At 45.5% G+C, this 144,179-nt stretch overlaps 2 protein-coding genes, 1 long non-coding RNA gene, 1 other non-coding gene and 2 pseudogenes across 4 annotated transcripts; 3 read left to right on the top strand and 3 right to left on the bottom strand.

Annotated features, from left to right (window-relative positions):
• The first annotated feature begins 5,839 nt into the window (after nt 1-5,839).
• On the top strand, nt 5,840-5,937 carry trnas-uga (transfer RNA serine (anticodon UGA)). Its single transcript has one exon. It is a non-coding gene; the product is annotated as a tRNA-Ser (tRNA).
• A 1,685-nt stretch (nt 5,938-7,622) lies between these two features.
• Nucleotides 7,623-10,859, bottom strand: LOC134341949 (probable G-protein coupled receptor 139; annotated as a pseudogene).
• Nucleotides 10,860-17,025: 6,166 nt separating this feature from the next.
• On the bottom strand, nt 17,026-17,571 carry LOC134341951 (zinc finger protein 664-like). Its single transcript, XM_063039906.1, has one exon. It carries the CDS (start codon nt 17,569-17,571, stop codon nt 17,026-17,028), a length of 546 nt encoding a protein of 181 aa, XP_062895976.1.
• Nucleotides 17,572-28,225: 10,654 nt separating this feature from the next.
• On the top strand, nt 28,226-38,755 carry LOC134341962 (uncharacterized). The gene is made up of 3 exons (XR_010016918.1): nt 28,226-28,266; nt 34,074-34,238; nt 36,543-38,755. It is a non-coding gene; the product is annotated as an uncharacterized LOC134341962 (long non-coding RNA).
• A 2,119-nt stretch (nt 38,756-40,874) lies between these two features.
• LOC134341921 (zinc finger protein 721-like) lies at nt 40,875-140,868 on the top strand (annotated as a pseudogene).
• Nucleotides 101,209-103,875, bottom strand: LOC134341977 (zinc finger protein 239-like). The gene is made up of 3 exons (XM_063039924.1): nt 103,256-103,875; nt 102,824-102,888; nt 101,209-101,342 (listed from the first exon to the last, which is right to left on the bottom strand). The coding sequence occupies exons 1-3, from the start codon at nt 103,873-103,875 to the stop codon at nt 101,209-101,211; spliced, it is 819 nt and encodes a 272-aa protein (XP_062895994.1).
• Nucleotides 140,869-144,179: the final 3,311 nt, after the last annotated feature.

The following is a 144,179-nucleotide window of genomic DNA, read 5'->3' as shown; positions in this document are numbered from 1 at the left end:
CTGCTATATTCACTTCGGAGCCGACTTAGAAGTCATTGTCCTTGGCAGCGAAACCCAGGTCAGTCGGACTAGCCTTTCATGAATTTCGTATTAAGGACCTTTTGATTCGCCATACCCGGAGACAAGGAATGATCAATTTCCAAAATTACAAGGTTAGATTTGTGGAAGACTATTCGCCTGAAGTTTTGGCTGATTGCATGAAATACAAAGAAGTTATGTCGGAATTTTATAATAAAGGATATAAACCATCCCTTCAGTTCCCCGCACGTCTGAGTATGGTTTTGAAGAACGGATTGCGAAAAAGAATAAATTCAGTTGAAGATGCAAAAGAGTTTCTGAAAGATGAAGTCTAAAACTGCTATACTTCTTATTTGATCAAGTTTTTTTCTTCTGTTAATACGAATTTGAAATAAGGTTTCATTAAGCTTACGTTTTGACTGTTCATATATTGTCTTTTGTTTTTTTTTTGATACTACATTATTTTATCCCGTTTTGAGGCTTTATTTTAATACAGCTTTCTTTGAATTTGTTTAAAGTGATCCTTTCATATTTTCGAATACTGAGTTATTTTGCTTTTTATGTTTTGTCTTGGTAGGGACATAATGACATCGCAGGACTGGAGTCCTTTCTGTCAACAGGATTTTTTGGGGCTGGCACTTAGTTCTCAGCTCGCTGACTGTCTATTGGTCAGCTTTCTCGCTTTGGGTAGGGGAGGGGGTAGGGCCTATTTCTCTCTGGGAGCTGTGTTGGGTTGAATATATGATTGTTTGAATACCTTACTTTACGGTTTGCTTTCTAGTTTTAATAACTTATGGCCAGATCTTTTAATTACATGTTGATTGGTATTTAAAGTGGTTCGAAATATTAACCTGTTTAGTTTGAATGTGAAAGGGCTGAATCACCCCACCAAAAGGAACAAAGTCTTTGCTTATATTAAAAAAATAAAAGCACCCATTTTTTTTTTAACAAGAAACGCACATACGCAGCTGTGATACCTTACGATTTTTTTACTGGGTGGAAGGGTATGCAATTCCACTCTTCGTTTAACGCAAAATCACGCGGAGTTTCGATTTTTGTAGATAATAGTTTCCTTTATTCAGCATAAAGTTGTTTCGGACTCTAATGGTCGATTTGTTACTGTATCAGGGAGTTTAGACAGTAAGTTGATTGTTTTTGCGAATGTATATGCCCCCAACGTAGATGATTCAGGATTTTTTGAACGTCTGTTTTCCTTTTTGCCAAATCTGTGTACTTACTCCCTTGTGATGGGAGGAGATTTTAACTGCTGATTAGATCCAGTATTAGATCACTCATCTGTTAAACCCTCCACACTTAATAAATCAGCTTTGTTTATCCATTTTTTTTTCAACTAAATGTGGTATAGTTGATGCTTGGCGTTTTCTGCATCTGACGGACAGGAAGTATTCATTTTTCTCTCATGTCTATCGTTCTTATACCAGGATTGACTATTTTTTTAATTGATATTCAAATGATTCCATTAGTTCGATTGATTGAATATAAAGAGATTGCTCTCTCTGCCCACTCTCCTGTAATTCTATCTTCAAATCTTTCTGGTCCTATCACCATGAGTAGATTTTGGTGATTTACTTTAACTCTGTTATCCGATGAGTATTTTAAAAAATTTATGGAGAATCAAATTACTCTTTTTTTGGAAGAAAATACGTTGGAAGAGACGTCTAGCCTTATTATATGGGATACTTTTACAGCATACATCCGGGGTCAAATTTTCTTATACTGCAAACATCATTAAAAAAGCTAACAAAGAATGAAATGAATTAGCCAATCAATTAAAGCAACTGGACTTCAGTACCTGATCCTGAAACGTATGAGACGTGTTGAAACTAAAACTAAATATGATCTTCTTTTAACGTATCCAATTGAAAGCCAACTTTTAAAAGATAGAAGTCAACTTTATATTCACGGAGGTAAAACTGGTAAGCTGCTGGCTAATCAATTGAAGCCATTTTCAGCGAATTAGCAAATTAAAGAAATAAGTAAAATTAATGGGGACATGACGACTGACCACCTTGAAATTAATGACACTGTTAGGGAATTTAATTCTAAATTGTACAGTTCTGACTGTTAATGATAATATTGCAAAGAATAATTTTTAGATCAATTAAATATTCCTAATCTTTCATTAGATGATCGTAGGCAATTGGATCAACCTATTTCCCAGGAGGAAAGTGCTCAGGCTATTTGAGAATTGCATTCTGGGAAATCCCCAGGACCCGCTGGATTCTCTGGAGAGTTTTATAAGGCTTGTTCCTCGTTGCTTATACCACTCTTATGTTCTACCCTTACAGATTCCTTTAAGGTAGGAAGACTACAGCAGTCTTTTTACTAAGTTTTCATTTCACTCATTCCCAAAAAGAATAAGAATCCTACTGTATGTTCTTTGTATCGACCTATCACTTTATTCAATTTTGATACTAAAATTTTATCTAAAGTGTTGGCTCGCAAACATAAAAATATTATATCTTCTATGGTTTTGGATGATCAGACAGGATTTATTAAAAATCTATATTCCCATTTTAATATACGGCATTTGTTGAATGTTATATACGCTCCATCTAAGGAAATACCGGAATGTGTGATATCTTTGGATGCGGAGAAGGCTTTTGACAGAGTTGAATGGAACTTTCTATTTACATCCTTAGAAAAATTTAAGTTTGGACCTAATTTTATTCATTAGATTAAATTACATTATTTATCTCCCTCCGCTCGGGTTCTTACTAATTTTCAGAATTCTAAACCCTTTAAACTCCAACCTGGAATTAGACAAGTTTGCCCCTTAAGCCCCCTGCTTTTTGATTTGGTATCAGAACCATTAGCAATTGCTTGTTGAGAGTCTAAAGAGATCACTGGTATTTTAAGGAGAGGTACTATTCATAAAGTGTCGCTCTATGCTGATGACTTATTGCTTTTTATATCTAATGTTACAATCTCTTTACCATTTGTGTTCCATTTACTGACTAATTTTAGTCAGTTGTCAGGATAGAAGTTAAATCTACAGAAGAGTGAACTCTTTCCTTTAAACAATTTCATACCAACTGATATTAACCTTCCTTTTAAAATTTTAGGAGAACAATTTATATATTTGGGAGTAACAATTAATAAGAATTCTGAAGATTTATTTAAGTAAATTTTTAAAAGTTCATTGAATTACGTTAAAAACACTCTCTAATTGGTTGCCACTCTCTTTATCACTGATTGGCCGAATCAATTCTATTAAAATGAATATCTTACCTAAATTTATATACCTTTTTCAAGCTGTGCCTGTTTTTATTCCTAAATCTTTTTTTGACTCTTTGGATTCAATTCCTTCTTCCTATATATGAAAGAATAAAAAAAAAACCTTGTATAAATGAAGCTCACCTTCAGAAAACCAAACAGAACAGAGGATTTGCCGGACCCAATTTTAGGTTATATTATTCGGCAGTTAATATACATAATATTACGTTCTGAATATATTACATTAACAATGAGAATTGCCCTATATGGGTTTCCTTGGAAGTCAACTATGTTATAAAATTTTCCATTATTTCTTTACTTGGATCCTCGCTTCCTTTACCTTTAAATAAATTAATTGACAATGTGGTGGTTAAACACACATTGAGGATTTGGTTGCAGTTTAGAAAACATTTTGGTTTATTGAGATTTTCCCTCTCAAGTCCCATACTTTCTAATTGTTTTTTGAAACCATCGTTAATTGACTCATCTTCTAAAGACTGGAATAGATTGTGTATTAAACGATTTCAGGATTTGTTTAATGGAGGGAAACTTTCTTTTTTTGTGCAACTTTCAATGAAATTTACATTTCCCAACACTCACTTTTTTTGATACTTACAGATTAGAGATTTTTTTAAAGATCGCAATTACTTACATTTCCTACAAGTCCAGATAAGAATATATTAGATACAATTTTTAATTTGAAACCCTTTGATAACAGTTCAATATCTTACAGTCTGCTGTTGGGACTGAAAATGGCCTCTTTAGATATAATTAAAGGAGACTGGGAAAAGGATTTACAGATTTTCATATCTGATGAGAGCTGGAAGATTATTTTAAAATTGATTTATTCTTCATCATTATGTGCTCGTCATTCTTTATTACAATTCAAAGCGGTCCATAGAATTCCAAAGAAGACAATTAATAATTGATAAGAGGAAAGATGAAATGGAAAATAATAGAGATGAAAATACCAATTTTTCAGACATATAAATAAAAGGGAGGCGAGAGTGAATAAGGGAGTCATGTAGGGAGCGATCCCTGTGTCTCCGCCCCCCCCTCCATCCCTCCCCACCGATCTCCCTCCTGGCACTTATCCTTGCAAGCAGAACAAGTGCTACACATGCCCTTACACTTCCTCCCTTACCACCATTCAGGGCCCCAGACAGTCCTTCCTGGTGAGGCGACACTTCACCTGTGAGTCGTCTGGGGTGATATACTGCGTCCGGTTCTCTCGATGTGGCCTTCGATATATTGGCGAGACCCGACGCAGACTGGGAGATTGTTTTGCTGAACACCTACTCTCTGTCCCCCAGAGAAAGCAGGATCTCCCAGTGGCCACACATTTTAATTCCACGTCCCATTCCCATTCTGATATGTCTATCCACGGCCGCCTCTGCTGTAAAGATGAAGCCACACTCAGGCTGGAGGGACAACAGCTTATATTCCGTCTGGGTAGCCTCCAAACTGATGGCATGAACATCGACTTCTCTAACTTCCGCTAATGCCCCACCTCTCCCTCGTACCCCATCCGTTATTTATTTCTATACACACATACTTTTTCTCTCTCTCCTTTTTCTTCCTCTATCCCTCTCACTACACCCCTTGCCCATCCACTGGGGTCCCCCCCTTCCCATTGTCTTTCTCCCTGGGCCTCCTTGGCTCCATCCCACCCCCTCCTGTCTTCTTCTATCATTTTCGATCTCCTCCTCCCCCTCTCACTTTAAAATCTCTTACTAGCTCTTCTTTCAGTTAGTCCTGACGAAGGGTCTCGGCCCGAAACGTCGACTGTACCTCTTCCCATAGACGCTTCCTGGCCTGCTGCGTTCACCAGCAACTTTGATGTGTGTTGCTTGAAATTCCAGCATCTCCAGATTTCCTGGTGTTTGAGTTTGATAGCTCCGTGCCTGTGCTCACTGCAGGGGCATCTCATTGAAATCTATGGAACATTGAAATGCCTACTTAGAGTAGAAGTGCGGAGGGTGTTTCTTACAGTTGGGCAGTCTAGGATTAGAGAGCGGGGCCTCAGATTAGCACGATGATAGTTTAGAACAGGGATATCTTTATCCAAAGGTGGTGCATCTGAGGGATTAGTTGTCACAGACGGCTATGGAAGCCAAGTCACTCCGTGTATTTGAAGCAGAAATTGATAATTTCTTGATTATTAAGGACGTCAATGTCCATGCCCGGTAGACTGGGGTTGAGGGGAATCATAAATCAGCTCTGCTGCAATGGCGGAACAGACTCGATGGGGCGAATGACCTGTTCTTGTTCCTTCGTCTTATGGACCAATGATCTATTATTATTCTATCTGTGTTACACGGTACAGGTGCCGTAAAACAAACAAATAAAGGACATATCTCTGTCATAATAAACCTGATTCTAATCCTGACCTTTATCCCCAACAGAGGAAATCTCCTTCATTTGCAATACTAACGCCAACGTTATCCCTGTACACTCACGTTCTGACCTACCAGTCTTGCAACATATTCCCAAATTGTCCAATCATACTATTTGTATCGGAATGGTGATTCATCATTGCCATCAGTGAAAATAAATCATGTTCAGCCCTCGCTTCAGATGCAGTGCTGCGGTGGGTGACTAACATAGACGGAGAGTGGTTAAGGCGTTGGACTTGAAATCCAATGGGGATTCCCCACGCAGGTTCGAGCCCTGCTCGCAGCGCTCACTCTACAGCCATCAGGGACTAGAAATCCAGCTGCCTGTCAATAACTCCCCGGCTGCTCTCTGAACGCTACATTCTCTGCCAAGTCCAGGCGGCAGACTAAGATTTTTACACTCTTCAGTACTGTTGCATTTCTACTCATTGTCCAGAGTTCATTTCTACCCCGACTCTGATCAATCTCCGTGAGGCAGCTTAAACAACCCTTTCTGGTGGAGTTTACTTAGCGACGACATTGTTACTTTGCAACCGAATATCTAACAATAGGTTTCGAGTAGAAACAGAGCGATTGATGTCGGTGGGTTCTACAGCTGTTTGGATACCGAGCGCCTCACTTCGTTCACCAACCTACTTCCTCCAGCTGGATTGCGGACGATTTATCGCACTGAGCAGAATTCCTGCGGCCAAATCAGCAGCAACTTTGGAATTTTAAGAACTAATGACACCAATTTAATTTTAATTGTCTTTATCATTGAAGAAACTGGGAGAAGTACCATCAATAAGAATAACGTGTCGCCCTCTCTTGCTCCCTCTGTTGGAGGATCATGTGTAAACGCATGAACCATTTCTCCTCATCCGTCCGGACGGTGACAATAATTATGAGCCCTCCAGCTTCCGAGTTTAAATGAAGGGGCGGAAAGGTCCATTTCTTTGTCTCGCTGTGGTGAAATACTCCGATGATCAAGACAACGCTATGAGGAAAACGATGACCCAAAGTGAACATGAAATCGGTTAATTGCCGTATAACTCTCTCTCTTCCACTGCCTGTAAAACTCCCCCGTTTATCGCTCTTGCCCTGTCTACGATGCGACTCTCTCCCCTGCTTCACTTCCATGTCTCGCTCTTTCTCTATCTGTAACATACACAACACACACACACATTATCTCTCTCTCTCTCTCTCTCAATCTCGCCCTCCCTCTCTCTCTCTCTCTCTCTCTGGGGAGCTAAGAATGGGACAAGAGTTGGGAAGGAACTGGAGGGTGCCAGTGAGGATGTGTGGTAGTCAGCTCGATATGGAAGACTTTTGGTATGACACAGTGGTCGCTGTTGTTCGTTAATCCTTATTTATGTCGGTAATTTTGATGCGAAATCGCGTCTTGATCAGGAAGTTTCTGTATGACACAAAATTAGGCGGTGCTGTTGATACTGAGGGAGGTTACTGTTGATTACAAGCGTACCTGTTTTAGTTAGAGAAGTGACGGATGTGTGGTAAATGGATTCCAATGCAGTTAAGTATAACGTCGTGCATTTTGGAAATAAAACTTGCAAAGCACTTGTGCTGTAAATGGCCGGGCATTACGGAGTACAGTTGACACGAGGGACCCAGAGGCACAAGCTCACTGTTCGCTGATTTCGATGGTACAGTGAGAAGCCGTTTCTCATTCCGGCCTTTCTCATTCAGGGCAACAGGAAAACAAGACATTATGATAGGTCATTGTTGAGGTTGTGGATAGAGTGCCATGTATAGTTCCGGACGCTCTATTATAGAAAATAGGCCGTTAAACTGTGAACAGTGCAAGTTATACAATGACGTTTTCAGGACAAGGAGAACTGGGTTATATAAAGAATTTATCCAAGCCTGTCATTTGCTCATTCCAAGACCAGAAGAATGCGATTTAAAACAGAGGTAAAATGAATGTTAACAGTCTGTTTTTTTTTCTGTGCAAAGGCGGACAGTGGGACTTGCAAGACAGAACTGTGGGTCACAAGGGCGGCACTGATCTACACTAACAAACGTAGGTCGTTCCACTCGGGAAGAGAGGGGGATATAAACGGGTGAGTGTCGAAAAAAAAAACGATTGAAAGGATCGTCAGTTGAGCTGGAGAGAGGAATCATGCGCGACAGTAAAGCGAGTGAGGAATGTGAAGTACACGTAATTACATGGATCCTCATTGGTGCAGAGTTTGCCTGCAATGAATGGTGAATTAGTTAGACCAGGCAGGGAAACTTTACGAATTCATCACATCCTTGCAGTAATAAGAGCAAGGGGATGTTTTATCGCGTCCTTCAGTTGCTCCCTGAACTTGGTCTGGGTGACGGCGTAAAGAGCCGTGTTTGTGCAGCAGCATCGAGCCCAGTTCTCGCAGAGAATCAGGAGGCACCGTCACGGCAGAGGAAGCAGACAGCAGGTCCACGCAGAATACACAGTGAACGGTGCCCACAGCAGGACGAAATTGCCAGAGATGATCAGCAGTAAAACGAGGGATTTCCTGCGGCTCTCCATCTGCGGGTCCATGTCACCCTGTCCCTTGTCAGCACGCCGGAGTCTCCTGCGCCCCCTGCTGGTGACTAGAACATGCCGGACGGTGAATCCATTCGTCAGGAGAACCAGCAGGAATGGGATTACAGGGGTGAGGAGGTAATGACATAATTCCATTGGTACTGAAACGGATAAAGACACATAATGCGCGGTACCCATACAAATAAATGGATGAATTATCATTGCATAACGCCCTGGGAGCCGGAAATACCAGTAAATGTTTCTTAAACAGCTGATTACAGTCACTGTCCCCAGAATCACAGCCGCAGTTTTCCCTGTGCAATATTTTGTTTTCAGTTTCCGGCAACAAATGGCCACAAACCGGCCAAATTTGAAAGTGACGGTGAACCAGACCGAACAATCGGTGGCGGTGTAAAGCAGGACGGCGTGGATTTTACACACGGGTGTATCCGCAGCCCAGAAGGTCAGTTCCATTGGCACGTAAGTATACGGAATCTTGCTCAGTATCAGGTCCAGGACAACGACCATAAGATCCGCCGCTGCCATGGCAACCGGGTAGCGAGTGACAACTCTGGAGAGACCGCACTTTCCTCTGGACAAGATTAAAGTCATCACCAGGTTCACTGCGAGAATCATAGAAAATAATCAGTAGACACACATCAGGGAGCCTTCTCTGTGAAGTCGGCATACAATTAATCAGATTTGTTCTCTGTCATGTTAGTAAATCATTGCTCCTCTGGAAGTCTATAGAGAAAATTAACTATTAGATTCAAATCCTAAGTGAAATTAGCGAAAAAATCAAAGGCAAAATTTGCCGACAGATATCACCCAAGAGCGGCAGCGAATAACACAGGTAAGGATCACCGATAATTTCGCAACTTCGGGCGTGTTTGGGGAGAAGATGTAAATGGGACATCAAACACGAACTCTACAGAAACTTAAATAACTTTCCGCAACAACGACTGTTTACATCAACGGCAGGTTTGCGCCACTGATCATTATACCTACCGTCCTACCGTACAACAGTCTTTGGCACATATATGTAGCTAGGGAGCCTAAGAATATGACACAGTCCCGTGTTGTCAACGTGGAGTGGACAACCGGCTTGCAAATCTGGCGGGAGAAAACTATGCTGCGAATTACTGACAATTACAAAATGTCTCCCTGGTGTTTCCCGCGCCCTCCACTCTCCCTCCCGCTTTTCCCAACTATGAGCCCCTCTCCCTGATCCCTTCCCACTCTCAGTCCATAGCAGAGACCTATATCAGAAACAGATTTGTCATCAACATCTTATGTCAAGAAATTAGTTATTCTTGCGGCAGTAGTACAGTGTAATACATGCAATTACCACGGTACCGGGGAAAGGTCTCCGGCCTCCTCGCTATATATAAAATACTGTCACCGATCATCCGATCTGCAGTAGCTCCAGTGAATTCGCTCAGTGAGCGAGTGATTCGGAGAAGCGGAATCTATCTAAGTTTCACACGACCCATTGACTGATTCGCAGCTGCTGACCTAAAACTCAGAGAAACTGGTCGACTCCCTAGGACACGTTGAGCAGGAGATCTGGCTTTGCAGCGGCGGATGCTATGTTCACAGGCCGAAAGTTAACTGGGATGGTGATATTCCTATGAAATTTTTCCTCCAAGGTTCTTTATCCCCTTCAGTTACTCCTGCCCTTATTAAACAGATTTTCCTCCATTTCTCTGCATTTATTCCATTCCAGCTGAAATTTTACTTACCCGCAATAATGTCCTCTTTTATCCCCAAAGCAATGCATCGCAGCCCGTTAGTAATTTTTCAGTTTGCGGATTGTTGTGTTTTTCTTTTCGCTTCAGAACACCGACAGAGTTCACAGTCAACTGCAAACATCCACATAGTTAACAGCATTCTGAAAGACCCCACGCATTCCTCAAACAAACTCTTCTCCCTCCTGCCATCTGGCAAAAGTCGCCGAAGCATTCGGGCTCTCACGACCAGACTATGTCACCGTTTCTTTACCCAAGCCATCAGACTCCTCAGTACCCAGAGTCTAGACTGACACCAACCTACTGCCCTTTACTGTGCCTATTGTCTTGTTTATTATTTATTGCAATGCCTGCACTGTTTTGTGCACTCTATGCAGTCCTGGGTAGGTCTGTAGTCTAGTGTCGTTTTGTGTTGCTTTACGTGTTCCAGCCTAGTTTTTGTATTGTTTCCTTTTGCACCATGGTTCCGAAAACTTTGTCTCGTTTTTACTGTGTACTGTACCAGCAATTATGGTCGAAATAACAATAAAAAGTAACTTTACTTGACTTGACTTGAAACGCTGACCATAATAAAATAATTAGTGATGAATGTTTTTGAATGGAATCAGTTTGCACAAAGACTACTCGAAATCACTGAGATCACTGTCAAATGCGCTGGCCAAGAATTAAAAAAGAACAACAGTAAGGACATTGGCATTTTATAATAGTGGAGTTCTAATTGTAGAATGAGATCTGATACAGACATCGTTTGGCGGACAGTCAGAGGAGAGCGAATGATCACGAGAATATTTTAACCATAGTATAGTACAAATCGAGATGCCTTTCCTTTTTATTGAATAAAATGTCAATGGAATTCAAGGAAGAAATCTAAACCTCAAACGGAATTGCACTATTCAGTCCATACAGACAGCTACATTTTCTGCTGCACAATGTTATTCAGAAGAATACTGTTTGAAATGACCACAGAATAAGAGAGTCGGGATTATAGTCACCATAATGTAACTCCTCTCAGGGGAAGACAGATAATGAGCCGTCTCTCTTTATCATTATTATAACCCAATTCTGAGAAAGCCTCAGAGTGACATTTGAAAAGCGAATGAAGGATTGTTTTAAATTACGTGAATTACCACAGGAAAGGACAGAGGTGAAACAATTCAGACATTTGCTGACAAACTCCGGTAATGCGGAGATGGAGCTGCAGCGGGACGAATGCCAGTGGTGAACCGTGAGGAAAGGATCACGGATTCCCTGGACAGCCCGGGAGTTTAGAGTAGACAGTCGGTTCTGGGAGAAGTGGGAAGGCGGGATGTTCAGTTCGATGACGTGGCAGCACGTACGGAGCTGGGCGGGGCTGGGTGCGCGGTGACGTTGGCGGCTGGTTCATCATCAGACCGGTTGTCTGCGAGAATAATCCGCACCTGGAAATCAGATTGAATTCCGCTGCAAACACAAGGAGAGGAAGCAACTTGATTCAAAAGCCGGTATTTTCGAGCGGAGGATGGAGCGACTGAAAGAAAGCAACGCTTCCAGAGGCAAAATATTAAACCTCGTTCATGAGCTGGTGTGAGCAACAACTGAACGGAGTTTACCGAATGGATCATTGGCCATTGCACCCGCACAATTACAACAGCCACAGTGAAGAGCATCGTTGCAGAATTTGAAGTTTTGGAGATTTCTTACCTGGAGAGCGCGACAGTAGCAATAATTTCAATTGGGTGATAAACATTAGAAAGCAGCTAGGTATTGTTTTATAGTTGAACTTTGGAGAGAGACTCACTGGGAAGAGCAATGATAGCGAGACCGGGGTAGTAAATAACTTGAATGACTTTTAATTTGTGCGCAATTCGAAGATCCAAGGTCAAAGTCGCAAAGATAAATTGAGAGGCCCAGACGATATTCTTCGGAATTTCTGCCACATTCCACTCTGCTGTTCCCGGTCTCTGCTCGATTACGGAACCAGAAAATCTTCCTTCCTCAGACTGCACTCTCTCTGTCCGCTTTGAAGATCAGCGAATCGCTGTGAGTGTCTGAGCGGCAGCTCAGTGAGAACTCAGTGATTCAGATGCTATTTAACAGGAGAGGAAAACTCTCTTGTGACGCCAGAACCCTTCGTGGATATTGGCATTTAATGAAATGACACATGCAGTTAATTATTTCTGCATAGTTCCTGAGCCGCAGGTGTGGTGAGGTGCTGTTAAATAATTTCCAGCATTTCAAAAAAATTTTGTAGATTCAGCGAAAATGAAGCTGAGTAAAATTCAAAGATAAAGATAACTAAAATGTGCAGTTTTTCGTTGAGAGGAAAATGAAATTTGTTTCAAAAGCTTACTTTTGAATATTGTTAATGTGTCATGGTCCGGTCCGTAAAGTCCGCATTCCGGTTCACGGTCCGGTCCGTGGACTCAGGACTCCGGGTCTTCCAGTTGTCCCTTGTTTTGGTTGAGTTAATCATAAGCAACTGATTCCTATCTTGGGGCTTGGAATATCAGCAGTCTTGGGGTTGAGTGTGGGCTGCTGGTTTGTCTTGTCAAGATCCCCTGGGAGCAACCTCCCGGTGGAAGGCCAGAGCGGCCACTTGCCATCTTTAGGCCGCGGTGGGGAACCATCCCTTCATGGAGCCTTGCTGTCAGTAGCCGCAGCTGTCTTTGTGGTATGGATTCGGCCGTTTCCCGGGCCAGCTGAAGGGCCGTCAGCCACTCCGAGCTTGGTAAGGATCCGGCTGTTCCCGTAGCCAGCCGAGGTCGTTGGCCGTAACTGTGACTCGGAGCAACCCCGAAGCAGAGATAGAACTGTCTGTTGTTCTTCGATGTTTGTCTCTTCTTGCCTTCGCCTCCATGGAGTAAGTCAGGCCGTTCTGCAGTTGCCCTGCGGGGGGATCTGTCTTGTCTTGCCCTCGCCTCCGTTGGGTAAATCAGGCTGTTCAGCCGTTGCCCTGCGGGGGGGGGGGTCATGTCTTGTCTTTGCCTCTATTAGGTAAGTCCGGCCATCCTGCCGTTACCCGACGGAGGGACCTGTCCCATCTTGGTGTGGAGATAAAGTTGAGTCCCGGCTTGTCTAAGGATAAGTCCCGGCTCTAAGTCTATGTACTGTCCAGTCTCGTGTTCGTGTCGTGTTAAAGATGAGTCCAGGCTTTTCGAAGGATAAGTCCCAGCTCTATGTTGATGTTCAGTTCCCAGTCTGTCTCTGAGCTCCAGCCTCCGAATTATCAGACTCCGCATTCCAAGACCCGAGAACCAGACCCCAGCCTCAAGCCTCGTCCCAGACCCCAGCCTCAAGCCTCAAGACCCAGACCCCAGCCTCAAGCTTCAAGACCCAGACCACAGCCTCAAGCTTCAAGACCCAGACCCCAGTCTCAAGCCTCAAGACCCAGGCCCCAGTCTCAAGCCTCAAAACCCAGACCACAGTCTCAAGCCTCAAGACCCAGACCCCAGCCTCAAGCCTCAAGACCCAGACCCCAGCCTCAAGCTTCAAGACCCAGACCACAGCCTCAAGCTTCAAGACCCAGACCCCAGCCTCAAGCCTCAAGACCCCAGGACCCCAAGCCTGTCTCTAGGCCTCAAGACCCTAAGACGCCAAGCCTGTCTTCAAGCCTCAAGACCCCAGCCTCCAGTCCTGCAGTCATGTCATGTCCATGCCTGGTTCTAGGGCCCGAGCCCGAGGCAAGATCCCGGTTCTGGGTCCTTGTCCAATCTCTGGCTCTGGGTCCAAGCCCAAGTCTGCGTTCTTGTCCCTGCTTCTTATCTGTATCCTGTCACGTCCCTACTCTGGTCAGGTTCTGCTCCTGGTACTTCAGTGCCTGTGTCTTGCATTTGGGTCCGCCATCTACCAGCGCCTCCATTGTGACAGAATGTAAAAAAGAGTGACATAAGTATTTGGCGTAGAGAGACGGGGAGAGAGGGGGAGACAGGGGGAGAGAGAGGGAGTGAGAGGGAGATAGTGGGAGATTTACCCCCACCATACTTCTCACACTCAACGTCACCGTTCAGGTGATGGGGGAAAGAGAGGGAGACGGCAGAGAGAGAGAGGGAGAGAGAGAGAGAGAGAGAGAGAGAGAGAGAGAGAGAGAGAGAGAGACGGGAGAGAAAGCGCTCTGGGATAGAGAGTCTGGAGGGGGACTGAGAGTCTGGTGCAGACAGACGGGGGTGAGGAGAGAGTGGAGGACCCTGGAGGAAGAAAGCCCTGTCTAATTTCCATCAGCAGATATATTTAAGTGATTCTATTATGGTCATTATTTTATGTTGTATTTTCTGTGTATGCCTGCAAGAAAATGACTTTTTCGGCACAGCTTTGTAGGCTGAACTGCCTGTATTGTGCTGCAGGTTTTCTATGTTTCTATGTTCTATGCTTTTAGAATGAATCTCAGAGCTCTATGTGGTGACATGGATGTACTTTCATAATAAATTTGCTTTTAACATTGAAAGAGACTGTTGGAGAGAGAGAATCTGGGAGGGCGGAGAGAGAACGACTGGGGAGGGAGGACAGTGAGACGGGGAGAAAGGCCAGTGAGGGAGAGGGAGAGAAATCGTAGATGACAGAGCAGCCGGGGTGAGGGAGAGATTTGGGATGAGACCCGGGATACAGAGACGGGGCGAGGAGGCGTGGGAGAGGGAAGAGAGACTGGGGGCCTAGAGAATGATAGAGGGTAGGAAGAGACGGGTGGGACCAAGAGGGGTAGAGAGAGAAAGAGATAGGGACAGTGGGAGAAACGAAATAAAGGGTGGTGAGAGGGGCTGGAGGACAGGGTGGGGAGAGAGAGGTGGGGGAAGAGATAGAGAAGGAAAAGGGGACGGGGGAAGAGAGGGGAGTGAGGGAGAGAGAGGTTGAGGGAGTGGGTAATGGACGACGAAGAGGCGATGATGGTTTTACTCATCTCGTCTCCCCTCCTCACCTTTTCTTTCTCCCCTCACCTCCTCAATTTGATCCCTCCTTTTCATCCTTCCCTCTGCTAACCAGCCCGCACCGACAGACCTCGCCTCCATCTTCTCCAGCGAGCCCGCGCCGTCTCCTGCCTTTGAGGGGCCTCAGTGACGTCACGTTCCCCACTGCACGGGACAGCCAGAGGGATTCGGGCCGAGCGGCCTGAGGGGTGGGGGAGGGAGAACAGTGAAGGTGGTATTTTGGAGATGGGAAGGGGTGGTAACGGTGCCAACCTCTTCCCGTAGCTACATTCCCCCCCAGTGTTCAGATCCCTTGTTACGAGTCGCCCTGTCCCACCCTCGGCATCCTGTCACCCTTGAAACACTCCGCTCTCTGTCCCCTCGCTCTCCCCTCTATCACCGTCCATCTCACCCTGGTTGGCGGCCATTCTGTGATGGTTACCATTGACAGCTGCTCCCCCAGCATCGTAGAATGAAGCACACCCTTTTCCTCACCTTCCACTCACTTCCCTCCCTGTTTATTCAAACTCAACCCCTCGTCCCTCCTCTTCTTTCCCTCGATGCCCGCTGTTGCAACTCTCTATTTAACCTTCTGCAGACAGCGATTTTGCGGCAGTGTATGACCCTCCCTCCCACTTCCTCCACCATGAAGTGTGTCACTCCCTTACACTCATCATCTCGTCACCCTATTTCCCATCCCATCACCCACAAACCCATTCCCGCATACAACTCGCTTTCCTCTCCCCACCACTTCGATGTTGTGCAGGTGCACTTTCTGCTGGGTGGCCGCCATTTTGCGATGTTAATTTCCGCCTCTCCTCGTCGCCCTCTATGTCTCTCTCTCTGTTACCCAGTGAGTCACTCCCCAACTCTCCCCGTCACCCCTGACACCCTCCCCTCTCTGTCCCCTTGTCCTTTCTTCCGCCACCCACCACATCCTGGGTGGTGAGCATTTCCATATGGGAAATTTCGCTCCCCCACCCGATCCCTTCCTTCCGTCGTTGAGTTAGTCTCTCCCCTCTCCCTCCGTTATGACACTCAACTCTCCGTCCCATCAGCCCTGACCGCGTCCTGACCCCTCGCTCTCCCTTTGCCCCTCGAGCACACCCCTCCCCTTTTATTAGCGAAGGAAATATCACCACCCACCCTTCATCCACTATTGAGTAAGTCACCCCTCCGCACTCCCCATCCTATTACTCCCCACCCTGTCCTATCAGCCCCCTGCCTCCCTTCAAATTCTATAACTTCCCCTCCTTCCCCGTCCCATCACTTCCTCTCCCTCTCGTCCCATCACTTCCCCCCCTCCCCGTCCCATCACTTCCTCTCCCTCCCCGTCCCATCACTTCCCCTCCCTCCTCGTCCCATCACTCCCCATATGCGTCCCATCACTTCCTCTCCCTCCCCGTCCCATCACTTCCCCTCCCAATACCCGTCCCATCACTTCCCCTCCCAATACCCGTCCCATCACTTCCTCTCCCTCCCCGTCCCATCACTTCCCCTCCCAATACCCGTCCCATCACTTCCTCTCCATCCCCGTCCCATCACTTCCCCTCCCTCCTCGTCCCATCAGTCCCGCTCCTTTTCTGACGTTTCACTCTTCCTCACCTCGTCCTTATCTTCTCCATGTCGGCCACCAGTTTGTGACAGGAACTTTCGCCTCCCCTTTTCGTCCCCTATTGAATCAGTGACTTCGCCACGGTCACCGTCTCATCAGCCCACTCCTCATCCCGTCACTCCTCTTCCTCCCAAACCCCTCACCCTCCTCCCCACAACCCACATGAAAATGTGTATGTGTGAATATCTGAGATATATACATTAGTTTATTCAATGACAACATTATTAGAATTAAAACATATATACAATGCCCAAGACTATATAAAACACAAATTAAAACACTGTTATTACAATCAATAAGACACTCGATCCCGGGATTGTATCCACGGGCACCGCATGTTCCTTCGCCATAGATTCTGTGAGCGACAGTGGCCATTGTAAGTCAGTGTCTCACTCCATCCCTGGCGGCCACATTAACCAAGGATTCGCCCATTTTAAATCAGCGCGTCCCTCCTTCTCCTGTGCTCACTTCTACCAAAGCCGTCACTCCCTCCCCAGCAGACATTTCCAGTGAAGCGTCGGCCATTTGAGGTGTGGTGAGCAGCAGCAATAATTGCAGAGTTCAGCACCGACAGTCACTCTCGAAATTGCATTCAGCACCAGTGATGGACAAATACCCAGTATGCAGCTTATTGAAACTTCCCCCCAGTGTGAACACGGTAGTGTGTCACAAGGTTAGATGACTGAGCGAATCCCTTCCCACATTGAGAGCAGGTGAACGGCCTCTCTCCAGTGTGAACTCGCTGGTGTCTCTGTAGGCTCGATGACTGAGTGAATCCCTTCCCACAGTCTGAGCAGGTGTACGGCCTCTCCCCAGTGTGAACTCGCTGATGTACCTTCAGTTCAGATGAGCAAATGAATCCCTTCCCACAGTCTGAACAGGTGTACGGCCTCTCCCCAGTGTGAACTCGCTGGTGTGTCACCAGATCGGTTGACCAAGTGAATCTCTTCCCACAGTCTGCGCAGGTGAACGGTCTCTCCCCAGTGTGAACTCGCTGGTGTGTCAGCAGATGGTATGACTGAGTGAATCCTTTCCCACAGTCTGAGCAGATGAATGGCCTCTCTCCAGTGTGAACTCGCTGATGTACCTTCAGTTGAGATGAGCAAGTGAATCCCTTCCCGCAGTCCGAGCAGGTGAACGGCTGCTCCCTGGTGTGAACTCGCTGGTGAGACATTAGGTCAGGTGATCGAGTGAATTGTTCCCGACAAGTTCAGCAGATGACTAGCCCCTGCCCAGGGTGAACTGACTGGTGTGTCCACAGATGGAAAGACCGACTGAAGCCCTTCTCACACACAGAACAGGTGAATGGTCTTGTCCAGTGTGAACTTGCTGATGTACCCTCAGTTGAGATGACCGATTGAATCCATTCCCACTGTCTGAGCAGATGAATGGATTCCCCCCTGTTTAAAATTACGGGCATGCCAATTGGTCTGATGGTCGAGAGAATCACTCCCCACAGTCTGAGCAGGAGGGATGATTGAGTGAATGCCTTGTTCCACTTCTTCCACTGTATGGTGAAACTGTAACGAAAACCAATTTCCCTCGGGATCAATAAAGTATGACTATGACTATTAAATATCTGGACAGAGACAGCAAAATTGGCGTGTTGTGTTCGAGATTCCAGCAGACAAATTCCTTGTCATTTTTAACCTGTAAAAAGATTTACAAAATCCATCAATGGGTGTAGGAAAACCTTTCAGAATAGATCACTTGAGTTGTCAAAGTGTGATCTGGGATTACACTGTTACAGTGAAGTTCAACCCAAGTTGGAGAGCAAAATCATCTTCTAACAGGGCACAGTGCTGGTATCTGGAATGACCATTAAACTCTGTGATGCTCTTCCTGTCTCTATAAGAATGGGGCATTTCTGCCATCTCCAATCTGTGAGCTGGCTCAGTTTGACTCTCTCCATTGGTATTATTCCCTGTTCCCACTGAGCTGCATGGGCTCCTGACCCCACAGTAACTGAAACACTCTCACACAAATAGCCGGCAGTGCATTCCACACACCCACCACTCTCTGTGTAAAAAACTTACCCCTGACATCCCCTCGGTACCTATTTCCAAGCACCTTAAAACTATGCCCCCTCGTGTAAGCATTTCAGCCCTGGGTAAAAACCTCTGGCTATCCACATGATCAAAGCCCCTCATAATCTTACACACCTCAAAAAGGCTCAAAACATAAAGAAGGAAATTATACATTGCTTTGAGAATTTGTTACAAGTATACAAAATTATGAGGGTATAAATAGGGTAAATGCAAGCAGTTATTTCCACTGAGGTTGGGTGGGATAACAACCAGAGTTCATGGGTAAGTGGGAAAGGTGAAAATTTAACAGGAACATTGAGGAAAGCTCTTTACTGAAATGGTCATGAGTGTGTGGAATGAGTTGCCAGCACAAGTAGTGAGCATGAGCTCGGTTTCACCATTTAAAAGAAGTTTGGATGGGAGCTGGATGATAGGGGTCTGAAGGCGAAAGTCCCAGTGCAGGTAGTTGCAGTAGAGACTTTAAATGTTTTTTCCAGCTTTGACTAGATGGGCCAAATAGCCTGTTTCTGTACTGAACCTCTGGGATGCTCTTCGCCCCTCTAATCTCTGTTCTGAGAAGCATGACATTGGTAGTTAACCTCCTTAATTACGACTCATTTCCACGTTATGGGTCATTTTCCCTGCTTCTAAAGGGTTGTTAGAAAACACCACTGTCCTCTAAAGACTTTGTCCCAGTGCAAAGGTTCTAGTTGCATTAGACAGCTTAAATGCTATTTCAGCATTGACCAGATGGGCCAAATAGCCTGTTTCTGTACTGAACCTCTCCATGTTCCTATGACAGAGAAGCTGGACAAACTTGTTCGGAAAGGAAAACTGGTAGGAGTGACAACGAAGCAGCAATGGCTGGAGTTTCTGGGAGCAATTCGGGAGCTGAGTGATCGATACATCCCAAAGAAGTGGAAGCATTGGAAAGGCAGGAGGACACAACTGTGGATGAAATGAGAAGCCAAAGCCAATATAAAAGCTAAAGAGAGGGCAAACAAAAGAGCAAAAACTATTGGGAAACTTTTAGAAACCTGCAGAAGACGACGAAAACAAAATGTCGGATGAGCTCAGGGTGTGGAATTATGATATTGTGGTCATTAATGAGTCTTGGTAGCACCCAACAGTCTGAGGCATTTAGAAGAACAAAATATCCGGGGACTCAATACCTCTTGAAACCCAAGGTTCCCTGCACCAGTTACCTTTCAACTTTAATTTTGGCAGGCACGTACAATCTCTGCACCCTCAAAATTTCACTTCTGAAGGCCTCCCACTTAGCAAGTACTCCTTTGCCAGAAAACGCCTGTCCCAAACCACACTTGTCAGATCTTTTCTGATACCATCAAAATTGACCTTTCTCCAATTTAGAATCTCAACCCGTGGTCCAGACCTCTCTTTTTCCATATTTACTTTGAATCTCATGGCATTATAATCACTAATTTCTGTCAGCAGCCCTGGATCATTTCCTAACAGCTTATTGCACACTTAAACGTGAGGAATTCCACGTACTGATTAAGGGCACATTTGACAAACTCTACCCCATCTAGTCCTTTTACAGTATGGGAGTCCCAGTCAATATATGGAAAGTTAAAATCACTCACTGAATCAACCTTTGTTTCTTGACATGGTCTGTGATCTCTCTACAAATTTGTTCCTCAAAATCCCTCAGACTGTCGGGTGCAAACAAGTCCCAATAATGGCTACAATATCATAATTCCCTGTCCTGAGCTCATCTGGCTTTCCTACGATGCTTCTTGCATTGTGATATACACAGCTCAGCACATTCATCGCACCATGCTCAACCATTTGATTGCTGACTCTCTCTGAGGTCTGAACAACATCTGACTGGTGTCAAGAAAACAAACTCTCCCTCATTGTCACAAAAACAAAGAAGCTGCCTGTGGACTACCGGAGGAATGGAGACAGGCTAACCCCTGTTGACATCAATGGATCTGGGGTTGGGAGGGTGAACAGCTTTAAGTTCCTCAGCATAAACATCACCGAGGATCTCACATGGTCTGTACATACCGGCTGTGTTGTGAAAAAGAGCACAGCAGCACCTCTTTCACCTCAGATGGTTGAGGAGGTTTGGGATGGAGCCCCAAATCCAAAGGACTTTCTACAGGGACACAATTGAGAGCATTCTGACTGGCTGCATCACTGCCTGGTATGGGAACTGTACTTCCCTTAATCGCAGGAACCTGCAGAGAGTGGTGCGGACAGCCCAGCTCATCTGTAGATGTGAACTTCCCACTATTCAGGACATTTACAGAGACAGGTGTGTAAAAAGGGCCCAAAGGATATTGGGGACCCAATTCACCACAACCACAAACTGTTCCTGCTGCTACCATCCAGGAAACGGTACCACAGCAAAAGGACCAACAGGCTCTGGGACAGCTTCTTCTACCAGGCCATCAGACTGATTAATTCATGCTGATACAATTGCATTTCTATGCTATATTGACTGTCCTATGTACGAACTATTTATTATAAATGACTATAAATTACACATTGCACATTTAGATGGAGATGTGACGTAAAGATTTCTACTCTTCATGTATAGGAAGGATGTATGTAATAAAGTCAAATCAATTCAATTCACCCTCCCCACTATCTGTTCTGTCAGTCTGGCTCCCATTCCCCCTACAACTTATTTTAACCTCATCACCCCTCACCCCACACTAGAAGCATTACCACTAGGATATTAGTCCCCTGTTGTTCTGTTCCCCTAACTAGTGAATCTCCTATCACCCCTTTGACTTTCCTCTGCCAGGTAATCCCCCCAGCAGTTTCTAAAGTGGTCCCACCTGTTGTTGTGCAGGATAGCAGCAAGAGTACTCTGCGGTGGCTTTTTAAACCCATTCCCCTTCCTGACTCTCACCCAGTTTCCTGTGTCCTGCACCTTGGGTGTAACTCACCTCTCCTAATGTCTTATCAATCACCCCCTCCAGCTCCTGGATGATCCGGAATTCATCCATTTCAAGTTCCAACTCCATAAAGTGCAGGGTTACATCTTGTAGGTGAGGGCATCAAGGACACTGGAGGTCTCCCCACCTTCCCAGCAATGTCCCCTCTCATTTGTAATGACCAGTGTGCACATAAATCTTGTATTGTGCATTTATTTAACCCAGTGACAACATGTGCACAGTGAATTTTACCTGGAGAGGTATTTATTTTAACAGCCGGCAAAGCACTGTTGATAACAACTTTCATCTCCTCTGGGTTCGATCGAGTTCATCTGCACTCTCACACAACCTATGTAGCAGGCCTGTAACAGGTTATGAAGTATTTTCTCACCACAGCTTTTGCACATTGTCCATATATGTTTTGCTTGCTAAATTACGCTTTAAAAAGGTCAGATTTCCAAATATCACTCCACTTCTTCCCACTTGTAAATTCTCCAGCAACTTTTGCATCGCCATAATACATACAGGTAAAACCAGTTTCTATATTGAACATAAATATTTCCCCTGGACCCTCCTGAGGAATTGAGGATGTATTTTATAAAATCATTTTGAACCTTTGTAACCTTTGGATAAAAGAATAATTGAGACTGAATTGGAATTTTTGAACTGGAGTAAACTCTGTCTTCAGAGGTTAGCTAAGACAGGCTCATTACCAGTTCTCTTCAGCTTGCAGAGAGACACACTGTGAGCTGATAACATTACACCTTGCACCCTCTTTAGCTGATAACATTACACATTGCACCCTCTTTAGCTGATAACATTATACATTGTACCCTCGTTTGAGTAAAGGGAGGAGGACTCACCGATAAGGACAGGAATCAGCATCTGTCTGTAATTAATCAGGGCCTTGCGAAGGGAATAACTGGTAAGGACTGGACAGCACATCCATCTGTAATTTAAACCTTCATTTTTCGAACTCTCTTATCTAAGCAATTATGTTTTGCACCAACAGACTTGGTGGGTGTACCAGTTCAAATAACATCTTGCAATAGTAATGTATGGGGCTTACTATGTGTAAATATACGGCTGTAACCTGACTAAGTCCGTCCACTTGTCAGATGGTGGCAGTGCTTACGTGCCTTCCCTTTGACAACTGGGTCTCAAACTCCTGCAGGAGAATGCGCTATCAACTGTGGGGACGATAAGAAGCTGGTCTCCCGTGTTTTATTCAGATTCAATGTTAACATTTGGCATCATGAACAGGATCCCAGTATCGGGAGAGCCAAGCAGACGGACTGAAGTTTTATTCAGATACAATGTTAACATTTGGCATCATGAACAGGATCCCAGTACAGGGAGAGTCAAGCAGACAGACTGAGTTTTATTCAGATACAATGTTAACATTTGGCGTTATGAACAGGATCCCAGTACAGGGAGAGCCAAGCAGACAGACTGAGTTTTATTCAGATATAATGTTAACATTTGGCATTATGAACAGGATCCAAGTACAGGGAGAGCCAAGCAGACAGACTGAGTTTTATTCAGATACAATGTTAACATTTGGCATCATGAACAGGATCCCAGTACAGGGAGAGCCAAGCAGACAGACTGAGTTACTGTCTGCACCACTCTGGGGACTGCGGAGACCGACCGGGCGCCCAATTGGTATTTTACCTTTTGTCTCTCTCTGTTAGTAACTCACCTCTCTTCATCTAACATGGAGGTAGAACAAAGGTGATTTTCTCAACAGCTGATGTAAAAGATTTTGTTCCCTCGGAGGGAAATGGAAATAAATCAGAGAGCGGACATTTACTTTGGGACTTGTTCAGCTTTGACGGAGAGAAGGACGCCGAGGGAAGGAGATAGAGTGAGAGGGGGGACGAGAAAAATGTCAGAGACGGACAGGGGGAGAGAGAGTGTGGGAGAGAAGGGAGGCAGTTGTGAGGGAAGGATGAGAGAGGGAGGGAGAGAGAGAAAGAGACATAATGAGGGGGAAAAGAGAGAGAGACAGAGAGATAGTGAGAAACAAAGAGAGAGAGAGAGACAGTGGAGGGGAAGAGGAGGGAGAGAGAGAGAGAGAGAGAGGGAGAGAGAGAGGGAGAGGGGGGGGAGAGAGAGAGAGAGAGAGAAAGAGAGAGAGAGAGAGAGAAAGAGAGAGACAGAGAGAGAGAGAGGGAGAGGGGGAGAGGGGGGGACTGAGGCCGGACAGAAAGAGGAGGGGTACCGTTTATGGCGGTGAAAGGTTTGGGTAGAGACGGTGGGGAGGGACGGAGAGGGGGGTGGCAGGTGGTCGGGGCAGAAAGAGGAGGGGTACCGTTTGAGGATATGCAGGTGAAAGGTTTGGGTAGAGACGGTGGGGAGGGACGGAGGGGGGAGAGGGGCAGAAAGAGGAGGGGTACCGTTTGGGGATATGGCGGTGAAAGGTTTGGGTAGAGACGGTGGGGAGGGATGGAGAGGGGGAGAGGGACAGAAAGAGGAGGGTACCGTTTGGGGATATGCCGGTGAAAGGTTTGGGTAGAGACGGTGGGAAGGGACGGAGAGGGGGAGAGGGACAGAAAGAGGAGGGGTACCGTTTGGGGATATGGAGGTGAAAGGTTTGTGTAGAGACGGTGGGGAGGGACGGAGAGGGGGAGAGGGGCAGAAAGAGGAGGGGTACCGTTTGGGGATATGGCGGTGAAGGGTTTGGGTAGAGACGGTGGGGAGGGACGGAGAGGGGGAGAGGGGGGTGGCAGGTGGTCGGGGCAGAAAGAGGAGGGGTACCATTTGGGGATATGGAGGTGAAAGGTTTGGGTAGAGACGGTGGGGAGGGACGGAGAGGGGGAGAAGGGGGTGGCAGGTGGTCGGGACAGAAAGAGGAGGGGTACCGTTTGGGATATGGAGGTGAAAGGTCTGGGTAGAGACGGTGGGGAGGGACGGAGAGGGGGAGAGGGGCAGAAAGAGGAGGGGTACCGTTTGGGGATATGGCGGTGAAAGGTTTGGGTAGAGACGGTGGGGAGGGACGGAGAGGGGGAGAGGGACAGAAAGAGGAGGGGTACCGTTTGGGATATGGAGGTGAAAGGTTTAGGTAGAGACGGTGGGTAGGGACGGAGAGGGGGAGAGGGACAGAAAGAGGAGGGGTACCGTTTGGGGATATGGAGGTGAAAGGTTTGGGTAGAGACTGTGGGGAGGGACGGAGAGGGGGAGAGGGACAGAAAGAGGAGGGGTACCGTTTGGGTTATGGAGGTGAAAGGTTTGGGTAGAGACGGTGGGGAGGGACGGAGAGGGGGAGAGGGACAGAAAGAGGAGGGGTACCGTTTGGGGATATGGAGGTGAAAGGTTTGGGTAGAGACGGTGGGGAGGGACGGAGAGGGGGAGAGGGACAGAAAGAGGAGGGGTACCGTTTGGGGATATGGAGGTGAAAGGTTTGGGTAGAGACGGTGGGGAGGGACGGAGAGGGGGAGAGGGGCAGAAAGAGGAGGGGTACCGTTTGGGGATATGGCGGTGAAAGGTTTGGGTAGAGACGGTGGGGAGGGACGGAGAGGGGGAGAGGGGCAGAAAGAGGAGGGTACCGTTTGGGGATATGCCGGTGAAAGGTTTGGGTAGAGACGGTGGGGAGGGACGGGCAGGTGGTCGGGGCAGAAAGAGGAGGGGTACCGTTTGGGGATATGGCGGTGAAAGGTTTGGGTAGAGACGGTGGGGAGGGACGGAGAGGGGGAGAGGGACAGAAAGAGGAGGGGTACCGTTTGGGGATATGGCGGTGAAAGGTTTGGGTAGAGACGGTGGGGAGGGACGGTGAGGGGGAGAGGGACAGAAAGAGGAGGGGTACCGTTTGGGATATGGCGGTGAAAGGTTTGGGTAGAGACGGTGGGGAGGGACGGAGAGGGGGAGAGGGACAGAAAGAGGAGGGGTACCGTTTTGGGGATATGCTGGTGAAAGGTTTGGGTAGAGACGGTGGGGAGGGACGGAGAGGGGGAGAGGGACAGAAAGAGGAGGGGTACCGTTTGGGGATATGGCGGTGAAAGGTTTGGGTAGAGGCGGTGGGGAGGGACGGAGAGGGGGAGAGGGACAGAAAGAGGAGGGTACCGTTTGGGGATATGGAGGTGAAAGGTTTGGGTAGAGACGGTGGGGAGGGACGGAGAGGGGGAGAGGGACGGAAAGAGGAGGGGTACCGTTTGGGGATATGGAGGTGAAAGGTTTGGGTAGAGACGGTGGGGAGGGACGGAGAGCGGATTGAGGGGGTCGGGGTGAGGGAGAGGGAGATGTGTTCAGAGGTGGGGGGAGTCTGTCCTCACTCCGGGACCGACCGGGACATCCTGCGGGCCCGGGAAGGGTCTGGTTATTCCTCGTATCCAAACACACGGACACCGGGAACAGCAGCCGGCCACTCGGCCCCTCTATCACGTCCTGTCATTCAATCAGACCCGGGCCCCCCAACACCGCTCCCGTCCCCACTTTGCCCGGACCATTGGCCCCGCTTGCAGGGCAACAGTCTGCCGGTGTTTGCCCCCCAATGTGGTGAATCCCTCTGCTCGCCACCACCGTGGGCTCAGACATTTCCACAGATGAGCCCCTCCTGTCCCCACCGGGACAAACATCCTGTCCGCCCCCTCTCTCACCGTCTTCATCCTTTCAATAAAATCCCCCTCTCCCTCCCCGGGGAACCGGCATCAAACCGACGGGCCGAGCGGTCTCCTCCTACCTCTCAGCGACACATCAGACTCCGGCCGCAGGAGACGCTTCACAAACGCCCCAACTTCCCTCGGAGGGAAATGGAAATAAATCAGAAAGCGGACATTTACTTTGACGGTTGTCCCGCCGTGACGGAAAGTTCGGGAAACGGTGTCAGCGGGGGTAACGCCCTCTCGGCTGGTCCGCCTTCGCTATTGGTTGGAAGCAGTGATTGATATCGTTTCCCACCAATGGGAATACGGAAGCGCATGAAACCTCTGTTGACGGCGGTGGGGGAAGGGGCTGGTCACGTGATTAGTAGCCCAGCCGTTAAACCGATAAAGCTCGAGCTCACCAGCGCGTGGATGACGTAACACACCGCGCACGTGAGGGCAGATTCCGGTGTGGGGAGCCCATGTGTGACGTCAGGCGCGTGGGTGCACCTGTGTGACGTCACCTGTGGGGGAGCGCTGGTATTTAAAAACACCTGAATGGACGTTTCTGATGATTTCAGTGGGACAACAACATTAATCCCGGGTTTCATCACTGAATCCAGTGTTGTGAGATGGAAAGTCCCCTGTTATGTGTCCGGCTGTGCCGTGTTGTTGGTGGAGTGGGCAGCGTGGTGTTTGTCTCCATTCGGGTCACAACACCAGAATTGCCAGCGGGGTCCACACACAGTGTATTAGTCAACAGAAAACCTCTCGTCCCTGCCGTCTCTGTCTCCTGGTAAACTCAACACCCTGACAATGTGGACCATAGACACCCCTTCCTCTCAGAGTCAGGGGATCACTCAGACAGCTGATCGCTGAGAGGAATTATATTTATTGGTCATTAAAGTTCACCCAGATTCGTGTGGACGGATTTGATGTGGAGTTCGGGGTGTCACAGTGAAAGGGCCGGACGGCCGAACTCTCTCCGTTGTCCAAACATCCTTCCAGGTGAGGCGACACTTCACCTGTGAATCTTCCGGGGTCGCCCATTGTGTCCGCTGCTCCCGATGCGGCCGCCTCTACACTGGTGACACCAGATCCTCCGCAGTTGTGCGGGGTAGGGCTGTTTTTATTGGGGGGGGGTCGATGTTATTGTTCCCTTTTGTGCGGGAGGGGTGGGTTTTGGGGGTTGATGATCGGGATGCCGTTTGTTTTTATGCGGGGGGTGGGAGTTTGATTTTTCTCTCTGAACGACTTCCATGTTCTTTCTTTGTTTCGTGGCTCTCTGGAGGAGAACAAAAACTCAGTAGTTCATAAATACCTGCCTTGATAGTAAATTAACCTTTGAACTATCCGCTCTGAGCAGTAATTCTGGTGTCCAAACATTTTCATTCCCATTCCGACGTGTCAACCCATCGCCTCCTCTTGTGCCAAGATGAGGCCACCCTCAGGGTCCAGGATCAGCACCTTGTATTCCGTCTGAGTACCCCCTCCCCATCCTGATGGCATGAATATCGATTTCTCCCTCTGGTGAACAAATCTCCCCTTCACCCCTCCCTCCCACTCCCTCTCTTCCTCTCTGACTTTTCACATCCTCTCACCTGCTTATCTCTTCTCTCTGGGTCCACTGCTCCATCCCTTTCTCCTATTCTCCACTCTCCTCTCCTATTAGATTCTATTTTCTTCAGCTCTTGACCTTTCCCACCTACCTGACTTCACCTATCACCTTCCAGCGAGACATTACCTCGCCCGCCCCGATTTTATTCAAATATTTCCCCCATTTCATCTCAGTCCTGAAGGTGGGTTCAACCGGAAACGTCGACTGTTGACTCTTTTCGATAGATGCTGCCCGGCCTGCTGAGTTCCGTCAGCATTTAGTTTGTGTTGCTTTGGATTTCCAGCGTCTGCAGACTTTAAACACGAGGAATTCTGCAGATGTTGGAAATTCAAGCAACACACATCGAAGTTGCTGGTGAACGCAGCAGGCCAGGCAGCATCTCTAGGAAGAGTCCTGACGAAGGGTCCCGGCCTGGAACGTCGACTGTACCTCTTCCTAGAGATGCTGCCTGGCCTGCTGCGTTCACCAGCAACTTTGATCTGCAGACTTTGGCGTGTTTGTGATTTACCTCTCCGTTGTTGCTCCGGCCTCCGGCCACTGGTGGCGCTGCATGGTCCTCCGGCCACTGGTGGCGCTGTACGGACCTCCGGCCACTGGTGGCGCTGCATGGTTCCCCGGCAACTGGTGGCGCTGCATGGTCCTCCGGCCACTGGTGGCGCTGCGGCGAACCTCCTGCTAAACGCATGCGCGGTGCCGAATGCAGGTGCCGTTGGCGGGTCTCCTGTTCGGGCGGCGGTGAGTGGAAACAAATTTCGGGTTTGTGTGAATCGGGGCCGGTGGATCGGGAAAGTCCCGGGCCCGGGCTCTGTCTGACGGCTGGAGCAGGGGTGCAGTGACAATCTTTTAGGTGCTGGAGCTGTACGAAGGGTGATTGATAAGTTTCTGGCCTAAGTTAGAAGGCCTGAAGTTTACAGCTCTCGTTACAAGTACGTGTAGTTCCACTCTGTGAGTGATCATGCAGAAAGTTTGAAGTTAATAACTTTTGTGTATTTCTGTTTCAGATAATTGAAAATTGACAGGTTTTCTAAAATTGACTCCTTCCACCTTAAGCCACGAACCTATCAATCACCCCTGGTATGTCACACCCAATGTGTGTACCTGCTCATTTCATGTACTGGGTAACTTCCTTGTCCCATTCATGTAATGAGCAGGTACACAAATTGGGTGTGACATATATAAATGAATAGGGCTTCTTACAATGTCAAGCACTAAATCAAGATGAAAGAAATATATGAATTCCACAGGACAATAGACAATAGGTGCAGGAGTAGGCCATTCGGCCCTTCGAGCCAGCACTGCCATTCACTGTGATCATGGCTGATCATCCACAATCAGTATCCAGTTCCTGCCTTATCCCCATAACCTTTGATTCCTCTATCTTTAAGAGCTCTATCCATCTCTTTCTTGAAAGCATCCAGAGACTTGGCCTCCACAGCCTTCTGGGGCAGAGCATTCCATATATCCACCACTCTCTGGGTGAAAAAGTTTTTCCTCAACTCCGTTCTAAATGACCTACCCCTTATTCTTAAACTGTGGCCTCTGGTTCTGTACTCACCCATCAGTGGGAACATGCTTCCTGCCGCCAGCGTGTCCAATCCCTTAATAATCTTATATGTTTCAATCAGATCCCCTCTCAGACTTCTAAATTCCAGAGTATACAAGCCCAGTCGCTCCAATCTTTCAACATATGACAGTCCCGCCATCCCGGGAATTAATCTTGTGAACCTACTCTGCACTCCCTCAATAGCAAGAATGTCCTTCATTCAGAATTGGAGACCAAAACTGCACACAGTACTCCAGGTGTGGTCTCACCAGGGCTCTGTAGAGCTGCAGAAGAACCAAACGTATGTGGAATTTGCTAGTGAGAAGTCTGTGTACTTCAATCGTTGGTGTACCCCAGATGGGGTAAATGGAGATATTAGCAACTTGAAAGAGTTGGTTTTGATCGAAGAATTCAAAAGTTGTGTCCCTGATGAAATGAAGACGTACCTGGATGATAAGGATGTTGCCACTTTGCAGGAGTCTGCTAGATTAGCAGATGAGCTTGTTTTGACCCACAAGGTGAAGGTTACCTTGGATGAGAGCTTCCAAGAGAGTAGCTGGGATGACCAGGGTAAAATAGAAGTGGAAGCTGGGACTAGTGATGAAAGCCTGGAAGAGGAGGCAGTCCCAGTTGCCTGGGTTCAGGTTGTTGAAGCATCTGTAAATCCGCAGGATGCTGAGCATTGTGTTGAAGCTCAGTTAAAACCTGAAATGTCTGATTTGGTTGGAAAGGAATTCAGTCCTTTTGTGAAGTCTGGATTGGTTTCAGGACCTTTGACCTTGCTGAGGGAACAGTGGTTTGATGAGAAAGTGCATGTTAGTCTGTTAAATTGTGTTTTTGGAATTTGAAAATAAACAACAGGGTTGTTTTCTCAAGTTCGTGGTTATGAGAGACAGGGCTTGGAGACTTCTCAAAAACAAAGTGGAGTGTTATTTTCACCAGGAGAGACCATCTGCGGATGTTGTCATGGGAACATACGGAACGAAAGGTCTTGGGGAATGGAACAAATGATTTGTTTGAAATTTGGGTTGAGTATCGATCCAGGGTATTGATAAGTGACTCTCACAAGCAGACACACAGTGGCAGCTGGTGGAAGCCGTTGCCGAGAACGGGAGAGGAAGGTTTGAAAGAAAGAACTAAGTGACAAGGGGTCACTGTTTGGACTCTCCCAACAGCTCACAAGGGTGGGTTTGGTTATTGATTCCAGCGAATAGGAATGTGTGATTGTCACATAGTTTGATCCACTGGAGTGGGTCTTTCTGGTTGGGGAATACGTTTGTGAATACCACTTCTGTTTCACCCTTGCCTGGGCGTGGTAGCCCACTGGAAGACGGTACCCCTGTGGCAAATCACTGCTGGAGTTACTTCGTATGTCGCGGAACTGGACAAGTGGCTTTCACGTTGTGTGATTGGGGCAACCCTGTGGAATCTACCTGTGTATGTTACCTTTGCCTGTGTGGTAGTTCCCCCTGAACACGCTACCCCTGTGATAAGCTATCTTTTGGTGATAATCCATACGTGGATTCTGGTTGAGTGTCCTGCGGTCACCACTTTGGGATGACCTGTAGCTGAATTCAGGCGTGGTATTGTGGTAACCACTCGTGTCAAAAGGATATTCCGTGAAGATCACTGTAGGAGATACTGCGTGTGTGGATCTGGGAATGACGGAGATAAAACCTGCAGCTATTTTTATCCTGTTTATCATCGAGGAAAACAATGTAATTGCCTTCTCTCGACATTCACCTTTGGGATACAAAGGTAGGGCTCTCAGTACCATTGACCTCTGTTTCGGGACTGCCGCGGGTGAAGTTTCACCGAAGCCTTACTTGAAGTATGTGTCTGATATGAAGAAGGAGCTGCAAAGGGCTTGTGAGTTGGCTGGGGAGGCAGCTGCCAAGAAGAATCGGGGAAATAAGAAGAGGTGCGACCAGACAGTGAAGTTCTCCCAACTCCTGCCGGCAGACCGAGTCCTCGTAAGGAATTTGGGATTTCCTGGGAAGCACAGATTGGCTGATCGCTGGTCGGGCATGCCCTATCTGATGGAGAGTCAGTTGCCCAACTTACCGTTTTCCAAGTGCGGCTCGAGGATGGGAAGGGGCCGGTCAAGATTCTCCATCGGAATCATCTGTCGCCCCCAAGGTGAGATGTACAGGTGGAGCGGGAGCCCGAGGTGCTGGCTGCACCCAGTACCAGGACTCTGCCTCCACGTGGGATGGAGGAAGAGCCCACACCGGGAGAAACGGGCCTGGTCCCAGCTCCTGTGACGGACACTGACTCAGAGGAGGATGATGACTCGGACGACTGGTGCATGTGGCTGTTCGCTGAGGCCCCCGTGATGGAGGGGGAGGCTCCTGGCCCTTCCCCCACTGGGTCAGACAGGGTAAGGGGGGCTAGTGATGGGCCGTCAGGGGAACCACAGGGCGTTGGAGAGGATGATGTGGGGCCCGAGTGAGAGATAGAGGGTTCCGAGGTGCAGAGGGGTTTGGGTGACCGCTCGCAGGAGGGTTCACCTCATCGTTTCCATGAGTCTCCTGTAATGTCCAAGGTGGAGGAGTTAGAGGAGGGAGTGCGCAGGTCTCAGAGAAGTACGGACCCCACACATAGGTCGGCCTTGATAGCGCCCAGGGAACAAGGTGTGATCTCCACTGTTTTGGGGAGTTATGTCACTGCTTTCTGCACTTGGGTTGGGCTCTGTGTTTTGCAGGAAGGGTTGGCAAATTATCTGAGCGTCATGAGGACATGACTAAATTCTGTGGGGGGGTGTGGAGAATGTAGGCTCTCAGTACCATTAACTGTGGTGTTAGCTGTTGAGGCTAACAAAATGGCTTCTCTGTAATGTCACTTAATGCTGTCATGGGTTTCTGTACCTGAACTGTTTGGGTTAGATTATTTAGATTATGAGGATACTCAGTCCTCCTTCATTGTCATTTAGAAATGATACAATGTTCCTCCAGAGTGATATCACAAAAAAAACAGGACGAACTAAAGCCTAACACTGACAAGACCTCATAATTATAACATATAGTTAAAGCAGTGTAAAGCAATACCATATTTTGATAAAGAGCAGACCATGGGCACGGTAAATAAAAAGTCTCAAAGTTCCTATCGACTCCCAATAGTCCCGATAGCAGGCGGCAAAAGGGAAAAATTCTCCCTGCCATAAACCTCCAGTTGCCGACAACTGCCGATGCATTGGAAGCACCTGACCACAGCAGACTCGGAGTCTGTCCGAAAGCTTCGAGTCTCCGACCAGCCCCTCCGATACAGCCTCCCGAGCACCATCCTCTGCCGAGCGCTTCACCCCGCCCCGGCCACCGAACAACAAGCAAAGCCGAGGACTCGGGGCCTTCTCCTCCGGAGATTCTGGACCACGTGGTAGCAGCAGCAGTGAAGAAGGCATTCCAGAAGTTTCTCCAGAAGGCATTCCAGAAGTTTCTCCAGATGTTCCTTCAAGCTCTTACGTCTGTCTCCATCAAATCAGGATTGTGCACGGCACCCTACTTGACAGATTACAGATATCATCCACCGGAGTGGCCGCTGCGCGTTGTGTCGTGCCGCCATCTTCTCCTCCTCCTGCCGATACGGGTGGAACTAATCAATGGAGAATTGTTATGCTGTCTTGTATGTGTGAGCTCAGCGGGAGTTTGCAGTCTTTTTCGGGAGGCGAGCGAGGAGGACGGACGTGTGAGGAGCGGACAGCGGTTCCAGGGTGGCGGTTCGGACGGTGGCCGAGGGCTCGGAGGGTCATTGTGGATGGAACTGGAGGTGTGAGCTCCAACGTATTAAAACATTGGTTTCTGACCCTGCTCCGTTGAACATCCAACTAATGGTTTCCCATTCTGCTTTCAGTCTTTAGAGGACAGTGGTGTTTTCTAACAACCCTTTAGAAGCAGGGAAAATGACCCACATGTGGAAATGAGCCATGAACAAGGAGGTTAACTACCAATGTCATTCTTCCTCAGCCCAGAGATTAGAGGAGCGAAGAACATCTGAGACAGAACTGCAGTCGGCTCGACTTCTTCAGTCTGCAGAAAATTCAAGGGAAACCTCTTCACCCACAGACTGGTGACTGTTTGGAACCCATCACCACGGGGAGAGCAAAAGGGGAACAGGGGAGGATTTAAAAGGACTGTTGTGGAACTGAATCACTGGCAGGGTGCAGCCAGCCTGAGTTGACTCTCTCCTGTATACTAGTTGTGTTATAAATTTACTAAGTACCAGAGACAGAGTTTAAAATAGAACTGATTTATTTGTCTCAGATCCAGAATATTAAACTCCAGTCCCATTAAAGGTGAATGTGCAGCAGAAGAAACTCGTCCCATGCCCAGTGACCAGGGTGCAGAACTGGGTGTGATGAGCAGCAGCAATAATTGCAGAGTTCAGCACTGACAGTCACTGTTGAAATAGCATTCAGCAACGGTGATGCACAAATATCCAGCATGCAGCTTATTGAAACTTTCTCCCCAGTGTGAACCCGGTAGTGTGTCACAAGTGTAAAATGCTGTAAGGTTTCACTGCTAATGTAATGGCCTCTCTGCAATGTTTCACTGCTGAGGTAATGCGTTCTTTTTTAAAATTACTTTATTTACAATTTTCAATTTTACAAAGACAAAATATATTGAAGATAAAGAGCACGGACAAAACAAATCGAAAACAGAAAAACAAAAAGGCTGCCGGACAATTTACAAGATTACTTAAATAAACTTTCAGAAAAAGAGTGGACACAATAGTAACATCACGGTTTCTCTGTAGCAGAAATGTTTAGGTTATGACTGGAGATAACAGGGTTTTGAATGCCGGGCTATCCAATGACAGAAATGTTCTCTCTTGTGAGTCTGGAACGGAGATTTTCGTGGTCTTTTGCTGGGGAGAGATGAGAAGACACAAATGGAGAGAGTGGGCTCTTTTTTTTTTGTTTTCTTTACTAACCCTATAGTCAAAGTCAGAATTATAAAGCTCAATCGTTTAATCACATATTGTGTATTGTTTGTTATTTCAGGGTACTGATCTGTAACAGGGGAGACATCGCGCAGCATCCACCCAAACAAGATTTCTTAAGCTTGGCTGGGCTGGGGGGCTATCACCCCCGATATTAAGCTGCTAGCTGAAGCGATAGTTACATTCGGCAAGATGACTGAGTGAATCGCTTCCACATTCACAGCAGGTGAACAGCAACTCCCCAGTGTGAACCTGGTAGTGTGTCATAAGGATAGATAACTGAATGAATCCTTTCCCACATTCACAGCAGGTGAACAGCAACTCCCCAGTGTGAACCTGGTAGTGTGTCATAAGAATAGATAACTGAATGAATCCTTTCCCACATTCACAGCAGGTGAACGGCCTCTCCCCAGTGTGAACTCAATGATGCAAATTTGGTTGATTTGGCTGAGAAAATCTCTTCCCAAAGTCTGAGCAGCTGATTGGCCTCTACCCAGTGTGAACTCGCTGGTGTACCTTCAGTTGGGATGACTGAGTGAATCCCTTCCCACAGTCTGAGCAGGTAAACGGCCTCTCCCCTGTGTGAACTCGCTGGTGTCTCTGCAGCTGAGATGACTGAGTGAATCCCTTACCACACACTGAACAGGTGAACGGCCTCTCCCCAGTGTGAACTCGCTGATGTACCTTCAGTTGGGATGAGCAAGTGAATCCCTTCCCACAGACTGAGCAGGTGAATGGCCACTCCCCGGTGTGAACTGACTGGTGTCTCAGTAACTGAGATGACAAAGTGAATCCCTTCCCACAATCCGAGCAGATGAAGGGCCGGTCCCCGGTGTGAATTCGCTGGTGTGCCATTAGGGTGGATGACCGAGTGAATCCCTTCCCACAGTCTGAGCTGAGGAACGGCCTCTCCCCAGTGTGAACTGACTTGTGTAACAGTAGGTGGGCTGACTGAGTGAATCTCTTCCCACAGTCTGAGCAGGTGAATGGCCTCTCCCCAGTGTGAACTCGTTGATGTAACTTGAGTTTAGATGAGCAAGTGAATCCCTTCCCACAGTCCGAGCAGAGGAACGGCCTCTCCCCAGTGTGAACTCGCTGATGTACCTTCAGTTGGGATGACCAAGTGAATCCCTTCCCACAGTCCAAGCAGATGAATGGCCACTCCCCAGTATGAACTGACTGGTGAGCCATTAGGTCAGATGATCGAGTGAATTCTTCCCCACAAATTCAGCAGATGACCAGCCTCTGCCCAGGGTGAACTGACTGGTGTGTCCACAGGTGGAAAGACCGACTGAATCCCTTCTCACACATACAACGGGTGAATGGCCTTGTCCAGTGTGAACTTGCTAATGTACCTTCAGTTCAGAAGACCGACTGAATCCATTCCCACTGTCTGAGCAGATGAATGGGTTCCTCCCTGTGTGAAATGACGGGAATGCCAGTCGGTCTGATGATCGAGTGAATCCCTCCCCACAGTCTGAGCAGGAAGGATGATCGAGTGAATCCCTTCCTCCACTTCTTAAATATCTGGACAGAGACAGCAAAACTGGCGTGTTGTGTTCGAGATTCCAGTAGACAAATTCTTTGTCATTTTTAACCTGTAAAAAAAAAAGATTTACAAAATCTATCAAACGGTGTTGGACAGCTTTTCAGATGAGGTCACTTGAGTTGTCAAGGTGTGATCTGGCATCACACTGTTACAGTGAAGTTCAACACAAGTTGGAGAGAGAAATCATCTTCTAACAGGGCACAGTGCTGGTATCTGGAATGACCATCAAATTCTCTGATGCTCTTCCTATCTCTCTAAGAATGGGGTATTTCTGCCATCTCCAATCTGTGACCTGGCTCAGTTTGACTCTCTCCATTGGTATTATTCCCTGTTCCCACTGAGCTGCATGGGTTCCTGGCCCCACAGTAACTGAAACACTCTCACACAAATAGCCGGCAGTGCATTCCACGCGCCCACCACTCTCTGTGTAAAAAACTTACCCCTGACATCCCCTCGGTATCTATTTCCAAGCCCCTTAAAACTATGCCCCCTCGTGTTAGCCATTTCAGCTCTGGGAATAAACCTCTGGCTATCTACACGATCAATGCCCTCATCATCTTATACACCAAAAAAGGCTCCAAACATAAACAAGAAATTATACATTGCTTTGAGGATTTGGTAGAAGTATACAAAATTTTGAGGGTATAGATAGAGTAAATGAGAGCAGCTTTTTCCACTGAGGTTGGGTGGGATAACAACCAGAGGTCATAGGTAATTTGGGAAGGATAAAATTTATCGGAAACATTTGGAAAAGCTCTTTACTGAAATGGTCATGAGAGTATGGAATGCACAAGTGGTGAATATCAGCTCAGTTTCACCATTTAAAAGAAGTTTGGATGGGAGCCTGGATGGTAGAGGTACAGAGGGCGATGGTCCTGGTGCTGGTAGTTTCATTAGACAGATTAAATGTTTCTTTCAGCGTTGACCAGATGGGCCAAATATCCTGTTTCCGTACTGAACTTCTCCATGTTTCTATGACAGAGAACATGGCCAAACTTGTTTGGAAGGGAATAGGTAGGAGTGACAACGGAGCAGCAGTGGCTGGAGTTTCTGGGAGCAATTCGGGAGCTGAGTGATCGACACATCCCAAAGAAGAGGAAGCATTGTAAAGGCAGGAGGACACAACTGTGGATGAAATGAGAAGCCAAAGCCAATATAAAGTCCAAAGAGAGGGCAAACAAAAGAGCAAAAACTATTGGGAATCTTTTAGAAAACAACAAAAAAACGACTAAAAAGAAGTTGGATGTCCTCGGGGGTGGAATTATGATATTGTAGTCATTTAACAGTCTTGGTTGCACCCAACAGTCTGAGGTATTTAGAGGACCAAAATACCTGGGGCCTCAGTATCTCTTGAAAACCAAGGTTCCCTGCACCAGTTACCTTTCAACTTCTATTTTGGCAGGCACGTACAATCTCTGCACCATCAAAATTTCACTTCTGAAGGCCCCCCACTTACCAAGTACTCCTTTGCCAGAAAACGCCTGTCCCAAACCACACTTGTCAGATCCTTTCTGAAACCATTAAAATTGACATTTCTCCGATTTATAATCTCAACCCGTGGTCCAGATCTCTCTTTTTCCATATTTACTTCGTATCTGATGGCATTATGGTCACTAATTTTTGTCACCAGCCCTGGATCATTTCCTAACAGCTTATTGCACACTTAAACATGAGGAATTCTATGTACTGATTAAGGGCACATTTGTCAAACTCTACCCCATCTAGTCCTTTTACAGTATGGGAGTCCCAGTCAATATATGGAAAGTTAAAATCACTCACTGAATCAACCTTTGTTTCTTGACATGGTCTGCGATCTCTCTATAAATTTGTTCCTCTAAATCCCCCAGACTGTTGGGTGCAAACAAGTCTCAATAATGGCTACAATATCATAATTCCCTGTCCTGAGCTCATCTGGCTTTCCTACGATGCTTCTTGCATTGTGATATACACAGCTCAGCACATTCATCGCTCCATGCTCAACCATTTGATTGCTGGCTGTATCTGAGGTCTGAACAACATCTGACTGGTGTCAAGAAAACAAACTCTCCCTCATTGTCACAAAAACAAAGGAGCTGATTGTGGACGACAGGAGGAATGGAGACAGGCTAACCCCTGTTGACATCAATGGATCTGGGGTTGAGAGGGTGAACAGCTTTAAGTTCCTCAGCATAAACATCACCGAGGATCTCACATGGTCTGTACATACCGGCTGTGTTGTGAAAACAGCACAGCAGCACCTCTTTCACCTCAGACGGTTGAAGAAGTTTGGGATGGAGCCCCAAATCCTAAGAACTTTCTACAGGGACACAACTGAGAGCATCCTGACTGGCTGCATCACTGCCTGGTATGGGAACTGTACTTCCCTTAATCGCAGGAACCTGCAGAGAGTGGTGCGGACAGCCCAGCTCATCTGTAGATGTGAACTTCCCACTATTCAGGACATTTACAGAGACAGGTGTGTAAAAAGGGCCCAAAGGATATTGGGGACCCAAATCACCACAACCACAAACTGTTCCTGCTGCTACCATCCAGGAAACGGTACCACAGCAAAAGGACCAACAGGCTCCGGGACATCATCTTCCACCAGGCCATCAGACTGATTAATTCATGCTGATACAATTGCATTTCTATGTTATATTAACTGTCCTGTGTACAAACTATTTGTTATAAATGACTATAAATTACACATTGCACATTTAGATGGAGACATAACGTAAAGATTTCTACTCCTCATGTATATGAAGGATGTATGTAATAAAGTCAATTCAATTCAATTCACCCTCCCCACTATCTGTTCTGTCAGTCTGGCTCCCATTCCCCCTACAACTTATTTTAACCACATCACCCTCTCCCCACACTAGCACTAGCGAGCCTCACCACTGGGATATTAGTCCCCTCTTGTTCTGTTCCCCTCACTAACGAATCCCCTCTCACCCCTTTGACTTTCCTCTGTCAGTGATCCCCCCAACAGTTTCTAAAGTGGACCCACCTGTTGTTGTGTGGGACGGACACAAGATTACTCTGCGATGGCCATTTCACCTCATTCCCCTTCCCGACTCTCACCCAGTTTCCCGTGTCCCGCACCTTGGGTGTAACTCACCTCTCTTCATCTCACATGGGGGTAGAACAAAGGTGATTTTCTCAGCAGCTGATGTAAAAGATTTTGTTCCCTCGGAGGGAAATGGAAATAAATCAGAAAGCGGACATTTACTTTGGGATTTGTTCCGCTTTGACGGAGAGAGCGACGCCGGGGCGGGGTAACGCCCTCTCGGCTGGTCCGCCTCTGCTATTGGTTGTAACCAGTGATTGACATCGCCTCGCACCAATGGGAATAGCGCAGCTCCTGACTCCTCTGTTGACATCGGTGCGGGGAGGGGCTGGTCACGCGTTTCGTAGGCCAGTCGTTAAACCGACAAAGCTCGAGCTCTCCGCGCACGTGAGGGCAGATCCCGGTCTGGGGAGCCCATGTGTGACGTCAGGTGCGTGCGTGCGCCTGTGTGACGTCACCTGTGGGGGAGCGCTCGTATTTAAAAACACCTGAATGGACGTTTCTGATGATTTCAGTGGGACAACAACATTAATCCCGGGTTTCATCACTGAATCCAGTGTTGTGAGATGTAAAGTCCCCTGTTATGTGTCCGGCTGTGCCGTGTTGTCGGTGGAGTGGGCAGCGTGGTGTTTGTCTCCATTCGGGTCACAACACCAGAATTGCCAGCGGGGTCCACACACAGTGTATTAGTCAACAGAAAACCTCCCGTCCCTGCAGTCTCTGTCTCCTGGTAAACTCAACACCCTGACAATGTGGACCAGAGACACCCCTTCCTCTCAGAGTCAGGGGATCACTCAGACAGCTGATCGCTGAGAGGAATTATATTTATTGGTCATTAAAGTTCACCCAGATTCGTGTGGACGGATTTGATGTGGAGTTCGGGGTGTCACAGTGAAAGGGCCGGACGGCCGAACTCTCTCCGTTGTCCAAACATCCTTCCAGGTGAGGCGACACTTCACCTGTGAATCTTCCGGGGTCGCCCGTTGTGTCCGCTGCTCCCGATGCGGCCGCCTCGACACCGGTGACACCAGATCCTCCGCAGTTGTGCGGGGTAGGGTTGTTTTTATTGGGGGGTCGATGTTATTGTTCCCTTTTATGCTGGAGGGGTGGGTTTTGGGGGTTGATGATCGGGATGCCGTTCTTTTCGATGCGGGGGGTGGGGTGGGAGTTTGTTTTTTCTCTCTGATCGACTTTCGTGTTCTTTCTTTGTTTCGTGGCTCTTTGGAGAAGAAAAGAATCTCGAGTTGTTTACGGATACCTGCTTGATAATAAATTAACGTTTGAACTATCTGCTCCAAGTGGGACTTCCCGGTGTCCAAACATTTTCATTCCGATTCCCATTCCCGTTCCGACGTGTCAACCCATCGCCTCCTCTTGTGCCACCCTCAGGGTCCAGGATCAGCACCTTATATTCCGTCTGAGTACCCCCTCCCCAACCTGATGGCATGAATATCGATTTCTCCTTCTGGTGAACAAATCTCCCCCTCACACCTCCCTCTCACTCCCTCTCTTCCTCTATGACTTTTCACATCCTCTCACCTGTTGATCACTTCTCTCTGGGTGCACTGCTCCATCCCTTTCTCCTATTCTCCACTCTCCTCTCCTATCAGATTCTATTTTCTTCAGCTCTTCAGCTTTCCCGCCTACCTGACTTCACCTATCACCTTCCAGCGAGCCATTTCCTCGCCAGCCCCGATCTTATTCAGATATTTCCCCCATTGCATTTCAGTCCTGAAGGTGGGTTCAACTGGAAACGTCGACTGTTGACTCTTTTCGATAGATGCTGCCCGGCCTGCTGAGTTCCGCCAGCATTTTGTTTGTGTTGCTCTGGATTTCCAGCGTCTGCAGACTTTGTCGTGTTTGTGATTTACCTCTCCGTTGTCGCTCCGGCCTCTGGCTACTGGCGGCGCTGCATGCACCTCCGGGCACTGGCGGCGCTGCATGGACCTCCGGCCACCGGTGGCGCTGCATGGACCTCCGGCCACCGGTGGCGCTGCACGGACCTCCGGCCACCGGTGGCGCTGCACGGACCTCCGGCCACCGGTGGCGCTGCACGGACCTCCGGCCACCGGTGGCGCTGCACGGACCTCCGGCCACTGGTGGCGCTGCATGGACCTCCGGGCACTGGTGGCGCTGCCGCGAACCCCCTGCTGAACGCATGCGCAGTGCCGAATGCAGCTGCCGTTGGCGGGTCTCCGGTTCGGACGGCGGTGAGTGGAAACAAATCTCGGGTTTGTGTGAATCGGGGCCGGTGGATCAGGAAAGTCCCGGGCCCGGGCTCTGTCTGACGGCTGGAGCAGGGGTGCAGTGACAATCTTTTAGGTGCTGGAGCTGTACGAGGGGTGGTTGATAAGTTCGTGGCCTAAGTTAGAAGGCCTGAAGTTTACAGCTCTCGTTACATGTACGTGTAGTTCCACTCTGTGAGTGATCATGCAGAAAGTTTGAAGTTAATAACTTTTGTGTATTTTTGTTTCAGATAATTGAAAATTGACAGGTTTTGTAAAACTGACTCCTTCCACCTTAGGCCACGAACCTATCAATCACCCCTCGATGTCACACTCAATGTGTGTACTTGTTCATTTCATGTACTGGGTAACTTCCTTGTCCCATTCATGTAATGAGCAGGTACACAAACTGGGTGTGACATTATATAATGTGTCTCTGTCTGTCTCTCTCTGTCTGTCTCTCTCTCTCTCTCACACACACACACACACACACACACACACACACACACACATATATATGCATATGAATAGGGCTTCTTATAATGTCAAGCACTAAACCAAGATGAAAGAAATATATGAATTCCAGAGCTCCACAGAAGTATAGTGATAGTTAAGACATTAACAAACTTATAGCCTATCAGGACATTTCAGTGTATAACTGGTACAATATGACATATAATATTTAATTTAATAATATGACAAAGTATTGCACAGTTGTACTCACTAATTATCATAAAATACCATTATCAGGCAAATAAAGTAATGTTGTTTGTTTAGAAGCCACAGGGTTGTTAGTAAGAAAAATTTACTTTGTATTAGCGAGTAATCCACGGACCACCACAGATGTAGCCTGACTAATACGACTGAGTCAGAGCAGACAGCAGGGCCCACAGCGCTTGGCAGTGTTCCTAAGCAGGTATAAAAATAACAGAAACAAAGCAAATATGCTTTTTACACTTTTAGATACCTACATTGGAACCAAGTAATGAAGTATGAAAAAAGAACGTCTAATGAACTGTTGCTAAAGCCACGAATATTGCTCAATATTAGTATCGAAAGCGGCAGGTTGGCATCTCTGCCTTGTACTATTTCTCTCGCAGAAATGCTTGGACAGGAAGTGTATCTGTGAGTGTCGATACTGACAATATCCGCACATGTCGGGTGTTACATGGCTAGACCAATACAGCTTCTGTTTAGACTTTAAATATATAAAAAGTTAAAGAAGCTTGAATCTTTATATAAAGTATTATCGAATCTGTACGAATAGAACATATCATAGTTTGGAAGTGAAAAATGTTAACAGGAGGAGAGCAACCATTTGGGAGGTTTGGAAATGCGTTTAGTCTCGTTCATTGCCTCACTAAATTATTCTTTTTCCTATCAACACGAAGAAAAAAACAGCCCCTTTCCAATCAACTGCAGTTGGTGGAGCTCGGCCAAGGGGTTGATCCGCTATTAATGATAGTCGAAATGACGTAAAACTAGCTTATAGCCTAGAAATGTTTTTTTTCCATTTGGCTTGTGAAAAAAAAAATTATCCCTGTGTAGAAGAGGATTTTGGATGATTACCTTGAATATTTCATCAAAATCAGGCCGAAGATAAGCGAGCAGTCAATTTTTCTATCATTATTTTTGACTTTTAAAGTTAGGATTCGAAGTTCATTCCTTGCTTAATATAGCTCCAACCTGGAATCCAATGGCACCCATTGGAAAGAGCGGAAAAATGCTCACACTTGTATACAGGTATTTCCCAGCTTCCTGGGACAAGAGGTCGAGCGAGGAGGAATTTCACAAATACCTAAATAATAAACAGTCACAGCTCCAGGATTTCACAAAACATGATCAAATATCCTAATGTTATTGGAGGTATTTTCCCCAACAGCCAACACCCCTCTCCCCAAACCGTGCTTTCATAAAGTTCCCTCTATTTAATATGCGGTCGCTGTTAAATTCCCCGCTTGTTAATTTTGACTTTAATTTTTACAGAGGTGCCGGAGTAACAGTCACTTCGCGCATGCTCACAGTCTCCAGGTGGGCGGTGTTTTCCTTTCCGCTCAGTGCTGAAGTGGATCATCTGCGGGATCGGGAAAGGGTCCTCGCCTCCTGGGTCGGGGAGCCGGGGGTCGGGATCACTCTGCGGGCCGAAGATATCAGTTTTCCCATCGGTGAGTATTGAGAACGATCCCGAGCGGGGAGATCTGATGTTGGCCGTGAGCCCTGAACTGAGGGCAATTACTCATTTAGTACCCAGTTATCTGGGCTCAAAAAATGTGTAGACTTCATGTAATCTGCATTCAACGATCCAAACCAGGAGCCCAGGCTGTCTATTTCTGCAGAATTGAAATGGAAGTCCCGCCAACAGGTCACGTGAGGCCGTTTACTGCAGATCTGCCCCGCCCTCCGCATTGTGACGCAAGATCACGCGGTGTGTGAGGCAATCCCCGGATGGGTGGTGATGCTTCCTCCACATTGTGTTGGGGAAATCTAATGTTGGCCACTCAGTCCTGTTAACTTCCCCCAACTCGCCTCGCTTCCTGAGGCTCCTCGCATTTGTCCCTGAGCTTTATGTCTGTTGTCTTCTCCCTGACTGGTGTGTGTGAAAAAGGAGAACGTCCCAGGTTGTGGGGATCTTTGATTTCACTGCCTGCTTTACCAAGGGACTGGGAAATCTAGGGGGGAGAATGGTTTCTGTGATGTGCTGATCTGTATCCAAAGGTCTCTGCATTTCCTCGCAGTCACGGGCCGAGTGGTTACTACATGAAGTGTCCGGATTGGAAACTTTCTGTGATGTGTTGATTAAAAATTTGGTGAGGGTTAAAGTATATATGGGAATGTTCTTGCTGTTTGTTCTAACTTTGTCATTTTAGGATCTTTTATACAGTAGTATGTACTATTAATACAGTATCTGTGTATTGCTGGAGGATCATCAGTGATTGTCTTTGATCCCTTCTCCCTCCTGGTTCCATCTGCTCATCCCTGCCCATCTTGTTCAACCTCGGTCCAGTCTCCTAACCCCACCCCACTGCCCTGCTTCAGTGATATACATCAACCATCTGGGTCAACCTCGGTCCACCCTGTATCCCACCACCTCCATGTTATATATCAGCAATCTTTCTTCTAACCTTTGTCTTCATTGTGAAGCGTTCTTTTGCACCTTTGGCCTCGCTGAGTTATTTCCAGAATCAGTTTTTGTTAACTGGAATGCCAGAGGGTCATCAGGTACCAGTTCTGTTGTGCATTGGTCTGGAGGTGCTGGATTTTGAACTGCGACTGGATGACACACTGCAGCATTTTCCTGGCAGCAAAGAGTACTGGGAGAGTTGGTGCTTGGGCTATAATCCTGTGATCTACATTCCAGGCATATGGTACTGTCACTGTTTTGGTTTTGACATTGGTTAGTGCTTCTGCAGATGGGGCTGGATGGTCGTCCTTCTGCAATGAAGCAGAAATTTCGAGCAGCTGGACATTGGTTGTGGGGAAATCCCGGATTGCAGTATCCAGTCTGAGACATGGGGACGATGTGTGAGACTCTCAGGGTTGGTGAGCGGCAGATTCAGCTGTGTGACTCTTTGAGGTTGGGTCCTGGGATATCACAGTTTTCATTCCATGTGAAATGGACCCGGGGATCAAGCTGCCCAGATTTATGAGGTGTTGAGTGAGTATTTCTGTTCTGGGATCAGATGTTTGTCTCCGGAGTTCCTGTGGAAGCAGTGACTATTAATCTGAGGAGAGGATGGGTCCCCATTCCATCCTCGCAGGGAGAGGCCGCTCTGTGTTGGCACCAGTAGAAATAGACCCGGGGTTCAGTGTTCAAACTGTGTTTGGAAATCCCCCCCAACCCCCCACTGTCATCTGTCTGTCAGGCAGTGGAAATCAAACAGAAACTCAAGTTGCTGGAGATCTGCACTAAAATCTGAAAATGTTTTAAGTCATTCTGACGAAACGTTATAAACCTGAATTGTAAAGTTTGTTCCTCTCCCCACAGCTGTTCCTTACCTGCTGAGCGTTTCTGGTAATTCCAGTTTCTTTTTATTACATTCACCCTGGAATGGTTTATATTTCCTGAAATGGACCTGTTTTAACCTGGGAATGGAACTGGCTCATTCTGTGATAGTAGAACGGTAGAGGAAGCACAACTTTTCCCTGTAAAAAAGTATAAAGTATAAATTATCCTGGTACCAATTTGTCTGTTATTCCTGGAAATATGTTCAGAACAGTTGTTGCTAATGAGGTTTACAAGAATAATATCAGGAATGATCAGCTTTATGTATGAGGAGCATTTGATGGTTCTGGACCTGTGCTCAATGGAGTTCAGAGGGACGGCTGGGGTGGTGGAGGGATGTATGGTCAAGTAAACCTACTGAATGCTGAAGAGCCTGGATACAGTGGACATGGAGAGGATGTTTCCATTAGACGGAGAGTCTGTGATCTGACAGCACAGTCTCAGAATAAAGATGCTTCCCTTTAAAACTAAGATGAGAAAAATATTTTGGCCAAAAGATGTCTGATCTGTGGAATTTGTTTTCACAGAGGTTGGTTGAGGCTGCCATTTTTGTATATTTTTGACAGACATTAATATATTCATGATTGCCCAGTAGCTTCAGGGTTACAGGACGAAGGCAGGAATATGGTGTTGGATTAAAAATCAGCCATGGTTGAGTGGTGGGGCAGACAAGATGGATCGAATCATCTAATTTTGTTTCTGTGTCTTATGTCTTACCACGACTGAATGATGCCTCCTTCTTTTTGTGACGTATGAGGGAGAATAAAAGATTAGATTAGGTTATGAGAACACACAGTCCTCTTTTATTGTCATTTAGTAATGCATGCATTAAGAAATGATACAATGTTTTTCCAGATTCATATCACGGAAACACATGACAAATCGACTTAAAAACTAACAAAAACCACATAATTATAACATATAGTTACAACAGTGCAAAGCAATATCGTAATTTGATAAGAACAGACCATGGCACGGTAAAAGTCTCAAAGTCTCTCGCAAGTCGCATCATCTCACTCAGATGGTGAACCTCCAGCGCCGCCAACTTGCCGATGCAGTATCCTGGAAACACCCGACCACAGTCCGACTCCGAGTCCGTCCGAAAACTCCGAGCCTCCAACCAGCTCTCCGACATCGAGCACCGAGCACCATCTCTGCCGAGTGCTTCGACCCCGGCCCCGGTTACAGGCAATAGGCAAAGCCAGGAATTTGAGGCCTTCCCTCTGGAGATTCTCGATCGCACGGTAGCAGCAGCAGCGAAGCAGGGATTTCAGATGTTGCTCCAGGTGTTCCTCCGTGCTTTTCCCGGCTGTCTCCATCAGATCCGGATTGTGCATGGCCCCCCTGGTTATCACATACGATATTCATTCAGAACGGCCGTGCGCTGCATCGTGTCGCCGTCTTCTCCTCCCTTCACTGGGATCATTTCTGTATATTTGCTGTCGATGTTTAAATTTCAGTGAGTTTTCTTCTTAGTAACATTAAGCAGAAATGTTTGTTTCTCCTTTTTATTGTTAATGTGCTTCATTCTCTTTCATGTTAAAGTTAGACCTGCAGTGAGAGATTTATTGGAAGAAAAACCCCAACTGGAGGCAAACCACGACTGAAGACGAGGGAACAGCAACAAGTGAACCAGCCCGAGGATTGAGAGCATCAACTGGAGAGAACCCATCTGACTCAGAGAATCCAGTGATTCAGTCAAGGGAAAGTTTGGTGAGTCTCATTTACTCAAACACTGGTCCTTTAGACATTGCATACCTGTACAAAGGAAGGTAGGAAATAGTTGGAGTGAGACTGAATGTTGCCAGAAGAACCAGTTATTCCTCTGTCAGACCCAGTTGCAATCACTCCAGGTCTGGTAATGTGCTTCCAGCAGCCCAGCCCTTTAAAACCACTCCCATTCTGTGGAAGTCGAATCCGGATAAAGTCACTCAGAGACCGTAGAAGTACAAACTCTTTATTCCAAGCACCCGAGGCTTACTCAGTTAGTCGCTCAAACAGGAAGAGTCCATGACTGTTCCTGCCCAGTCCACTAGCTGACTAACAATTCCCCTTACACCACAGATATATCCGTCCAGATACCCCCCACACAAGATAGGCTGGAGCCAAAGTTATTTGCTAAAGACAAATTACAAAATAGTCATAATGTCTTACACATGCAGAACAGACTGAAGCTGTCCTATCTCTACATATGAGTGCACAATGAGATAGCACCCTGAAACCCCAGCTAGCTACCCTCAAGAAGAAATATGGCTCAGCATGGCTTAGCACATCTGTTGATCATCAGCAGTTTCTTTCAGAAAAACAGGCTGCTATTGTTTAACGACGTGTTAATCCTTTTACATAATTTATCATTCCCTCCTTTTGATCATTACATGATCAACAAAGCAGTAATTTTTCACAGAGAAAGCAACCGAGTACAGCATTGACATATCAGTGGGTAATAACAGCGCACAACAGTAATTATAACAATGACATGTAGAATTATTAGGCCATAATGCAATATCATGCTCCACATATGACTGAACAGGCCTTCGAAGACCATCATTTTGACCCTTCGGTGAACCCATGTAAATCCTGTCCAACTTTCTTAATGCTGCAGTCTCCTTGGCAGTGTGGTCAGAGAGAGATGTAATGTTAGTAGACTCATCAGGGATATAGGTGCAGCATTCTGTGTCAATAATAGCACAGGTTCCCCCTTTCTCAGCCGGGATAAAATCTGAAGCCATACGACTCTGTAGGATTGTTTGCCGGATTGCAAACATTTCAGTGGATATTTCTGTTACTTGGGCCTGTGTTTCTGTCAGGGCCCCTGCAGTATTGTGGCCAGCTCCTCAAGTGCTGCAGCCAGATTGATTATCTCTCGTGAATTCCTGGCTACTCCATAGGAGAGAAAAGTGATCATCCAAAATCGCTCAGTCTCAGTTATTCCCCTCCTCTGCTGGGCACCTGCAAGTATGGCCAGGATGCATGTTTCCCAGTATAGGAAGTTCTGTTTGGTGGGAGCCTGAGATACCATCCTTCAAAACACTGACAGCCACAGTCATCTCTGACTGGAACATAGCTCCTCACCCCTCTTCCCCGGGTGTTGTTTAAGAAAGCCCAGGCTGAGAGTTCCTCACTCTGGTTGAGCGGGATTACTGACATTGGAATCATAGATTTACCACGCTGTGGAATTTTGGCACAAACCCAGCAGGCCCCTAGTTCTACCTGTTTGGCATACGTGTGACAGAGAGACAGAGAGTTAACACGGGGGCCCCCGGATGCTGGGGTGAGCCCTCTCAAAGACATGAAGACAAACACCACTATCAGCCAATACATTTTCCTTTTGTCCGAGAGAGTCCTTCTACTCTGCTCCTTCAGGAACATGTTTGTCGTCTGTTCGATGTTCGATGTATCCACCGAGATTGCCCCTTCAGTTTCACAGCCGTGGGAGTGGTCAGTAACACCTGATACGGTCCTCTCCACTGAGGTCCGAGTTTCCCTCGATCCCAGTTCTTGATCAGGACAAAATCCCCAGGTTCTATGGTGGGATAGTCACTCCTCTCTGCGGGGTAGTTCTCTTCCTTGCAAGCCTGTCGTACCTGTGAATGTAATGCTTGGAAAATTTTGGTTAGTTGGCATCTGTATTTCCCCATCTCTTCCCCTAGAGAATGCTGTTACGTACCCCGTAACTGGGTTGCCAAACCAGCAGAAGTGGACCACTCAGTTGGAGTCTGGATTACTGGAACTGAGGAAGTTTTATTAAAGAAATAAGCAACACAGTACTCTAATCAAAAGGATATAAATGCAACAGTTTAGCAATGATAAAACACACATGTACACAGAACTAGGATAATAGGATCAATCAAGCTCTATCGCAGTCTAGGGGTAAATGATCAGTTTCAAGTGACGCAAAGTTCAGTTCAATTTAGTTCAGCTCAGTTCGCAGTAATCGCTGTTGTGCCGTTGGGGCGGGGAGAAGAGAGAGAGCGAAAGCGAATGAATATTCAAATCGGATTCCACACAGACCTTCGATATTCCTCGCAGTTAGCTTTCGGGCGAGCCCTTTGTAATGTCTTCTGAGGTCACCGACTGTGACCTCTCTGTTCCAGATACGATCGTTTCCCTGCGGTGAACCCGGCACCCAGGCAAGGGTGGACACACACACCAGGTTCCCGCCGACTCCTACCTTTCCACCCTGTGCGTCTCTGGCTGGTCCCGTGACCAGACCTCCAAAACTCCCACCAACTTGTGGGGGCACAACGCACTTCCTGGGTCTCGTTGTCTCGTCGTGTCGTGTTGTCCTTTGCCTTAGCGAACCTGTTCCTTTTATCCTCTTGCTGGGGTATCGCCTGTCCATCAAACTTCAAACAGTTTCAGGTTCAAAGCAACCGTCTTGACAATACTCGGAACTGTGTCTCCTTTTCGTTAATCTCTCTCATCCCCCATTAACATTCTTGAATGTTCCCCCCATTGTCCTTCTTATCGGCATCAATCTTCTGATAACTTGGTATTTTGTCACAATGCATATCCAATTTTGCTGGTAGACTTTCTGGGAGCAATGGTACACCAACTCTTGGTCCCCAGTGTATCCTCATGGGCCGTCCATAAATGATTTCAGCTGGTAACAACCCTGTTATCCCCTGTGGGGTAACCCTCATGTGGAATAGGGCTAACGGTAGGACCTTCAACCAAATGAGTCCAGTCTCTGTTGTTAGTTTGGCCAATTTACTCTTCAGAGTGCCATTGGCTCTTTCCACTATGCCAGTGACCCGTGGGTGGTGTACACAGTGGAATTATTGCTTGATAGCTAGTTTGATACATATCTCTTCGTTTACTTTCGCCACAAAGTGTGGGCCGTTGTCAGATCTCAGCATCTCTGGCAATTATTGCAAGTACCTGGAAATTATTTCCCATAATAATACCTTCACAACAGTCATAGTATTATTATTGGTAACAGTCACAACACACTGGAGGAACTCAGCAGGTTGGGCAGCATCCGTGGAAAAGATCGGTCGACGTTCCGGCCCGAAACGTCCTGACGAAGGGTTCCGGCCCGAAACGTTGACCGATCTTTTCCACGGATGCTGCCCGACCTGCTGAGTTCCTCCAGCGTGTTGTGAGTGTTGCTTTGACCCCAGCATCTGCAGATTATTTTTTGGCAGTATTATTGGTGTTTGGAATAGCTTCAATCCATCTACTAAACTCATCTGTAATAACTAAGCAGTACCTATTGCAATGTACTCTGGGCAATTCAATAAAATCAACTTGTAGACACGAAAAAGGTCCACCTAGCAAGGGAGTCGTACCTGATGTTCAGGATACAGGTTACCAACCATTCCCTCCTTTCCCAGGTGTGTACAATTATGTATATAATCAACCAATATTCATTAAAAACTGTGTCGGAACACAAACCTGTCCCACTGGGGTGATCCAAAAATCTGGGTCGGGGTCTTTCTGGCACCCCATCTGGGACCACAGTTTGCGCTCCTCCTCAGAGGCGTCCCCCTGAAAAGTATGTACCTCCCGCATGTCTGGCAAACCCGTTCTGCTTCAGTCACGGAAGGTTGTTTGACGGGAACCCGAGGGGACGACAACTACTGAGGACTGTGACACACTTTTCACTGTCTTACCTGCTAAAGCATTGCCTTTAGTGACCCGGTCGGACATGCGGGTGTGGGCTGCACATTTAATAATGGCCAAAACTCGAGGTATCTGTGGAGCAGTGAGTAAGTTGTTTACAAAGGTAGCATTACTAATGGGGTGGCCAGAAGAAGTCAGGAACCCCCATTTTCCCAGAGAGCCCCGTAGTCATGTACAATTTCAAATGTATAACGGTAGTCTGTGTAAACGTTTGCACTTTAGTCTGTTGCTAGGATACAGGCACGAGTGAAACAGCTCAGCCTTCTGGGCGGAGACAACTGTTTCAAAAGACGACTGCTCAATTACTTCACTGTCCATCACTGTCGCATAGCCAGAACATTGTTTCTCTGCTGGATCCGCAAAAGAGCTTCCATCCACATAAAACATTGCCTCGGCCTTGAGGGGGTATTGTGGAATGGATAGCACAGTCTGTCCTTCTTTCACGGTGATCTGGACGGGGGCGGGGGGGAGGGCAGTTGGTGTGGCCAACTTCATGGCCTGAAATTGCCCATAGATGGGGTACAGCATCCTGGGTTCGGTCAATATTAAAAGGATGTCTTACCAGATGTCCCCTCTTCACCTCTGACTCCTTCCATTATCGGAGTTGGCCCGTGGCCAGGTCTTGCTGGTCTCCCTCGGTGCTGGAGGTTTGTTTTGTCAGGTGTAGACAAGGAGCCCTAGGCTCTTTGGCTTGAACCTAGGGCAAAACCTAATGGTGGTATGGGGAACAACCAGTCCTGTCTGTCGCCAAAGGAAATCCGGAACTTCGGCCAGTAATGCACTGCCCTCTCTTCCTTTAACCTTTCCAATCACCGAGACTGGGAACCTCTGTCCCTCGAAGGGTGCATAATATTGGTCTCCTCAGTTCAGCACCCCGTAGGGTCATAGCACGGGGTCACATGGGGGTCGACCGCTGACAGAAGGGGTTCAAATGCAGTGGATTCCAGATTAAGTGCCCACCACTGGGGCGTTGGAAATTGGAAAAGGTGTTGGTTGTTCGCTAGTCCCAGGGTGATACCCTTACCTGTGCATAGAATCTCGACTTTCAACAGACAGCAAGTCTCTCCCTGCTAGATTGCACCCCAGACTGGTGGTGACTGTAATTGAAACCTCACTCTGGTTCCCCTGGATTTCCACCTGCAGTGGCTGGGCACGTGAATATGTACGTTCCGTGCCTTCAAACGCAGACAGAGTGATTGTTGCGTCTGATAGCTGGAATCCCTTTTCTGATACTATTTCCTGACCGAGAGTGGATGTGGTTCTCCCCGTAGCAATCATAAACGGAACTGGAATTTTAGCAACTTGCAGTATCCAGTATGAGGCTTCCAGAGTGCATACACAGGAATCACTGAAAGCTGTCCTTCCTCCTGCTCGTGGATTAGACAGCATTTGGGTGGGCAGTTGTCATTGTGGAGCCATTAACTCTGCAGTTTTATTGCATTCTTCCCTCCCTGCTCGGAATAATCCTTGGTATTTCCTATCTGGATCTCAGGGTATAGGGATTTCCCCTTCCTTGCCACTGCTGTTTTACCCGAGCGGCCACCGTATCTGAGTACTGGGAGGATTGGGGTTTGAGAGCACTGGGTGCACTTGGCCCCTGGTAAGGTGAGGGTTACGATGGGTGCCCACTCCTCATCACGGTCACTGTCCTCAAACAGGGTCAGTATGCCAGCCATGGGTTCAGGATCCCTTGTTTCCCTATCAGTTTGAGCTTCAGACTGACGTTCCTGCCCTTCTCTCCTATCTAGGTCTTGGTTTGCTTACGTTGTTTTTCCTGCTCTTGTTTTCGGTGCCCATCCACCCAATCACGCTCCGCTTTTAGCATCTCCCAACCTTTGGCGTTCCTTCTGCGGTACATTCCTCTATCCCTTTGTCACATGCATTATTCCTCCAACTTGCTGATCATATACTGTTCCACTTTACATCTGCCTTTTCCTTCCATTCCCTTCTCAACAATTTCCACTTCTTTCCACAGTTCTTTATCCATAGGAAATTTCCTGCTTGTTCACATGAGATAATATCCCAGGTTCCACATCCCCCCCCCCCCCACCAGTGGCCACATTTTGTTCCCCAATTTCTTAGTCAGCGCTGCATTCAACATTCACAAATCTTTTTCCTGGGTAAAAAAATGCACAGTAGAAGATTTATGTGCACACTGGTCATTACAAATTAGAGGGGACATTGGTGGGAAGGTGGGGAGATCTCCAGTGTCCCTGATGCTCTCACCTACAAGATGTGCATCCAGCTGCAGCTTGTAACCCTGCACTTTAAGGAGTTGGAACTTGAAATGGATGAATTTCGGATCATCCAGGAGTTGGAGTGGGTGATAGATATGACATGAAGAGAGGTGAGTTACACCCAAGGTGCAGGACACAGGAAACTGGGTGAGAGTCGGGAAAGGGGATTATGTTAAATAGCCATCGCAGAGTAATCTTGTTGCCATCCCACACAACAGCAGGTGGACCACTTTAGAAACTGTTGGTGGGGATTCCCTGGCAGAGAAAAGTCAAAAGGGTGATAGGGGATTCGTTGGTTAGGGGAACAGAACAAGAGGGGTCTAATATCCTAGTGGTAAGGCTTGCTAGTGCTAGTGTGGGGAGAGGGTGATGTGGTTAAAATAAGTTGTAGGGGGAATGGGAGCCAGAATGACAGGACAGGTAGTGGGGAGGGTGAATTGAATTGAATTGACTTTATTACATACGTCCTTCATATACAAGAGGAGTGGAAATCTTTACGGTTCGTCTCCATCTAAATGTGCAATGTGTAATTTTCGTAATTTACAATAGATAGTTTACACATAGAATAGCCAATATATCATAGAAATGCAATTGTATCAGCATGAATTGATCAGTCTGATGGCCTGGTGGAAGATGGGCCTTTGCTGTGGCACCGTTTCCTGGATGGTAGCAGCAGGAACAGTTGCTGGTTGTGGTGAATTGGGTCCCCAATATCCTTTGGGCCCTTTTCACACACCTGTCTCTGTAAATGTCCTGAATTGTAGAAAGTTCACATCTACAGGTGCGCTGGGCTGTCCGCACCACTCTCTGCAGGGTCCTGTGATTTAGGGAAGTACAATTTCCGTAACAGGCAGTGATGCAGATAGTCAGGATGGCCTCAATTATATCCCTGTAGAAAGTTCTTTGGATTTGTGGCCACATCCCAAACTTTTTCAACTGTCTGAGGTGAAAGAGGTGCTGCTGTGCCCTTTTCACAACACAGCCGGTATGTACAGACCATGTGAGATCCTCGGTGATGTTTATGCTGAGGAACTTAAAGCTGTTCACCCTCTCAACCCCGGATCCACTGATGTCAATAGGGGTTAGCCTGTCTCCATTCCTCCTTGTAGTCCACAATCAGCTCCTTTTTTTTGTGACAAAGAGGGAGAGGTTGTTTTCTTGACCCCAATCAGATGTTGTTCAGACCTCAGATAGAGTCAGCAATCAAATGGTTGAGCATGGTGTGATGAATGTGCTGAGCTGTGTATATCACAGTGCAAGAAGCATCGTAGGAAAGCCAGATGAGCTCAGGACAGGGAATTATGATATTGTAGCCATTATTGGTACTTGGTTGCACTCAACAGTCTGAGGGATTTAGAGGAACAAATTTGTAGAGAGATCGCAGACCATGCCAGGAAACAAAGGTTGATTCAGTAAGTGATTTTAACTTTCATATATTGACTGGGACTCCCATACTGTAAAAGGACTAGATGGGGTAGAGTTTGTCAAATGTGCCCTTAATCAGTAAGTAGAATTCCTGACATAGAAGTGTGCAAGGTGCTGTTAGGAATTGATCCAGGGCTGGTGACAGAAATTAGTGATCATAATGCCATGAGATTCAAAGTAAATATGGCAAAAGGGAGGTCTGGACCATGGGTTGAGATTCCAAATTAGAGAAAGGTCAATTTTTATGGTATCAGAAAGGATCTAACAAGTGTGATTTATGACAGGCTGTTTTCTGGTAAAGGAGTACTTGTAAGTGGGAGGCCTTCAGAAGTGAAATTTTGAGGGTGTAGAGTTTGGATGTGCCTGCCAAAATAAAAGTTGAAAGATATTGTTGAAAGAACTGGTGTACAGACCTTGGTTTTCAGGAGATATTGAGGCCTCAGATATTTTATCCCTCTAAATACCTCAGACTATTGGGTGCTAACAAGACTCATTAATGACTACAATATCATAATTCCACACCCTGAGCTCATCTGACATTTTTTTACTAGTCTTCTGTTGGTTTCTAAAAGCTTCCCAATAGTTTTTCCTCTTTTGTTTGCCCTCTCTTTGGTTTTTATGTTGGCCTTGGCTTCTCATTTTAGCCACGGTTGTGTCCTGCTTTTCCAATGCTTCCACTTCTTTGGGATGTATCGATCACTCAGCTTCCGAATTGCTCCCAGAAACTCCAGCCATTGCTGCTCCGTTGTCACTCCTACCTTTTCCCTCCAAACAAGTTTGTCCAGCTTCTCTGTCATAGAAACATGGAGAGGTTCAGGACAGAAACAAGCTATTTGGCCCATCTAGTCGATGCCGAAAAAACATTTAAGCTGTCTAATCAACTACCTGCACCAGGACCTTCGCCCTGCATGCCCCTACCATCCAGGCTCCCAAACAAACTTCTTTTAGATGGTAAAGCCGAGCTCATATTCACCACTTGTGCTGACATCTCATTCCACACTCTCACGACCATTTCAGTAAAGAGCTTTTACAAATGTTCCCATTAAATTTTCACCTTCCCCACTTACCCATGACCTCTGGTCGTCATCCCACCCAACCTCAGTGGAAACAGCTGCTTGCAATTACCCTATCTCTACCGTCATAATTTTGTGTATTTCTAACAAATCCTCAAAGCAATGTATAATTTCCTTGTTTATGTTTAGAGCCTTTTTTAGGTGTATAAGATGATGAGGGGCATTGATCGTTTAGATAGCCAGAGGTTTTTACCCAGGGCTGAAATAGCTAACACGAGGGGGTATAGTTTTAAGGTGCTTTGAAATAGATACCGAGGGGATGTCAGGGGTAAGTTTTTTACCCAGAGAGTGGTGGGTGCGTGGAATGCCCTACTGGCTATTTCAGAGTATTTCAGTTACTGTGGGGACAGGAACCCATGCAGCTCAGTGGGAACAGGGAATAATACCAATGCAGAGAGTCCTACTGAGACAGGTCACAGATTGGAGATGGCAGAAATGTCCCATTCTTATTAAGACAGGAAGAGCATCAGAGAATATGTTGGTCATTCCAGATACTAGCTCTGTGCCCAGTTAGAAGATGATTTTGCTCTCCTACTTGGGTTGAACTTCACTGTAATAGTGTGATGTGAGAATACACTTTGACAACTCAAGTGACCTCATCTGAAAGGTTGTCCAACACTGATTGATGGATTTTGTAAATCTTTTTACAAGTTAATAATGACAAGGAATTTGTCTACAGGAATCTCGAACACAACACGCCAATTTTGCTGTCTCTGTCCAGATATTTAAGAAGTGGAGCAAGGGATTCACTCGATCATCCTTCCTGCTCAGACTGTGGGGAGGGATTCACTCGATCATCTGACCGACTGGCACGCCCGTCAATTTGCACAGGGGGGAACCCATTCATTCGATCAGACAGAGGAAATGGATTCAGTCAGTCATTTCAATTGAAGATATATCAGCAAGTTCACACTGGACAAGGCCATTCACCTGTTCTGTGTGTGAGAAGGGATTCAGTTGGTCATCCCACCTGTGGACACACCGGTCAGTTCACCCTGGGCAGAGGCTGGTCATCTGCTGAATTTGTGGGGAAGGATTCACTCGGTCATCTGAACTAATGGCTCACCAGCGAGTTCACACCGGGGAGCGGCCATTCACCTGCTCGGACTGTGGGAAGGGATTCACTAATTCATCTCACCTACTGAGACACCAGTCAGTTCACACCGGGGAGCGGCCGTTCACCTGCTCGGACTGTGGGAAGGGATTCACTAATTCATCTCACCTACTGAGACACCAGTCAGTTCACACTGGGGAGCGGCCGTTCACCTGCTCAGACTGTGGGAAGGGATTCACTTCGTCATCTCAACTGAAGGTACACCAGCGAGTTCACACTGGGGAGAGGCCATTCGCCTGCTCAGTGTGTGGGAAGGGATTCATTCGATCATCCCACCTACAAGTACACTCATCTGTTCACACTGGGGAGCGGCCGTTCACCTGCTCAAACTGCGGGAAGGGATTCACTCAGTCATTTGAACTGAGGGTACACCAGCGAGTTCACTCTGGGGAGAGGCCGTTCACCTGCTCAGACTGTGGGAAGGGATTCACTTCATCATGTGTCCTACGGAGACACCAGCGAGTTCACACTGGGGAGAGGCCATTCGCCTGCTCAGTGTGTGGGAAGGGATTCATTCGATCATCCCACCTACAAGCACACTCATCTGTTCACACTGGGGAGCGGCCGTTCACTTGCTCAAACTGCGGGAAGGGATTCACTTGCTCATCCCAACTGAAGGTACATCAGCGAGTTCACACTGGGGAGAGGCCGTTCACCTGCTCAGTCTGTGGGAAGGGATTCACTGAGTCATCCACCCTACAGAGACATCAGCGAGTTCACACTGGGGAGAGGCCATTCACCTGCTCAGTCTGTGGGAAGGGATTCATTCAGTCATCTGAACTGAAGGTACATCAGCGAGTTCACACTGGGGAGCGGCCGTTCACCTGCTCAGACTGTGGGAAGGGATTCACTTCGTCATCTCAACTGAAGGTACACCAGCGAGTTCACACTGGGGAGAGGCCATTCACCTGCTCAGTCTGTGGGAAGGGATTCACTCAGTCATCTGAACTGAAGGTACATCAGCGAGTTCACACTGGGGAGCGGCCGTTCACCTGCTCAAACTGCGGGAAGGGATTCACTTCGTCATCTCAACTGAAGGTACACCAGCGAGTTCACACTGGGGAGAGGCCATTCACCTGCTCAGACTGTGGGAAGGGATTCATTCAGTCATCTGAACTGAAGGTACATCAGCGAATTCACACTGGGGAGAGGCCATTCATCTGCTCAGTGTGTGGGAAGGGATTCACTTTGTCATCCAAACTGAAGGTACATCAGCGAGTTCACACTGGGGAGAGCCGTTCACCTGCTTTGACTGTGGGAAGGGATTCACTCAGTCATCTGAACTGAAGGTACATCAGCGAGTTCACACTGGGGAGAGACCGTTCACCTGCTCAGACTGTGGGAAGGGATTCACTCAATCATCCTCCCTGATGGCACACCAGCTAGTTCACAGTGGGGAGCGGAAGTACACCTGCTCTGTCTGTGGGAAGGGATTCACCAGGTCACACACCCTACAGAGACATGAGCGAGTTCACAGTGGGGAGCGGCCGTTCACCTGCACAGACTGTGGGAAGGGATTTACTCAGTCATCCGAACTACAGGCACACCAATCAGTTCATACTGGGGAGTGGCCGTTCACCTGCTCAGTCTGTGGGAAGGGATTCACTCGGTCAACCGAACTACAGGCACACCAATCAGTTCATACTGGGGAGAGACTGTTCACCTGCTCAGTCTGTGGGAAGGGATTCACTAAGTCATCTCAACTGAACCTACATCAGCGAGTTCACACTGGAGAGAGGCCGTTCACCTGCTCAGACTGTGGAAAGGGATTCACTTCGTCATCTCAACTACTGAGTCACCAGCGAGTTCACACTGGAGAGAGGCCATTCACCTGCTCAGTGTGTGGGAAGGGATTCACTCGGTCGTCTCATCTACAGAGACACCAGCGTGTTCACACAGGGGAGAGGCCATTCACCTGCTCATTGTGTGGGAAGGGATTCACTCGGTCATCAAACCTACAGAAACACCAGCGAGTTCACACTGGGTAGAGGCTGATCACCTGCTCAGACTTCGGGAAGAGATTCTCTCAGCCATCTCCACCGAATGTGCACCATTGAGTTCACACTGGGGAGAGGCTGTTCGCCTGCTGTGAATGTGGGAAGCGATTCACTGAGTATTCTAACCTTAAGTAACTCTCGCTTTGGCTAGCAGCTTAATATAGGGTGTGATAGCCCCCCAGCCCAGCCAAACTTAAGAAATCTTGTTCGGGTGGATGCTGCTTGATGTATCCCCAGTTACATAGAAACATAGAAAATAGGTGCAGGAGTAGGCCATTCGGCCCTTCGAGCCTGCACCACCATTTATGGCTGATCATCCAACTCAGAACCCTGCACCAGCCTTCCCTCCATACCCCCGATCCCTGTAGCCACAAGGGCCATATCTAACTCCCTCTTAAATATAGCCAATGAACTGACCTCAACTGTTTCCTGTGGCAGAGAATTCCACAGATTCACCACTGTCTGTGTGAAGAAGTTTTTCCTAATCTCGGTCCTAAAAGGCTTCCCCTTTATCCTCAAACTGTGACCCCTCGTTCTGGACTTCCCCAACGTCGGGAACAATCTTCCTGCATCTAGCCTGTCCAATTCCTTTAGTATTTTATATGTTTCAATCAGATCCCCCCTCAATCTTCTAAATTCCAACGAGTACAAGCCCAGTTCATCCAGTCTTTCTTCATATGAAAGTCCTGCCATCCCAGGAATCCATCTGGTGAACCTTCTTTGTACTCCCTCTATGGCAAGGATGTCTTTCCTCTCATTACGGGACCAAAACTGCACACAATACTCCAGGTGTGGTCTCACCAAGGCCTTGTACAACTGCAGTAGTACCTCCCTGCTCCTGTACTCAAATCCTCTCGCTATAAATGCCAGCATACCATTCGCCTTTTTCACCGCCTGCTGTACCTGCATGCCCACTTTCAATGACTGGTGTATAATGACACCCAGGTCTCGTTGCACCTCCCCTTTTCCTAATCGGCCACCATTCAGATAATAATCTGTTTTCCTATTTTTGCCACCAAAGTGGATAACTTCACATTTATCCACATTAAATTGCATCTGCCATGAATTTGCCCACTCACCCAACCTATCCAAGTCACCCTGCATCCTCTTAGCATCCTCCTCACAGCTAACACTGCCGCCCAGCTTCGTGTCATCCGCAAACTTGGAGATGCTGCATTTAATTCCCTCATCCAAGTCATTAATATATATCGTAAACAACTGGGCTCCCAGCACTGAGTCTTGCGGTACCCCACTAGTCACTGCCTGCCATTCTGCAAAGGTCCCGTTTATTCCCACTGTTTGCTTCCTGTCTGCTAACCAATTCTCTATCCACATCAATACCTTACCCCCAATACCCTGTGCTTTAAGTTTGCACACTAATCTCCTGTGTGGGACCTTGTCAAAAGCCTTTCGAAAATCCAAATATACCGCATCCACTGGTTCTCCCCTATCCTCTCTACTAGTTACATCCTCAAAAAATTCTATGAGATTCGTCAGACATGATTTTCCTTTCACAAATCCATGCTGACTTTGTCCGATCATTTCACTGCTTTCCAAATGTGCTGTTATCACATCTTTGATAACTGACTCCAGCAGTTTCCCCACCACCGACGTTAGGCTAACCGGTCTATAATTCCCCGGTTTCTCTCTCCCTCCTTTTTTAAAAGGTGGGGTTACATTAGCCACCCTCCAATCCTCAGGAACTAGTCCAGAATCTAACGAGTTCTGAAAAATTATCACTAATGCATCCACTATTTCTTGGGCTACTTCCTTAAGCACTCTGGGATGCAGACCATCTGGCCCTGGGGATTTATCTGCCTTTAATCCCTTCAATTTACCTAACACCACTTCCCTACTAACATGTATTTCGCTCAGTTCCTCCATCTCACTGAACCCTCTGTCCCCTACTATTTCTGGAAGATTATTTATGTCCTCCTTAGTGAAGACAGAACCAAAGTAATTATTCAATTGGTCTGCCATGTCCTTGCTCCCCATAATCAATTCACCTGTTTCTGTCTGTAGGGGACCTACATTTGTCTTTTCCAGTCTTTTCCTTTTTACATATCTATAAAAGCTTTTACAGTCAGTTTTTATGTTCCCTGCCAGTTATCTCTCATAATCTTTTTTCCCCTTCCTAATGAAGCCCTTTGCCCTCCTCTGCTGAACTCTGAATTTCTCCCAGTCCTCAGGTGAGCCACTTTCTCTGGCTAATTTGTATGCTTCTTCTTTGGAATTGATACTATCCCTAATTTCTCTTGTCAGCCACGGGTGCACTACCTTCCTTGATTTATTCTTTTGCCAAACTGGGATGAACAATTGTTGTAGTTCATCCATGCAATCCTTAAATGCTTGCCATTGCATATCCACCGTCAATCCTTTTAAGTGTCATTTGCCAGTCTATCTTAGCTAATTCACGTCTCATACCTTCAAAGTTACCCCTCTTTAAGTTCAGAACCTTTGTTTCTGAATTAACTATGTCACTCTCCATCTTAATGAAGAATTCCACCATATTATGGTCACTCTTACCCAAGGGGCCTCTCACGACAAGATTGCTAATTAACCCTTCCTCATTGCTCAAAACCCAGTCTAGAATAACCTGCTCTCTCGCTGGTTCCTCGACATGTTGGTTCAAAAAACCATCCCGCATACATTCCAAGAAATCCTCTTCCTCAGCACCTTTACCAATTTGGTTCACCCAATCTACATGTAGATTGAAGTCACCCATTATAACTGCTGTTCCTTTATTGCACACATTTCTAATTTCCTGTTTAATACCATCTCCGACCTCACTACTACTGTTAGGTGGCCTTACACAACTCCCACCAGCGTTTTCTGCCCCTTAGTGTTACGCAGCTCTACCCATATCGATTCCACATCTTTCCGGCTTATGTCCTTCCTTTCTATTGCGTTAATCTCATCTTTAACCAGCAACGCCACCCCACCTCCTTTTCTTTCATGTCTATCCCTCCTGAATATTGAATATCCCTGAACGTTGAGCTCCCATCCTTGGTCACCCTGAATCAGTACACAAATCAGTACCCTGAAAACACAAACGGTACATAATATGCGATTAAGCATTTGGGCTTTATAGTTTCTTACTTTGATTATAGGGCGAGTGAAAAAATAATAAAGAGGAAAGGCCCACTCTCTCCGTTCATGTCTTCTCATCTCTCCCCGGCAAAAGACAGCAAAAATCTCTCTTCCAGACTCAGAAGAAAGAACAACATTTCTCTCATTGGATAGCCCTGCACTCCAAAACCCTGTTGTCTCTTGTGGTAACCTAAACATTGCTGCTACAGAGAAACCGTTACCTCAGCAGTGATACATTGCAGAGAGGCCATTACATTAGCAGTGAAACCTCACAGCATGTTACACTTGTGACATAGTGCTGGAATGTTTCAATAAGCTGCATGCTGGATATTTGTCCATCGTTGCTGAATGCTATTTCGAGAGTGACTGTCGGTGCTGAACTCTGCAATTATTGCTGCTGCTCACCACACCCAATTCTGCACCCTGATCACTGGGCATGGGAGCAGTTTCTTCTGTTGTATATTCACCTTTAATGGGACTGGAGTTTAACGTAGACTGGAGTGGAGAGCGGCCAGTGAAGGAGTGGGGCTTTGAGGCTTTGGCTCGAGAGGTTTTGGCAATTGGATTGTGCAATCAAGTCAATCAAGATTTGAATATCTCAGACCCAGCAGAAAGCAGCTGATTGGGCAATCGAGGTCAGGTGACCAAGCAGTTTGATTGGGCAATCGAAAATTGAAAAGATCAACAAACAAGTAAAGAGAGGGGTAGCTCAAGCGGAGCGGCCAGTGAGTGAGTGGGCCAGTGAAGGAGTGGAGCTTTGAGGCTTTGGCTCGAGAGGTTTTGGCGAGCAAAGGCAGAGGACGAGCTTGCTCCCAGTAAGGTAAGGCCGGGTATGTTTCTTTAATTATTTTGATTAACTTAGGAGTTGGTAATGGAGGCAGTAGATAGGGCAGTCCAGTGCTCTGATTGTAGGATGTGGGAAGTCAGGGACAGCACAATTGTCTCTGATGACTAAACCTCAGGGATCTGCACTGGGTCCAATGTTGTTTGTCATATATATTAATGATCTGGATGATGGGGTGGTAAATTGGATTAGCAAGTATGCAGATAATACTAAGATAGGTGGAGTTGTGGATAATGAAGAAGGTTTTCAAAGCTTGCAGTGAGATTTAGACCACTTAGAAGAGTGGGCTGAAAGATGGCAGATGGAGTTTAATGCTGATAAATGTGAGGCGCCGCATCTTGGTAGGACTAATCAAAATAGGACATACATGATAAATGGTAGGGAATTGAAGAATGCTGTAGAACAGAGGGATCTTGGAATAATGGTGCATAGTTCCCTGAAGGTGGAGTCTCATGTGGAAAGGGTGGTGAAGAAAGCTTTTGGTATGCTAAACTTTATAAATCAGAGCATTGAGTATCGGAGTTGGGATGTAATTTTGGAATTTTATAAGGCATTGGTGAGGCAAAACTTGGAGTATTGTGTACAGTTCTGGTCACCAAATTATAGGAAAGATGTCAATAAAATTGAGAGAGTACAGAGAAGATTTACTAAAATGTTGCCTGGGTTTCATCTCCTAAGTTACAGAGAAGAGTTGAACAAGTTAGGTCTTTGTTCTTTGGAGCATAGAAGGTTGAGGGGGGACTTGATAGAGGTATTTAAAATTATGAGGGGGATAGATAGTGTTGAGGTGGATAGGCTTTTTCCATTGAGTGTGGGGGAGATTCAAACAAGAGGACATGATTGAGAGTTAAAGGGCAAAAGTTTAGGGGTAACATGAGGGGGAACTTCTTTACTCAGAGAGTGGTAGCTGTGTGGAACGAGCTTCCAGCAGAAGTGGTTGAGGCAGGTTCGATGTTGTCATTTAAAGTTAAATTGGATAGATATATGGACAGGAAAGGAGTGGGGGTTTATGGGCTGAGTGTAGGTCGGTGGGACTAGGTGAGAGTAAGAGTCCGGCATGGACTAGAAGGGCCGAGGTGGCCTGTTTCCGTGCTGTAATTGTTATATGGTTATATGGTTAAACCTGCAAGAGGTACATCCAGCTACAGGTCTTGTCAAATCGAGTTAGGGAACTGGAGCTGGATGAACTTCGGATCATTCGGGGGGCAGAAGCAGTAATAGATTGGAGTTGCAGGGAGACAGTCAGTCCTAAAAGTCAGGAGACAGGTAAATGGGTGACTGTCAGGAGAGGGAAGGGGAATAGACAGGAAGAGCAGAGCACCCCTGTGGCCGTTCCCATCAGCAATAAGCGTACTGTTTTGGATACTGTTGGTGGGGATGACCTACCAGGGACAAGTTGCAGTGGTCGTGTCTCTGGCACCGAGACTGGACCCTCAGCTCAGAAAGGAAGGAAGGAAAAGAGGAGAGCAGTAGTGACAGGGGATTTGATAGTTAAGGGGACAGATAAGAGGTTCTGTGGGAAAGATGGAGAATCCCGGATGGTCTGTTGCCTCCCTTGTGCCAGGGTCTGCAATATCTCGGATGGAGTTCTCGGTATTCTCGGGAGAGAGGGTGAGCAGCCAGATGTCGTGGTCCACGTGGGGACCAATGACATAGATAGGAGTAGGGATCAGGTCCTGAAGAAGGAATATAGGGAGTTAGGGAAAAAAGTTAAAAAGCAGGATCTCAAGGGTGGTAATCTCAGGATTGCTGTCTGTGCCACGAGACAGAGAGGGTGGGAACAGGAAGTCATGGCAGTTGAATGTGTGGCTGAAGAGTTGGTGCAGGGGGCAGGGGTTCAGATTTCTGGAACATTGGGATCTCTTCTGGGGAAGGTCTGACCTGTACAACAAGGACGGGCTGCACCTGAACTGGAAAGGGACCAATACCCTGGTGGGCAGGTTTGTTAAAGCCGTTGGGGAGGGTTTAAACTAGTTTGGCAGGGGGGTGGGAATCAGAATGTGAGTGCAGAGATGAGGGTAGAAGGACAAGGGCATGATACTATGTGTTCTGAGTTGGTGAGGAAGGACAGGCAGGGGACAAAACATACATGTAGCCAGTTCAAGGGGTTGAAATGTGTCTATTTCAACGCTAGGAGTATTAGGAATAAAGGGGACGAACTTAGAGAATGGATCAGTACGTGGAACTACGATGTTGTGGCCGTTACTGAAACTTGGCTGGAGGAAGGGCAGGATTGGCTGATGCAGGTACCGGGGTTTAGGTGTTTAAAAGGAATAGGATGGGAGATAGAAAGCGGGGGAGTAGCATTACTAGTCAGGGGTGGTATCATGGCTATAGAAAGGGAGGATGCTGCAGAGGGAGTGTCCACTGAATCGGTGTGGTTGGAAGTCAGAAATAGGAAGGGATCAATCACTGTGCTGGGAGTAGTCTGTAGGCCCCCAAATAGCCCTCGGGACACCGAGGAGCAGATAAGCAGGCAGATTTTAGAATGGTGCAGGAAATACAGTGTTGTAGTTATGGGTGATTTCAACTTCCCTCATATTGACTGGCACCTCGACTGCAAGGGGGATAGATAGGGCTGAATTTGTCAGGTGTGTTCAAGAAGGATTCCTGACATAGTATGGGGACCAGCCGACGAGAGGAGAGGCCGTACTGGATCTAGTTCTGGGTGATGAACCTGGTCAGGTGGCAGACCTCTTGGTGGGGGAGCATTTTGGTGAGAGTGACCACAACTCCCTTAGCTTCAGCATAGCTATGGAAAAGGATAAAAACAGACAAAATGGGCAAGTGCTTAACTGGGGAAGGGCTAAATATGAAGGGATGAGGCAGGAACTAGCGAGAGTAAATTGGAAACAGATGTTGAAAGGTGAAAGCACAGAAGTAATGTGGAGGAAGTTTAGGGACCACTTGTGCTGGGTTCAGGATAGGTTTGTCCCACTGAGGCAAGGAAAAAATGGTCGGAAAAGGGAACCGTGGCTGATGAAACACGTGAGGCAACTCGTCAAGTGGAAGAAGGAAGCATATGTAAGATATAAGAAGCAGTCAGAGCCCTGTTGGTCGCTTTTCAATTGCTCCTACCCTGTTTACTTAATTGTCTCCTACCAGTCTTTTTTTTTTGAAACCTTATTATAATACTTCAATACTGCTTTACTGTGGCTGGGAAAAGAACCAAAGTGTTTGCAAAAGGAAGAGAAACAGAAGATGAATCGCCAGTCACTTTGGATTCAATCAGTGACTTCCTTAAACGGCAAAAGTAGGAATTCTCTGAGGAGTTTCAACTGCTTAACAGCAAATTGGATAAAATTCAATGAACTTTATTTCAGCATGAGAACCAAATTCAGGAGAATACTGCGAAGCTAATGACACTTGAAGAGGACGTTGAAGATAAATTAAACTCTGCAAAGAGTCATCTTTATCCAGTGATAAAATGCTGAAAAGGATCATTAGTGTCGAAAATAGAAACAGGAGAAATAACTTGCGAATCCTGGGTCTTGAAGAATCAATTGAACGCCCTGACCCTACGAAGTTTTTGCCAAACTTTCTGAAGCAGATTTTCCCTGCTTTATTCACTATCGAGCGGAAGCTCGATCGAGCTTTTCGCTCTCCGACTTTGAAGCCATTGTCTTCGGCGGTGAAACCCAGATCGGTCGGACTAACCTTTCAGGAGTTTCGTATGAAGTTTTGACTGATGGCATGAAATATAAAGAAGTTATGTTGGAATTTTATAATGAAGGATATAAACCATCCCTTCGGTTCCCCGCCGGTCTGACTATTGTTTTGAAGAACGGATTGCGAAAAAGAATAAATGCAGTTGAAGATGCTAAAGTTTCTGAAGGATGAAGTCTAAAACTGTTGTATTTCTTATTTGATCAATTTTTTTTCTTCTGTTAATATGAATTTAAAGTAAGGTTTCATTAAGCTTACAGTTTGGCTGTTCATATATTGTCTTGTTATATATTTCTTAGCTCACTGACTATTGGTCAGCTTTCTCGCTTTGGATGGGGGAGGGGGTAGGGCCTATTTCTCTCTGGGAGATGTGTTGGGTTGAATATATGGTTGTTCGAGATTTCTACACCCTAAGGCCAAAGAGTTTTCATTCATCTCACATGTTTATCATTCTTATTCTTGAATTGATTACTTTTTTATTGACTCTCGTCTAATTCCATCTGTAATCGACTGCAATTATGACATTATCTCCATTTCGGATCATGCTCCAATGAAACTTTCTATCAAGTTAATGGATACTTCTTCTACTAATAGGCAATGGCGATTTAATTCCAATTTGCTTCAAGACCTGGACTTTGTTAAATTTATGAAGGAACTGATTGATTTCTTTTTATCGACTAACAGTACGGAAGAAATTTCCAATGGCACAGTTTGGGACGCCTTTAAAGCTTATATCCGCGGACAGATTATTTCTTATTCTGTTGGTTTAAAAAAAACTTATTAAGAATGAAACATTTTTGTTGGTTGATAAAATTAAAGAAATTGATAAGAAATATGCTATTGCTCCTAGTAAGGAGCTCTACAAACAGAGAGTCGAACTTCAAATGGAACATAACTTATTATTAACATCCTCGATTGAAAATCAATTAATGGAAACTAAAAGTGAGTTCTATATTCATAGTGATAAATCGGGTAAACTATTAGCTAATCAATTGAAAACTACTTTGGTTAAACATCAAATTATCAAGATTCGTAAACATGATGACACTTTGACAGTGATCATGACGAGATAAACAAAACTTTTCAAGAATTTTATATGTCTTTATACAATTCTGATTTTCCTCATGACCCTAACACTATGCATGATATTTTAAGGAAATTGAACTTTCCGAAATTATCACCCGAAGAATGTTTAACATTAGAAACTCCTATTACAGATGAAGAAATAACAGCTGTTATTTCTTCAATGAATTCTGGCAAAACACCTGGTCCTGCTGGTTTTACAGTGGAATTTTTAAAGTTATTTTCCTCTGTTCTCTCTCCTTGGCTCTCTAGAATATTTAAAGAAGCAATCAGATTAGGTAAATTACCACAACCATTTTATGAAGCTTCTAGTTCTTCAATTCTTAAAAAGAATAAAGATCCTACTGATTGTGCATCATACAGACTGATATCGCTTCTGAATGTAGACTCCAAATTTTTTTCTAAAATATTAGTAACTAAGTTAGAAAAGATACTACCTCAAATTATCTCTGTGGACTAAACAGGATGTATTAAAAATCATTATTCTTTTTTTTAATATTAGGAGGTTAATGAATATTGTTTATACTCCCTCATTTAACACTCTGGAGTGTATTCTTTCATTAGATGCTGAGAAAGCTTTCAACAGAGTTGAATGGCTATATTTAGTTACTGTGTTTGAGAAATGTAATTTTAGTCCGATATTTATATCTTGGATTAAATTGATATATCATTCCCCTGTAGCTTCCGTTTGTATTTGTACTAACAATCAAAAATCTTCCTGTTTTCATTTATCTCGGGGTACTCGGCAGGGATGTCCTCTTAGTCCATTATTATTTGATATTGCCCTTGAACCTTTAGCAATTGGCATCCGAGACTCACCTAACATTTTTGGTATTACCCGTGGAAATGAAATACGTAAGTTATTATATGCAGATGATTTGTTATTATATATCTCTAATCCTGGGAAATGTATTCCCGTTGTTTTATCCTTCTTGGCTCAGTTTAGTAATTTCTCTGGTTACAAATTGAACCTTAATAAGAGTGAACTATTTCCCCTAAATATGCAGGATTCTATTGATGGATGTTTACCGTTTAAATTGGTTACTGACTCTTTTACATATTTAGGGGATAAAATTACGAAAAAGCAGAAAGATTTATTTAAAGCTAATTTTTTTACCTTTAATCGATTACATTAAATTTTTGCTTACTTGAATGGTCACCAATTTCTTTATCATTGATCGGTCGGATCATGGTATCAAGATGATTATTTTGCCTAAATTTTTATATGTATTTCAAGCGGTGCCTATTTTTATTCCAAAATTCTTTTTTGATAATGTTGATTCCAAAATCTCCTCATATACATGGCAGAACAAAAATCCTAGGTTAGGTAAAAGACATTTACAGAAATCTAAAAGAGGTAGGGTTTAGCTTTGCTTAATTTTAGATTTTACTACTGGGCAATTAACATTCAATATTTAAAATTTTGGTTATGAGACTTGGATGCTACTTCAAGTCCACATTGGGTGAATCTTGAATGTAAATCTTTACAAGGGTTTTCATTGGGTTCTATTTTAGGGACTTTGCTTCCCTTTACTCTTTCTAAATTGTATAAACAAATGGATAACCCAATAGTTAAATATACTTTACATATATGGTTTCAATTTTGAAAATGTTTTGGGTTGAATCAATTTATTTTAGCAAGTCCTATTATGTCTAATTTCTTTTTTCAACCCACTACTATGGATCAAGCATATTTGGCTTGGAAAATTAAAGGTATAGTATGATTTTGTGATTTATTTTTGGATAATTGTTTCATGTCTTTTGAACAACTATCTAATAAATATAATTTGCCTAGATTTCACGTTTTTAGATATTTACAGGTTAAAATTTTTAAAAAATACTGTTTCCCCTACCTTCCTGAATTTACAAACGTTTGTATATTCAATGGATATTTTGGAAAAAAAAATAGATTTAAAGCCTCTTCAGAAAGGTGTAATACCAATTATTTGTAATATAATCATGAAAATATGTCCAGTTGTATCTAATAAAATTAAGACTGATTGAGAAAGAGAACTTAAGATTATTGTACCAATTGAAAAATGGGAAAAAATCTTCAATTAGTTAACTCATCCTCTATATGTGCTAAACATGTGTTGATACAGTTTAAAGTAGTACATGGGGCTCATATGTCTAGGATAAATTACCTCGTTATTATTCTCATATAAATCCTATGTGTGATAGATGTCACTCCGAGATAGCTTCTCTAACTCAAATGTTTTGGTCATGTCCTTTGTTGAAAAAATATTGGAAAGATATTTTTGATATCATCTCAACTGTTTTGAATATTGATCTACAACCACACTCTACTACTGCCATTTTTGGGTTACCAATGATAGAATCAAGTCATTTAACCCCTTCAGCTCGTCGGATGATTGCATTTCTTACATTAATGGCTAGAAGATCAATTTTGCTGAATTGGAAAGAGATTGATCCTCCCACCACATTTCATTGGTTTTCTCAAACTATGTTGTGTTTAAATTTGGAAAAAATTAGAAGTGTTGTTTATGATCCCTCTATTAAATTTGAAAAGACTTGGAGGCCATTTATTCAGCATTTTCATATGATGTAACTTGACCATTTCCAAACTTATTTTATTTCTTTGTAATACATGGTGAGAGGAACGGAGTCAACGACACTAATGGTTCCTTTTTTTTAACGACATTACAAAACAGTCCATGCCTTTTTTTTTAGTTTAGTTGATTAACATTGTTTAGGGTAGTTTTTTTTTCGGGGGTATATGTTTGTTTTATTTTTCTTTTTCATGATTTTTTTAATAGATTTTTTTGTTTTATATTGTTCATCTGTATCATGTATGATAGGGAGATTTAATACTCGTGTCAACTGGCCTTATATTTAACTATGAAAATTACGATGCTGTATTCCCAATAATTTTGTATCAATACTGTGGTATGTTTATTATTATGATACTAATAAAAAGATTGAAAAAGAAAAAAATATATATGATTGTTTGAATATCTTACTTTACGGTCTGCTTTCTAGTTTTAATAACTTAGGGCCAGATTTTTTAATTACATGTTGATTGGTATTTAAAATGGTTTGAAATATTACCCTACTTAGTTTGAATGTGAAAGGGCTGAATCACCACATCAAAAGGAACAAAGTGTTTGCTTATATTAAAAAAATAAGAGCACTTTTTTTTACAAGAAGCACACATACGCAGCTGTGATAGCTTACGTTTCTTTACTGGGTGGAAGGGTATGCAATTCCACTCTTCGTTTAATGCAAAATCACGTGGAGTTTTGCATTTTGTAGATAATAACAGTTTCCTTTATTCAGCAAAAAGTTGTTTCGGACCCTAATAGTTGTTGATTTGTTATTGTATCAGGGAGTTTAGACAGTAACTTGATTGTTTTTGGCTAATGTATATAGCCCCCAATGTAGATGATCCAGGATTTTTTGAACATCTGTTTTCATTTTTGCCAGATTTGTGTACTTACTCCCTTGTGATGGGGGGAGATTTTAACTGCTGGTTAGATCCAGTATTAGATCATTCATCTATTAAACCAGCCACACTTAATAAATCAGCTTTGTTTATCCAATTTTTTCTAACTATATGTGGTAGAGTTGATGCTTGGCGTTTACTTCATCCGACGGACAGGGCGTGTTCTTTTTTCTCTCATGTCCATCATTCTTATACCGGGATTGACTTCTTTTACTGATATTCAAATGATTCCATTAGTTTGAAAAAAAATTGAATATAAAGCGATTGTTATCTCTGACCACTCTCCTGTAATTCTATCTTTAAATCTTCCTGGTCCTATCCCCATGAGTAGATTTTGGCGATTTAATTTAACTCTGTTATCTGATGAGGATTTTTAAAAAATTATGGAGAATCAAATTACTTTTTTGAATAAAATACGTTGGAAGAGACGTCTAGCCTTATTATATGGGATACTTTTAAAGCATACATCCGGGGTCAAATTATTTCTTATACTGCAATCATCATTAGAAAAGCTAACAAAGAAAGAAATGAATTAGCCAATCAGTTAAAGCAACTGGACCATAAATATGCTTTGGTTCCTGATCCTGAAACATATAAGAGACATATTGAAACTAAAACTAAATATAATCTTCTTTTAATGTATCCAATTGAAAGCCAACTTTTAAAAGATAGATTAGATTATGAGGACACTCAGTCCTCGTTTGTCATTTAGTAATGCATGCATTAAGAAATGATACAATGTTCCTCCAGTATGGTTAACGAAAACACAAGACAGACCAAGACTAAAACTGAAAAAAAACATATAATTATAACATAGTTACAACAGTGCAAAACAATACCATAATTTGATAAAGAGCAGACCATGGGCATGGTAAACAAAAAGTCTCAAAGTCCCGATAGCCCCATCATCTCACGCAGATGGTAGAAGGATGAAACTCTCCCCGCCATGAACCTCCAGCGCCGCAAACTTGCCAATGCAGCACCCTGGAAGCACCCGACCACAGCTGACTCTGAGTCTGTCCAAAAACGTCGAGCCTCCGACCAGCCCTCCGACATTGAGCACCATCTCTGCCGAGTGCTTCGACCCTGGCCCCGGCCGCCAAGCAACAGGCAAAGCCAAGGATTCGGGGCCTTCCCCTCCGGAGATTTTGGATCGCACAGTAGCAGCGGCAGCGAAACAGGCATTTCAGAAGCTACACCAGATGTTCCTCCCTGCTTCTTACATCCATCTGCATCAAATCAGGATTGTGCACGGCATCCTACTTGACAAATAACAATATTCATCACTGGAGTGGCCGCTGTGCGCTTCATCACACCACCGTCTTCTCTCAGTCAACTTCATATTCACGGAGATAAAACTGGTAAGCCACTGGCTAATCAATTGAAGCCATTTTCAGCCAAGCGGCAAATTAAAGAAATACATAAAATGAATGGGGACATGACAACTGACCACCTTGAAATTAATGCCACTTTTAGGGAATTTTATTCTAAATTGTACCGTTCTGACTGTTAATGATAATATTGCAATGAATAATTTTTAGATCAATTAAATATCCCTAATCTTTCGTTAGATGATCGTAGGCAATTGGATCAACCTATTTCCCAGGAGGAAATTGCTCAGGCTATTTGAGAATTGCATTCCGGGAAATCCCCAGGACCCGTGGATTCTCTGAAGAGTTTTATAAGGCTTTTTCCTCCTTGCTTATACCACACTTATGTTCTACCCTTACAGATTCCTTTAAGGTAGGAAGACTACCGCAGTCTTTTTACGAAGCTTCCATTTCACTCATTCTCAAAAAGAATAAGAATCCGACTGAATGTTCTTCATATAGACCTATCTCTTTACTCAGTTTTGATACTAAAATTTTATCCAAAGTATTGGCTCGCAGACTCGAAAATATTATATTGTAGTGGTGTGCTGCACACAGCGCTAAAAAAAAACCACACGTAGTCAGTGAGTTAGAATTGTGATAAAAGAAATTTATTCAAACTTCGCGGCCTGCTTTAAAGCCTTCCTGTTCCCGCCCTCCCTGGGTGGGACTGCTGTGGGGAATGCATAATCGCAGACCCTTTCCACGTGCGGGATTTCCCCCCTGCTGCTGAAGATGGCCTGGCGCACCTTTTGGGGCCGGCCTCTCTGCCGGCGTGCGGCGGTTTGTGTGTGCTAGAAAGTGGGTCGCCGCATAACCCACCCCCCGCCCCCAGAACTGGCGATACATCCCCCAGTGTCCACAGTCTGGATCGACCTCTGTTTGCGAGGTCTGCCCCTGCTCCACGGTTCCTGAGCCTGGACTGGCTGCGCCAAGTCCACATGGGCCAGTTTGAGTCGGTCCACCGTGAAAACCTCCTCTCTCCCCCCAATGTCCAGCACGAACGTGGACCCGTTGTTCCTGTTCACCTTAAATGGCCCCTTGTAGGGCCGCTGTAGCAGGGCCCGGTGTCCGCCCCGTCGTACAAAAAGAAACTTACAGTTCTGCAGGTCTTTGGGTACGCTGGTCGGGCTCTGTACGTGCTGTGAAGTGGGTATGGGGGCCAGGTTACCGAGCCTCTCACGTAGTCTGTCCAGGACTGCTGTGGGTTCTTCCTCTTGCCCCCTTGGGGCTGGTATGAACTCTCCTGGGTCTACCAGGGGTGCGCCGTACACCAACTCGGCCGATGAGGTGTGCAGATCCTCCTTGGGTGCAGTGCGGATTCCAAGCAGGACCCAGGGAAGTTCGTCCACCCAGTTAGGCCCTTCCAGGCGGGCCATGAGAGCCGACTTCAGGTGACGGTGGAAACGCTCCACTAGTCCGTTCGACTGTGGGTAGTAGGCAGTTGTGTGGTGTAGCTGTGATCCTAAAAGGCTGGCCATGGCCGACCACAGACTGGAGGTGAACTGGGCGCCCCTGTCGGAGGTAATGTGGGCCGGTACCCCAAAGCGGGCTACCCAGGTTGCGATCAGTGCTCGGGCGCAGGATTCGGGGGTGGTGTCGGTGAGCGGGACTGCCTCTGGCCATCTGGTGAACCGGTCTATCATAGTTAGGAGGTACCGCGCTCCTCGTGACACTGGCAGGGGCCCCACGATATCCACATGAATGTGGTCGAACCTCCGGCGGGTGGGTTCGAACCGCTGCGGTGGAGCCTTGGTGTGCCGCTGCACCTTGGCCGTTTGGCACTGCATGCACGTTTTGGCCCATTCACTGACCTGTTTACGAAGTCCATGCCACACAAACCTGTTGGAGACCAGCCGGACGGTTGTCCTGATGGAGGGGTGCGCTAAGTTGTGAATTGATTCGAACACCCGCCGGCGCCAGGCTGCTGGGACGACAAGGTGGGGTTGGCCAGTAGCTACGTCACACAGGAGGGTCCTCTCACCTGGGCCTACGGGGAGGTCTTGGAGCTGCAAACCGGAGACTGCAGTCCTGTAACTGGGGATCTCATCGTCTGCCTGCTGTGCCTCTGCCAGCGCTGCATAGTCCACCCCCTGGGACAGGGCCTGTATGGTAGGTCTGGATTGTGCCTCCGCCACGACGTTGTCTTTTCCCGAGACATGCCGGATGTCCGTCGTGTACTCGGAGATGTAGGACAGATGTCGCTGCTGGTGGGAAGACCAGGGGTCGGACACCTTACTGAATGCAAAGGTAAGCGGTTTGTGGTCCGTGAACGCGGTGAAGGGCCTACCTTCTAAGAAGTACCTGAAATGCCGGATTGCCAGGTATAGTGCCAATAGCTCCCGGTCGAAAGCACTGTATTTGAGTTCAGGTGGTCGTAGGTGTTTGCTGAAGAACGCCAGGGGTTGCCAACGACCCACGATGAGTTGTTCCAGCACTCCACCCACAGCTGTGTTGGATGCGTCCACCGTGAGGGCAGTAGGAACGTCCATTCTGGGGTGCACTAGCATCGCGGCGTTTGCTAAGGCTTCTTTGGTTTTAACAAAAGCGGCCGCGGCCTGTTTATCCCAGGTAATGTCCTTGCCCTTACCCCACATCAGGGTGAACAGGGGGCACATGATTTGGGCTGCTGAGGGGAGGAAACGGTGGTAAAAATTCACCATACCCATGAAACGTCGACTGTACCTCTTCCTAGAGAAGCTGTCTGGCCTGCTGCGTTCACCAGCAACTTCGATGTGTGTTGCTTGAATTTCCAGCATCTGCAGAATTCCTCATGTTTAGGAATAATGGTGCATAGTTCTCTGAAGGTGGTATCATGTGGATAGGGTGGTCAAGAAAGCTTTTGGTATGCTGGCCTTTATAAGTCAGAGCACTGAGTATAGGAGTTAGGATGTAATGTTAAAATTGTACAAGGCATTGGTGAGGCCAAATTTGGAGTATTGTGTACAGTTCTGGTCACCGAATTATAAGAACGATGTCAACAAAGTAGAGAGAGTACAGAGAAGATTTACTAGAATGATACCTGGGTTTCAGCACCTGAGTTACAGAGAAAGGTTGAACAAGTTACGTCTTTATTCTTTGGAGTGTAGAAGGTTGAGGAGGGACTTGATAGAGGTATTTAAAATTATGAGGGGGATAGATAGAGTTAATGTGGATAGGCTTTTTCCATTGAGAGTAGGGGCGATACAAACAACTGGACATTAGTTGAGGGTTAAGGGGCAGAAGTTTAGGGGTAACTCTTCTGGGGCAGGTGGGACCTGTACAAGAGAGACGGGTTACACTTGAACCACAGGGGGACCAATATCCTTTCAGGGAGGTTTGTTAGTGCTATTAGGAAGGCTTTAAACTAGATTTGCAGGGGGATGGGCACCAGAGTGCCAGAGCTGACAGTGTGGCTGGGGTGAAAATATATGATGTTGAAAGTTTAAGCAAATCTGCTGATAGAAAGGTTGTGAGTGGTGGTAAAAATCTTCTGAGGTGTATATATTTCAATGCTAGGAGTATTGCGGGGAAGGCGGATGAGTTGAGGGCATGGATTGACACGTGGAATTATGATGTTGTAGCAATTAGTGAAACTTGGCTACAGGAGGGGCAGGACTGGCAGTTTAATATTCCAGGGTTCCGATGTTTCAGATGTGATCGAGGCAGAGGAATGAAAGGTGGGGAGTAGCATTGCTTGTTAGGGAAAATATTACAGCAGTGCTCAGGCAGGACAGATTAGAGGGCTTGTCTACTGAGTCCTTATGGGTGGAGCTGAGAAACAGGAAAGTTATGGCCACATTAGTGGGATTGTATTACAGACCACCCAATAGTCAACGAGACTTGGAAGAGCAAATCTGCAGAGAGATAGCAGGCAACTGCAGGAAATATAAAGTTGTGGTGGTAGGGGATTTTAATTTTCCATACATTGATTGGGACTCCCGTACTGTTCGGAGTATAGATGGTATAGAGTTTGTAAAATGTGTTCAGGAAAGTTTTCTAAATCAATATATAGAGGGACGAACTAGAGGGGATGCAATATTGGATCTCCTGTTAGGGAACGAATTAGGGCAAGTGTCAGAAGTCTGTGTAGGGGAGCACTTTGGTTCCAGTGATCATAACACCATTAGTTTCAACTTGATCATGGACAAGGATAAATCTGGTCCTAGGGTTGATGTTCTGAACTGGAAGAAGGCCAAATTTGAAGAAATGAGAAAGGATCTAAAAAGCGTGGATTGGGACAGGTTGTTCTCTGGCAAAGATGTGATTGGTAGGTGGGAAGCCTTCAAAGGGGAAATTTTGAGAGTGCAGAGTTTGTATGTTCCTGTCAGGATTAAAGGCAACTTGAATAGGAATAAGGAACCTTGGTTCTCAAGGGATATTGCAACTCTGATAAAGAAGAAGAGAGAGTTGTATAAAATGTATAGGAAACAGGGGGTAAATCAGGTGCTTGAGGAGTATAAGAAGTGCAAGAAAATACTTAAGAAAGAAATCAGGAGGGCAAAAAGAAGACATGAGGTTGTCTTGGCAGTCAAAGTGAAGGATAATCCAAAGAGTTTTTACAAGTATATTAAGAGCAAAAGGATTGTAAGGGATAAAATTGGTCCTCTTGAAGATCAGAGTGGTCGGCTTTGTACGGAACCACAGGAAATGGGGGAGATCTTAAATAGGTTTTTTTGCGTCTGTATTTACTAAGGAAGCTGGCATGAAATCTATGGAATTGAGGGAATCCACTAGTGAGACCATGGAAACTGTACAGATTGAAAAGGAGGGGGTGCTTGCTGTCTTGAGGAAAATTAAAGTGGATAAATCACTGGGACCTGACAGAGTGTTCCCTCGGACCTTGAAGGAGACTAGTGTTGAAATTGCGGGGGCCCTGGCAGAAATATTTAAAATGTCGCTGTCTACGGGTGAAGTGCCGGAGGATTGGAGAGTGGCTCATGTTGTTCCGTTGTTTAAAAAAGGACCGAAAAGTAATCCGGGAAATTATAGGCCGGTGAGTTTAACGTCAGTAGGAGGTAAGTTATTGGAGGGAGTACTAAGAGACAGAATCTACAAGCATTTGGATAGACAGGCGCTTATTAGGGAGAGTCAACATGGCTTTGTGCGTGGTAGGTCATGTTTGACCAATCTGTTGGAGTTTTTCGAGGAGGTTACCAGGAAAGTGGATGAAGGGAAGGCAGTGGATATTGTCTACATGGACTTCAGTAAGGCCTTTGACAAGGTCCCGCATGGGAGGTTAGTTAGGAAAATTCAGTCGCTAGGTATACATGGAGAGGTGGTAAATGGGATTAGACAGTGGCTCGATGGAAGAAGCCAAAGAGTGGTGGTAGAGAATTGCTTCTCAGAGTGGAGGCCTGTGACTAGTGGTGTGCCACAGGGATCAGTGCTGGGTCCATTGTTATTTGTCATCTATATCAATGATCTGGATGATAATGTGGTAAATTGGATCAGCAAGTTTGCTGATGATACAAAGATTGGAGGTGTAGCAGACAGTGAGGAAGGTTTTCAGAGCCTGCAGAGGGACTTGGACCAGTTGGAAAAGTGGGCTGAAAAATGGCAGATGGAGTTTAGTACTGACAAGTGTGAGGTATTGCACGTTGGAAGGACAAACCAACGTAGAACATACAGGGTTAATGGTAAGGCACTGAGGTGTGCAGTGGAACAGAGGGATCTGGGAATACAGATACAAAATTCCCTAAAAGTGTCATCACAGGTAGATAGGGTCGTAAAGAGAGCTTTTGGTACATTGGCCTTTATTAATCGAAGTATTGAGTATGAGAGCTGGAATGTTATGATGAGGTTGTATAAGGCATTGGTGAGGCCGAATCTGGAGTATTGTGTTCAGTTTTGGTCACCAAATTACAGGAAGGATATAAATAAGGTTGAAAGAGTGCAGAGAAGGTTTACAAGGATGTTGCCGGGACTTGAGAAACTCAGTTACAGAGAAAGGTTGAATAGGTTAGGACTTTATTCCCTGGAGCGTAGAAGAATGAGGGGAGATTTGATAGAGGTATATAAAATTATGATGGGTATAGATAGAGTGAAGGCAAGCAGGCTTTTTCCACTGAGGCAAGGGGAGGAAAAAAACAGAGGACATGGGTTAAGGGTGAGGGGGAAAAAGTTTAAAGGGAACATTGGGGGGGGGCTTCTTCACACAGAGAGTGGTGGGAGTATGGAATGAGCTTCCAGACGAGGTGGTAAATGCGGGTTCTTTTTTAACATTTAAGAATAAATTGGACAGATACATGGATGGGAGGTGTATGGAGGGATATGGTCCGTGTGCAGGTCAGTGGGACTAGGCAGAAAATGGTTCGGCACAGCCAAGAAGGGCCAAAGGGCATGTTTCTGTGGTTCTGTGGTTCTATGATTATTAGATGAAATATTAAACGGACAAACCATTGAAAATAAATTGAATGTTGACTTTTCTGTCCGAGAAAACACTTTGCAGTAACACAGTGCCGAATGCAGATAAATTGTCTCTGAAATATATCTGAATGATAGAGAGTATAAGAATATAAGAACCATGCAATGCCAAAAATAGGTTCTATGTATAATCTCTCGAAACCTGCACATAAATCAGCCTTCTGTCCCTAGAAAAAGCCAGGAATAACTCAGCCGTCAAAAATTTCCAGATGAGGTCAAATAGTGGATCTCCCTGACCCGTACAAAGCAATGAATGAGGGAATTCTTCCTAAAGTAGCAGAACAAGATGACCCCCTTCAAACAGATGGGAATAACAAGAACCTGACGATATTGCATCGAATATATTGAAGCGTCCACAATTACCTCAAGTCCTCGGACTGATAGATCTGCACAAACATACCGAGTGTTACGAGACAGGAATTCCAACCAAGCGAAGCAAATAATTGTACAGAATAAATACGGTCCATAACATAAATCTTCATAACGCTATCCTGGACTCAAACCCCTCCAGCAAAGTTAACATTTCACATGCATGACGTACGTGGAATCATACACTGCGCTGAGGTCCTCACGGGTAAACGGATATCTACTTCGAGCGATTTCAAATGTAAATTTATTCCAAACCATTTTAAGGGACTCCTGTGTAGGTTCATGGAGCTTAGAATAATAGAGAGCTATAGGTCACCCTGGGTAATATCACAGCATTGTGGGCCGAAGGGCCTGTATTGTGCGGTGTTTTTTCTACTTTTTTTTCTATTTTCCACAGTTCTGCCCTATTATGCATATCCCCATTCTTCTCTCCGAATTTGTTCCATATCACGTTGCAGCTCCCTTGGTTAACACGGAAAGTAAACCCATCAGCATTTTAGAGATTATCAGCGAACCGTCCAAGACCGGTCCGACCACTTAATTGCTGCGGAAACGCATCCTCCGCACAACAACATCAGAATGACTGAGGGACTGATGACAGCATTCCGGCAGAGGAATCCGGGAGAAAACAGCAACCCTCCTTGATGGCTCAGTGGTGGACACGGAGAGAAGTGTCAAAATCTCGGGCGATAATATCTCCGAGGATCCGGCATTGGTCCAGCACAGTAATGCAATCGCGATAGATGACAGGGGCTCGACAGCATTAGCTGCTTGTTTAAATACAGTATATCACGGATGTCCGAAACAGTGAAGCTCCCCCGACACTGTCCCATCACACACTCTCCCGGGGTCAGACACAAAGTGCAGCTCCTTCCGCACCGTCCCATCACACTCCATGAAAAATATACAAGACAGATTACAGACCAGCCTGAAGCTGTCAGAAGAAAACCGAAATGAATATTATATTATTTGAGTGGGACGTCGCTCGAATAAACTCATACACTGGTGCACATAGTGGAACGGATAACAGACCCGGCAAACATAAGAGTGCGGAGATACACGGTGAAGGGAGCAACTTAGAATTGTTGAGAGAAATGTATTCATAAAAATGCTGCTGGAACATAAACGCGCTGATTCTGAGATTTATTTCGATTAAATTATGAAAATAATTACATACTTATTTATTTAAATAATTTAATTTATTTATTTTGTTTATTTTAATTCAACATTTGAGAATTTGTGTTGCCAAGCCAGAGAAAGTTACAGATCAGTCGCTGCTCAATTGGCTCGATGAGGGTGAGCAGCGAATAACGTGCAGAATGAAGTCGGGCCGAACGGTCTGTTTGCCATATCACTCTATTACACAGAATGTACTGCTCCGTAAAACGTCATCATTCATAAGTGCACGGTCCATCTCACCATTTTAACATATAGAAACTATAGACCTTTTAACCTGACATCAGTGATTGGGAAGTTGTTGGAATCGATCGATAGGGATAAGATTACGGAGTACCTGGAGGCACATGGCAAGATAGGACAAAACCAACATGGCTTCCTGAAAGGCAAATCCTGCCTGACAAACCTACTGCAATTTTTTCAGGAAATTACAAGCACGGTGGACAAAGGAGATGAAGTAGACGAGGTGTACTTGGATTTTCAGACGGCCTTTGACAAGATGCCGCACATGAGGCTGCTTAGCAAAACAAGAGCCCATGATATCACAGGGAAAACTACTAGCGTGAGTGTAGCATTGGCTGGTCGGCAGAAAAGAGAGAGTGGGAGTAAAAGGATCCTATTCTGGCTGGCTGCCGGTTACCAGTGGAGTTCCGCAGGGGTCGGTGTTGGGACCGCTGCTTTTTGCGATGTCTGTCAATAATTTGGACTACGGTATTAATGGATTTGTGGATAAATTTGCCGATAATACAAATATAATACAACGTTGGGCGTTGAAAAAGATCATCTCTCCGAAGCTGCTGGGTAAACTGTCCTCGTTGGGTCTCAACACCTCTGTCCGTAACCAGATCATGTATTTCTTAATGGAAAGGCCACAGTCAATCGTGCTCAAAACAATAATTAAGAAGGTAAAGAAAAGATATGAAACTAAGCTGACCAATAATATTAAAGACGATACGAAATGTTTCGTCAAACACAGGAAGTGTAAGAGAGAGGGGAGAGTGGAGATCAGACCGCTGGAAAACGATGCTGTAGAGGTAGTAACGTGGAACAACGAAGTAAAGGATGGACTGAATAAGTATTTTGAATCAGTCTTCACTGTGGAAGACACTAGCAGTATGGTAGAATTTCCAGGTGTCAGGGGTCATGAGGTGTGTGAAGTTATCATAACTGGAGAGGAGGCTGTTGGGAAACTGAAAGGTCTGAAGGCAGGTAACTCACCTGGACCAGGTGGTGTACATCCCAGTGTTCTGAATGAGGTGGCTGACGAGATCGTGAAGCATTGGTTATGATCTTTGAAGGATCACTGGATTCTGGAATGGTTCTGGAAGACTGGGAAATTGCCACTGTCACTCCACCCTTCAATACGGGAGAGAGACAGAAGAGAAATAGCCATAGACTGGTTGTTCTGACCTCAGTGGTTGGGAAGATGCTGGAGTCAATTATTAAGGATAAGATCTCAGGGTGTCTGTCAAAACAACAACAACAACAACAACCACTAACTATCTGATGGTCCAGCCGTCAGGACAAAATGTTTGAAGTATCAGTCCTGGTGACAGTTTTCTCTACCGCAAGCTCATGACATCTGCGCTTAAATCCCGCTCCTGACATACTGTAATCAGAAGCTACTGACGGTGCAAAGTCAGTGACAGGACATTGTTACTTGTCTCTCGCTCAATGATTTAAAAGGAGTAATTAAATGATATCCTAATTTATGAAAAGCAACCGTTGTGGGCGTATAGATGCCGAGTATAGATCCGAGTGTACAAGATAAATTATAACCGGAGAATGCAATATTCTTAGTGAGCAGCACGGACCGCCATCTGCTCTATCATGTTTCTACATCGAGATTTTACAAGCACCTTGTTGCTTCCAACATTTCTCTTTTTATTAGTTGTGGCTTTGTATCGGTTTGTACGTTGGGATAGTTGAGGTTTTGATCAAATCCTTGAGCTTTAGAAAGTTTATCACCGAGGACTTATACAAGCCGACTACAGACTGTGAATGTCAAACAAACAGACAACAACAACAACAACAACAAACACTAACTATCTGATGCTCCAGCCGTCTGGAGAAAATGTTCGGTGTATCAGTCACGGTGATAGTTTTCTCTACCGGATGGCAATGACATCCGGCTTTAAACCCCGCTCCTTACATACTGTTCCCTCCACTCTATCCCTGCCGCTTTAATTCACTGTCTATGAAGGGGTTAACTGCACCTGTTCGTGCACTGGGATTAATTAAGTGAACATCCACAGGGTCTGATTGCGTCATCGGTTTGTGCTTCTTTAGTACAAATAGGGGTTGCCCACAATGATTGTCAGTACGAGCAACGCCTCCGGTAATGACACTGTTCAACAGACCTGAGAATCGGAGTTCCGACACACCGATCCTGGAGAGTAGAGCGGGACAGTTCAAGAATGGGTCGGAATCTGGGATCGGTTCAGTGGAAAGTTACACCAATGGATCAGAACGTTTCAATGCGGATGTCTACTTCAAAACTCATTCAACTGACGTTACATTATCACAGCGGATCTATATTGCGCTCTTGGACTTTGCGCCGATTTACTACCCAATTCTTGCTGTCGTTGCCGTCCCAGGTAAGTCGAAGTCTCATGTAGAAACTATTTCGAGCGGTAGCTATACCAAGGTCTTATTATCGCAAACAACACGCATGCCACGTCCACTCCTCCCCATGTTACCCACAAACACACACTGTCCTTTTTGTTTGCTTGATATATATTCGTAACTCCGCATTTATATTCGGTAAATGTTGAAAACGCCCGTGTCAGACTGACGACTTATTGTCTTTTCCGACAGTTAGGGATGCTGTCAAATCTTTACATTAAATTTCTGTTTAATTTGCTCAAGATCCGTGAATTTCTCAAGCTGAGCCAGCATTGTATTGTCCATCCCGACCTGTCTTTGAGAACGGGTGTGTCAGGTGTCTTGTGGAACAGCTGATGTACTTGAGGACTGGGTATCCCGCATGGCTGTTCGGGAGACAGTACCAGGGTCCTGACTCAGAGACTGTAAGGGAATTGCGATATTATTTTCCGTGTTAGAATGGCGTATCTTAGAGGGAAATGTCCAGGCAGCGGAATCCCCATGCTGTACTGCTCCTGAACTTCTAGATGGTCGCAGTCGTAGGTTAGGAAGTTGTCAACGAGTCTCGCTGAGTTGCCCCAGTGTATAGTGTAGACGGCAGATGTTCAAAGATACGCGCCATTCTCTGTTCTTGTGTTGTTTTTTACTTATCGAGAATGTAAACTCACCTTCGCGCCGATTCCAAACTCTGACCCTGCCCGCTGCACTAACCTTCCATAAATATCACACACAGCTGCAATGGACGTCTTCATCCGCCTGTTTGTTAATAACTCTGAGCACAGTACAAGCCTCTGTCCTCTCCATTACCCCACAGATCAGCTGCAATGGACGTCTTCATCCGCCTGTTTGTTTTTAACTCTGAGCACATTGCAAGCCTCTGCCCTCTCCATTACCCCACAGATCAGATTCTCCTGCGGAGAATCGAAGATTTTGATTCTCTCTGTCACCGGGCATGATGAACCCATGATTCCCGAGTCAATTCCTGGCTTCAGAGAGAGAAGTTTCACCGACTCTCTGTAGCCCTTTCTGAGCTCAGACCAATTTTTGTGCAGCATCTCAGACTCTGCTCGTCGCACACTCGGAATATGTTTGACTTTCTCACTAAAAGCCCGTTTATCGTTTGGCACGCAATGCGTTCAGCGCGGACCAAATAGTGAGTCGTGAGGGAAAAAAAAATATTCGCTTCTGCCTTTCTATAGTTTGTTAGTCTAAAACACGGGTTCCAAACTCTGACAGAGTTAAACCAAAACACAGCATATGGCATCTGCACCTTTGCCAGACAGGTGAACATTTTCTATCCGCAGAAACAGTATATGTGGAACAAATCAGTAAGATCAGTATATATAGATTCATGACCTTAGCGAAAGTAGTAAAATGGTGGAGAAATTCCAGCTCTGTCAGTGCGGGGGGGAGTGGGGAGAGGTCGGTGAGAGGGTTTCCGAGATCACGGTCGGATGTGCAACTGAGTAGAAGACGACAATCGGTGCGATGGAGAATCAGTAGACTTAAATGTAGTGAAAACTTCAAGACCATCTATTCAGTATGTGAAATTTTTATGTAATCTATATCCCTCCTCCTTAAAATGCGTGTTTGTTAGTTCAGTAATGACGTCAAATCAGCTTCTTGCGTTAATCCGGGGGCTTTGTGGAAATTAAAATACACCATCCCAGCCATTAGTAATGCGTTCAATGCACGTTGTTCTACCCGTACCTAAGTTACTGTTGCTCACATTGCCTTATTCTCTCCACCGGACCCCTACCTGACTATTTAATTTTACACCTTGAGTTGACCTAAATATTCTTGCGTTTGTTCGTGCCGCCAGTTTCGATCCCCTGCAGCCTTCTCACACTCTCATTGTGTACCCGTGTGTTCATTGGGGATGAAAGCTTTCTAACAATCTCCATTACTTACAAATAAACTCCACCTGTGATCTAATCGCGACGCCAAGGCGTTGAATGACCGTCCTACAGTTTCAGCAGCAACTCTATCTGGGTGTTTGTCTGCATCACTCCCACCTGAAACATCAGACTGCAGTACTCTTCTGTTTTCAGCTTTTCTATGCATCCGAAACACTGCCCTTTCAAAGGGACCGAGGAGTCTGTTAATTATAACATACTGATCAGATCCGTGCCTTCTGGTGAAAGGTCTGATTTGATAACGCAGGACCAAAAGCAGTAGAAGATACAAAGGATACGGCATTTCCCCGAACCGTGTCCAGCTGAAATGTTATGATTTTATTGACCCCAGTTCCATGTTGCATGCAGCCACGGTATTCCATCAACAAGGACAACCTTCGCATTATTGACTTTGGCGGTGTGTTACAGTGACGTACAGAGATCGGTGATACTGCACTGAACCGGGGCAAATATCAGCTCGAATTGTTCGACTGAATTTGGCTCATTGCTGAACTTAATCTCTGCTGCTTCTCTCAGACTGTATATTTTATTTGGGGAGAGAAATTATGCAAACGACATCCGCTCATTTTTGTCCGCACTCAGATATCGGATTTCAAAGCGTCTTCTGTCCAGTGGATAATGTCATTTTCACGAATTAGCATTCTTATTGAATATTAATCCCTGACTGACCCAAAAACTGTCTCCAATCAGCGATAAGTTCTTCTACCTCTGCAGCGTGCAAGTTTTTGATTTTGTTCTCAGTACATTTTACAAAGTCTGATGTAAAATATTTGTCCTTCTGCTTTTCACAGTGAACGTGGTGACGATTGTCATACTATCACGGGGAAAGTGCGGACTGTCTAAAACTGTCACCCGCTATCTGCTGGCCATGTCAGCCGCTGACCTAGCGGTCGTTTTCCTCGACGTTATATTGATGAAAATTCCGAAGGCTTTTCCGGATGTCTTTTCGTTCTTGTATTACGTCCGCGTTTGCAGAATCCACGTCTTCTTACTGCAGGCCGCAACAGATTGCTCTGTTTGGTTCACCGTCGCCTTCACCTTTGATCGATTTGTGGCTATTTGCTTCCAGGATCTAAACGCTAAGTATTGCACTGGGAGAACGGCGGCTGTGGTTCTGAGCACAGTGACTGCACTGAGTTGTTTAAAGAACATTTCCTGGTTCTTCATGGTCCAAGATATATATACTTCCTCTAACATAGCGTGGTCTTGCATGCGGAGATGGGAATTTCTTGAATCACTATTTTGGACAGTAATCGATGTCGTACGTTCTGTCCTTTCGACTGTGATCCCATTCCTCGTTGTTATCCTGCTCAATGCTTTCACCATCGCACACGTTTTACTGGCCAGTAGAGCCCGCGGCAGACTCCGGGCTTCCAGCCGTGGTCAGAGTTCCAGAGACCCGGAGATGCAGAGCCGCAGAAAGTCCCTCGTTTTATTGCTGATCGTCTCGGGAAATTTCATCCTGTTATGGGCGTTGTATGGGGTGATGGCTATCTGGAACAGGATGGTTTATGTAGTTGTCTTCCCATATTGGCTGACGATACCCTCATTTTTCAATGAACTGTGCTACATGCTGCAACTTCTGAGCTGCTGCACAAACACCGCTCTTTACGCCGTCAGCCAGACTAAGTTCAGACAGCAGCTGAAGCAGGTGCTGAATTCTCCTCTCACTCTCATTTGGAAACGGATTCGAAACTGAGGGTCCATCTGACCTGCATCCGTCTCTTCTACTTTCAAGAAGGAGGTCAGAATGTTGGCCAATGCTGGAGGAACTCAGCAGATTAGACAGCATCTACGGAAGAGAAAAAAAAACAGTTGGCGTTTCTGTCCAAAGTCCTTCTTGAGAATTGGAAAGGAAGGGTGAAGACGGCAGAACAGAAAAGCTGGTGGAGGGAAGGAGAATAGCAAGAAGGTGATAGGTGAGGCCAGCCGGACAGGAAAGCTAAAGGGCTGGAGAGGAAGGAATCGGATGGGACAGGAGAAAGGGAAGGAGGAGGGGACCACGAGGGGTGATAGACAAGTGAGAAGAGGCCAGTATGGAGAATGGATCAAGAGCGGAGAGAGAGCATCGTTACCGGTAGGAGACCCGGTATTCACGCCATTTTGGTTGGAGGCTTCCCAGATAGAATTAAAAAGCGTTTCCCCTGAACCGTGTTGCAGGCGGAGAGTTCAGGGGTGGGGGAGAGGAAAACATAAGTTTAGATTAGATTAGATCATGAGGACACGCAGTCCTCTTTTATTGTTATTTAGTAATGCATGCATTAAGAAATGATACAATATTGCTCCGGTGTGATATCACAGAAACACAGGACAAACCAAGACTGAACAACTAACAAAAACACATAATTATAACATATAGTTACAACAGTGCAACAATACCATAACTTGATGAAGAACAGGCCATGGCACAGTAAAAAGTTCAAAGTCTCTCGAAAGTCCCACATCTCATGCAGACGGGAGAAGGAAGAAAACTCTCCCTACCATGCCCGACCACAGTCCGGCTCTGAGTCATCCGAAAACTTGGAGCTCTGATTAGCCCTCCGACACCGAGTAACAATACCATCTCTATCCGAACACTTCGACCCCAGCCTCGGTCACCAGCAGCAGGTAAAGCCGGGGATTTTGGGGCCTTCCCTCCGGAAGATTCTCGATCGCACAGTAACAGCGGCAGCGAAACCAGGCATTTCAGAAATTTCTCCAGATGTTCCTCTGCTTCTCACGTCTGTCTTCATCAAATCAGAATTGTCCATGGCCCCTATTTAACAGATACGATATCATTTCACCGGAGAGCTGCGCGCGCTGCATCTCTCTGCCATCTTCTCCTCCCTCCTACCAAGTTTCTTGGTGGGATGGTGGAAATTGCACTGTAGAATATGTTGAATGCGAGGTGACATTTGGTGGAATGTAAGGAGAAGAAGAATTCTGTCACTGTTAAGGCGACGGGAAGATTAGATGAGCGCGGATGGGCCGACCATATTTTTAAAGGAATGCTACAAACAGACATATCACTACTTCTCATCCCCATCACTCCGCTTTCGGAGGGATCGCTCCCTCCGTGATTCCCTTTGTCATCCGTCCCTCACGACTGATCTCCCTCACGGTCCTTTTCCCGGAGCGGTCAGCCTACTACACCTGCCACTCACCTCCTCCTATTCCGGTTCCCCGGGCAATTCTACAAGGTGAGGTAACACTTCACCTGATCTGTTGCGGCCTTTTCCACATTGGCGAGGCCCGTGATGATCTGGGCTTCATTTCGTCGAGCACCAGCGCTCCAGCCATGAAAAGCGGAGCTTTCTGGTGTCCAAACATTTGAATTCTGGTTCCCACTCCCGATCTGATATTTTCAGTCCATGGCTTATCCTTGTGCCACGGTGAGGATGCGCTCAAGACGTAGGAGCAACAACCTGATGTCATGAATGTCGGTTAAAAAATTCCTCCTCCTCCCCTCTACTTCTATTCACCGCTCTGGCCTCATGTTTATTCTCACCCGCCCATCACCTCACACGTCGTCCCCGTCCTGCTCCGTATTCCCTGTGCTCCTCTGTCCTCTCGTACCAGTTTCCTTCCGCTCCAGCGCTTCATCTTTCAAACCCACTTCGCTTCATCTATCACCTTTTCCCTCCCCAGCCATTTGTTCTGTTGACTCCCCGCTTACTTGTCAGAGCTGAAGAAAGTTCTCGGGTAGATGATGGAATAAACGGCAAATGCTTATTCATGTCCAGAGATGCTGCCTGATCTGCTGAGTTCCTCCAGCGTTTTGTGTGTTGCTTTGGATTCCACTATGTGCAGAATTTCACATGTTTAAAATATTAATATATATGTATTTTAAAATTTTGAAATGGACGGAGACGCACGGATGAGAGAATCATTACCAAATACTTCACACTGCACGTGATTCCGGAGATTAACTTGTCGGGGAAATGTGAATGGAAGAAATTGTGGCAGGAATAAATTTCAGCACAAAAATAAACAAAATATATCCCGTCTGCTGTTCTGTTATCAATAGTGTTGGAATTTATCAGAACGACAAAGCACCCTGTAGTAATACAAGACCTCACACCGGTGGTGTACCTCGTGATAATACAGAACTGGTCATATTTTATCTTTCAGAAAAAAAAACAACAACAACATGGAAAACATACAACTCAATACAGGCCCTTCGGCTCACAAAACTGTGCTGAACATGTCCCTACCTTAGAACTACCTAGGCTTCACCCATAGCCCTCTACTTTCCTAAGCTCCATGCAGCCATCCAGGAGTCTCTTAAAAGATCCTATCGTTTCCGCCTCCTCCACCGCCGCCGGCAGCCCATTCCACGAACTCATCACTCTCTGCGTAAAAAAAAACTTACTCCTGAGATCTCCTCTGTAACTACCTCCAAACACCTTAAAATATGCCCTCTCCTGCTAGCCATTTCAGACCTGGGGAAAAGGCTTTGACTATCTACATGATCAATGCCTCTCATTATCTTGTACACCTCTATTACGTCATCTCTCATCCTCCGTCGCTCCAAGGAGAAAAGGACGAGTTCATACAACCTATTCTCATCAGGCATGCTCCCCAATCCAGGCAACATCCTTGTAAATCTCCTCTGCACCCTTTCTATGGTTTCCACATCCTTCCTGTAGTGAGGGACCCGAATTGAGCACAGTGCTCCCAGTGGGGTCTGACCAGGATCCTATACAGCTGTAACATTGCCTCTTGGCTCTTAAACCCAATCCCACGATTGATGTAGGCCAATGCACCGGATTCATGCAATTCAGCTTCTGAAGTCGCAATTAAATACATATAAATGGTTGTTAATATGAGATAACCAGCGAAATTCAGAATTACTGAGCCACAGGTCAGGAACATCAGATGCGATTACACACGGATGGAGACAAGATCAAATGCGAAACAGCGATGCACCCGGCAATGAAATTGCGACCGTGCAGAGGAATGTGGAAAACGCTTTTAGCATCTTCAGCTCAAATCCTGTCTCCAGCACCGCGGGCCAATAAAGCGTCTATATTGCAGTCTGGCATTGACCACGACAATGATAAAAGTTGACTGAACATGGAATAAATAAAACACGGCTCAGGTGGAACACGTCAGTTGAAATTGTACAACTGCTCAGGCCAAAGAGGACATGAAAAACACTCAGCACCGCATTATTAGTGATCTTAGTGTGCCAACTTAAAGCGCACGGTATTGGGGGTAAGGTATTGGTGTGGGTGGAGAATTGGTTAGCAGACAGGAAGCAAAGAGTGGGAATAAACGGGACCTTTTCAGAATGGCAGGCAGTGACTAGTGGGGTACCGCAAGGCTCAGTGCTGGGACCCCAGTTGTTTACAATATATATTAATGACTTGGATGAGGGAATTAAATGCAGCATCTCCAAGTTTGCGGATGACACGAAGCTGGGTGGCAGTGTTAGCAGTGAGGAGGATGCTAAGAGGATGCAGGGTGACTTGGATAGGTTGGGTGAGTGGGCAAACTCATGGCAGATGCAATTTAATGTGGATAAATGTGAAGTTATCCACTTTGGTGGCAAAAATAGGAAAACAAATTATTATCTGAATGGTGGCCGATTAGGAAAAGGGGAGGTGCAACGAGACCTGGGTGTCATTATACACCAGTCATTGAAAGTGGGCATGCAGGTACAGCAAGCGGTGAAAAAGGCGAACGGTATGCTGGCATTTATAGCGAGAGGATTCGAGTACAGGAGCAGGGAGGTACTACTGCAGTTGTACAAGGCCTTGGTGAGACCACACCTGGAGTATTGTGTGCAGTTTTGGTCCCCTAATCTGAGGAAAGACATCTTTGCCATAGAGGGAGTACAAAGAAGGTTCACCAGATTGATTCCTGGGATGGCAGGTCTTTCATATGAAGAAAGACTGGATGAACTGGGCTTGTACTCGTTGGAATTTAGAAGATTGAGGGGGGATCTGATTGAAACGTATAAGATCCTAAAGGGATTGGACAGGCTAGATGCGGGAAGATTGTTCCCGATGTTGGGGAGGTCCAGAACGAGGGGTCACAGTTTGAGGATAGAGGGGAAGCCTTTTAGGACCGAGATTAGGAAAAACTTCTTCACACAGAGAGTGGTGAATCTGTGGAATTCTCTGCCACAGCAAACTGTTGAGGCCAGTTCATTAGCTATGTTTAAAAGGAAGTTAGATATGGCCCTTGTGGCTACAGGGGTCAGGGGGTATGGAGGGAAGGCTGGGTTCTGAGTTGGATGATCAGCCATGATCATAATAAATGGCGGTGCAGGCTCGAAGGGCCGAATGGCCTACTCCTGCACCTATTTTCTATGTTTCTATGTTTCTATATTATATATTAATGACTTGGATGAGGAAATTAAATGCAGCATCTCCAAGTTTGCGGATGAAAAGAAGCTGGGTGGCAGTGTTAGCAGTGAGGAGGATGCTAAGAGGATGCAGGGTGACTTGGATAGGTTGGGTGAGTGGGCAAATTCATGGCAGATGCAATTTAATGTGGATAAATGTGAGGTTATCCACTTCGGTGGCAAAAATAGGAAAACAGATTATTATCTGAATGGTGGCCGATTAGGAAAAGGGGAGGTGCAACGAGACCTGGGTGTCATTATACACCAGTCATTGAAAGTGGGCATGCAGGTACAGCAGGCGGTGAAAAAGGCGAATGGTATGCTGGCATTTATAGCGAGAGGATTCGAGTACAGGAGCAGGGAGGTACTACTGCAGTTGTACAAGGCCTTGGTGAGACCACACCTGGAGTATTGTGTGCAGTTTTGGTCCCCTAATCTGAGGAAAGACATCCTTGCCATAGAGGGAGTACAAAGAAGGTTCACCAGATTGATTCCTGGGATAGCAGGACTTTCATATGAAGAAAGACTGGATGAACTGGGCTTGTACTCGTTGGAATTTAGAAGATTGAGGGGGGATCTGATCGAAACGTATAAAATCCTAAAGGGATTGGACAGGCTAGATGCAGGAAGATTGTTCCCGATGTTGCAGAAGTCCAGAACGAGGGGTCACAGTTTGAGGATAAAGGGGAAGACTTTTAGGACTGAGATTAGGAAAAACTTCTTCACACAGAGGGTGGTGAATCTGTGGAATTCTCTACCACAGGAAACAGTTGAGGCTGGTTCATTGGCTATATTTAAGAGGGAGTTAGATATGGCCCTTGTGGCTAAAGGGATCAGGGGGTATGGAGGGAAGGCTGGGGTGGGGTTCTGAGTTGGATGATCAGCCATGATCACACTGAATGGCGGTGCAGGCTCGAAGGGCCGAATGGCCTACTCCTGCACCTATTTTCTATGTTTCTATGTTTTCCCTAGTAAACCGTGACCTTGGTCCCGTAATATACAGAATATACTTCAATCTGAATTGAAGTCAAACAATAAACGAGACTCAGAATAAAACTCAAGCATTCAAAGTAAACATTCTGACACATCAGGCAGGACATTCTCCAAATAAATACAATACTCAGGGTCTTGCCCCATTTTACATGTAGCTCCGCACATAGAGCCGCATTAACGTACTGGATGCAGAGTCTAGTTCAACAGTGTAATGACAGTCATTACTTTCTCTCAGTGTACAATGTCCGATACAATTTAAAACCGGGAAATATACTAAACAAACGAAAAGATAATCCCCTCGCAAGAAGAAACCCTATAAGGGCATAACTCAAATAAGTAACAGGTCAGGTGCAATTTTAAACTTCTAAAAGGTGATGAATTTCCTCACAATGATGACACGCTGGCGGTAATATCGCAACGCTGAACCGCAATTCTTCTCAGCACGAGACGCAGCCTTATAACTCATCAAACAGAAGAAAGAAATATGTCAGCAAACTATCTGAAATTCAAAATCATAGCTTTATAAATCGGGATTATTTGATGAAATAGTAAACGGCCAAACTATTGAAAATGAACTTAATATTGACACTCCTGTCTGAGAAAACACTCTTGCAGTAACACAGTGCCGAATGCAAATGATCTATCTCTGAAATATATCCGAATGATAGAGAATATAAGAACCATACAATGCCAAAAACATCTTTTATGTGTAAAGTAGTCTCCCGTTACACCCACGTCATTCTGCCTTCTGTTCCTAGCAAAAGTCCGGAATAATAGACCTCAAAATTTGCTGATGAGTTCCAATAGTGGATCTGCCTGACCCATACAAAACAATGAATGAGGGAAATTCCACCCAAAGTAGCAGAACAGGCCGGCCCCTTCAAATGGACGAGAACAACCAGACCCTGACGATATTGCAGAGAATATCCTGAAACGTCCGCAATTACTTCAGGACCTCGGGCTGATAGATCTGCGCAAACATACCGAGTGTTACGTGACAAGAATTCTAATCAAGCGAAGCAATTACTTGTACAGAATAAATACGGTCCGTAACATAAATCTTCATAACGCTATCCAGGACTCAAACCCCTCCAGCAAAGTTAATATTTCACATGCATGACGTACGTGGAATCATACACTGCGCTGAGGTCCGCAAGGGTAAACGGAATATCTACTCCAAATGTAAATTGATTCCAAAATATTTTCAGAGACTCCTGGATAGGGACTTGGAGCTTAGAAAATTAGAGAGCTATAGGTACCCCAGGTAACTTCACAGCATTGCGGACCGCAGAGCCTGTATTGTGATGTAGGTTTTCTGTATTTCACTGTTTCTGTTTTCCACAGTCATGCCGCATCGAGCATATCCCCACTCTTCACAGCGAGTTTGTTCCATATCCCGTTGCAGTTCCCCCGGTTAACACGGACAGTAAACCCATCAGCATTTTAGAGATTCTCAGCGCAATCGGCCACCAAGACCAGTCCAGCCACTTGAACGCTACGGAAACGCATACCCCGCACAACCACACTGATAGCAGCATTCCGGAAGAGGAATCCGGGAGGAAACAGCCACCCTCGTTGATGGCTCAGCAGTGGACACGGAGAGAAGTGTCAAAATCTCGGGCGACAATATCTCGGAGGATCCGGCGTAGGTCCAGCACAGTAATGCATGACAGGGATTCGACAGCATTAGTTGCTTGATTAAATACAGTATATCACGGATGTGCTCCCCCGACACTGTCCCATCACACACTCTCCCGGGGTCAGACACAGAGTGCAGCTCCTTCCGCACCGTCCTATCCCAGTGCATGAAAAAATATACAAGACATATTACAGACCAGCTGAGGCTGTCAGAAGAGAATCGAAATGAATATGACATTATTTATGAGTCAGACATCGCTCGAATAAACTCATACTCTGGTGTACTTAGTGGAATAGATAACAGAATCCGAAAACATAAGTGTGAAGAGATACACGGTAAAGGTAGCAATTTAGAATTGGTCAGGGATATGTTTGCATATAAATGCTGCTGGAACATGAAACGTGGTGCCTCTGTGACATTTGTTCCTATCAAATTCTGAATTCACTTACGCGCTTATTTACTTAAATTAATTAATTTCAATATTTTGTTTATTTTCTTTCAACATTTAAGAGGTTGTGTTGTCAAGCCCTAGACAGTTTCAGATCAGGCACTGCTCACTTGTCTATATGTGGTTGAGCAAGGATTAGCGTGCAGAATGAAGTCAGGCCGAACGGTCTGTTTGCCATATGTCTCTATTACACAGGATGTACTGCTCCATAAAACGTCATCATTCATAAGTGCACTGTTCATCACACAATTTTCACAGAACAAACTGCAGAAGACGCTTGTTCTAACAAACAGCTCTGGGAATACGGAATCTATTTTATTTGTTTTTTTTTCTGTATTTACTATATTTACTTGAATTGAGGAAGAGCGGGAGAGATGGACAGGAATATACGGCCGCTCAGACTGAATCAGATGTTCGCAGGTACTGGACAGAGACGACACGCCTTCTGCTCAGAGCAGAGCTAGCAGACACAAAATGAAGCCCACACTCTCACACTGTAGCAGAGACTGATAGATACAGAATGAAACCCACACTCTCACACTGTAGCAGAGACTGACAGATACAGAATGAACCCCACACTCTCACACTGTAACAGAGACTGACAGATACAGAATGAAACCCACACTCTCACACTGTAACAGAGACTGACAGATACAGAATGAACCCCACACTCTCACACTGTAACAGAGACTGACAGATACAGAATGAAACCCACACTCTCACACTGTAACAGAGACTGACAGATACAGAATGAAACCCACACTCTCACACTGTAACAGAGACTGACAGATACAGAATGAAACCCACACTCTCACACTGTAACAGAGACTGACAGATACAGAATGAAACCCACACTCTCACACTGTAACAGAGACTCTGACAGATACAGAATGAAACCCACACTCTCACACTGTAACAGAGACTGACAGATACAGAATGAAACCCACACTCTCACACTGTAACAGAGACTGACAGATACAGAATGAAACCCACACTCTCACACTGTAACAGAGACTGACAGATACAGAATGAAACCCACACTCTCACACTGTAACAGAGGCTGACAGATCAGAATGAAACCCACACTCTCACACTGTAACAGAGACTGACAGATACCCACACTCTCACACTGAACAGAGAACAGATAAAATGAAACCCACACTCTCACACTGTAACAGAGACTGACAGATACAGAATGAAACCCACACTCTCACACTGTAACAGAGACTGACAGATACAGAATGAAACCCACACTCTCACACTGTAACAGAGACTGACAGATACAGAATGAAACCCACACTCTCACACTGTAACAGAGACTGACAGATACAGAATGAAACCCACACTCTCACACTGTAACAGAGACTGACAGATACAGAATGAAACCCACACTCTCACACTGTAACAGAGACTGACAGATACAGAATGAAACCCACACTCTCACACTGTAACAGAGACTGACAGATACAGAATGAAACCCACACTCTCACACTGTAACAGAGACTGACAGATACAGAATGAAACCCACACTCTCACACTGTAACAGAGACTGACAGATACAGAATGAAACCCACACTCTCACACTGTAACAGAGACTGACAGATACAGAATGAAACCCACACTCTCACACTGTAACAGAGACTGACAGATACAGAATGAAACCCACACTCTCACACTGTAACAGAGACTGACAGATACAGAATGAAACCCACACTCTCACACTGTAACAGAGACTGACAGATACAGAATGAAACCCACACTCTCACACTGTAACAGAGACTGACAGATACAGAATGAAACCCACACTCTCACACTGTAACAGAGACTGACAGATACAGAATGAAACCCACACTCTCACACTGTAACAGAGACTGACAGATACAGAATGAAACCCACACTCTCACACTGTAACAGAGACTGACAGATACAGAATGAAACCCACACTCTCACACTGTAACAGAGACTGACAGATACAGAATGAAACCCACACTCTCACACTGTAACAGAGACTGACAGATACAGAATGAAACCCACACTCTCACACTGTAACAGAGACTGACAGATACAGAATGAAACCCACACTCTCACACTGTAACAGAGACTGACAGATACAGAATGAAACCCACACTCTCACACTGTAACAGACTGACAGATACAGAATGAAACCCACACTCTCACACTGTAACAGAGACTGACAGATACAGAATGAAACCCACACTCTCACATGTAACAGAGCTGACAGATACAGAATGAAACCCACACTCTCACACTGTAACAGAGACTGACAGATACAGAATGAAACCCACACTCTCACACTGTAACAGAGACTGACAGATACAGAATGAAACCCACACTCTCACACTGTAACAGAGACTGACAGATACAGAATGAAACCCACACTCTCACACTGTAACAGAGACTGACAGATACAGAATGAAACCCACACTCTCACACTGTAACAGAGACTGACAGATACAGAATGAAACCCACACTCTCACACTGTAACAGAGACTGACAGATACAGAATGAAACCCACACTCTCACACTGTAACAGAGACTGACAGATACAGAATGAAACCCACACTCTCACACTGTAACAGACTCTTGACAGATACAAAATGAAACCCACACTCTCACACTGTAACAGAGACTGACAGATACAGAATAAACCCACACTCTCACACTGTAACAGAGACTGACAGATACAGAATGAAACCCACACTCTCACACTGTAACAGAGACTGACAGATACAGAATGAAACCCACACTCTCACACTGTAACAGAGACTGACAGATACAGAATGAAACCCACACTCTCACACTGTAACAGAGACTGACAGATACAGAATGAAACCCACACTCTCACACTGTAACAGAGACTGACAGATACAGAATGAAACCCACACTCTCACACTGTAACAGAGACTGACAGATACAGAATGAAACCCACACTCTCACACTGTAACAGAGACTGACAGATACAGAATGAAACCCACACTCTCACACTGTAACAGAGACTGACAGATACAGAATGAAACCCACACTCTCACACTGTAACAGAGACTGACAGATACAGAATGAAACCCACACTCTCACACTGTAACAGAGACTGACAGATACAGAATGAAACCCACACTCTCACACTGTAACAGAGACTGACAGATACAGAATGAAACCCACACTCTCACACTGTAACAGAGACTGACAGATACAGAATGAAACCCACACTCTCACACTGTAACAGAGACTGACAGATACAGAATGAAACCCACACTCTCACACTGTAGCAGAGACTGACAGATACAGAATGAAACCCACACTCTCACACTGTAACAGAGACTGACAGATACAGAATGAAACCCACACTCTCACACTGTAACAGAGACTGACAGATACAGAATGAAACCCACACTCTCACACTGTAACAGAGACTGACAGATACAGAATGAAACCCACACTCTCACACTGTAACAGAGACTGACAGATACAGAATGAAACCCACACTCTCACACTGTAGCAGAGACTGACAGATACAGAATGAAACCCACACTCTCACACTGTAACAGAGACTGACAGATACTGAATGAAACCCACACTCTCACACTGTAACAGAGACTGACAGATACAGAATGAAACCCACACTCTCACACTGTAACAGAGACTGACAGATACAGAATGAAACCCACACTCTCACACTGTAGCAGAGACTGACAGATACAGAATGAAACCCACACTCTCACACTGTAGCAGAGACTGACAGATACAGAATGAAACCCACACTCTCACACTGTAACAGAGACTGACAGATACAGAATGAAACCCACACTCTCACACTGTAACAGAGACTGACAGATACAGAATGAAACCCACACTCTCACACTGTAACAGAGACTGACAGATACAGAATGAAACCCACACTCTCACACTGTAACAGAGACTGACAGATACAGAATGAAACCCACACTCTCACACTGTAACAGAGACTGATAGATACTGAATGAAACCCACACTCTCACACTGTAGCAGAGACTGACAGATACAGAATGAAACCCACACTCTCACACTGTAACAGAGACTGACAGATACAGAATGAAACCCACACTCTCACACTGTAACAGAGACTGACAGATACAGAATGAAACCCACACTCTCACACTGTAACAGAGACTGACAGATACAGAATGAAACCCACACTCTCACACTGTAACAGAGACTGACAGATACAGAATGAAACCCACACTCTCACACTGTAACAGAGACTGACAGATACAGAATGAAACCCACACTCTCACACTGTAACAGAGACTGACAGATACAGAATGAAACCCACACTCTCACACTGTAACAGAGACTGACAGATACAGAATGAAACCCACACTCTCACACTGTAACAGAGACTGACAGATACAGAATGAAACCCACACTCTCACACTGTAACAGAGACTGACAGATACAGAATGAAACCCACACTCTCACACTGTAACAGAGACTGACAGATACAGAATGAAACCCACACTCTCACACTGTAACAGAGACTGACAGATACTGAATGAAACCCACACTCTCACACTGTAACAGAGACTGACAGATACAGAATGAAACCCACACTCTCACACTGTAACAGAGACTGACAGATACAGAATGAAACCCACACTCTCACACTGTAACAGAGACTGACAGATACAGAATGAAACCCACACTCTCACACTGTAACAGAGACTGACAGATACAGAATGAAACCCACACTCTCACACTGTAACAGAGACTGACAGATACAGAATGAAACCCACACTCTCACACTGTAACAGAGACTGACAGATACAGAATGAAACCCACACTCTCACACTGTAACAGAGACTGACAGATACAGAATGAAACCCACACTCTCACACTGTAACAGAGACTGACAGATACAGAATGAAACCCACACTCTCACACTGTAACAGAGACTGACAGATACAGAATGAAACCCACACTCTCACACTGTAACAGAGACTGACAGATACTGAATGAAACCCACACTCTCACACTGTAACAGAGACTGACAGATACAGAATGAAACCCACACTCTCACACTGTAACAGAGACTGACAGATACAGAATGAAACCCACACTCTCACACTGTAACAGAGACTGACAGATACAGAATGAAACCCACACTCTCACACTGTAACAGAGACTGACAGATACAGAATGAAACCCACACTCTCACACTGTAACAGAGACTGACAGATACAGAATGAAACCCACACTCTCACACTGTAACAGAGACTGACAGATACAGAATGAAACCCACACTCTCACACTGTAACAGAGACTGACAGATACAGAATGAAACCCACACTCTCACACTGTAACAGAGACTGACAGATACAGAATGAAACCCACACTCTCACACTGTAACAGAGACTGACAGATACAGAATGAAACCCACACTCTCACACTGTAACAGACTCTGACAGATACTGAATGAAACCCACACTCTTGCACTGTAACAGAGACTGACAGATACAGAATGAAACCCACACTCTCACACTGTAACAGAGACTGACAGATACTGAATGAAACCCACACTCTCACACTGTAACAGAGACTGACAGATACAGAATGAAACCCACACTCTCACACTGTAACAGAGACTGACAGATACAGAATGAAACCCACACTCTCACACTGTAACAGAGACTGACAGATACTGAATGAAACCCACACTCTCACACTGTAACAGAGACTGACAGATACTGAATGAAACCCACACTCTCACACTGTAACAGAGACTGACAGATACAGAATGAAACCCACACTCTCACACTGTAACAGAGACTGACTGATACAGAATGAAACCCACACTCTCACATTGTAACAGAGACTGATAGATACTGAATGAAACCCACACTCTCACACTGTAACAGAGACTGACAGATACAGAATGAAACCCACACTCTCACACTGTAACAGAGACTGACTGATACAGAATGAAACCCACACTCTCACACTGTAACAGAGACTGACAGATACAGAATGAAATCCACACTCTCACACTGTAACAGAGACTGATAGATACTGAATGAAACCCACACTCTCACACTGTAACAGAGACTGACTGATACAGAATGAAACCCACACTCTCACATTGTAACAGAGACTGATAGATACTGAATGAAACCCACACTCTCACACTGTAACAGAGACTGACAGATACAGAATGAAACCCACACTCTCACACTGTAACAGAGACTGACTGATACAGAATGAAACCCACACTCTCACACTGTAACAGAGACTGACAGATACAGAATGAAACCCACACTCTCACACTGTAACAGAGACTGACAGATACTGAATGAAACCCACACTCTCACACTGTAACAGAGACTGATAGATACTGAATGAAACCCACACTCTCACACTGTAACAGAGACTGACAGATACAGAATGAAACCCACACTCTCACACTGTAACAGAGACTGACAGATACAGAATGAAACCCACACTCTCACACTGTAACAGAGACTGATAGATACTGAATGAAACCCACACTCTCACACTGTAACAGAGACTGACAGATACAGAGTGAAACCCACACTCTCACACTGTAACAGAGACTGACAGATACAGAATGAAACCCACACTCTCACACTGTAACAGAGACTGACTGATACAGAATGAAACCCACACTCTCACATTGTAACAGAGACTGATAGATACTGAATGAAACCCACACTCTCACACTGTAACAGAGACTGACAGATACAGAGTGAAACCCACACTCTCACACTGTAGCAGAGACTGACAGATACAGAATGAAACCCACACTCTCACACTGTAACAGAGACTGACTGATACAGAATGAAACCCACACTCTCACATTGTAACAGAGACTGATAGATACTGAATGAAACCCACACTCTCACACTGTAACAGAGACTGACAGATACTGAATGAAACCCACACTCTCACACTGTAACAGAGACTGACAGATACAGAATGAAACCCACACTCTCACACTGTAACAGAGACTGACTGATACAGAATGAAACCCACACTCTCACACTGTAACAGAGACTGACAGATACAGAATGAAACCCACACTCTCACACTGTAACAGAGACTGACAGATACAGAATGATACCCACACTCTCAGTCTGTAACAGAGACTGACAGATACAGAATGAAACCCACACTCTCACACTGTAACAGAGACTGACAGATACAGAATGAAACCCACACTCTCACACTGTAACAGAGACTGACAGATACAGAATGAAACCCACACTCTCACACTGTAACAGAGACTGACAGATACAGAATGAAACCCACACTCTCACACTGTAACAGAGACTGACAGATACAGAATGAAACCCACACTCTCACACTGTAACAGAGACTGACAGATACTGAATGAAACCCACAATGGTTTTATTCATCTGGTCTCCTCTTCTCACCTTTAGTTTCTCCCCTCCCCTCCTCAATCTGATCTCTCCCTCTCACTCCGCCCCCTGCTAACCAGCCCGCACCGACAGAGCTCGTCTCCATCTTCTCCAGCGATCCTGGGCCCACTGTTGCCTGTGACGGGCCTCAGTGACGTCACGTTCCCCACTGCACGGGACAGCCGGAGGGATTCGGGCCGAGCGGCCTGAGGAGGGGAGGGGAAAAATCAAGGCGGTATTTTGGAGATGGGAGGGGGTGGTAATGGGGCCAAGCTCTTCCCGTAGCTACATTCCTCCCCATGGGTACCCATCAGTTCCAGCTCCCTTGTTACGAGTCGCCCTGTCCCATCCTCGGCATCCTGTCACCCCTGAAACACTCCGCTCTCTGTCCCCTCTATCAACGCCCATCTCACCCTGGCTCCTGGCCATTTTGTGATGGTTACCATTGACAACTGCTCCCCCAGCATCGTAGAATGAAGCACACCCTTTTCCTCACCTTCCACTCGCTTCCCTCCCTGTTTATTCAAACTCAACTCCTCATCCCTCCTCTCCTTTCCTTCGGTGCCCGCTCTCTCGACTCTCCATTTAACCATCTGCCGACAGCCATTTTGTGACAGTGTGTGACCCTCCCTCCCACTTCCTCCACCACGAAGTGAGTCACTCCCTCACACTCACCATCTTGTCAACCCCTTTCCCATCTCATCACTCGCAAACCCCTCCCCTCCCTCCCCTCGCTTTTCTCTCCCCACCACCTCGATGTTCTGCATCTTATGCCGGCTGGCTGCCATTTTGCGATGCCAATTTTCGCCTCTCATCATCACCCTCTCTCTCTGTTACCCAGTGAGTCTCTCCACTACTCACCCCGTCACTCCTGACACCCTCCCCTCTCTTGCCCTTTCTCCTGTCACCCACCACATCCTGGGTGGAGAACATTTTCTGATGGGAAATTTCGCTCCCTCAACCAATCCCTTCCCTCCGTCGTTGAGTGAGTCGCTCCCCTCTCCCTCCGTTGCGACACTCAACTCTCCGTCCCATCAGCCCTGATCGCGTCCCGACCCCTCGCTCCCCTTTTCCCCGTCCATACTCCTCCCCTTTCTTGCAGCTCGTCTTATTTGCGAAGGAACGTCACCACCCATCCTTCCTCTAGTATTGAAAAAGTCACTCCCCCCACACTCCCCATCCTGTTCCTCCCCACCCTGTCCTATCAGACCATTCCCTCCCGTCCCATTACATCCTCCCTCCCCCTCCCATCACTTCCCCACCCTCCTCGTCCCATTTTCCCTCGCTCCTCGCCCCATTGCTTCCACTCTCTCCCTGTCCCATCAGTTCCCCTCCCGCCCCGTCCTATCACTCCCCCTCCCTTCCTGTCGTTTCACTCCTCCTCACCCCGTCTCTATCTTCTCCATGTCGGCCATCAGTTTGTGACAGGAACTTTCCCCTCCCCTTTTCGTCCCCTATTGAGTCAGTGACTTCGCCAGGGTCACCGTCTCATCAGTCCACTCCTCGTCCCGTCACTCCTCTTCCTCCCAAACCCCTCACTCCTCCTCCCCCAAACCCACATGTATATGTGTATGTGTGAATATCTGAGATATATACACTAGTTTATTCAATGACAAAATTATTAGAATTAAAACATACATGCAATGCCCAAAACTACATAAAACGCAAATTAAAATACTGTTATTACAATCAATAACACACTCGATCCCGGGATTGTATCCACGGGCACCGCATGTTCCTTCGCCATAGATTCTGTGAGCGACAGTGGCCATTGTAAGTCAGTGTCTCACTCCATCCCTGGCGGCCACATTCACCAAGGATTCGCCCATTTTAAATCAGCGCGTCCCTCCTTCTCCTGTGCTCACTTCTACTAAAGCCGTCACTCCCTCCCCAGCAGACATTTCCAGTGAAGTGTCGGCCATTTGAGGTGTGGTGAGCAGCAGCAATAATTGCAGAGTTCAGCACGGACAGTCACTCTCGAAATTGCATTCAGCAACAGTGATGGACAAATACCCAGCACGCAGCTTATTGAAACATCCCCCCAGTGTGAACACGGTAGTGTGTCACAAGGTTAGATGACTGAGCGAATCCCTTCCCACATTGAGAGCAGGTGAACGGCCTCTCCCCAGTGTGAACTCGCCGGTGTCTCTGTAGGCTCGATGACTGAGTGAATCCCTTCCCACAGTCTGAGCAGGTGAACGGTCTCTCCCCAGTGTGAACTCGCTGGTGTGTCAGCAGATCGGTTGACCATGTGAATCTCTTCCCACAGTCTGAGCAGATGAACAGCCTCTCCCCAGTGTGAACTCGCTGATGTGCCTTCAGTTGGGATGAGCAAGTGAATCCCTTCCCACACACTGAGCAGGTGAATGGCCACTCCCCAGTGTGAACTCGCTGGTGTCTCTGTAGGTTCGATGACTGAGTGAATCCTTTCCCACAGTCAGAGCAGATGAATGGCCTCTCCCCAGTGTGAACTGACTGGTGTCTCTGTAGGCTCGATGACTGAGTGAATCCTTTCCCACATTCCGAGCAGATGAATGGCCTCTCTCCAGTGTGAACTCGCTGATGTACCTTCAGTGTAGATGAGCAAGTGAATCCCTTCCCACAGTCTGAGCAGATGAATGGCCTCTCTCCAGTGTGAACTCGCTGATGAACCTTCAGTTTAGATGAGCAAGTGAATCCCTTCCAGCAGTCCGAGCAGGTGAACGGCTGCTCCCCGGTATGAACTCGCTGGTGAGACATTAGGTCAGATGATCGAGTGAATTCTTCCCAACAAGTTCAGCAGACGACCAGCCCCTGCCCAAGGTGAACTCACTGGTGTGTCCACAGATGGAAAGACCGACTGAATCCCTTCTCACACACAGAACAGGTGAATAGCCTTGTCCAGTGTGTACTTGCTGATGTACTTTCAGTTGAGATGACCGATTGAATTCATTCCCACTGTATGATCAGATGAATGGATTCCCCCCTGTGTAAAATGACGGGTATGCCAATCGGTCTGATGATCGAGAGAATCACTCCCCATCGTCTGAGCAGGAGAGATGACTGAGTGAATGCCTTGTTTCACTTCTTCCACTGAATAGTGCAACTGTAACAAAAACCATTTTCCCCCGGGATCAATAAAGTGTCAACTGACCGGTGTGTCCACAGGTGGGATGACCAACTGAATCCCTTCTCACACACAGAACAGGTGAATGGCCTTGTCCGGTGTGAACTTGCTGACTTACCTTCAGTTGAAATGACCGACTGAATCCATTCCCACTGTTTCCTCAGGTGAATCGGTTCCCTCCGCCCCCCACTGTGTAAAATGACCGGTGTGCCAGTCGGTCAGATGACCGAGTGAATCCCTCCTCACAGTCTGAGTAGGAAGGATGATCGAGTGAATCCCTTGCTCCTCTTCTTAATTATCTGGACAGAGACAGCAAAATTGGCGTGTTCTGTTCGAGATTCCAGTAGACAAATTTCTTGTCATTTTTAACCTGTAAAAAGATTTACAAAATCCATCAATCGGTGTTGGAAAACCTTTCAGATGAGATCACTTGAGTTGTCAAAGTGTGATCTGGGATTACACTGTTACAGTGAAGTTCAACACAAGTAGGAGAGCAAAATCATCTTCTAACTGGGCACAGTGCTGGTATCTGGAATGACCATCAAATTCTCTGATGCTGTTCCTGTCTCTATAAGAATGGGGCATTTCTGCCATCTCCAATCTGTGACCTGGCTCAGTTTGACTCTCTCCATTGGTATTATTCCCTGTTCCCACTGAGCTGCATGGGTTCCTGGCCCCACAGTAACTGAAACACTCTCACACAAACAGCCGGCAGTGCATTCCACGCACCCACCACTCTCTTGTAAAAAACTTACCCCTGACATCCCCTCGGTATCTATTAACAAACACCTTAAAACTATGCCCCCTCTTGTAACTCATTTCAGCCCTGGGAAAAAACCTCTGGGAATGCATATCATCAATGCCCTCATCATCTTACACACCTCAAAAAGGCTCAAAACATAAAGAAGGAAATTATACATTGTTTTGAGGATTTGTTAGAAGTATACAAAATTATAAGGGTATAAATAGGGTAAATGAAAACAGCTTTTTCCACTGAGGTTGGGTGGGATGACAACCAGAGCCCATGGGTAAGTGGGAAAGGTGAAAATTTAACAGGAACATTTAGGAAAGCTCTTTACTGAAATGGCCATGAGTGTGTGGAATGAGTTACCAGCACAAGTGGTGAGCATGAGCTCAGTTTCACCATTTAAAAGAAGTTTGGATGGGAGCCTGGATGATAGGGGCCTGAAGGCGAAAGTCCCAGTGCAGGTAGTTGCAGTAGAGACTTTAAATGTTTTTTCAAGCATTGACTAGATGGGCCAAATAGCCTGTTTCTGTACTGAACTTCTCCATGTTTCTATGACAGAGAAGCTGGACAAACTTGTTCAGAAAGGAAAACTGGTAGGAGTGACAACGAAGCAGCAATGGCTGGAGTTTCTGGGAGCAATTCGGGAGCTGAGTGATCGATACATCCCAAAGAAATGGAAGCATTGGAAAGGCAGGAGGACACAAATGTGTATGAAATGAGAAGCCAAAGCCAATATAAAATCCAAAGAGAGGGCAAACAAAAGGGGAAAAACTATTGGGAAACTTTTAGAAACCTGCAGAAGATGACGAAAACAAAAAGTCGGATGAGCTCAGGGGGTGGAATTATGATATTGTAGTCATTAGTGAGTCTTAGTAGCACCCAATAGTCTGAGGCATTTAGAGGAACAAAATATCCGGGGACTCAATATCTCTTGAAAACCAAGGTTCCCTGCACCAGTTACCTTTCAACTTTTATTTTGGCAGGCACATACGATCTCTGCACCCTCAAAATTTCACTTCTGAAGGCCTCCCACTTACCAAGTACTCCTTTGCCAGAAAACGCCTGTCCCAAACCACACTTGTCAGATCTTTTCTGATACCATCAACATTGACCTTTCTCCAATTTAGAATCTCAACCCGTGGTCCAGATCTCTCTTTTTCCATATTTACTTTGAATCTCATGGCATTATGATCACTAATTTCTGTCACCAGCCCTGGATCATTACCTAACAGCTTATTGCACACTTCTACATCAGGAATTCAAATTACTGAATAAGGGCATATATTACAAACTCAACCCCATCTAGTCCTTTTACAGTATGGAAGTCCCCGTCAATATATGGAAAGTTACTGAATCAACCTTTGTTTCTTGGCATGGTCTGCGAACTCTCTGCAAATTTGTTCCTCTAAATCCCTCAGACTGTTGGGTGCAAACAAGTCCCAATAATGGCTACAATATCATAATTCCCTGTCCTGAGATCATCTGGATTTCCTACGATGCTTCTTGCATTGTGATATACACAGCTCAGCACATTCATCGCTCCATGCTCAACCATTTGATTGCTGACTCTGTCTGAGGTCTGAACAACATCTGACTGGTGTCAAGAAAACAAACTCTCCCTCATTGTCACAAAACCAAAGGAGCTGACTGTGGACGACAGGAGGAATGGAGACAGGCTAACCCCTATTGACATCAATGGATCTGGGGTTGAGAGGGTGAACAGCTTTAAGTTCCTCAGCATAAACATCACCGAGGATCTCACATGGTCTGTACATACCGGCTGTGTTGTGAAAAGAGCACAGCAGCACCTCTTTCACCTCAGATGGTTGAAGAAGTTTGGGATGGGGCCCCAAGTCCTAATAACTTTCTACAGGGACACAACTGAGAGCATCCTGACTGGCTGCATCACTGCCTGGTATGGGAACTGTACTTCCCTTAATCACAGGAACCTGCAGAGAGTGGTGTGGACAGCCCAGCTCATCTGTAGATGTGAACTTCCCACTATTCAGGACATTTACAGAGACAGGTGTGTAAAAAGGGCCCAAAGGATATTGGGGACCCAATTCACCACAACCACAAACTGTTCCTGCTGCTACCATCCAGGAAACGGTACCACAGCAAAAGGACCAACAGGCTCCGGGACATCATCTTCCACCAGGCCATCAGACTGATTAATTCATGCTGATACAATTGCATTTCTATGTTATATTGACTGTCCTGTGTACAAACTATTTATTACAAATGACTATAAATTACACATTGCACATTTAGATGGAGACATAATGTAAAGATTTCTACTCCTCATGTATATGAAGGATGTATGTAATAAAGTCAATTCAATTCAATTCACCCTCCCCACTATCTGTTCTGTCATTCTGGCTCCCATTCCCCCTACAACTTATTTTAACCACATCACCCTCTCCCCACACTAGCACTAGCGAGCCTCACCACTGGGATATTAGTCCCCTCTTGTTCTGTTCCCTTCACTAACGAATCCCCTCTCACCCCTTTGACTTTCCTCTGTCAGTAATCCCCCCAACAGTTTCTAAAGTGGATCCACCTGTTGTTGTGTGGGATGGCAACTAGAGTACTCTGCGATGGTTATTTAACCTCATTCCCCTTCCCGACTCTCACCCAGTTTCCTGTGTCCCGCACCTTGGGTGTAACTCACCTCTCTTCATGTCATATCTATCACCCCCTCCAACTCCTGGATGATCCAGAATTCATCCATTTCAAGTTCCAACTCCTTAATGTGAAGGGTTACATGCTGTAGCTGGATGAATACATTGTACTCTCAGTAGTTGATAACATTATACTTTGTACCCTCGATCGAGTAAAGGGAGGAGGACTCGCCGATAAGGACAGGAATGAACATCTCTCTGCAATTAAATCAGGGCCTTGCAAAGGGAATAACTGATAAGGACTGGACAGCACATCCATCTGTAATTTAAACCTTCATTTTTTGAACTCTCTTATCTAAGTAATTAAGTTTTGCACCAACAGACTTGATGGGCGTACCAGTTCAAATAACATCTTGCAATAGTAATCTATGGGGCTTACTGTGTATTAATATACGGCTGTAACCTGACTAAGTCAGTCCACTTGTCAGATGGTGGCAGTGTTTACGTGCCTTCCCTTTGACAACTGGGTCTCAAACTCCTGCAGGAGAATGTACAATAAACTGTGGGGACGATAAGAAGCTGGTCTCCCGTGTTTTATTCAGATACAACTTTAACATTTGGCATCACGAACAGGATCCCAGTACAGGGAGAGTCAAGCAGACAGACTGACTTTTATTCAGATACAACTTTAACATTTGGCGTTATGAACAGGATCCCAGTACAGGGAGAGTCAAGCAGACAGACTGAGTTTTATTCAGATACAACTTTAACATTTGGCGTTATGAACAGGATCCCAGTACAGGGAGAGCCAAGCAGACAGACTGAGTTTTATTCAGATTTAATGTTAACATTTGGCGTTATGAACAGGATCCCAGTATAGGGAGAGCCAAGCAGACAGACTGAGTTTTATTCAGATTCAATGTTAACATTTGGCGTTATGAACAGGATCCCAGTACAGGGAGAGCCAAGCAGACAGACTGAGTTTTATTCAGATACAATGTTAACATTTGGCGTTATGAACAGTATCCCAGTATCGGGAGAGCCAAGCAGACAGACTGAGTTTTATTCAGATTCAATGTTAACATTTGGCGTTATGAACAGGATCCCAGTACAGGGAGAGTCAAGCAGACAGACTGAGTTTTATTCAGATTCAATGTTAACATTTGGCATCATGAACAGGATCCCAGTACAGGGAGAGCCAAGCAGACAGACTGAGTTTTATTCAGATTCAATGTTAACATTTGGCGTTATGAACAGGATCCCAGTACAGGGAGAGTCAAGCAGACAGACTGAGTTTTATTCAGATACAATGTTAACATTTGGCGTTATGAACAGGATCCCAGTACAGGGAGAGTCAAGCAGACAGACTGAGTTTTATTCAGATTCAATGTTAACATTTGGCATCATGAACAGGATCCCAGTACAGGGAGAGCCAAGCAGACAGACTGAGTTTTATTCAGATACAACTTTAACATTTGGCGTTATGAACAGGATCCCAGTACAGGGGGAGCCAAGCAGACAGACTGAGTTTTATTCAGATTCAATGTTAACATTTGGCATCATGAACAGGATCCCAGTACAGGGAGAGTCAAGCAGACAGACTGAGTTTTATTCAGATTCAATGTTAACATTTGGCGTTATGAACAGGATCCCAGTACAGGGAGAGTCAAGCAGACAGACTGAGTTTTATTCAGATTCAATGCTAACATTTGGCATCATGAACAGGATCCCAGTACAGGGAGAGTCAAGCAGACAGACTGAGTTTTATTCAGATACATTGCTAACATTTGGCGTTATGAACAGGATCCAAGTACAGGGAGAGCCAAGCAGACAGACTGAGTTTTATTCAGATTCAATGCTAACATTTGGCATCATGAACAGGATCCCAGTACAGGGAGAGTCAAGCAGACAGACTGAGTTTTATTCAGATACAATGTTAACATTTGGCATCATGAACAGGATCCCAGTACAGGGAGAGCCAAGCAGACAGACTGAGTTTTATTCAGATACAATGTTAACATTTGGCGTTATGAACAGGATCCCAGTACAGGGAGAGCCAAGCAGACAGACTGAGTTTTATTCAGATACAATGTTAACATTTGGTGTTATGAACAGGATCCCAGTATCGGGAGAGCCAAGCAGACAGACTGAGTTTTATTCAGATTCAATGTTAACATTTGGCGTTATGAACAGGATCCCAGTACAGGGAGAGCCAAGCAGACAGACTGAGTTTTATTCAGATTCAATGTTAACATTTGGCGTTATGAACAGGATCCCAGTACAGGGAGAGCCAAGCAGACAGACTGAGTTTTATTCAGATACAATGTTAACATTTGGCGTAATGAACAGGATCCCAGTACAGGGAGAGTCAAGCAGACAGATTGAGTTTTATTCAGATTCAATGTTAACATTTGGCGTTATGAACAGGATCCCAGTACAGGGAGAGCCAAGCAGACAGACTGAGTTTTATTCAGATTCAATGTTAACATTTGGCGTTATGAACAGGATCCCAGTACAGGGAGAGTCAAGCAGACAGACTGAGTTTTATTCAGATACAATGTTAACATTTGGCATCATGAACAGGATCCCAGTACATGGAGAGCCAAGCAGACAGACTGAGTTTTATTCAGATACAATGTTAACATTTGGCGTTATGAACAGGATCCCAGTACAGGGAGAGCCAAGCAGACAGACTGAGTTTTATTCAGATTCAATGTTAACATTTGGCGTTATGAACAGGATCCCAGTACAGGGAGAGCCAAGCAGACAGACTGAGTTTTATTCAGATACAATGTTAACATTTGGCATTATGAACAGGATCCCAGTACAGGGAGAGTCAAGCAGACAGACTGAGTTTTATTCAGATACAATGTTAACATTTGGCATCATGAACAGGATCCCAGTACAGGGAGAGCCAAGCAGACAGACTGAGTTTTATTCAGATACAATGTTAACATTTGGCATCATGAACAGGATCCCAGTACAGGGAGAGTCAAGCAGACAGACTGAGTTTTATTCAGATACAATGTTAACATTTGGCGTTATGAACAGGATCCCAGTACAGGGAGAGCCAAGCAGACAGACTGAGTTTTATTCAGATACATTGTTAACATTTGGCGTTATGAACAGGATCCCAGTACAGGGAGAGCCAAGCAGACAGACTGAGTTTTATTCAGATACAATGTTAACATTTGGCATCATGAACAGGATCCCAGTACAGGGAGAGCCAAGCAGACAGACTGAGTTTTATTCAGATACAATGTCAACATTTGGCGTCATGAACAGGATCCCAGTACAGGGAGAGCCAAGCAGACAGACTGAGTTTTATTCAGATACAATGTTAACATTTGGCGTTATGAACAGGATCCCAGTACAGGGAGAGCCAAGCAGACAGACTGAGTTTTATTCAGATACAATGTTAACATTTGGCGTTATGAACAGGATCCCAGTACAGGGAGAGCCAAGCAGACAGACTGAGTTTTATTCAGATTCAATGCTAACATTTGGTGTTATGAACAGGATCCCAGTACAGGGAGAGCCAAGCAGACAGACTGAGTTTTATTCAGATACAATGTTAACATTTGGCGTTATGAACAGGATCCCAGTACAGGGAGAGCCAAGCAGACAGACTGAGTTTTATTCAGATACAATGTTAACATTTGGCGTTATGAACAGGATCCCAGTACAGGGGGAGCCAAGCAGACAGACTGAGTTTTATTCAGATTCAATGTTAACATTTGGCGTTATGAACAGGATCCCAGTACAGGGAGAGCCAAGCAGACAGACTGAGTTTTATTCAGATACAATGTTAACATTTGGCGTTATGAACAGGATCCCAGTACAGGGAGAGCCAAGCAGACAGACTGAGTTTTATTCAGATTCAATGTTAACATTTGGCGTTATGAACAGGATCCCAGTACAGGGAGAGCCAAGCAGACAGACTGAGTTTTATTCAGATTCAATGTTAACATTTGGCGTTATGAACAGGATCCCAGTATCGGGAGAGCCAAGCAGACAGACTGAGTTTTATTCAGATTCAATGTTAACATTTGGCGTCATGAACAGGATCCCAGTACAGGGAGAGCCAAGCAGACGGACTGAGTTTTATTCAGATTCAATGTTAACATTTGGCGTTATGAACAGGATCCCAGTACAGGGAGAGCCAAGCAGACGGACTGAGTTTTATTCAGATTCAATGTTAACATTTGGCGTTACGAACAGGATCCCAGTACAGGGAGAGTCAAGCAGACAGACTGAGTTTTATTCAGATTCAATGTTAACATTTGGCGTTACGAACAGGATCCCAGTACAGGGAGAGCCAAGCAGACAGACTGAGTTTTATTCAGATTCAATGTTAACATTTGGCGTTATGAACAGGATCCCAGTACAGGGAGAGCCAAGCAGACAGACTGAGTTTTATTCAGATGCAATGTTAACATTTGGCGTTATGAACAGGATCCCAGTACAGGGAGAGTCAAGCAGACAGACTGAGTTTTATTCAGATTCAATGTTAACATTTGGCGTTATGAACAGGATCCCAGTACAGTGAGAGCCAAGCAGACAGACTGAGTTTTATTCAGATTCAATGTTAACATTTGGCATCATGAACAGGATCCCAGTACAGGGAGAGCCAAGCAGACAGACTGAGTTTTATTCAGATTCAATGTTAACATTTGGCGTTATGAACAGGATCCCAGTACAGGGAGAGCCAAGCAGACAGACTGAGTTTTATTCAGATTTAATGTTAACATTTGGCGTTATGAACAGGATCCCAGTACAGGGAGAGTCAAGCAGACAGACTGAGTTTTATTCAGATTCAATGTTAACATTTGGCGTTATGAACAGGATCCCAGTACAGGGAGAGCCAAGCAGACAGACTGAGTTTTATTCAGATTCAATGTTAACATTTGGCATTATGAACAGGATCCCAGTACAGGGAGAGCCAAGCAGACAGACTGAGTTTTATTCAGATTCAATGTTAACATTTGGCGTTATGAACAGGATCCCAGTACAGGGAGAGCCAAGCAGACAGACTGAGTTTTATTCAGATTCAATGTTAACATTTGGCGTTATGAACAGGATCCCAGTACAGGGAGAGCCAAGCAGACAGACTGAGTTTTATTCAGATTCAATGTTAACATTTGGCGTTATGAACAGGATCCCAGTACAGGGAGAGCCAAGCAGACAGACTGAGTTTTATTCAGATTCAATGTTAACATTTGGCGTTATGAACAGGATCCCAGTACAGGGAGAGCCAAGCAGACAGACTGAGTTTTATTCAGATTCAATGTTAACATTTGGCGTTATGAACAGGATCCCAGTACAGGGAGAGCCAAGCAGACAGACTGAGTTTTATTCAGATTCAATGTTAACATTTGGCGTTATGAACAGGATCCCAGTACAGGGAGAGCCAAGCAGACAGACTGAGTTTTATTCAGATGCAATGTTAACATTTGGCGTTATGAACAGGATCCCAGTACAGGGAGAGTCAAGCAGACAGACTGAGTTTTATTCAGATTCAATGTTAACATTTGGCGTTATGAACAGGATCCCAGTACAGGGAGAGCCAAGCAGACAGACTGAGTTTTATTCAGATTCAATGTTAACATTTGGCATTATGAACAGGATCCCAGTACAGGGAGAGCCAAGCAGACAGACTGAGTTTTATTCAGATTCAATGTTAACATTTGGCATCATGAACAGGATCCCAGTACAGGGAGAGCCAAGCAGACAGACTGAGTTTTATTCAGATTTAATGTTAACATTTGGCGTTATGAACAGGATCCCAGTACAGGGAGAGTCAAGCAGACAGACTGAGTTTTATTCAGATTCAATGTTAACATTTGGCGTTATGAACAGGATCCCAGTACAGGGAGAGTCAAGCAGACAGACTGAGTTTTATTCAGATTCAATGTTAACATTTGGCATTATGAACAGGATCCCAGTACAGGGAGAGCCAAGCAGACAGACTGAGTTTTATTCAGATTCAATGTTAACATTTGGCATCATGAACAGGATCCCAGTACAGGGAGAGTCAAGCAGACAGACTGAGTTTTATTCAGATTCAATGTTAACATTTGGCATCATGAACAGGATCCCAGTACAGGGAGAGTCAAGCAGACAGACTGAGTTTTATTCAGATTCAATGTTAACATTTGGCATTATGAACAGGATCCCAGTACAGGGAGAGCCAAGCAGACAGACTGAGTTTTATTCAGATTCAATGTTAACATTTGGCGTTATGAACAGGATCCCAGTACAGGGAGAGTCAAGCAGACAGACTGAGTTTTATTCAGATTCAATGTTAACATTTGGCGTTATGAACAGGATCCCAGTACAGGGAGAGTCAAGCAGACAGACTGAGTTTTATTCAGATTCAATGTTAACATTTGGCGTTATGAGCAGGATCCCAGTACAGGGAGAGTCAAGCAGACAGACTGAGTTTTATTCAGATTCAATGTTAACATTTGGCGTTATGAGCAGGATCCCAGTACAGGGAGAGCCAAGCAGACAGACTGAGTTTTATTCAGATTCAATGCTAACATTTGGCATTATGAACAGGATCCCAGTACAGGGAGAGCCAAGCAGACAGACTGAGTTTTATTCAGATACATTGTTAACATTTGGCGTTATGAACAGGATCCCAGTACAGGGAGAGTCAAGCAGACAGACTGAGTTCTATTCAGATTCAATGTTAACATTTGGCGTCATGAACAGGATCCCAGTACAGGGAGAGTCAAGCAGACAGACTGAGTTTTATTCAGATTCAATGTTAACATTTGGCATTATGAACAGGATCCCAGTACAGGGAGAGCCAAGCAGACAGACTGAGTTTTATTCAGATACAATGTTAACATTTGGCGTTATGAACAGGATCCCAGTACAGGGAGAGCCAAGCAGACAGACTGAGTTTTATTCAGATTCAATGTTAACATTTGGCGTTATGAACAGGATCCCAGTACAGGGAGAGTCAAGCAGACAGACTGAGTTTTATTCAGATTCAATGTTAACATTTGGCGTTATGAACAGGATCCCAGTACAGGGAGAGCCAAGCAGACAGACTGAGTTTTATTCAGATTCAATGTTAACATTTGGCGTTATGAACAGGATCCCAGTACAGGGAGAGCCAAGCAGACAGACTGAGTTTTATTCAGATTTAATGTTAACATTTGGCGTTATGAACAGGATCCCAGTACAGGGAGAGTCAAGCAGACAGACTGAGTTTTATTCAGATTTAATGTTAACATTTGGCGTTATGAACAGGATCCCAGTACAGGGAGAGTCAAGCAGACAGACTGAGTTTTATTCAGATTTAATGTTAACATTTGGCGTTATGAACAGGATCCCAGTACAGGGAGAGCCAAGCAGACAGACTGAGTTTTATTCAGATTCAATGTTAACATTTGGCGTTATGAACAGGATCCCAGACAGGGAGAGCCAAGCAGACAGACTGAGTTTTATTCAGATTCAATGTTAACATTTGGCGTTATGAACAGGATCCCAGTACAGGGAGAGCCAAGCAGACAGACTGAGTTTTATTCAGATTCAATGTTAACATTTGGCGTTATGAACAGGATCCCAGTACAGGGAGAGCCAAGCAGACAGACTGAGTTTTATTCAGATTCAATGTTAACATTTGGCGTTATGAACAGGATCCCAGTACAGGGAGAGCCAAGCAGACAGACTGAGTTTTATTCAGATTTAATGTTAACATTTGGCATCATGAACAGGATCCCAGTACAGGGAGAGCCAAGCAGACAGACTGAGTTTTATTCAGATTCAATGTTAACATTTGGCATCATGAACAGGATCCCAGTACAGGGAGAGTCAAGCAGACAGACTGAGTTTTATTCAGATACAATGTTAACATTTGGCATCATGAACAGGATCCCAGTACAGGGAGAGTCAAGCAGACAGACTGAGTTAGTGTCTGCACCACTCTGGGGACTGCGGAGACCGACCGGGCGCCCAATAGGTATTTTACCTTTTGTCTCTCTCTGTTAGTAACTCACCTCTCTTCATCTCACATGGAGGTAGAACAAAGGTGATTTTCTCAACCGCTGATGTAAAAGATTTTGTTCCCTCGGAGGGAAATGGAAATAAATCAGAAAGCGGACATTTACTTTGGGATTTGTTCCGCTTTGACGGAGAGATCGACGCCGGGGCGGGGTAACGCCCTCACGGCTGGTCCGCCTCGGCTATTGGTTGTAACCAGTGATTGACATCGCTTCGCACCAATGGGAATAGCGCAGCCTCTGACTCCTCTGTTGACAGCGGTGGGGGAGGGGCTGGTCACGCGATTCGTAGGCCAGTCGTTAAACCGACAAAGCTCGAGCTCTCCAGCGTGCGGGTGACGTAAGACACGGCGCAGGTGAGGACAGATCCCGGTGTGGGGAACCCATTTGTGACGTCAGGCGCGTGCGTGCACATGTGTGACGTCACCTGTGGGGGAGCGCTGGTATTTAAAAACACCTGAATGGACGTTTCTGATGATTTCAGTGGGACAACAACATTAATCCCGGGTTTCATCACTGAATCCAGTGTTGTGAGATGTAAAGTCCCCTGTTATGTGTCCGGCTGTGCCGTGTTGTTGGTGGAGTGGGCAGCGTGGTGTTTGTCTCCATTCGGGTCACAGCACCAGAATTGCCAGCGGGGTCCACACACAGTGTATTAGTCAACAGAAAACCTCCCGTCCCTGCAGTCTCTGTCTCCTGGTAAACTCAACACCCTGACAATGTGGACCATAGACACCCCTTCCTCTCAGAGTCAGGGGATCATTCAGGGTCCAGGATCAGCACCTTATATTCCGTCTGACTGCCCCCCCCCCCAACCTGATGGTATGAATATCGATTTCTCCGTCTGGTGAACAAATCTCCCCCTCACCCCTCCCTCCCACTCCCTCTCTTCCTCTCTGACTTTTCACATCCTCTCACCTGCTGATCTCTTCTCTCTGGGTCCACTGCTCCATCCCTTTCTCCTATTCTCCACTCTCCTCTCCTATTAGATTCTATTTTCTTCACCAGATCCTCCGCAGTTGTGCGGGGTCGGGTTGTGTTTTTTGTGGGGGGGGGGTCGATGTTATTGTTCCCTTTTGTGCGGGAGGGGTGGGTTTTTGGGGTTGATAATCGGGATGCCGTTTGTTTTTGATGTGGGGGTGGGGTGGGAGTTTGTTTTTTCTCTCTGAACGACTTTCATGTTCTTTCTTTGTTTTGCGGCTCTCTGGAGAAGAAAAGAATCTCGAGTTGTTTACGGATACCTGCTTAATAATAAATTAACGTTTGAACTATGGGCTCCAAGTGGGACTTCCCGGTGTCCAAACATTTTCATTCCTATTCCCATTCCTGTTCCGACATGTCAACCCATCACCTCCTCTTCTGCCAAGATGAGCCACCCTCAGGGTCCAGGATCAGTACCTTATATTCCGTCTGAGTACCCCCTCCCCAACCTGATGGTATGATTATCGATTTCTTCTTCTGGTGAACAAATTCCCCCCTCGCCCCTCCCTCCCACTCCTTCTCTTCCTCTCTAACTTTTCACATCCTCTCACCTGCTTACCTCTTCTCTCTGGGTCCACTGCTCCATCCCTTTCTCATATTTTCCACTCTCCTCTCCTATTAGATTCTATTTTCTTCAGCTCTTCCGCTTTCCCACCTACCTGACTTCACCTATCATCTTCCAGCGAGACATTTCCTCGCCCGACCCGATCTTATTCAGATATTTCCCCCATTTCATCTCAGTCCTGAAGGAGGGTTCAACTGGAAACGTCGACTGTTGACTCTTTTCGATAGATGCTGCCCGGCCTGCTGAGTTCCGCCAGTATTTTGTTTGTGTTGCTTTGGATTTCCAGCGTCTGCAGACTTCGTCGTGTTTGTGATTTACCTCTCCGTTGTCCCTCCGGCCTCCGGCCACTGGTGGCGCTGCATGGTCCTCCGGCCACTGGTGGCGCTGCATGGACCTCCGGCCACTGGTGGCGCTGCATGGTCCTCCGGCCACTGGTGGCGCTGCATGGACCTCCGGGCACTGGTGGCGCTGCATGGTCCTCCGGGCACTGGTGGCGCTGCATGGTCCTCCGGTCACTGGTGGCGCTGCCGCGAACATCCTGCTAAACGCATGCGCAGTGCCGAATGCCGCTGCCGTTGGCGGGTCTCCGGTTCGGGCGGCGGTGAGTGGAAACAAATCTCGGGTTTGTGTGAATCGGGGCCGATGGATCGGGAAAGTCCCGGGCCCGGGCTCTGTCTGACGGCTGGAGCAGGGGTGCAGTGACAATCTTTTAGGTGCTGGAGCTGGACGAGGGGTGATTGATAAGTTCGTGACCTAAGTTAGAAGGCCTGAAGTTTACAGCTCTCGTTACATGTACGTGTAGTTCCACTCTGTGAGTGATCATGCAGAAAGTTTGAAGTTAATAACTTTTGTGGTATTTCTGTTTCAGATAATTGAAAATTGACAGGTTTTCTAAAATTGACTCCTTCCACCTTAGGCCACGAACCTATCAATCACCCCTGGTATGTCACACCCGATGTGTGTACCTGCTCATTTCATGTACTGGGTAACTTCCTTGTCCCATTCATGTAATGAGCAGGTACACAAATTGGGTGTGACATTATATAATGTGTCTCTGCCTGTCTCTCTCTCTCTCTCTCTCTCTCTCTCTCTCTCAAACACACACACACACACATATATATGAATATGAATACGGCTTCTTATAATGTCAAGCACTAAACCAAAATGAAAGAAATATATGAATTCCAGACCTCCACAGAAATATCGTGATAGTTAAGACATTAACAAACTTATAGCCTGTCAGGAGATTTCAGTGTATAACTGGTACAATAAAACATATAATACTTTATTTAATAATATGACAAAGTGTTGCACGGTTGTACTCACTAATTATCATAAAATACCATTATCAGGCAAGTAAAGTAATGTTGTTTGCTTAGAAGCCACAGGGTTGTTAGAGAGAAAAATTTACTTTTGTATTAGCGAGTAATCCACGGACCACCACAGAGGTAGCCTGACTAATACGACTGAGTCAGAGCAGACAGCAGGGCCCACAGCGCTTAGCAGTGTTCCTAAGCAGGTATAAAAATAACAGAAATAAAGCAAATACGCTTTTTACACTTTTAGATACCTAAATTGGAAGCAAGTAATCAAGTATGAAAAAAGAACGTCTAATGAACTTTTGCTAAAGCCACGAATATTGCTGAATATTAGTATCGAAAGTGGCAGGTTGGCATTTCTGCCTCGTACTATTTCTCTCGCAGAAATGGTTGGACAGGAAGTATACTTGTGAGTGTCGATACTCACAATATCATCACACATGGGGTATTACATGGTTAGACCAATACAGCTTCTGTTTAGTCTTTAAATATATAAAAAGTTAAAGAAGCTTGAATCTTTACATAAAGTATTATCGAATCTATACGAATAGAAAATATCATAGTTTGGAAGTGAAAGATGTTAATGGGAAGAGAGCAACCATTTGGGAGGTTTGGAAATGCGTTTTGTCTCGTTCATTGCCTCACTAAATTATTCTTTTTCCTATCAACACGAAGAGAAAAACAGCCTCTTTCCAATTAACTACAGTTGGTGGAGCTCGGCCAAGGGGTTGATCCGCTATTAATGATAGTCGAAGTGACGTAAAACTAGCTTATAGCCTAGAAATGTTTTTTTTTCATTTGGCTTGTGAAAAAAAAGTAAATTTATCCCGGTGTAGAAGAGGATTTTGGATGATTACCTTGAATATTTCATCAAGATCAGGCCGAAGATAAGCGAGCAGTGAATTTTTCTTTCATTATTTTCAACTTTTAAACTTAGGTTTCGAAGTTCATTCCTTGCTTAATATGGCTCCTTCCTGGAATCCAATGGCACCCATTGGAAAGAGCGGAAAATGCTCACACTTGTTTACAGGTATTTCCCAGCTTCCTGGGACAACGGGTCGAGCGAGGAGGAATTTCACAAATACCTAAATAAGAAACAGTCACAGCTCCAGGATTTCACAAAACACCATCAAATATCCTAATGTTATTAGAGGTATTTTCCCCAACAGCCAACACCCCCTCTCCCCAAACCGTGCTTCCGTAAAGTTCCCTCTATTTAATATGCGGCCGCTGTTAAATTCCCCGCTTGTTAATTTTATCTAACTCTATTTTTGTCTGTTTCTTAAGTTTCGTCAAGTAAGATGTTATCTGACCTCGCAAATATGCTTTGAGTGTATCCCATGTAATCAATTTGGAAACATCTCTGGTATTATTAAAAGGAAAGACATCTTTTATCTGAATCTCTATAAATTTAACAAAGTCCGAACTTTGTAATAAATTTTCTGGAAAGCGCCAAGGCAAATTTACATTACTAACATCATTTAGCTCAAAAGTTAAACTTAAAGGCTCATGGTCCGAGACTGCAATAGCATCATATTCACAATTCTGGACTTTGGACAAAAATTGGAAATCAGCTATAAAATAATCCATTCTCGACTATTTATTATGAACATGTGAATAAAAAGAATAATCTCTGTCATTGGGATGTAAATTTCTCCAGATTTCTATCAAACCATAATCAGTTAAAAAGGAATTAATAAGTGTCTCCGAACGACTTGGAAGCTGCTGATTGGTTGAACTTTTGTCAATCAAAGGGTTTAAACAACAGTTGAAGTCACCTCCCATCAGCAGCATATATTCATTTAAATCTGGTAATAAACCAAATACATTTTTCAAAAAAAGAAGGATCATCTACATTAGGTCCGTAAAGATTAACCAGGACAATTTTTCTGTTACAAATTGTTCCTTTAATAATTAAAGATCTACAGTTATTATCTGAAACAATGTCTTCTTGAATAAATAAAATATTAGATTTAATAAAAATAGATACTCCCTTTGTTTTATTTTGACAAGTAGCATGGTATTGAAGGCCCTTCCATGTTTTAAGAAATCTATTTTGATCGCCTGTTCTGATATGCGTTTCTTGAGCAAAAATTATATCGTGCTGGAATCAATTAATAACTTTAAATGTCTTCCTTCACTTAATAGGGTGATTCCAGCCACGTACGTTCCAGCTAATAACGTTTATCTGTTTAAATACCATTGGATATTATTCTTAAACACGACAATAAACGCATACCATAGCGGGCTAATCAAAGATGGCGGTGATGAACATAACCAAATAGAAAACACGCATAATGGGAAAAAATACAAAAAGTGTGTGTGGGGAAAAAATCCCACAATAAACCCTAAAATACAAAAATACCCTCAAACCTCCCACCATCCCCAAAGAAGGAAATCCGGCAAAAGAGAGAAAAAGCCGGAACACATCCCCAAGAAAAGAAACATAGGAACGGAATTCCACGTGCCGCTCAATTTAAATAATGATTAAAAGTTTTTTTTTCCAATTCCTCCCTCCCCCTTACAACGAAAGTACGTAACCTTAAGATAAGAAAGCCCAGCAAAGAAAAAAGATGTTTATACTTAATCATTGAAAATAGGCTAAAGGAATACGGAGACAGTCTCCAAAGACATCAAAACAATACTATTGACCCAAACAGTTTCATCTCTAAAGAGAGAAAATCAGCACCATTATTCTTTAACTTACTGCCTTACTTAACAAAAGAATTAAAGCTATTTATCTATTACTAAACACTCCATAATATAAGGAAAAAAAATCTATATAAACTGCAAGCAAACTATCGCTTAATTAATAAAGAAAAAGAAAAATAGAAGCAGATAATCAAACCAGTTCACAATCTATCCGCTGTATTAATTCACTCCGTATACTAAACAGTCTTCAAAAAAAAAGTCATTCTTTAATCAAACCAAGAAGGCCACCTCTTCGTTAAGTAATCCATCAATCAAAAGATATCTTCAGCATACCGAGATCTTCAAAACCTGTTTTCTTTCAGAAAATTATTCGGAGACTCTAATATCCTTCATACTTCAGCCGATTCCACAATAGAATTGACAAAATCCAATGCCGCTTGGGGATCCAAGAAGACACCAGGGGTAGAGTCTTTGGGAAATAACTTTAGTTTCGCTGGATATCTCAAAGATGGAAAAAGAGTCTTTTCGTAAGCGATTTTCATGACCAGTATGAATTTCATCCGTTGTTCCATAACTTCCCATGGATAATCTTCATAAAAACGGATCTCGGAACCGTTAAATTTAAAAGCTTTCTGTTTTCTTGCACATTTTATGATTTGATCTTTAACTTTAAAGCGAAGAAAGTTGACTAAAATTGGTCGAGCTTTACCTGACAAAGTAAAAATTCTGTGAGCTCTTTCAATCTTGGGAGGCTGAGATAGAATATCCGGGAACAGAGATTGAAACAGATTGGCAAAATAATCCAGTAGATTCCCAGATTCAGAGTGTTCCGGAAGACCCAGAATATGAATGTTATTTCAATGAGACTTTGCCTCTAAATCGACAATTTTGCGTTGAGCCTGTTCCAGTCGGGTTGAAATATCCACAATCTGACGTTTCGATTCTTTAAGCTCAGTATTCAAGGAAAGAATATTTTCCTCAATAGTCTGTAAACTCTGTCGGAAGGACTTCAACTCAGAAGTGTTATTATCCATTTTGTTATTGAGAGCCATCAATGTACGTTCCAAACGCTCAGCCCAGACAGGCATGTCTTCTGATTTTTCTTTCGAAGTTTTTTCCTTTCCATTGCTGGGTTCAAAAGGCTGTTTTCCACTTCTTAAAGGATACGACATCATAACCACTATTTCCCTCCAAGATCCAGAAAATAAAAGTTAAACAATTCAAGGTTTAGACTGGGGGAAAGGAGGAATTAAAGTCAGCCACAGAATTTATGTGTTACTCCATTGAGCTGCAGGCGGAAGTCTCCGCTCGTTAATTTTGACTTTAATTTTTACAGAGGTGCCAGAGTAACAATCACTTCGCACATGCTCACAGTCTCCAGGTGGGCGGTGTTTTCCTTTCCGCTCAGTGCTGAAGCGGATCTTCTGCGGCATCGGGAAAGGGCCCTCGCCTCCTGGGTCGGGGAGCCGGGGGTCGGGATCACTGTCCGCAGGCCGAAGATATCAGTTTTCCCAGCGGTGAGTACTGAGACTGATCCCGAGCGGGGAGATCTGATGTTGGCCGTGAGCCCCGAACTGAGGGCCAATTACTCATTTAGTACCCAGTTATCTGGGCTCGAAAAAATGTGTAGACTTCACTTAATCTGCATTCAACGACCCAAACCAGGAGCCCAGGCTGTCTATTTCCGCAGAATTGAAATGGAAGTCCCGCCAACAGGTCACGTGAGGCTATTTACCGCAGATCTGCCCCGCCCTCTGCTTTGTGACGCAAGATCTTGTGGTGTCTGTCTCACAGTCCCCGGATGGATGGTGATTCTTCCTCCTGACGAAGGGTCTCGGCCCGAAACGTCGACTGTACCTCTTCCTAGAGATGCTGCCTGGCCTGCTGCGTTCACCAGCAACTTTTATGTGTGAAGTTTTCTCCATGGTGTGTTGGGAATTCTGATGTTGGTCACTGAGTCCCATTAACTTCCCCCAACTCGCCTCGCTTCCTGAGGCACCTTGCATTTCTCCTTGAGCTGTTGTATCTTCTCCCGGACTGGGGTGGGTGAGAAAGGAGGATGACCCAGGTTGGGGAGGTCTTTGATTTCACTGTCTGCTTCTGCTTTACCGAGGGACTGGGAAGTCTAGGGGGAGCATGGTTTCTATGATGTGCTGGTCTGTATCCAAAGGTCTCTGCAGTTCCTCGCCGTCACGGGCAGAGTAATTACCATGCAAAGGCGTGAAGTGTCCGCATGGGAAACTTTCTATGGTGTGTTGATAAAAATTTGGTGAGGGTCAAAATATAAATGGGAATGTTCTTGTTGTTTGTTCTAACTTTGTCATTTTATACAGTTGTATGTATTATTCATTCAGTATCTGTGTATTGCTGAAGGACCATCAGTGATCGTCCTTGATCCCTTCTCCCACCTGGTTCCATCTGCTCATCGCTCCCTATCTTGTTCAACCACGGTCCAGTCTCCTCACCCCCCGCCCCCTATTCAGTGATGTGTATCAACCATCTGGGTCAACCTTGGTCCACCCTGTGTCCCACCTCCTCAATGTTATACATCAGCAATCTTTCTTCTAACCTTTGTCTTCATTGTGAAGTGTTCTTTTACACCTTTGGCCTTGCTGAGTTATTTCCAGAATCAGTTTTTCTTAGCTGGAATGCCAGAGGGTCATCAGGTACCAGTTGTGTTGTGCATTGGTGCGGAGGTGCTGGTTTTTGAACTGTGACTGGCTGACACACTGCAGCATATTACTGTTAGCAGAGAGTACTGGGAGAGTTGGTGCTTGGGCTATAATCCTGTGATCAACCTTCCAGGCATATGGAACTGTCGCTGTTTTGGCTTTGACTTTGGTTAGTGCTTCTATAGATGGGGCTGGATGGTCGTCCCTCTGCAATGAAGCAGAGATTTCGAGCAGCTGGACATTGGTTGTGGGGAAATCCCAGATTGCACTACCCAGTGTGAGTTGCGGGGATGATGTGTGAGATTTTCCGGGTCAGTGAGTGCCCGGTTCAGCTGTGTGACTCTGTGAAGTTGTGTCCTGGGATATGAGAGTTTTTGATTCAGGTAAAATGGACCCAGGGATTGAACTGCTTGGGCTCATGAGGTGTTGAGCGAGTATTTCTGTCTGGGATCAGATGTTTGTTTCTGGAGTTCCTTTGGATGCAATGGCTGTTCATCTGAGGAGAGGATGAGTTCCCATTCCATCCTCACAGGGAGAATCTATGAGTAAATGAGCTGTTCCATGTTTACAACAGTAGAAACAGACCCGTGAGTTTGGTGTTCAAACTGTGTTTGCAAATTCGCCCCTAACTGTCACCTGTCTGTCACTCAGTGGAAGTCAAGCCGAATCTTAAGTCGCTGGAGATCTGCACTAAAAACTAAAAGTGTTTGAAGTCATTCTGACGAAACATTATTAACCTGAATTGTAAAGTTTGTTCGTCTCCCCACAGCTGTTCCTAACCTGCTGAACGTTTCTGGTAATTCCAGTTTCTTTTTATTACATTCACCCTGGAATGGTTTATATTTCCTGAAATGAACCTGTTTTAACCTGGAAATGGAAGTGGCTAGTTCTGTGATAGTAGAACAGTAAAGAAAGCACAACTTTTCACTGTAAATTATCCTGGTACCAATTTGTCTGTTAATCCTGGAAACGTGTTCAGTGCAGTTGTTGCTAACCAGGTTTACATGAATAATATCAGGAATGATCGGCTTTATGTATGAGGAGAATTTGATGGTTCTGGGCCTGTGCTCAATGGAGTTCAGAGGGACAGTTGGGGTGGTGAAGGGATGTATGGTTAAGTAAACCTACCGAATGCAGAAAAGCCTGGATACAGTGGACATGGAGAGGATGTTTCCATTAGACGGAGAGTCTGTGATCTGACAGCATAGTCTCAGAATAAAGATGCTTCCCTTTAAAACTGAGATGAGAAAAAATTTTTGGCCAAAAGATGTCTGATCTGTGGAATTTGTTGCTGCAGAGGTTGGTTGAGGCTGCCATCTGGGTGTATTTATGACAGAGATTAATATATTCATGATTGCTAAATAGCTTCAGGGTTATAGGAGGAGGGCAGGAATATGGTGTTGGAATAAAAATCAGCCATGCTTGAGTGGGGCAGGCCAGATAGATCAAATCACCTAATTCTGTTCCTGTGTCTGATGTCTTAACATAACTGAATGATGGCTCCTTCTCCCATATTGTTTTGTGACGTGTGAGGGACTATAAAAGATTGTTCACTGAGATCATTATATTTGCCTTCAACGATTAAATTTCAGTGAGTTTTGTTCTTAGCAACATGAAGCAGAAATGTTTGTTTCTCCTTTTTATTGTTAATGGGCTTCATTATCTTTCATGTTAAAGTTAGACCTGCGGTGAGAGATTTATTGGAAGAAAAACCCCAACTGGAGGCAAACCACGACTGAAGACGAGGGAACAGCAACAAGTGAACCAGCCCAAGGGTTGAGAGCATCAACTGGAGAGAACCCATCTGACACGGAGAATCCAGTGATTCAGTCAGGAGAAAGTTTGGTGAGTCTCACTTACTCAAACACTGGTCCTTTAGACATTGCATACCTGTACAAAGGAAGGTAGGAAATAGTTGGAGTGAGACTGAATGTTGCCAGAATAACCTGTTATCCCTCTGTCAGACCCAGCTGCAATCACTCCAGGTCTGGTAATGTGCTTCCAGCAGCCCAGCCCTTTAAAACCACTCCCATTCTGTGGAAGTCGAATCGGGATAAAGTCACTCAGAGACGGTAGAAGTACAAACTCTTTATTCCAAGCACCCGGGGCTTATTCGGTTCGTCGCTCAAAGAGGAACAGTCCATGACTGTTCCCGCCCAATCCACTAACTGACTAACAATTCCCCTTACACCACAGATATATCCGTCCAGATACCCCCCACACAAGACAGGCTGGAGCCGAAGTTATTTACTACATGACAGCCCCTACAGACAAATTACAAAATAGTCATAATGGCTTACACACACAGAACAGACTGAAGCTGTTCTATCTCTACGCATGAGTGCACAATGAGATAAGCATCCTGAAACCCTAGCTAGATACCCTCAAGAGGAAATATGGCTTAGCATGGCTTAGCATAGGATTCTGTAGGACAGGTGCCGTATTGCAACCATTTCAGTGGATATTTCTGTCACTTGGGCCTGTGTTTCTGTCAGGGCCCCTGCAGTATTGTGGCCAGCTCCTCAAGTGCTGCAGCCAGATTGATTATCTCTCATGAATTCCTGGCTACTCCATAGGAGAGAAAAGTGATCATCCAAAATCGTTCAGTCTCAGTTATTCCTCTCTGCTGCTGGGCACCTGCAAGTATGGCCAGGATGCATGTTTCCCAGTATAGGAAGTTCTGTTTGGTGGGGCCTGAGATACCATCCCTCAAAACACTGACAGCCACAGTCATCTCTGACCGGACCACGGTTCCTCACCTCACTTCCCCGGTTGTTATTTCAGAAAGCCCAGGCTGAGAGTTCCTCACTCTGGTTGAGCGGGATTACTGACATTGGAATCATAGTTTTACCATGCTGCAGAAGTTTGGCACAAGCCCAGCAGGCCCCTAGTTCTACCTGTTTAGCAGAGGTGTGACAGAGAGACAGAAAGGTGTTAACATGGGGGCCCCCGGATGCTGGGGTGAGCCCTCTGAAAGACATAAACAAGAACTCCGCTATCAACCAATACATTTTCCTTTCGTCGGAGAGAGTCCTTCTACTCAGTTCCTTCACTAACATGTTGGCAGTCTGTTCGATGTATCCACCGAGATTGCCCCTTCAGTTTCACAGCTGTGGGAGTGGTCAGTAACACCTGATATGGTCCTCTCCACTGACGTCCAAGTTTCCCTCGATCCCAGTTCTTGATCAGGACAAAATCCCCAGGTTCTATGGTGGGATAGTCACTCCTCTCTGGGGGGTAGTTCTCTTCCTTGTAAGTCTGTCGTACCTGTGAATGTGATGTTTGGAAATTTTGGTTAGAAACATAGAAAATAGGTGCAGGACTAGGCCATTCGGCCCTTCGAGCCTGCACCGCCATGCAGTATGATCATGGCTGTTAGTTTGCATATGTATTTTCCCATCTCTTCCCCTAGGGTATGCATATCAAATTTTGCTGGTAGACTTTCTTGGAGCAGTGGTACACAAGGTCTTGGTCCCCAGTGTGTCCTCATGGGCCATCCATAAATGATTTCAGCTGGTGACAACCTTGTTTTACCCTGGGAGTCACCATCATGTGGAATAGGGCTAACGGTAGGACCTTCAACCAAGTGAGTCCAGTCTCCACTGTTAGTTTGGCCAATTTACTCTTCAGAGTGCAATTGGCTCTCTCCACTATGCCAGCGACCCGCAGGTGATGCACACAGTGCAATTGTTGCTTGATAGCTAATTTTTTTACATTCCTCTTCGTTTACTTTCACCACTAAGTGTGGGCCATTTTCAGAGCTCAGTATCTCTGGCAGGCCGTACCTGGGAATTATTTCCCGTAATAATACGTTCCTTATAGTCATAGCATACTGGTAGTTGGAATAGCTTCAGTCCATCTACTAAACGCATCTATAATAACTAAGCAGTATCTATAGCAATGTACTCTAGGCAATTCAATAAAATCAACTTGTAGACATGAAGAAGGTTCACTTGGTAAGGGAGTCATACCCAGTGTGCAGGATACAGGTTACCAACCATTCCCTCCTTTCCCAGAATCCCAGAACCACAGAACACTACAGCACAGAAAACAGGCCATTCAGCCCTTCTAGTCTGTGCCAAAACTTTATTCCGCTGGTCTCATTGACCTGCAACCAGTCCATAACCTCCAGACCTCTCCCATCCATGTATCTATCCAATTTATTCTTAAAACTTAAGAGTGAGCCCACATTTACCACGTCAGATGGCAGCTCGTTCCTCACTCCCACTGCTCTCTGAGTGAAGAAGTTGCCCCTAATGTTACCCCTAAACCTTTCTCCTTTCACCCTAAAGCCATGTCCTCTCTTAATTATCTCTCCTAATCTGTGGAAAGAGCCTACTTGTATTTACTCTGTCTATTCCCCTCATAATTTTGTAAACCTCTATCAAATCTCCCCTCATTCTTCTACAGGTGTCTACAATTATGTATATAATCGACCAATATTGGTAAAAACTGTGTAGGAACACAAACCTGTCTCGCTGGGGTGATTCAAAAACTTAGGGCGAGGTCTTTCTGGTCCTCCATCTGGGACCACAGTTTGCGCTCCTCCTCAGAGACGTCCCCCCGTAAAGTATTTACCTCCCGCATATCTGGGAAAACCGTTCTGCTTCAGTCACGGAGGGTTGCTTGACAGGAACCCGAGGGGACGACAACTACTGAGGATTGTGTCGCACTTTTCGCTGTCTAATCTGCTAAAGCGTTGCCTTTAGTGACCCGGTCGGACTTGTGGGTGTGGGCTGCACATGTAATAATAGCCAAAACTCGAGGTAGCTGTAGAGCAGTGAGTAAGTTGTTTACAAAGGTGGCATTACTAATGGGGTGGCCAGAGGAAGTCAGGAATCCCCATGTTCCCAGAGAGCCTCGTAGTCACGCACAATTCCAAATGCATAACGGGAGTCTGTGTAAGCATTTGCAGTTTAGTCTGTTGCTAGGATATAGGCACGAGTCAGAGCAAACAGCTCAGCCTTCTGGGCGGAGACAGCTGACTCAAAAGAGGCCTGCTCAACTATTTCACTGTCCGTCACTGTCGCATAGCCAGAATATCGTTTTCCTGCTGGATCCACAAAAGAGCTTTCATCCACATAAAATGTTGCCTCGGGCTTGAAGGGGTATTGCGGAATGGATGGGAGAGTCTGTCCTCCTTTCACGGTGATCCGGACAGCGGGACAGTTGGTGCGGCTGACTTCATGGCCTGAATTTGCCCAGAGATGGGATACAACGTCTTGAGTTCGGTCAATATTAAAAGAGTGTCTTACCAGATGTCCCATCTTCACCCCAGACTCCTTCCAGTATTGGAGTTGGCCCGCGGCCAAGCCTTGCCGGTTCTCCTTTGGTGCTGGAGGCTTGTTTCATCAGGGTGTAGACAAGGAGCCCTAGGCTCTTTGGCTTGAACCCAGGGAAAACCCTAACAGTGGTATGGGGAACCACCAGTCCTGTCTGTCGCCAAAGGAAATCCGGAACTTCAGCCAGTAATGCACTGCCCTCTCTTCCTGTAAACTCTCCAATCATGTTGACTGGGAACTTCTGTCCCTCGAGGGGTGCATAATATTGGCTTTCCTCAGTTGAGTACCCTGTCGGGTCATAGCAGAGTCACATGAGGGTCGACCTCTGGCAGAAGGGTTTCAAACGCAGTGAAGTCCAGATTAAGTTCCCACCACTGGAGGGGTTGGTAACTGGGGAAGCTGTCGGTTGTTCGCTAGTCCCAGGGTGATACCCTTGTCCGTGCATAGAATCTCGACTTCCAGCGGACAGAGCAAGTCTCTCCCTGACAGAGTGATTGTAGTGTCTGATGGCTGGAATCCCTTTTCCAGTACTATTTCCTGATTAAGAGTGGTTGTGGTGGCCCCCGTAAATGGAATTGCAGCAACTTGCAATATTTCATTGGGCTTTTCCTGAGGGGTGGTACTCACAGCAGGAAGTGTCCTTGTTTGTCAATTTCTAAACGGGTTGTTGTCCCCACCTGTCGCGTGGTAGGTTTGTGTTCCCATTTCTGATCCCAGATATAGCCTGCTCGCATCCTTCTACCCGCTGAACATATTCAGCTTTAATATTGGTTCCTTTCGGGGTTGATCGGGATTCGAAAGCCGGGTCCCAATAATATATTAAAGCTCGTCGCATTCGATTTTGGTCATTGTCAGGCTGATCCATATTATTTGTCTTAATCATGTTGGCTAACTTAGTTGGTAAGCATAGGAGAAGAAAGGCATTAAACTGGGGGGACAGATTCCCATCATTGAAGGCTTGGTGTCCTGCGAAAGTGCTGCAGCAGGCCAGAAATCGCTCCCAATAGTCTGGTCCTGATTCCCCAGGCTTCGGTTTGCATTCAGGTACTTTACTGATGTTTACAGGTTGCTGGAGAGCCCTTCCAAGGCTTGAATAATCTGGTCTGTCTGTTCATTCTCATTGTGGTTTCCCACCTGTAACTCCTGATAGGTTTGGTATCTCAATTCTGCTTTGCATTTCTGCCCCTCATCAGCTGAGAGAATCATGCAGCAGAGACAGAATAAATCTTGCGGTGTCGCATTATACATTTGTATAATACTGAGGACATACTGAGCAAACTGTGCAGGTCTTTCTTTTCTATCTGGGGCCTGAATCATAATCATTATCATTTCTTGAAGCTTCCAGGGTGCAAACACAGGAATCATTGAGGACTGTCCCTCCTCAGCTACTCGTGGACTGGGCAGCATTCGGGTCGGCAATTGTCTTTGTGGAGCCATTAACTCTGGGGTTTTATTGGATTCTTCCCTCCCTGTCTCGGAATAATCCTCTGTATTCCCTTTCTGGATCTCAGGGTATAGAGAACCTCCCCTTCCCTGCCACTGCTGTTTGACCCGAGCGGCCACTGTATCTGAGTACTGGGAGGATTGGGGTTCAGGAGCATTGGGTGCACTTGGCCCCTGATAAGGTGGGTGGGGGTTATGGTGGGTGCCCACTGCTCATCACGGTCACTGTCCTCAAACCGGGTCGGTATGCAGACATGGGTTTGGGATTCCTTGTTTCCCAATCAGTTTGAACTTCAGACTGACGTTCCTGCCCTTCTCTCCTATCTCGGTCTTGTTTTGCTTACGTTGTTTTTCCTGCTCTCGTTTTCGGTGCCCATCCACCCATTCATGCTCCGCTTTTAGCGTCTCCCAACCTTTGGCGTTCCTTCTGGAGTACATACCTCTATCCCTTTGTCACATGCATTATTCCTCCAACTTGCTGATCATATACTGTTCCACTTTACATCTGCCTTTCCCTTCCATTCCCTTTTCAACAATTTCCACTTCTTTCCACAGTGCTTTTTCCAAATCAAATTTACTGCTTGTTTTCATGAGGTAATATTCCAGGTTCCACACCCGCTTCCCACCAGTGGCCTCATTTTGTTCCCCAATTTCTTATTCAGCCCTGCACTCAACATTCGTAAAGCTTTTTCCTTGTCTTGAAAACTCTGACACATATTGTGTAGGGCTGTTCCTGGCCCACTCGTATCAATCGACTGCAATTGACCCGTGTTCTCCAAGTAACTTATCTGGCACAAAGCCTTCTGCTCAATTAACAATCAGATAAATTTACCCAGCTGGCACTTCCTGCTCAGTTGATAAATTTACCCGGCACGTCTGCCTCCTGCCCACTTAGTAAAATTTTCCCTACCTTATACGAGACTCCCGACAGATTCTTTCCCCATCCTGTCAAGGTATGCGATCAGCCTTGGGTGAGGGACCGTACCTCCAAAGGAACTAAGGGGAGAGTGACAAAAGGTAAAATACCTATTGGGCACCCAGTCAGTCTCCGCAGTCCCCAGAGTGGTCCAGACACTTATTCAGCCCGTCTGCTTGGCACTCCCTATATTGAGATCCTGTTCGTGACACCAAATGTTAACGTTGAATCTGAATAAAACTTGAGAGACCAGCTTCTTATCGTCACCACAGTTTATTGTGCATTCTCCTGCAGGAGTTTGAGACCCAGTTGTTAAAGGGAAGGCACGTAAGCACTGCCACCATCTGACAAGCGGACTGACTTAGTCCGGTTACAGCCGTATATTTATACATAGTAAGCCCCATACATTACTATTGCAAGATGTTATTTGAACTGGTACACCCATCAAGTCTGTTGGTGCAAAACTTAATTACTTAGATAAGAGTGTTCGCAAAATCAAGGTTTTAATTACAGATGGATGTACTGTCCGGTCCTTATCAGTTATTCCCTTTGCAAAGCCCTGACTTAATTATAGACAGATGTTGATTCCTGTCCTTATCGGCGAGTCCTCCTCCCCTTACTCAAAAGAGGGTATAATGTATAATGTTATCAGCTCTCAGTGTCGCTCTCTGCAAGTCACAGGGAACTGGTAATGAGCCTGACTTAGCTAACCACTGAAGACAGAGTTTACTTCAGCTAAAAAATTCCAATTCACTCCCAATTATTCTACATAGGTTCAAAAAAGATTTTTCAGTACCACCCCTCCCACAGTGTGACCCTCCCTTGGTACCACCCCTCCCATGGTGTGACCCTCCCTCAGTACCACTCCTCCCACAGTGTGACCCTCCCTGCCACAGTCTGACCCTCCCTCAGTACCACCCCTCCCATGGTGTGACCCTCCCTCAGTACCACTCCTCCCACAGTGTGACCCTCCCTGCCACAGTATTACCCTCCCTCAGTACCACCCTTCCCACAGTCTGACCCTCCCCTGGTGACCAGCAGATTTTTTTATATATCCTCAATTCCTCAGGAGTGTTCAGGGGAAATATTTATGTACAATACAGAAACTGGTTTAAAAAAATGCATAATACAAGCTTTATGTGCACACGGGTCATTACAAATTAGAGGGACATTGGTGGGAAGGTGGGGAGACCTCCAGTGTCCCTGATGCCCTCACCTACAAGATGTGCATCCAGCTGCAGCTTGTAACCCTGCACTTTATGGAGTTGGAACTTGAAATGGATGAATTCCGGATCATCCAGGAGTTGGAGGGGGTGATAGATATGACATGAAGAGAGGTGAGTTACACCCAAGGTGCAGGACACAGGAAACTGGGTGAGAGTCAGGAAGGGGAATGAGTTTAAATAGCCATCGCAGAGTACTCTTGTTGCTATCCCGTACAACAGCAGGTGGACCACTTTAGAAACTTATGGGGGGAATTACCTGGCAGAGGAAAGTCAAAGGGGTGATAGGGGATTTGTTAGTTAGGGGAACAGAACAAGAGGGGACTAATATCCCAGTGGTACAGCTTGCTAGTGCTAGTGTGGGGAGAGGGTGATGTGGTTAAAATAAGTTGTAGGGGGAATGGGAGTCAGACTGACAGAACAGATAGTGGGGAGGGTGAATTGAATTGAATTGAATTGACTTTATTACATTCGTCCTTCATATACATGAGGAGTAGAAATCTTTACGTTATGTCTCTGTCTAAGTGTGCAATTTGTAATTTACAGTAACTTATAATAAATAGTTTGTACATAGGACAGTCAATATAACATAGAAATGCAATTGTATCAGCATGAATTAATCAGTCTGATGGCCTGGTGGAAGATGATGTCCCGGAGCCTGTTGGTCCTTTTGCTGTGGTACCGTTTCCTGGATGGGAGCAGCAGGAACAGTTTGTGGTTGTGGTGAATTGGGTCCCTAATATCCTTTGGGCCCTTTTTACACACCTGTCTCTGTAAATGTCCTGAATAGTGGGAAGTTCACATCTACAGATGTGCTGGGCTGTCCACACCACTCTCTGCAGGTTCCTGTGATTAAGGGAAGTACAGTTCCCATACCAGGTAGTGATGCAGCCAGTCAGGATGCTCTCAGTTGTGTCCCTGTAGAAAGTTCTGAGGATTTGGGTCCCCATCCCAAACCTCTTCAACCATCTGAGGTGAAAGAGGTGCTGTTGTGCTCTTTTCACAACACAGCCGGTATGTACAGACCATGTGAGATCCTCGGTGATGTTTATGCTGAGGAACTTAAAGCTGTTCACCCTCCCAACCCCAGATCCATTGATGTCAATAGGGGTTAGCCTGTCTCCATTCCTCCTGTCGTCCACAATCAGCTCCTTTGTTTTTATGACAATGAGGGAGAGTTTGTTTTCTTGACACCAGTCAGATGTTGTTCAGACCTCAGATAGAGTCAGCAATCAAATGGTTGAGCATGGAGCGATGAATGTGCTGAGCTGTGTATATCACAATGCAAGAAGCATCGTAGGAAAGCCAGATGAGCTCAGGACAGGGAATTATGATATTGTAGCCATTATTGGGACTTGGTTGCACCCAACAGTCTGAGGGATTTAGAGGAACAAATTTGTAGAGAGATTGCAGAAACAAGAAACAAAGGTGTGAGTTTAACTTCCCATATATTGACTGGGACTCACATACTATAAAAGGACTAAGCGGGGTAGAGTTTGTCAAATGTACCCTTAATCAGTACGTAGAATTCCTGATGTAGAAATGTGCGATGAGCTGTTAGGAAATGATCCAGGGCTGCTGACAGAAATTAGTGATTATAATGCCATGAGATTCAAAGTAAATATGGAAAACGAGAGGTCTGGACCACGGGTTGAAATTCTAAATTGGAGAAAGGTCAATTTTAATGGTATCAGAACGGATCTGACAAGTGTGGTTTGGGACAGGCTGTTTTCTGGCAAAGGAGTACTTGGTAAGTGGGAGGCCTTCAGAAGTGAAATTTTGAGGGTGTCTGGTTTGTATGTGCCTGACAAAATAAAAGTTGAAAGGTAACTGGTGCAGGGTACCTTGGTTTTCAAGAGATACTGAGGCCCCGGATATTTTGTTCCTCTAAGTGCCTCAGACTGTTGGGTGCTACCAAGACTCACTAATGACCACAATATCATAATTTCACCTCCCGAGCTCATCCAACTTTTCTTTTAGTCGTCATCTGTTGGTTTCTAAAAGTTTCCCAACAGTTTTTGCTCTTTTGTTTGCCCTCTCTTTGGCTTTTATGTTGGCTTTGGCTTCTCATTTCAGCCACAGTTGTGTCCTCCTGCCTTTCCAATGCTTCCACTTCTTTGGGATGTATCGATCACTCAGCTCCCGAATTGCTCCCAGAAACTCCAGCCATTGCTGCTCCGTTGTCACTCCTACCTTTTCCCTTCCAAACAAGTTTGGCCAGCTTCTCTGTCATAGAAAAATGGAGAAGTTCAGTACGGAAACAGAGTATTTGGCCCATCTAGTCAATGCCGAAAAAACTTTTACGCTGTCTGATGCAACCTCCTGCACCGGGACCATTGCCCTCCATACCCCTACCATCCAGGCTCCCATCCAAACTTCTTTTAAATGGTGAAACTGAGCTCATATTCACCACTTGTGCTGACATCTCATTCCACACTCTCACGACCATTTCAGTAAAGAGCTTTTCCAAATGTTCCCATTAAATTTTCACCTTCCCCACTTACCCATGACATCTGGTTGTCGTCCCACCCAACCTCAATGGAAAAAGCTGCTTGCATTTACCCTATCTATGCCCTCATAACTTTGTATACTTCTAACAAATCCTCAAAGTAATGTATGATTTCCTTGTTTATGTTTAGAGCCTTTTTTAGCTGTACAAGATGATGAGGGGCATTGATCTTGTGGATAGCCAGATTTTTTGTTGCTGGGGCTGAAACGGCTATCACGTGGGGGCATAGTTTTAAGGTGCTTGGAGGTAGATACTGAGGGAATGTCAGGGGTAAGTTTTTCACAATGAGAGTGGCGGGTGCGTGGAATGCACTGCCAGATATTTGTGTGAGTGTTTCAGTTACTGCGGGACCAGGAACCCATGCAGCTCAGTGGGAACAGGGAATAATACCAATGGAGAGAGTCCACTGAGCCAGGTCACAGATTGGAGATGGCAAAAATGTCCCATTCTTACAGAGACAGGAAGAGCATCAGAGATTTGATGGTCATTTCAGATACCAGCACTGTGCCCAGTTAGAAGATGATTTCTCTCTCCAACTTGGGTTGAACCTCACTGTAACAGTGTGATACCAGATCAAACCCTGGCAACTGAAGTGATCTCATCTGAAATATGGTCCTACACCCATTGATGGATTTTGTAAATATTTTTACAGGTTAAAAATGACAAGGAATTTGTCTACTGGAATCTCGAACACAACACGACAGTTTTGCTGTCTCTGTACAGATATTTAAGAAGTGGAGCAAGGGATTCACTCGATCATCCTTCCTGCTCCGACTGTGGGGAGGGATTCACTTGGTCATCTCAACTGAAGGTACATCAGCAAGTTTACACTGGGACAAGGTCATTCAACTGTTCTGTGTGTGAGAAGGGATTCAGTCGGTCTTCCCACCTGTGGACACACCAGTTAGTTGGGCAAATTGCTAGTCATCTGCTGAATTTGTAGGGAAGGATTCACTCGTTCATCTGACCTAATGGCTCACCAGCGAGTTCACACTGGAGACTGGCTGTTCACCTGCCTGGACTGTGGGAAGGGATTCGCTGAATCATATAAGCTACGGATACACCGGTCGGTTCACACTGGCGAGAGGGCGTTCACGTGCTCAGACTGCAGGAAGGGATTCACTTGCTCATCCCAACTGAAGGTGCATCAGCGAGTTCACACTGGGGAGAGGCCATTCACCTGCTCAGTCTGTGGGAAGGGATTTACTCTGTCATCTCGGTTACTGAGACACCAGTCAGATCACACCTGGGAGTGGCCATTCACCTGCTCAGACTGTGGGAAGAGATTCACTCTGTCATCTGCACTGAAGGTACATCAGCGAGTTCACACTGGAGAGAGGCCATTCACCTGCTCAGACTGTGGGAAGGGATTCACTTGCTCATCTCAACTGAAGGTACATCAGCGAGTTCACACTGGAGAGAAGCCGTTCATCTGCTCAGACTGTGGGAAGGGTTTCACTTGCTCATCTCAACTGAACATACATCAGCGAGTTCACACTGGAGAGAGGCCATTCACCTGCTCAGACTGTGGGAAGAGATTCACTCTGTCATCTGCACTGAAGGTACATCAGCGAGTTCACAGTGGAGAGAGGCCGTTCACCTGCTCAGACTGTGGGAAGGGATTCACTTCGTCATCTAATCTGAAGGTACATCAGCGAGTTCACACTGGAGAGAAGCCGTTCACCTGCTCAGACTGTGGGAAGGGATTCACTTGCTCATCTCAACTGAAGGTACATCAGCGAGTTCACACTGGAGAGAAGCCGTTCATCTGCTCAGACTGTGGGAAGGGTTTCACTTGCTCATCTCAACTGAACATACATCAGCGAGTTCACACTGGAGAGAGGCCGTTCACCTGCTCAGACTGTGGGAAGGGATTCACTCGTTCATCTCAACTGAAGGTACATCAGCGAGTTCACACTGGAGAGAAGCCATTCACCTGCTCAGACTGTGGGAAGGGTTTCAATTGCTCATCTCAACTGAACATACATCAGCGAGTTCACACTGGAGAGAGGCCGTTCACCTGCTCAGACTGTGGGAAGGGATTCACTCGTTCATCTCAACTGAAGGTACATCAGCGAGTTCACACTGGAGAGAGGCCATTCACCTGCTCAGTCTGTGGGAAGGGATTCACTCGTTCATCTCAACTGAACATACATCAGCGAGTTCACACTGGAGAGAGGCCGTTCACCTGCTCAGACTGTAGGAAGGGATTCAATTCGTCATTTCATCTGAAGGTACATCAGCGAGTTCACACTGGGACAAGGTCATTCAACTGTTCTGTGTGTGAGAAGGGATTCAGTCGGTCTTCCCACCTGTGGACACACCAGTTAGTTGGGCAAATTGCTAGTCATCTGCTGAATTTGTAGGGAAGGATTCACTCGTTCATCTGACCTAATGGCTCACCAGCGAGTTCACACTGGAGACTGGCTGTTCACCTGCCTGGACTGTGGGAAGGGATTCGCTGAATCATATAAGCTACGGATACACCGGTCGGTTCACACTGGCGAGAGGGCGTTCACGTGCTCAGACTGCAGGAAGGGATTCACTTGCTCATCCCAACTGAAGGTGCATCAGCGAGTTCACACTGGGGAGAGGCCATTCACCTGCTTAGTCTGTGGGAAGGGATTTACTCTGTCATCTCGGTTACTGAGACACCAGTCAGATCACACCTGGGAGTGGCCATTCACCTGCTCAGACTGTGGGAAGAGATTCACTCTGTCATCTGCACTGAAGGTACATCAGCGAGTTCACACTGGAGAGAGGCCATTCACCTGCTCAGACTGTGGGAAGGGATTCACTCGATCATTCCAACTGAAGGTACATCAGCGAGTTCACAGTGGAGAGAGGCCGTTCACCTGCTCAGACTGTGGGAAGGGATTCACTTCGTCATCTAATCTGAAGGTACATCAGCGAGTTCACACTGGAGAGAAGCCGTTCATCTGCTCAGACTGTGGGAAGGGTTTCACTTGCTCATCTCAACTGAACATACATCAGCGAGTTCACACTGGAGAGAGGCCATTCACCTGCTCAGACTGTGGGAAGAGATTCACTCTGTCATCTGCACTGAAGGTGCATCAGCGAGTTCACAGTGGAGAGAGGCCGTTCACCTGCTCAGACTGTGGGAAGGGATTCACTTCGTCATCTAATCTGAAGGTACATCAGCGAGTTCACACTGGAGAGAAGCCGTTCACCTGCTCAGACTGTGGGAAGGGATTCACTTGCTCATCTCAACTGAAGGTACATCAGCGAGTTCACACTGGAGAGAAGCCGTTCATCTGCTCAGACTGTGGGAAGGGTTTCACTTGCTCATCTCAACTGAACATACATCAGCGAGTTCACACTGGAGAGAGGCCGTTCACCTGCTCAGACTGTGGGAAGGGATTCACTCGTTCATCTCAACTGAAGGTACATCAGCGAGTTCACACTGGAGAGAAGCCATTCACCTGCTCAGACTGTGGGAAGGGTTTCAATTGCTCATCTCAACTGAACATACATCAGCGAGTTCACACTGGAGAGAGGCCGTTCACCTGCTCAGACTGTGGGAAGGGATTCACTCGTTCATCTCAACTGAAGGTACATCAGCGAGTTCACACTGGAGAGAGGCCATTCACCTGCTCAGTCTGTGGGAAGGGATTCACTCGCTCATCTCAACTGAACATACATCAGCGAGTTCACACTGGAGAGAGGCCATTCACCTGCTCAGACTGTGGGAAGGGATTCAATTCGTCATTTCATCTGAAGGTACATCAGCGAGTTCACACTGGAGAGAGGCCATTCATCTGTTCAGACTGTGGGAAGGGATTCATTCAGTCATCTGAACTGAAGGGACATCAGCGAGTTCACACTGGAGAGAGGCCGTTCACCTGCTCAGACTGTGGGAAGGGATTCACTCGTTCATCTCAACTGAAGGTACACCAGCGAGTTCACACTGGAGATTGGCCATTCACCTGCTCAGACTGTGGGAAGGGATTCACTTTGTCCTCTCAACTACTGAGTCACCAGCGAGTTCACACTGGAGAGAGGCCATTCATCTGTTCAGACTGTGGGAAGGGATTCATTCAGTCATCTGAACTGAAGGTACATCAGCGAGTTCACACTGGAGAGAGGCCGTTCACCTGCTCAGACTGTGGGAAGGGATTCACTCGTTCATCTCAACTGAAGGTACACCAGCGAGTTCACACTGGAGAGAGGCCATTCACCTGCTCAGACTGTGGGAAGGGATTCACTTTGTCCTCTCAACTACTGAGTCACCAGCAAGTTCACACTGGAGAGAGGCCGTTCACCTGCTCAGTGTGTGGGAAGGGATTCAGTTGGTTGTCTCATCTTCAGAGACACCAGCGTGTTCACACAGGGGAGAGGTCGTTCACCTGCTCAGAGTGTGGGAAGAGATTCATTCGGTCATCCAACCTGCAGAGACACCAGCGAGTTCACACTGGGTAGAGGCCGATCACCTGCTCAGACTTTGGGAAGAGATTCTCTCAGCCATTGCCACCAAATGTCCATCATTGAGTTCACACTGGGGAGAGGCCATTCACCTGCTGTGAATGTGTGAAGCGATTCACTCAGTCATCTAACCATATGTAACTCTCGCTTCAGCTAGCAGCTTAATATAGGGGGTGATAGCCCCCAGCCCGGCCAAACTTAAGAAATCTCATTTGGGTGGATGCTACGCGATGTGTCCCCTGTTACAAATCAGTACCCCGAAATAACGAACGGTACATAATATGCGATTAAACGATTGGGCTTTGTAGTTCTTACTTTGACTATAGGGTTAGTAAAGAAAAAATAAAGGAAAAGGGCCCAGTCTCTCCATTCATGTCTTCTCATCTCTCCCCAGCAAAAGACTGCAAAAATCTCTCTTCCAGACTCACAAGAAAGAAAAACATTTCTCTCATTGGATAGCCCTGCACTTCAAAACCCTGTTGTCTCTAGTCGTAACGTAAACATTGCTGCTACAGAGAAACCGTTACCTCAGTAGTGATACATTACAGAGAGGCCATTACATTAACACTGAAACCTCACAGCATGTTACAGTTGTGACACACTACCGGGTTCAAAATAGACAATAGGTGCAGGAGTAGGCCATTCGGCCCTTCGAGCCAGCACTGCCATTCACTGTGATCATGGCTGATCATTCACAATCAGTACCCCGTTCCTGCCTTATCCCCATAACCTTTGCCTCCGCTATCTTTAAGAGCTCTATCCATCTCTTTCTTGAAAACATCCAGAGACTTGGCCTCCACAGCCTTCTGGTGCAGTGCATTCCCTATATCCACCACTCTCTGGGTGAAAAAGTTTTTCCTCAACTCCATTCTAAATGGCCTACCCCTTATTCTTAAACTGTGGCCTCTGGTTCTGGACTCACCCATCAGTGGAAACATGCTTCCTGCCTCCTGCGTGTCCAATCCCTTAGTAATCATATATGTTTCAATAAGATCCCCTCTCAGCCTTCTAAATTCCAGTGTATACAAGCTCAGTCGCTCCAATCTTTCGACATATGACAGTCCTGCCATCCCGGGAATTAACCTTGTGAACTTGCGCTGCACTCCTTCAATAGCAAGAATGTCCTTCCTCATATTTGGAGACAAAAATTGCACACAGTACTCCAGGTGTGATCTCACCAGGGCCCTGTACAGCAGCAGAAGGACCTCTTTGCTCTTATACTCAATTCCCCTTGTTATGAAGGCCAGCATGCCATTAGCTTTCTTCACTGCCTGCTGTACCTGCATGCTTGCTTTCAGTGATTGACGTACAAGAACACCTGGATCTTGTTGTACTTCCCCTTTTCTTAAATTGATTCCATTTAGATAATAATCTGCCTTCCTGTTCTTACCACCAAAGTGGATAACCTCACAGTTATCCATATTAAACTGCATTTGTCATGCATCTGCCCACTCACCCAGCCTGTCCAAGTCACCCTGCATTCTCATAACATCTTCCTCACATTTCACACTGCCACCCAGCTTTGTGTCATCGGCAAATTTGCTAATGTTACTTTTAATTCCCTCTCCTAAATCATTAATATATATTGTAAACAGCTGTGGTCCCAGCTCTGAAAGCTGTTGGACCCCACTGGTCACTGCCTGCCATTCCGAAAGGGACCCGTTAATCACTACTCTTTGTTTTCTGTCAGCCAGCCAACTTTCAATCCATGTCAGTACTCTGCCCCCAATACCATGTGCCCTAATTTTGCCCACTAATCTCCAATGTGGGACTTCATCAAAGGCTTTCTGAAGGTCCAGGTACACTATATCCACTGGCTCTCCCTCGTCCATTTTCATACTTACATCCTCAAAATATTCCAGAAGATTAGTCAAGCACGATTTCTGCACTGGGGAGGAAGTTTCAGTAAGCTGCATGCTGGATATTTGTCCATCATCGTTGCCGAATGCAATTTCAATAGTGACTGTTGGTGATCAACTCTGCAATTATTGCTGATGCTCACCACACCCAGTTCTGCACACTGGTCACTGGGCATGGGAGGAGGTTCTTCTGCTGCATATTCACCTTTATTGGGACTGGAGTTTAACGTGGACTGGAGTGGAGAGCGGCCAGTGAGTGAGTGGGCCAGTGAAGGAGTGGAGTTTTGAGGCTTTGGCTCAAGAGATTTCAGCGAGCAGAGGCAGAGGATGAGCTTGCTCCCAGTAAGGTAAGGCTGGGTAAGTTTATTTAATTAATTAACTTAGGAGTTAGTAATGGAGGCAGTAGATAGGGCAGTCCAGTGCTCCGATTGTAGGATGTGGGAAGTCAGGGACAGCACAATTGTCTCCGATGTCTACACCTGGAAGAGGTGTATCCAGCTGCTGCTCCTGTCAAATCGGATCATTCGGCGGGCAGAGGCAGTAATAGATCAGAGTTTCAGGGAGACAGTCACCCCTAAAAGCCAGGAGACAGGTCAGGTGACTGTCAGGAGAGGGAAGGGGAATAGACAGAAAGAGCAGAGCACCCCTGTGGCCGTTCCCATCAACAATAAGTATACTGTTTTGGATATTGTTGGTGGGGACGACCTACCAGGGACAAGTTGTAGTGGTTGAGTGTCTGGCACCAAGACTGGACCCTCAGCTCAGAAAGGAAGGAGGGAAAAGAGGAGAGCAGTAGTGATAGGGGATTCGATAGTTAAGGGGACAGTTAAGAGGTTCTGTGGGAAAGATCGAGAATCCCGGATGGTCTGTTGCCTCCCTGGTGCCAGGGTCCACGATATCTCGGATGGAGTTCTCGGTATTCTCAGGAGAGAGGGTGAGCAGCCAGATGTCGTGGTCCATGTGGGGACCAATAACATAGATAGGAGTAGGGATGAGACCCTGAAGAAGGAATATGGGGAGTTCGGGAAAAAAGTTAAAAAGCAGGACCTCAAGGGTGGTAATCTCAGGATTGCTGCCTGTGCCACGAGACAGAGAGGGTAGGAACAGGAAGTCATGGCAGTTGAATGTGTGGCTGAAGAGTTGGTGCAGGGGGCAGGGGTTCAGATTTCTGGATCATTGGGATCTCTTCTGGGGAAGGTCTGACCTGTACAACAAGGACGGGCTGCACCTGAACTGGAAAGGCAACTCGTCAAGCGGAAGAAGGAAGCATATGTTAGATATAAGAAGCAGTCAGAGCCCTGTTGGTCTCTTTTCGATTGCTCCTACACTGTTTACTTAATTGTCTCCTACCAGTCTTTTTTTTTGAAACATTATTATAATACTTCAATACTGCTTTACTGTGGCTGGGAAAAGAACCAAAGCGTTTGCAAAAGAAAGAGTCTTTGGATTCAATCAGTGACTTCCTTAAACGGCAAAAGTAGGAATTCTCTGAGGAGTTTCAACGGATCAACGGCAAATTGGATACAATTCAACAAACTTTATTTCAGCATGAGAACCAAATTCAGGAGAATACTGCGAGGCTAATGACACTTGAAGAGGACGTTGAAGATACAATTAAACTCTGCAAGGAGTGATCTTTATCCAATGATAAAATGCTGAGAAGGATCATCAGTCTCGAAAATTGAAATAGGAGAAGTAACTTGCGAATCCTGGGTCTTGAAGAATCAATTGAAGGCGCTGACCCTACGAAGGTTTTTGCAAACTTTCTGAGGCAGCTTTTCCCTGCTATATTCACTTCGGAGCCGACTTAGAAGTCATTGTCCTTGGCAGCGAAACCCAGGTCAGTCGGACTAGCCTTTCATGAATTTCGTATTAAGGACCTTTTGATTCGCCATACCCGGAGACAAGGAATGATCAATTTCCAAAATTACAAGGTTAGATTTGTGGAAGACTATTCGCCTGAAGTTTTGGCTGATTGCATGAAATACAAAGAAGTTATGTCGGAATTTTATAATAAAGGATATAAACCATCCCTTCAGTTCCCCGCACGTCTGAGTATGGTTTTGAAGAACGGATTGCGAAAAAGAATAAATTCAGTTGAAGATGCAAAAGAGTTTCTGAAGGATGAAGTCTAAAACTGCTATACTTCTTATTTGATCAAGTTTTTTTCTTCTGTTAATACGAATTTGAAATAAGGTTTCATTAAGCTTACGTTTTGACTGTTCATATATTGTCTTTTGTTTTTTTTTTGATACTACATTATTTTATCCCGTTTTGAGGCTTTATTTTAATACAGCTTTCTTTGAATTTGTTTAAAGTGATCCTTTCATATTTTCGAATACTGAGTTATTTTGCTTTTTATGTTTTGTCTTGGTAGGGACATAATGACATCGCAGGACTGGAGTCCTTTCTGTCAACAGGATTTTTTGGGGCTGGCACTTAGTTCTCAGCTCGCTGACTGTCTATTGGTCAGCTTTCTCGCTTTGGGTAGGGGAGGGGGTAGGGCCTATTTCTCTCTGGGAGCTGTGTTGGGTTGAATATATGATTGTTTGAATACCTTACTTTACGGTTTGCTTTCTAGTTTTAATAACTTATGGCCAGATCTTTTAATTACATGTTGATTGGTATTTAAAGTGGTTCGAAATATTAACCTGTTTAGTTTGAATGTGAAAGGGCTGAATCACCCCAC

This window comes from Mobula hypostoma, unplaced genomic scaffold (assembly GCF_963921235.1).
Source record: "Mobula hypostoma unplaced genomic scaffold, sMobHyp1.1 scaffold_42, whole genome shotgun sequence".
Lineage (NCBI taxonomy): Eukaryota > Metazoa > Chordata > Chondrichthyes > Myliobatiformes > Myliobatidae > Mobula > Mobula hypostoma.
Note: the sequence above shows the minus strand (reverse complement) of the source record. Positions and strands in the feature narration are given on the sequence as shown.

What these genes read in the sequence shown, in the direction of transcription:
- LOC134341951 (XM_063039906.1), bottom strand. Translation starts at nt 17,571, where the DNA reads ATGTCTCACCAGCGAGTTCACACCAGGGAGCAGCCGTTCACCTGCTCG.
- LOC134341977 (XM_063039924.1), bottom strand. Translation starts at nt 103,875, where the DNA reads ATGTCTCACCAGCGAGTTCATACCGGGGAGCAGCCGTTCACCTGCTCG. An exon ending in CGAGTTCACACTGGGGAGAG is followed by an intron (nt 102,889 to 103,255) that starts GCCGTTCACCTG and finishes TGTCGCTCACAG; the next exon opens with AATCTATGGCGAAGGAACAT. An exon ending in GATCGAGTGTGTTATTGATT is followed by an intron (nt 101,343 to 102,823) that starts GTAATAACAGTA and finishes TCCCCTCCTCAG; the next exon opens with GCCGCTCGGCCCGAATCCCT.